Below are 144,179 nucleotides of genomic sequence, written 5' to 3'. Positions count from 1 at the left end.
TGTGCGGAATATTTTAGAGCAAAGTAGAAATGCTGATTTTCAGACCACTTTAATCTAATTTAATTGTTTATAAAAAGGATGCATAGTGATGATTTGTGACTTTTGAATCCATTGCCTGGCTGGAATTAAAGATAACAGCCTTCTGAAAAGATTCTTTAGTAATTCACGGTTAGTTGACAAGGAAATAAGTTACTTGTGTTCGCTATCATATGAGCGAGTCGGTGTGTTGTCAGACGTGAGCGATCAAATAAACTACTCATTCAACAGCTGAAAAGTAATAGCTTTGGGTGCGACTTTCAGTTTTACTATCTAGTAAAATGTTATCTCTACAGGCAGACAATCATATTTACTCATTCCACTTTAAATGAAATGTATTGCCCTTATCACAAGGTGTGGGGTAGGTAGTCACATGATGTAATAGAAGTGCATTCCTCTGTCGCTATATTAAGCTTTAAAATAACTTTCTTAACACCTCTCCAATAGCAAAGTATCACATGCTATTATCTGATAAGAGGAAGCTGCAGTCCACCCAGTGCTGACACTGCTATCTGTGCTAGATAAAATATCACTAATCACCACCGACAGCTCCTTTGTCCTCCATAGTCGTTTTGTCGCCGAAAGAAGTAATCATGTGTAAATGTCTTTGGTAATAACATAATGTTTCGTTACCTGGTCAGCCAACCTTCTTTAGGGGAATACCAGTCATGCAAAGGGTTCAGAAACTCCAGCAGAGCCCTTATTGATGTCTGTACCTCCACTAAATAGATTGCCCACCTTTCATTCCCTTTCCCATGGAGCTTAACAGGAATCCGAGGTGTAGGCTGCTGTAATTATTTCCTGTTAAACAATACCGGTTGCCCGGCAGTCCTGCTCATCTTTCTGGTCAGCAGGGTGTAAATCTCACACCTGAAACAAGCATGCGGCTAACCTGTGTATGGTTGTTTTGACTTTTTATTTTCAGCTCAGGTTCTCTTGAAGGGGTAGTTCACAATGGACGATTTTTCAGCGCTTTGCTGATCGCTGGCCATCAGCAAAGGGCTACTAATGTATCCCTATGAATACATTCACACAGCAGCACTTGCGATTTCGGTCAATTGCAAATGCACTGCATACAACGTTTCAGGGGCGAATGCACTGTGATTCTCATTTGTATCGAACAGAATAACTAGTGCAAATCGAGCTGAATCGTGAGATTTTGCCCACAAATCGTGATTGCGGAGCCGAATGCGATTGCGGGCAAGCGACACTCCAAGCGCTGAGTGTGAACCAGCCCTAAGATGCTACACTATGCTTATACTGAGAGTAACGTAGCTATAGCGTATGCTGACCTCTGCCTGAATGGATGCCATCCTAGGATAGAAGGGCATCCACATCTATAATGACTAGGCAACTCCCTGCAGAGTTGATCCAGAGAATTTATCTGACTGCCACCTGGAGTTGGGAAGGAATTTTTGCATTCCCCTAGATCAGGCGTGCCCATTAGGTAGATCGCGATCTACCAGTAGAACGCAAAGGACTTATGGTAGATCCCGACCCCACTACATTTTCCATTATGTATATACAAGTGTGCTCCTAAAATTGTACATAGGTAGATCATTTTGACTTGCTAATGTTTTAAAGTAGCTCACAAGCCGAAAAAGTGTGGGCACCTCTTCCCTAGATCAACCGGGATGTGGGAGGTTGCAGGACAGAAAAGTACCTATTTTATTTAATTATTACCTTCTCCTTGTTAAACTTAATGGACGGATGTCCTTTATCAGCCAAACTAAGTAAGTAATTATAAATAACGTAAAATTGTTTATGAATTTGGGTGCCATCAGTTTGCCTATTATATAGCTAGGTTTCTACTAGCCATGCTATGCGCTTAACGTTGGTCCTGGCATCTATGTATCATATTTCCAAATCCTGGGTTCCTTTGTTAATCACAGAAGAAGTTAGATTTAATTACGGTTAAAAGGTAAGTTAGGTAAGGAAATAATACTCCGGGGAGGTAAGAGTTGGGCATCACGAAGAAGTTTACATTAGAGGTTGATGAATGTGAAGAGGACAACACTAAAGCGAAGGTTAGGGTTAGACATCAGGTAGAAGTTTATGTTCACGAAGGTTGTGGCTAGCGTTGGGAAAGAGAGTTAGTGATAAGGACATTGGTTAGATGAACAATGGGTTAATGCTCATACCTAGTCAACAATAGTCTTTTAAATGCACAGTTTTCAATCATTCAACTGTTGGATTGACTTGAGCTGCGTCTTATCAGCTGTTTGAACAATAGCAAACAACTGTTTTGGTTTGTTTCAACAACAAAAGTTGTTTGATAATTGTGCATTTAAAAGACTTTTGTTGAGCGTGTGTATGAGCCTAGATGTGGCAAAATCAACAAAGAACTTAGCATTTTAAAGCCAGCTCGGAGAGAATGGTATACCGATACTTTTAGCTCTCAATTAGGGTTCCTAAACTCCCTAATGGCTCCCTAGAATGTTAAGCAAGAAGAAGATCTCACTCATTCATTTCCAGATATCCTCCAGTTTTAAGATGAGATTTCTGGTGACCAAATTCTCCTTATGGATCTTAAGAGAACATTTTTAGTATGTTGCTTTTACCTTGTTCACCCCATCTGACTGAGCTTAATAAAGTCGCACACTGGAAGAGGAACAACCTTCAGAATGGAATACTACCGGTATGAAAATACATACAAATAAAATGAATTGAAATTAAAGTCAAGTAAAATATGTCTTCTAAATAATAATAATAATAGCAATGAAACCTGAACTATAAATTAGTACAAAAAAATATAACCCTATTAAATAAAAAAATAAAAATTATTAAATTATTAAAATAAAAATTATTATTATTATATATATATATATAAAAAGATAACCCTATTAAATAAATTGACATATAAAATATGTGGCAACACATACATGGCAATGTTAGACCTATAACAATTACCCCAACATCTATAGCTAAACCATCATCGTTTTTGAGTAATAAGACTACCAATCATACCTTTGGATATCAACGCTGGGAAGATATAGGCTAGGATCAAAAACAGCCTCATGTCTAATGGAGAGGTTTGTGGAGATTCTCCAAACAGAATCTGAGGTGCTCAACGTGGGGAGTATATATGTAAAGGGGAGGTCATGAGTCAGGAAAAGGGAAAGGTGTCTAATTATGTCACCTTCAAATATACCAGATTAGATGTCAAACATATGTACTATTAAAAGCATTTGCTATTTCTGAGTCTGAGCAATGCATTGAAGAGATTGGCCATATCTTAAAACAAATATTCCATAAGAAACTCCTGTGCAGTCGCTAAGGCATTGTTGCCATTGTTTGGCGTGATAAAGGCCTTTTGTAGAAGGAAGAATAGGAAGTCTGCATATTAGATTATAGAAAAGAAAATCTCTGGAACTTTCAGGTGGAAAAGTTATAGCTGAATGCACTTTAATGAGATTAAACATTAGGATTAATATATCGTATGTATGAAAATGCCTCAAAAGAAACCATGTACACCCAGAGAATAACAAATAATAACATACTTTGGAGCAAAGCATATATTTTATTAGTATATTTATCCAATTACTAAATGCATATACAACTAATATTCAACTCTAACACAGTACAAATATTCAAGTATGGGCTGGTGAACACCAAAAAGGGCTAGCATGATCGCAAATGCTAAGCACTTTTTGAAGTGATTTTTCCAGGTGATTTCAGGCAAGCGTCTAGAGATTTTCTAATCATGCCTAGCGATTTTTGGAGCGTTTTAGTGTAGCGTTTTTTACTTTTTGTTACAGCGGAAGCTGTAACTGAACAGCTTCTGTAACAAAAACGCTCTGTTCTAGTGCTTTTGAGAGTGATTTTCCACTTTCCTATACTTAACTTTGAGGCTGAATCGCCTCAGAAATGCTGCAGGAACCGCGTTTGCAGTTGGGAGAAAATCACATCGCCCTAGTGTGATTCATCCCACTCAAATACATTAGCCAAGCGCTTTTCAAAGTGCTGACGTTTTTAAAAGCGTCCAGAAGCGCTCTTGGTGTGCACTCACCCTTAGTTCAATTTTAATGGTATTTTCATTGACCTGAAGAATAATTATGCATTTAGAACATTTTAAAGGGTCACTTAAGTCTATAAAAAAAAGAGTTTTACTCACCTGGGGCTTCCACCAGCCCCCTGCAGCTGTCCAGTGCCCAAGCAGTCTCGCTCAGATCCTCCTGGCCCCACCGGCAGCTACTTCCAGGTTCGGCAACAGGTGCCGACAGGCCTGGTAAACGTGAGTGATTCTTCGCATTCCTGGCCGCAATAGCGCCCTCTATACTGCTATTGCAGCCAGGAACGCGAAGAATCAATCGTGTTCCCAGGCCTGTCGGCGCCTGTCGCTGAAAATGGAAGTAGCTGCTGGCGGGGCCAGGAGGATCCGAGCGAGACTGTGTGGGTACCTGGACAGCTGCAGGGGGCTAGTGGAAGCCCCAGGTGAGTAAGACTCATTTTTTTTGATAGTCTTAAGTGTCTCTTTAAGTAGACATCAGTCCCCTGATCCATTTTTTTTTCTTTTGTTTAATTTTTAAATTACTGAAGATGCATTCATATTAATAATGGTTGAGAAACAATAAAACTACAGTGGAAATGTTGTATTCTTTATTTTTGGAGTATTTGGGAAAGGGTTTGTATCTTTTGTAGGTTAGAATTGCAGTCTGTGTTGATGTTCGTAGTACTTTACTTCCTCAACCTATGCAAACTGAAAAAAAAAGTCTCTAACTTTGTTAGGTGACCCAAAACTGGTCTCATTGGGTTTTTTTCCGGATGTTAATTGTGATTTTGCTTTTTCTCTCAATAAATAAATAACGTGGCATCACCTCTTGAAATAAATTCCAGGAAGACCAAAAAGAAAGTTAAATACATTTCCCTGGAAACACCAAAACACATCTCTTACAGCTAGCGATGTGTTCTGTTGCTATGGAGGGGGGGGGGGTGGAGGGAAGACAATTCATGTGACAGAGGGGCTTCCTGCAGTCGGGGGAAGCAAAAATTACATCGGGATCATGATATGATATGATATCAGATATGATTGGGCGTTGGGGGTCATTAAGGATCCAATGTGTTGGACCCATAAGCAACATTGGCCATGTAATGTCCACACATTAGATAGATGAATGATCCTCACAAGAAGTTTTTATTAGACACTTCAGCCATCTTTTATGGAATGTACGGTAAATTATTATTATGTTACTATTAAAGCGAATATAACCCTGCATTTCAACTTTGCTCTAAAACATTATTTACAGCATATTATATGCAACCAGCATTTTTTTTTACTAGACCAGCATTGGAAGGGTTACACACAGAGTTTAAAGTTCTGTGGAGAGAGCTGCTCCTGGCAGCCAAAGTTTAGATAGATACATTTCAGTAAACAAAATGTAGCAAGTGTTGAATGTTACACACTCTATGGCTGTCCTCCAGCTCCTGCACAGCCAAGGAGAGTGAGTCATTCCACAGTTGTTACATTTTATTTTGCTGAAATGTATCTATGTAAGCTTTGGATGCGGCAGCAGTTCTCTCCAGGAACTTTAAAGCTGTGTGTTTAAAGGGACTCCGAGCAGTGCAGAAACTATGGAAAGATGCACATAATTTTAAAGCTCTCTTTCTCCTCTTTCCAATGATATATAAACCGCCACCCTACGCCTTTTAGTTTTCGCTATTTTCGCGATTGAAATTGCCGCGGCCGCGATTTCGATCGCAAAAATAGAGAAAACTAAAAGGCGTGGGGCAACGATTTAGGTGTCGTCAGAAAGAGGAGAAAGAGAGCTTTAAAATGATATCCATCAAGCCATAGTTATATTGTATTACACAGGGCGACTTTTTGTCAAAGTCAGCAGCTGCATTCAGCAAAATGGAGCTGCTGACACTGGGGAGAGTGTCGTCCTGTGTAATACAATATAACTATGGCTTGATGGATATCATTTTAAAGCTCTCTTTCTCCTCTTTCTGACGACACCTAAATCGTTGCCCTACACCTTTTAGTTTTCTCTATTTTCGCGATCGAAATCGCGGCCGCGGCAATTTCAATCGCGAAAATAGCGAAAACTAAAAGACGTAGGGTGGTGTTTTATATATCATTGGAAAGAGGAGAAAGAGCGCTTTAAAATGATATGCATCTTTCCATAGTTTCTGCACTGCTCGGAGTCCCTTTAACCTTTCAAATGCGGGTCTAGTAAAAAAAAAAATGCTGGTTGCATATAATATGCTGTAAATAATGTTTTAGAGCAAAGTTAAAATGCAGGGTTATATTCCGCTTTAAGTATTTATATAGCGCCAATATCTTCCGCAGCGCTGTACAGAGTATATATAGGCTTGTCACATAACTGTCCCTCAGAGGGGCCGGCTCACAATCGAATTCCCTACCGTAGTCCTATGTCTATATTGTGTAGTGCATGTGTTGCACTCTAGGGCCAATTTAGGGGGGAGCCAGTTAACCTATCTGTATGTTTTTGGGATGTGGGAGGAAACCGGAGTGCCTGGAGGAAACCCACACAGACACAGGGAGAACATACAAACTCCCTGTAGATGTTGACCTGGCTGGGATTCGAACCAGGAACCCAGCACTGCAAGGCAAGAGCGCTAACCACTACACCCCTGTGCTAACCACTATGCTGCAAGGCAACCATTATCCTGCAAGGCAACCACTATGCTGCAAGGCAACCACCATGCTGCAAGGCAACCACTACGCTGCAAGGCAACCTGTAAGGCTTGGTGGTGTATTCTCCACAGTCAGCATGCAACGCATGAGCTGACGTGAAGGAGGTACACACACTAGCACAAGGAAACAGGCTATCCCTAGTATAGTGGAGGGGAGGACTGACTCCAATAGGAGATTGTGGCGCACAGAGCCGGTGCAGATCCGACAGCCACAAACAATACTTTCGATATAACGTCTCAGCGCAAAGTAGCGCTGAGCGCATAAACCAGAACTGAGGAGATCAGGACAGGTGGACAGAATGAACGCTTGCTGGCTAGCAGCTATTTAGTGACAGCAAGCGTCCACAATAAAACAGACTGGAATGAGGCAGCCAATGCGTTGCAGCGATGGCGTGCCTCACAAAGACAGGACAGGATAGTCAGGAAATTGCAGGATCAAGATAGATGAACGTAACACAGACAAATATACAATAAGTATGTTTTCCTAGCGTATTACAATTACAGCTATCAATGAAACTATTTGTAACGTCTGACTAACATATGTATATATCGGCAATGAACCGATATATGACATAAGCAGGAACACTGACTTAGGACTGGAACGATACAGGGAACAGGACTCAGAAGGATTCGCTATCTCTTCGCAGAGATGAACGCAATCCACAAACGGTAACAGGACAGGATTCAGAAGGATTCGTTATCTCCTCGCAGAGATGAACGCAATCCACAAACAGGACCAGGAACAGGATAACTAGCTCAGCACGGGTGATCACGATACGCGCAACCACCAAAACGTGCTGGAACTGACTAACTGAACACAGGATATAAACAGTTCGTGTACGTATATATCAGCGTCACTGATGTATCAACGTAACACGAATACAAGGAAAATAATAAACGTGCTGGTATGCATATATATGGGCAATGAACCAATATATGATGCAAAACCAGCAAAGTATTTTTAGAACAAGAAACACGATCGGGGGCTGAAGCGACAGCAAGACAGGCTTAAACTGAAGCTATGAAAACCCGAGGAGTCCTGCAGGAAGCAGATCTTTATACTGAGGTCATCCAATGGGAGCAGACATGCAGATTCCCACACAGGTGAATGATAATCAGTCACAAGCTGACAGCAGGGAAAGGCAGACAAAGCTATGCAGCTTGCATGGAAAGAGATCAGAACTGCCTGAGCTGCAGCACTACTACTTCCAGCAATACCTGCTGCAGCAGCGATCATGACACAACCACTATGCTGCAAGGCAACCACTACACTGCAAGGCAACCACTACGCTGCAAGGCAACCACTATGCTGCAAGGCAACCACTACGCTTCAAGGCAACCACTATGCTGCAAGGCAATCACTACGCTGCAAGGCAACCACTACGCTGCAAGGCAACCACTACGCTGCAAGGCAACCACTACGCTGCAAGGCAACCACTACGCTGCAAGGCAACCACTATGCTGCAAGGCAATCACTACGCTGCAAGGCAATCACTACGCTGCAAGGCAACCACTATGCTGCAAGGCAACCACTACGCTGCAAGGCAACCACTATGCTGCAAGGCAATAACTAAGCTGCAAGGCAACCACTATGCTACAAGGCAACCACTACGCTGCAAGACAACCACTATGCTGCAAGGCAACCACTATGCTGCAAGGCAACCACTACGCTGCAAGGCAACCACTACGCTGCAAGGCAACCACTACGCTGCAAGGCAACCACTATGCTGCAAGGCAACCACTATGCTGCAAGGCAACCACTACGCTGCAAGGCAATCACTACGCTGCAAGGCAACCACTATGCTGCAAAGCAACCACTACGCTGCAAGGCAACCACTACGCTGCAAGGCAACCACTACGCTGCAAGGCAACCACTACGCTGCAAGGCAACCACTACGCTGCAAGGCAACTACTATGCTGCAAGGCAACCACTACGCTGCAAGACAACCACTACGCTGCAAGGCAACCACTACGCTGCAAGGCAACCACTACGCTGCAAGGCAACCACTACGCTGCAAGGCAACCACTACGCTGCAAGGCAACCCCTATGCTGCAAGGCAACCACTACGCTGCAAAGCAACCACTATGCTTCAAGGCAACCACTATGCTGCAAGGCAACCACTATGCTGCAAGGCAATCCTATGCTGCAAGGCAACCACTACGCTGCAAGGCAACCACTACGCTGCAAGGCAACCACTACGCTGCAAGGCAACCACTACGCTGCAAGGCAATCACTACGCTGCAAGGCAACCACTATGCTGCAAGGCAACCACTATGCTGCAAGGCAACCACTATGCTGCAAGGCAACCACTACGCTGCAAGGCAACCACTATGCTGCAAGGCAACCACTATGCTGCAAGGCAACCACTACGCTGCAAGGCAACCACTACGCTGCAAGGCAACCACTACGCTGCAAGGCAATCACTACGCTGCAAGGCAACCACTACGCTGCAAGGCAACCACTACGCTGCAAGGCAACCACTACGCTGCAAGGCAATCACTACGCTGCAAGGGAACCACTACGCTGCAAGGCAACCACTACGCTGCAAGGCAACCACTATGCTGCAAGGCAACCACTAAGCTGCAAGGCAACCACTATGCTGCAAGGCACCCACTACGCTGCAAGACAACCACCATGCTGCAAGGCAACCACTATGCTGCAAGGAAACCACTACGCTGCAAGGCAACCACTACGCTGCAAGGTAACCACTACGCTGCAAGGCAACCACTATGCTGCAAAGCAACCACTATGCTTCAAGGCAACCACTACGCTGCAAGGCAACCACTATGCTGCAAGGCAACCCTATGCTGCAAGGCAACCACTACGCTGCAAGGCAACCACTACGCTGCAAGGCAACCACTACGCTGCAAGGCAACCACTACGCTGCAAGGCAACCACTACGCTGCAAGGCAACCACTATGCTGCAAAGCAACCACTACGCTGCAAGGCAACCACTACGCTGCAAGGCAACCACTACGCTGCAAGGCAACCACTACGCTGCAAGGCAACCACTACGCTGCAAAGCAACCACTATGCTTCAAGGCAACCACTACGCTGCAAGGCAACCACTATGCTGCAAGGCAACCCTATGCTGCAAGGCAACCACTACGCTGCAAGGCAACCACTACGCTGCAAGGCAACCACTACGCTGCAAGGCAATCACTACGCTGCAAGGCAACCACTATGCTGCAAAGCAACCACTACGCTGCAAGGCAACCACTACGCTGCAAGGCAACCACTTCGCTGCAAGGCAACCACTACGCTGCAAGGCAACCACTACGCTGCAAGGCAACAACTATGCTGCAAGGCAACCACTACGCTGCAAGACAACCACTACGCTGCAAGGCAACCACTACGCTGCAAGGCAACCACTACGCTGCAAGGCAACCACTACGCTGCAAGGCAACCACTACGCTGCAAGGCAACCACTACGCTGCAAGGCAACCACTACGCTGCAAGGCAACCACTATGCTGCAAGGCAACCACTATGCTGCAAGGCAACCACTACGCTGCAAGGCAACCACTATGCTGCAAGGCAACTACTATGCTGCAAGGCAACCACTACTATGCTGCAAGGCAACGACTACGCTGCAAGGCAATCACTACGCTGCAAGGCAACCACTACGCTGCAAAGCAACCACTATGCTTCAAGGCAACCACTACGCTGCAAGGCAACCACTATGCTGCAAGGCAACCCTATGCTGCAAGGCAACCACTACGCTGCAAGGCAACCACTACGCTGCAAGGCAATCACTACGCTGCAAGGCAACCACTACGCTGCAAAGCAACCACTATGCTTCAAGGCAACCACTACGCTGCAAGGCAACCACTATGCTGCAAGGCAACCCTATGCTGCAAGGCAACCACTACGCTGCAAGGCAACCACTACGCTGCAAGGCAACCACTACGCTGCAAGGCAACCACTACGCTGCAAGGCAATCACTACGCTGCAAGGCAACCACTACGCTGCAAAGCAACCACTATGCTTCAAGGCAACCACTACGCTGCAAGGCAACCACTATGCTGCAAGGCAACCCTATGCTGCAAGGCAACCACTACGCTGCAAGGCAACCACTACGCTGCAAGGCAACCACTACGCTGCAAGGCAATCACTACGCTGCAAGGCAACCACTACGCTGCAAGGAAACCACTACGCTGCAAGGCAACCACTACGCTGCAAGGCAACCACTCACTGCAAGGCAACCACTACGCTGCAAGGCAACCACTACGCTGCAAGGCAACTACTACGCTGCAAGGCAACCACTACGCTGCAAGGCAACCACTACGCTGCAAGGCAACCACTACGCTGCAAGGCAACCACTATGCTGCAAGGCAACCACTATGCTGCAAGGCAACCACTATGCTGCAAGGCAACTACTATGCTGCAAGGCAACCACTACTATGCTGCAAGGCAACGACTACGCTGCAAGGCAATCACTACGCTGCAAGGCAACCACTATGCTGCAAAGCAACCACTACGCTGCAAGGCAACCACTACGCTGCAAGGCAACCACTACGCTGCAAGGCAACCACTACGCTGCAAGGCAACCACTACGCTGCAAGGCAACTACTATGCTGCAAGGCAACCACTACGCTGCAAGACAACCACTACGCTGCAAGGCAACCACTACGCTGCAAGGCAACCACTACGCTGCAAGGCAACCACTACGCTGCAAGGCAACCACTACGCTGCAAGGCAACCACTATGCTGCAAAGCAACCACTACGCTGCAAGGCAACCACTACGCTGCAAGGCAACCACTACGCTGCAAGGCAACCACTACGCTGCAAGGCAACCACTACGCTGCAAAGCAACCACTACGCTGCAAGGCAACCACTACGCTGCAAGGCAACCACTACGCTGCAAGGCAACCAATACGCTGCAAGGCAACCACTACGCTGCAAGGCAACTACTATGCTGCAAGGCAACCACTACGCTGCAAGACAACCACTATGCTGCAAGGCAACCACTACGCTGCAAGGCAACCACTACGCTGCAAGGCAACCACTATGCTGCAAGGCAACCACTACGCTGCAAGGCAACCACTACGCTGCAACTACGCTGCAAGGCAACCACTACGCTGCAAGGCAACCACTACACTGCAAGGCAACCACTACGCTGCAAGGCAACTACTATGCTGCAAGGCAACCACTACGCTGCAAGACAACCACTACGCTGCAAGGCAACCACTACGCTGCAAGGCAACCACTACGCTGCAAGACAACCACTACGCTGCAAGGCAACCACTATGCTGCAAGACAACCACTACGCTGCAAGGCAACCACTACGCTGCAAGACAACCACTACGCTGCAAGGCAACCACTACGCTGCAAGGCAACCACTACGCTGCAAGGCAACCACTACGCTGCAAGGCAACCACTCTGCTGCAAGGCAACCACTACGCTGCAAGGCATCCACTACGCTGCAAGGTAACCACTACGCTGCAAGACAACCACTACGCTGCAAGGCAACCACTACGCTGCAAGGCAACCACTACGCTGCAAGGCAACCACTACACTGCAAGGCAACCACTACGCTGCAAGGCAATAACTACGCTGCAAGGCAATAACTACGCTGCAAGGCAACCACTATGCTGCAAGGCAACCAATATGCTGCAAGGCAACCACTATGCTGCAAGGCAACCACTACGCTGCAAGGCAACCACATATGCTGCAAGGCAACCACATATGCTGCAAGGCAACCACTACGCTGCAAGGCAATCACTACGCTGCAAGGCAACCAGTACGCTGCAAGGCAACCACTATGCTGCAAGGCAACCACTACGCTGCAAGGCAACCACATATGCTGCAAGGCAACCACTATGCTGCAAGGCAACCACTATGCTGCAAGGCAACCACTATGCTGCAAGGCAACCACTACGCTGCAAAGCAACCACTACGCTGCAAGGCAACCACTATGCTGCAAGGCAATCACTACGCTTCAAGGCAAGAGCGCCAACCACTACGCCATCGTGCTGCCCCACATATATATATATATATATATATTTCTTTACCCAGATGTTTATTTTTTACCTTTAATTTACTTTTTATAGAAATGATGTACTTTATTAGGCATTTTTGTTTTGGCTTAAAAAAGTGGTAAAAGAGTAAAGATGATTCTGTGTGAAAAGCACATACAGTATTTTTGGTTAAATCCCTTAAGACATTCTAGTCCAAGGCATTTAAATTCATGATGGTATCCTTAGGTCTGCCATTTCTTTCTCCAGCCTTTGTAATGTATGCTTGTACGGCCTAAGTGGGTGTAGATTTGTGTGCATAAGGTGGAGAAGAGTTGATTGTTGATAATGCTTTCAGATTTAGAATGTGTAGGAATATCATTATCTATATCTATAGTTTTAGGAGTTAGGAAGGGCATGTTCTGTAGGCTAATTTAGAACACTGTTTACGTAACTGAATCATCCATTCCTTTTAGGCATCATCCAGTAGCATTTTGAACTTGAGCTCTCGTCTCAGTAACAGCGTCATCAGAAACAAGCCATAAGGTGATAGCCATCCAACAGGAATACAGTCAGCAATAGAAACATTTATTATTAACAACCTTTTCTCCTGAGTTTTTTTAAAGGACACCTGAACTGAGATGGATATAGAGGATGCCATATTTATTTTCTCTTAAACAATGGATTGCCTTGCTGTCCTGCTGATCCTCTGCCTCTTATATTTTTAGCCATGGACCCTGAACAAGCATGCAGCATATCAGGTGCTCTGACTGAAGTGTGACTGGATACGCTAAATACTTGTTCCAGGTGTGTGCTTCAGACACTACTGACCAGAAAGATCAGCAGGGCTGCCAGGCAACTGGTATTGTTTGTCACATTTAGTCCTACAGGACTTGCACCTTATAGAGTACCTCTGAAGCCCGATGACCTCATAAAACGTAATCTTTAATAAATAATCATAAAATCATATATTGCAGTAGGAGAACAGAGGCGCCAGCAGAATAAAAGTGGATAAAACCTTTAAAATTTGCTAGGAGGAAGTGGTGGACTTAACTCCATAAAGCAGACACGAAAGACTGTCTGTATAATAGTAATCACATTTATTATATAGTACCCCGAAAGTGCGACGCGTTTCGCAGGCCACGCCCGCTTCATCAGGCAATAAGCGTGAGGAAAAACAGAATTCCAGCAGTAGCAGGTGTAGCGCCTCAGTGGATTCCTGCTACTGCTGGAATTCTGTTTTGTCCCCACGTTTATTGCCTGATGAAGGGAGCTCGGCCTGCAAAATGCGTTGCACTTTCGGGGTACTATATAATAAATGTGATTGCTACTTTTCAGACAGTCTTTCGTGTCTGCTTTATGGAGGTAAGTCCACCGCTTCCTCCTAGCAAATCTTAAAGGTTTTATCCACTTTTATTCTGCTGGCGCCTCTGTTCTCCTACTGCAAAATTGTGTCCACCCCTGGTGGAGGGGTGATCTACCCCTTTTTCTCATCTACAGAGAGCGACTTCTTAGCCCTGACTCTGAGTGAGGACAGGTCTAATCTCCTCACCTGCCTATACAGTGGTTGCCTGCGTGGTAACCCACGTTTGTGAGTATACTCTTCTCACTGATTTGCCTTTCTTCGTTTATGTTTTAACATACTACACTATATTGGGCTCTCGGTTTCTCTACATTTTATAAAATCATATATACATTTATTACACACTAGTAAAAAAGGTCCGCAAGTTAAAAAACTGGCTCTAAGTCGCAGCCGCTACCCCCTGCAATGCGCGCACATGCGCGTCCCGCCTGTTCGTTCCCCACCACTGTCTGAAGTATATGCACACAGGGAGCTGTTCGCTTGGCAGTTGGAAAAAGCTGTTATTTCCCACAATGCAATGAGAACCTCTGTGAACCACACACAGCAAACTGTCAGGTCCAGCCCTGTGTCCTAACTGCCCTGGCTGCGCACATGCTCAGTACAGAAAAGCCAGGGACACATAGACAGGGAAAGAGGATGACGCAGGGACACAGGGGGATTATTATATAGGCTAGAATTACATATCTCAGGTCTGTGTATGGTAAGTGGAAGTCACCACACGAGGTAGGCAGAAGGGGGTCTTTGCCAATCCCTGTCTTTATATGTGGGTGCTTGTTACGTTTGGGGTGTAGCTATCCCTCTGCCTTAGCTTCCTAATGGTCACAAGTGTTGTTCAGTCACACAACCACAGGGATTGACACTGTTAATTAATTGCATACATTTGCAATACAATAAAATGAATGGTGCAGCTTGGTGCTTAAAGCGGAATATAACCCTGCATTTCAACTTTGCTCTAAAACATTATATACAGCATATTATATGCAACCAGCTTTTTTTTTACTAGACCAGCATTGGAAGGGTTAAACACAGAGGTTTAAAGTTCCGTGGAGAGATATGCACAAGTTCAGATAGATACATTTAACTAAATAGAATGTAGCAAGTGATAAATGTTACACACTCTTTGGCTGTCCTCCAGCTCCTTCTCAGTCAGAGAGAGTGAGTCACATGCCACACTTAGATACATTTATGTAAACAAAATCTATCTGTCAGCTTCGGATGCGTCTGCAGAAATCTCCATTAACTTTAAAGCTCTGTGTAACCCTTCCAATGCTGGTCTAGTAAAAAAAAAAATGCTGGTTGCATATAATATACTGTAAATAAGGTTTTAGAGCAAAAGTTGAAATGCAGGGTTATATTCCGATTTAACCACTTACTGTAACTACTGAGAGGTTTTTCCTCTTTTGTACCAGAGCAATTTTCACCTTTCAGAGCTCCTTCCATTCATTTGCCAATAACTTTATTAATGCTTATCACAACGATTATCTTTTTTTTTCCCACCACCAATTAGGATTTCTCTGGGTGGTAAATGTTGCTAAGAATTATTTGATTCTAAATAGCCCATCATTTCATAAATTAAATTAATATACTCTTTTGACAAACAGACAGTACATATCAAAAAAGTTCAATACCTAAGGTAACTGTTGTTTGGACTAATCCCAGCATTATTTTGCCCACCATCCTCCCCCTTCCCTTCCTATTTATGTTTTTAACATACATTTACCTTTCTAACCTTTTCTTTTCCAATCTTACATAATAGAAAAGTTTCATTACCTGTCTACCTGTTCCTTGAAAAATATTCCTCAAAACTACTCATATTATATTGCTAAATCCCAGTACGTACAGTATTACATTGCGCTACATCCTCCCCATACCCCCCCCCCCCCCTCCTTTGACACATTTACCTCCCTGACATTTCTTCCTGACATTCTAACATAATACAAAGTCACTCTGTCTTGTGAAACATAAATACCTTGAAATTACTCATGTTATACTGCAAATTTAAATAAATTCTAAGGGACTTCCAAGTTAAGAACAATCCCCCCCCCTCCCCCCTTCCTGCTGGTTTTCAGCAGTGTTTCTCTCCCTCCTCCTTCTACCCCCTCCTCTTGCTTGTAATTGTGTAGTGATACACAGGCTGGGGCTGGAATGATTTGTCTATGATGTGTCCACACAGGAGCAGTTTGCTAGTAAGTAAGGTTTAAAACATCCCAGCAAACTAGCCGAGTACATCTGTAAGTAACTTTTCTTCAATAATAGCACCATCGCTTGGACAATCTGCTCCACTCCACAAGCCTTTGAATTCTGTTTGTGATGTTCACATTTGGTTGCTATCATTGCTCAACTAGTTAGCATTAATTTTATTACCTGAGTTAGACAAAAAAATAATCAAAAAGCTCACCATACAAAAATCGATTTTGATCAACCAAATGGGCCCGACCAGCCAGCTATCATGGTCCCTTTGTGCCCCCCCCCCCAAAAAAAATAAATAAATAAAAAGCTGCCATTGCTCCCAGGTCTCTGGTGTAGGAGCTTAAGTATGCTAATTATTTGTAGAACGTGTGTGTAGAACCTGCAGCATATGTTGAAAGAATTACCACCAGGCAGGGCCGGCCCGCTCATGAGGCGGGGTGAAACATTTGCCTCAGGCGGCAAACTTCTAGGGGCGACACCCGCCTGGGGGGGCCGGCCGCCGAGCCGGAGGGGTAGCGGGCAGGTCGGGGGTATTGGGCCTAGCGGTGGGGAGGGGGGTCGGACCCCCCCCCCTCCCTCGCCTGGGTCCCCCGATCTGCGCTCCCCTCCAGCTGTAATTAGGAAGCAGCCGCTTGCAGATCGTAAGAGGCAACGGGCGGGGAGGACTCACCCTTTCCGCGTTCCAGCGAACGCTCCACTGACGTCACTTCCTGCATCGCCGCCCACTGTATTGTAAGTGAACGGCGATGCAGGAAGTGTCGTCAGTGGAGCGCACAATGGAACGCGGATAAGGTGAGTCCTCCCCGCCCGTGCCTCTTACGATCTGCAAGCGGCTGCTTCCTAATTACAGCTGGAGGGGAGCGCAGATCGGGGGACCCAGGCGAGGGAGGGGGGGTCCGACGCCCCTCCCCACCGCTAGGCCCAATACCCCCGACCTGCCCGCTATCCCTCCGGCTCGGCGGCCGGCCCCCCAGCACCCACGGACGGGCGGGGGGGGGGGGGGGGGGGGAACGGTAGCAATTTTCTCCTAAATTTGCCTCAGGCGGCAAAAAGTCTAGGGCCGGCCCTGCCACCAGGTAGTGGTTAAAATCTTTTTTATTAAATTACTGCTGTAATAAACTGTAACTCATCACCAGCACACTACCACAGTGATACTCCGCTGTTTTGAGAGTAACACACTGATATATACAGGTATGTATGTCCTTCTGCCAAAACCAATGAGAAAAAAATAGACAAATATGCTGCAGTGGTCAAAATGTATATTCTTAACTTAAAGAGGAACTGTCGCGAAAATCTTAAAATTTAAAACACATACAAATAAGAAGTACATTTCTCCCAGAGTAAAATGAGCCATACATTACTTTTCTCCTCTGTTGTTGTCACTTACAGTACGTATTAGAAATGTGAAAATTACCGACAGGTATTGGGCTAGTCCATCTCTTCATGGGGGATTCTCAGCATGGTCATTATTCTTTATAAAGACATTCCCTGAAAATGATTTATACAAAGATGCTGGCCAGCCTCCCTGCTCGCTGCACACTATTTTGGCAGTTGGATGGAGCAACTGCTATTCACTAAGTGCTTTTACAAATAAAGAAAACCCTGAGAACTCCCCTACGAGAAGATGGGCTAGTCCAAAATCTGTCAGTAATGTCAGATTTCTACTACCTACTGTAAGTGACAGCAACATAGGAGAAAAAGTAATTAAGGGCTCCTTTTACTCCAGGAGAAATGTACTTCTTATTTGTATGTGTTTTACATTTTTAGATTTTTGCGACAGTTGCTCTTTAAAGGACAACTGTAATGAGAGTTATATGGAGGCTGCCATATTCATTTCCTTTTAAACAATGCACATTGCCTGGCTGTCCTGCTAATCCTCTGCCTCTAATACTTTTAGCCATAGACCCTGAACAAGTATGCAGAACAGGTGCTCTGACTGAAGTGTGACATGATTAGCTGCATGCTTGTTTCAGGTGTGTGATTCAGACACTACTGCAACCACATAGATCAGCAGGGCTGCCAGGCAACTGGTATTGTTTAAAAGGAAATAAATATAATCCTGTCACACTTCCAGCTGGATGCACACGTAGCAGAAATGCTAGCGTTACGTAAAACGCTGCATTTTTGCCGCTAATGGAAGTCTATGGGCCGCAGGTAAAAAACGCATATAAAAACCGCATATGCGTTTTCTATGCGTTTTACTGTATGCATTTCGCAAACACTGGTTTTGTTGCATATTTTGCAGGATCGGTGCCAAAACGTATATTATGTACGCCTATGGTGACGCATATGCATAGCGTTTTAATGCATTTGTTATGCATTTTACATGCGTTTTTTTTCCCCAAAGAATACAGTGTTATGATGTTTTTCCACTTCCTGTTGTCTTCCTATTGATTTGCATAAAACGCAGTATAAAAATGCATACAAAACGAACCGCAAACATATTAAAAAGCACACACAAAATGCATTAAAAACACATATGCAGGAAAAATGCAACAAAAACGCACTAAAATGCACACAAAAAATTAAACCTACATGCCGTAAAATGCTACCTTTCACGCTATGTCATATGTGGACCCAGCCTCCATCACAGCACCTGATCTGCAGGCCATGGCTAAAAGTATTAGGGTGCGTTTCCACTCATGCGAATTCGCATGCGTTCCCCGCATGCAAATTCGCATAACCAATAAAAGTGAATGAGCCTGTGACCACTTGTCAGGAAAACAGAGCGTTTTCTTGTGCAGGAAAAATCTGCTCAGCAGAGTCATCCGAATTCAGACACCGCACACACGCATGCGATTCGCATACAATGTATTTAATAGGGAATTCGCATGGTGGTTTTTCATGTGAATTTTCATGCGAATTTGCATGGAATCAATGAAAAAGCACACAGGCACTGACATGGTTAAATTCGCACACAGCATCATCCATGCGAAATCGTATGCGAATTCGCGGTAAAATTTGCATACAACCGCATGCGATTTCGGCCCTGCATGCGAATTCGTCTGCGGAGAATCCGCGGCGATTTCCCACCGCACTAGTGGAAACGCACCCTTAGAGGCAGAGGATCAGCAGGACAGCCAGGCAGCCTTCATATCCCTCTCAGTTCAGTTGTCCTGTAAAGTGAACCCGACACAAACCTTGGGTCAAAAATCAGATACTTACCTAAGGGGAGGGAAGCCCCTGGATACTCCTCCTCACTCCTACCGCCGCTGGCCAGGGCCCTCTGCAGGATCCGGTCTGCATTCCTCTCCATGCTGCACCCACGTGAGCAAGACCGAGTCTCTGCAGTAGTGATGTGCACAAACTTTGCATAATCGTAATTTTGCATTGTAATTCAAATTGCGATGCAGAATCGTGATTCAAAAATTCAGAAAAAAACTGTAATTTATTTTGTATGTAAACGTTGTCAGGAACTGTCATTTTGCATAGGGATGGTCATAGTCAGCCAACTTCGCAACGCTGGAACTACGCGTACTTCAACGCAATTACGCTTCGCAAACTACGGTATTGAAATCAGAAACTTTGCTACGTTTGTATTTCGTAGACTATGTGTTAAAATACGGAAACTTCGTGTAGTGCGAAGCGTTGTGTATGTGGACGCTTATGCCCTTATGCGGAAAAATTTCCGCAATAATCCTCTAAATATGCGCATGGGTGAACTAATATATGCGTACATTCCACCTTCCAATGCGGAATATAGAAGGGCAATAATATTTGTGCGCATGCGCAGTGATCCGTATAGACGCAGTTACCGCACACGTAGTTGACTTTTGTAATACATACGTCAACTATGTGTAGCGGGCGAAGCTTCGCATAGCGGGACTACGACTACGCGGAAATACGTACGCGATGTTTTTAAACTTCCTCTATGAACTACGATGCGTACTTGCGGACTACGACGCGTAGATTCGCACTGGCGTAGTTTACGAGCAACCCTGAATTCGCATCATTTTTGTGTAATTTTGTGCCGACTTTAATGGTAAATACCAAAGCCCCATGCATGCTATCCATCACCAAAATTACCATGTATGTTACCGGGAATAGTGGGAATAAGAAAAAAAAAATCAAAAAGTTGTAGTTTTTAAGAAACTTAATTTTAAATATGATAAGGTAAAATCTTTTTCAAACTGTAATTTTTAAAAAACATTTTTCATTGCAATTTTGAAATCGATTTTCTCAAAAACTACACGATCTTTTTGAAAAATTATTTGTTTTTAGTTATTCCTACTATTCCCCTTAACATATGTAGCAATTACAGTCAATATAGCCTGTATGGGGGCTAGTTTTGGAGATAATCGATTCTGGAAATGCAAAGAAAAAATTGTTTTTAAACCCCTTTCTGAAATAAAAAAAACAAAGACGTTTTCCTTCGTAGCAATTTTGGTGACGATAGCATGTATAGGGGCTTCGCTATTAACCGCTAAGTTCAAACTAAATTATGCAAAATTTCCCGCAATTATGCAAAATTATGATTGGTTTATGCAAAATTGATTGAAAGTCCAAACCTAAATTATGTATAGTGGTAATTGCGGAAAATTATGCAACATTTCGCGTTATCTTTATTAGAAGATTACGATCATTGCCTCTGTGCAGTAGCATGAAGTTGCATGAGCACAAGCAGCTCCACGCTTACAGCGCAGGCGTGGCCTTATTCGCGCAGGTGCAATATGGCCATGATGATCACGTATGAAGAGAAGCACAGCCTGGATCTTCAATCCGTCGAGCTCTCGTCCCATTTCTTTTTGGCAAGTGTAAACAGTTGTCCAGAGGACGGTGTAGGAAGGCTCTACAGGATCCAGAGGCTTCCGTCTTATCAGGTAAGTATTTGTTTCTTAAAGGGAACCTAAACGGAGGAGGATATGGATTTTTCCTTTTAAAATTATACCAGTTGCCTGACTCTCCTGCTGATCCTGTATCTCTAATACTTTTAGCCACAGCCCCTCAACAAGCATGGAGATCAACCTCTTTCCCACCATTTTAGGGGACGTTAAGGTCGCATAACGTGTTCCTAACGCAACGCATGGTGGTGTTGAAGTTGGACCTCAGATTGAGCCATGTTATGTGGCTCTCAAAGCAGCCGCCCCAGGATAGTGATGGGAAGTCCAGATCTTTTTAAGGATTTGGATCATTCGAATTGGATCATTGAAAAGATCCGGATCTTTGAACCGAATTATTTGAATCATTTTACTAGGGAAGCAGACTGGGTGAAATGACTATCAAGACAGGACTTTCCCTGCACTGTACATTCTGTATGTTCCTGTTTCTTCCAGACAGACATCCACTGTGAACGGAATCTTTCGTTGTGGTGATCCGGATGATTCGACTCACAAAAAAGATCCGGATCAAATGAACAATACGTTCATGATCCGGACAACACTAAAGTCCTACCAGGAGTCTTTGCAGTGCAGTGAATATTAATTAGCCATGTGGCTGGTTGCAGGGGAGGAGGGGAGACCTCCTCCTCCAACATTACTGAGCATGTGCAAACAGTCTAACACTGCTTAGCCCAGTATAACGTACAGCATGCAGCACTTTGTTTAAACGTGCTGCGTTACTATGTAGCCCAACATGTGCACTGTGAACAGCACATTGATTTTACAGTGCTGTGAGTTAGGCTGCGTTACTGGCTGCTGTAACGTGGGACTTTAACGTCCCACTGTGAAACCAGCCTTACTGCATGCTTGTTTCAGGTGTGTGATTCAGACACTACTGCAGCCAAAGAGATCAGCAGGACTGCCAGGCAACTGGTATTGTTTAAAAGGAAACATCCATATCCCTCTCAGTTTAGGTTCCCTTTAACCTAAGGCTCACCTCAGGTCCTCTTTAAAGTGAACTCGAGGTGAAAATAAACTGATGAGATAAACAACTCTATGTATCCTCCAACTCCTAAAGATTACTTTTTAGATATCCCAGGGTTTTATTTCCTATTTAAACATTTACAAAGTAGGTTGAATGTTTTACTGCCTCTGATCAGTGGCAGCCTATTAAATGTCCCAGAGTTAGAAAAAGTTCAATAGTTCATGTATTGTATCCCTTCCTGCCCTCAGAAGTGGTATTCTGCCAGGAAAACTTGTATGGCTGTAATTTGCTTATCAGTGAGGCTTACTATACTCCCAACAAGGTACCAACACGACAGAAGCTGTCACTTCCATGCCTAGAAATGAACTCTTTCTGGCAGCAAAATAAAACAAGTAAAACAGCCTGGTTATTAATATGTTTTGCACTGTACACACACATGTGTTTATCTCATCATGTCACATATGCAATGATGAGAGACAGTTCTCCTCTTCTACCATTTTACCTTTCACCTGGGGAGTGTGGCCATTGGCAGTTATCACAATAACGCACTATGTGCATTGTGTTTACCTTTTGCAGATATAAGGAATGGTAGAAGAGTAGCGCTGTCTCTCATCATTGCATATGTGACTCCTGTGGGACTTGTGATAGCGAAAACTCTAAGGGCTCGTTTCCACTGTAGCGGTGCGGAATCGCCTGGATTCCACCGCAGAAGAAATCGCATGCAGGTGCGTTTTTTTACGCGTTATTTTACGCGATTACGCATGCGATTTCGCATAGGTTAGGCTATGTGCGTTTTTAACCATGTCACTGCCTGTGTAATTTACATTGGTTCCTATGCGGAATCGCATGCGTAATCGCGTAAAATAACGCGTAAAAAAACGCATGCGATTTCCCTATTAAATACATTAGCGGCGATTCGCATGCATTCCACTAGCAGGCGAATTCGTTGGCTCTTTTGTGCGTTTTTTCACCGCTCATAAAAACGCACCACGCAAACGCTACAGTGGAAACAGGTCCATTCACTTGCATTACATGTGCGAATCTGCATGCGCTGGACGCATGCAGATTCGCGATAGTGGAAACGAGCCCTAAGTGCTGTTGAACATTTTATGGCAGTTCTAACAGGGCAGGTGCAGTTTGTTGTGTTATTGTTCATCATGTCACATGGCGTCTCGGGTACACTTTAAACCCCTCAGTGGTGAAGTGGTTAAGTTCTTTGGTTATTTTTTATTGTATTTTTTTTTTTCGTTTCAAAAAAATACTTTATTGAAACATTTAGAACAGAGGTTACAAAAGATAAAAATAAACCACATTATACCCAATATAACCAACATCAAACTGCAAAATCTGTTGAGCAAGTCAGATTTTCTTCTATTAGTAGAATAAAAGAGCAAGAACAAGTATAGAAAACGATCATTATTCATATAACCAAAAAGATTAGATTACAAAAACAGCCAGACTCAAGTTCCTTCCTTTCCTGCCCGTTTTTAGGGCCGTGCGGCCCGTGCCGCCGCCCTGGGCGCTGTTGGGAGGGGGGCGCTGTAATGGAGGGGGGAGACGGAGCCGCGGGGAGAGCAGCCCGACCTCTCCCTCCCTCCCTCGCCCTCCGTGCTCCTCCCTCAGATGCAGAGTAATTAATTAGCGCAGGAAGCGTACATAACTACTCACCTCCCTGCGTTCCACTGGCCGCTCACTCGCTGCTGATCTCCTCTCGGCATACACGCTGATACACACGCTGCTTCCGACTAAACAGGAAGCAGCGTGTGTATCAGCATCACTGCCGAGAGGAGATCAGCGGCGAGTGAGCGGCCAGTGGAACGCAGGGAGGTGAGTAGTTATGTACGCTTCCTGCGCTAATTAATTACTCTGCATCTGATCTGAGGGGGGAGCAAGGAAGGCGGCCCGGGGAGAGGGAGGGAGAGGGAGGGCTGCCCTCCCCGCGGCTCCGTCTCCCCCCTCCATTATGGGGGGAAGATGCCTATCTAACCTATATTGGGGGACACCTACCTAATCTAACCTATATTGGGGGACACCTACCTAATCTAACCTATACTGGGGGGCAGCTACCTAATCTAACCTATACTGGGGGCAGCTACCTATCTAACCTACACTGGGGGGCAGCTACCTATCTAACCTATACAGGGGGGCAGCTACCTCATCTAACCTATACTGGGGGGCAGCTACCTAATCTAACCTACACTGGGGGGCAGCTACCTATGTAACCTATACTGGGGGCACCTACCTATCTAACCTATACTGGGGGCACTTACTTATCTAACCTGTATTGGGGGCACTTACTTATCTAACCTGTATTGGGGGCACCTACCTACCTAGCTAGCCTATACAGGTGGCAACTATACTGGATACCTATATTGCAGGCACCTACCTAAATAACCTATACTGGGGGCACCTACCTATCTAACCTATGCTGGGGCGCCTGCCTATCTAACCTGTACTGGGGGCAACTATACTGGCTACCTATACTGGAGGCACCTACCTGGCTAACCTATACCGGGGGCAACTATACTGGCTCACCTATGCCTGGCTACCTATACTGGGGGACCTTGGGGGGGCGCAATTTTTACACCCTCGCCCTGGGTACATTTTAGCCTAGAAACTGCACTGCCTCCATAACCAGATAGTAACAAAATATGAAAAGATTGGTAAGTAATCCTATTATTTGCTCATGTTATTGTACAACACCCAGAGGGATGTTTTTTTGCATAATTGTATAAAGTGAAATACATCAAGCTTGAAGTACGATGTTTAATAAGTCTCTTTAGAACAGCACTGTGTAGGAGACAATAACCGAAGCAAGCAGCATAAAACTGAGCTTATGGACGGAGGTGCCATAACTGCACTCTGTTATCACATCCCAGTCATCTAGAGCAATCATTGGGTAATGGCAGAGATCTTCAGTGGCACAACCACGCATGGACCTGTCGAAACCGGTCTTCCCTGCAAACCAAAACACAAGAAAATGTTCTATTAACAAACAATATGAAGACAACAGAAAAGTAGATATACAGCGATTCTTAACCCCCGACAAGACCAGTGCTGTAAACCCCATCAGGATCAAAGGATTATTCCTAGTTTCTGGTTTGACCACCAATAACTTTTTTTTTAGCTATAACCAGTAATTAGAGATGGCCCGAACGGTTCGCCCGCGAACGGTTCCTGGCGAACTTCCGTGGTTCGCGTTCGCGGAGAACCCCAAACTTTTCTGGAGGTTCGATTCGCCCCATAGTGCATCATGAGGGTCAACTTTGACCCTCTACATCACAGTCAGCAGGCACATTGTAGCCAATCAGGCTACACTCCCTCCTGGACCCCCCTTTATAAAAGGCAGGCAGTGTCAGGCAGTGGACTCACTCGTGTGCCTGCAGTAATTAGAGAAGGGAGAGCTGCTGTGCAGAGACCTATAGGGAAAGCTTGGTTAGGCTCTTGTAGGCTTGTTAGCTTGCTCCTTCCTGATTCTTATTGCTAAAAAAGCACACCTCAACAGCTCTTTTGAGAGCTAATCTTGTTCTTGTGATCTATTTTGTGTGTGTGTGTGTGTGTGTGTGTGTGTGTGTGTCCCACTGACACTTGTGTTGCATAGACAGCCTTGGTAATTCCTACTGTGCCACTGCCAGGCCCAGCACATTTAGTGACTACCTGTGTGTGTGACAAGCAGCTGCACATTTGTAATACCAATCACTGTACCCATTCACTGTTCAGTGTACCTACCTACCTACCTACGTGAGCGCATGCACTGTTAATACCACCAGTCATTGCACCTGTTCACGGCAGTACCTGTGTGTGTGTGTGACAGGTGCACATTGTAATACCCATCACTGCATACACCTACCAACCTGTTGTTCCCTTCAGTGCACCCACCTACCTACGTGAGCACACGCAGTGTCACTGTGCCTGTCCGGTACCTGTCTGTGTGTGACAGGTGAACATTGTAATACCTATCACTGCATATACCTACCTGTTGTTCACAGTGCACCCACCTACCTATGTGAGCACACGCAGTGTCCCTGTGCTTGTCCGCTACCTGTCTGTGTGTGACAGGTGCACATTGTAATACTCATCACTGCATATACCTACCTGTTGTTCACAGTGTACCCACCTACCTACGTGAGTGCACGCAGTGTCACTGTGCCTGTCCAGTACCTGTGTGTGTGTGTGTGTGTGTGAGACAGGTGCACATTATAATACCCATCACTGCATATACCTACTTGTTGTTCACAGTGTACCCACCTACCTATGTGAGTGCACGCAGTTTGATATACCACTTCATGCATACCTGTTAACTGCTCCAGCGATCTCATGGTGATGTCGGACATGCAGACATTCTTTAGTCCAACGCCTTGCCTTAGCCCTTCCGGATCCACCCTCCACCAACGCCTGGACCAGCAGGTAGCCGACTACCTGGCCTTAAGTCCCCACACACAGCATCTTTGTGACTGCCTGCCCCAAGAATAAGTCGCTCCCCACACAGCACCTCTGCCCACAGGCCGCTTGACTGCCTTCTCCACCACCACCAATAGGGTCCAGGACTCCAGGTGGTTTCCTGAATTTTATATACTAATTTTTCTGGTGCGTGTACATACCTGCATAATGTTTCTGGCTGCAGTGCAGCTGCAACAACAAAACAAAAGGCATGTACATGTGCCAACTCCCCTTCATGATCATTACCTTGCCGCGGTGAAGGGGCTTGCGTATCACAATGAAGCAATGACCGCCGGCTATATGAGTGTCTTGGGGGGGCACACCCAAGATAATAAGGTCGTTGCTTCATTGCGGCCAGACCAAATTTGATCAGCTGGACAGTCACTGTTGTTGTATCATTGAGCTACCACAGCCTGGCGACCATATGGTCTGGAAAACCGCCACGGCCTGCACTCTTGTCATGGTGCGCACCAGTCCAGCACGGCCGTCACTACACAAACAGCTGTTTGCGGTGCATTACACAGTGAGTTTAGTCTGTCAGTGTGAAGCAGTACTCTAATTACACTCCCTGATTGATGTATACACATGCAAGATGTTTTTAAGCACTTAAAGAGAATCTGTATTGTTAAAATCGCACAAAAGTAAACATACCAGTGCGTTAGGGGACATCTCCTATTACCCTCTGTCACAATTTCGCCGCTCCCCGCCGCATTAAAAGTGGTTAAAAACAGTTTTAAAAAGTTTGTTTATAAACAAACAAAATGGCCACCAAAACAGGAAGTAGGTTGATGTACAGTATGTCCACACATAGAAAATACATCCATACACAAGCAGGCTGTATACAGCATTCCTTTTGAATCTCAAGAGATCATTTGTGTGTTTCTTTCCCCCCTGAGGGGGGAGTGCATAGCAGAACCACAACACTGAAGAACTTGGCAGCCTTCCAGACACAGGCTGACAAGTCTGACAAGGGAAAGATACATTGATTTATTACAGAGACTGTGATAGTACAAAGTGCTGCAGTAAGCCAGAACACATTAGAATAGCTTTTGGAACTTGCAGGATGATAAAAAACAGGATGCAATTTTTGTTACGGAGTCTCTTTAAGGCCTCCAATTTAGCCTTCAATGTGATTTCTGCCCTTAAACGCTGCTTTGCGTCAAATCCAGATTTTTTTCCCCTGGACTTTTGGCGTCTATCCCACTCATCCATGCAAAAACTCAGATGTTAGACCCCTTGAAACATCTTTTCCATCACTTTTGTGGCCAGCCCAGCATATGTGTTTCTAGTTTTCAAAGTTTGCCTCCCCATTGAAGTCGGAGGTTCGAGCCATCTCTACCAGTAATCCCCTGATACTTTTTACGAATACCCCCCCCTCGCCATGTGTGCCCCCCTCCCTCACCCAACTTAGATGAGGACAACTTGCTGTGGCTGTGCACTTTTGATGGTACGGACTGCAGCCGTGTCCATGCCATTTATTACAACTGGTAATTAATGTGTAAGATCCTAGCATACTGAATAATAGACTATTTGTTTGTTTGTTTTTGTTTGGGGGGGGGGGGGATAGATCAAGTTTTATTTTGTACATCTAAGAGGAGGGGGGGAGGGATTATTAAAGAATGGACAGAAAAAGTAAAATTTGTATCTATCCTATTTTGGGGGAAAAATGGGGACTGCAAAAGTGTCAGCTAGTTTTATGGCTCTGTTCTCATAGAGCTCTGGGACATGAGTGAGGGGAGAGACAGTTTTATTGTTTAAGTGTTGTGGGCAATTCGATCTAGCCAATCGCAGTAATCACTGTGTGGATCAAAACTCTGATGAGCTCTAATTGCCCAATAAATGCTTGGCGCGGATTGCACCGCTTGTTAGGCCTTCAGAGACACCATGTCACCAGCAGAAGAAGCATGCATGGGAAAATGTGTCGGCTCTTACTACACAACAGCACCCGATGTCACCCCATCTAAAGGGGTTCTCATGCATGTTCTTAAAAACAAAAACTGCCACTTACCTGGGGCTTCTATCGGCCATGCAGCTGGAATGTCCCGCGCCATCCTCCTCCGATGCTCTATTCCCCAGTGCCGGCACCGGTGTAATTATTCGCCTAACTAGACAAATAGAACTTCAGCTGTGTGGCCGTGGCCGGGCGCGTGCTCGCTCCCGCTCACGTCATCGGGCGCTTACTTATGAAGTTTTCTTGTACTGTGCCTGTTCAGTAAGCTCCCGATGACGCACATGGGAACGAGCATGTGTGCAGCCACGGACGCGCAGCCGCAGTTCTATTCGTCTAGTTAGACGAATAATTACACTGGTGCCGTAGGCAGGTAACGGAGCATCGTAGGAGGACGGCGCGGGACATTCCAGCTGCAGGGGGCAGATAGATCCCCAGGTAACTGGCAGTTTTTGTTTTTTAGAACATGCAAGAGAACCCCTTTAAAGAGACTCTGAAGTCTCACGAAAATGAGGTGTTTACTTCAAAAACCTTTTTAACATTATTGCCCCTCTTAAAATGCAGCAGAACCGCAGCTGAAAACCCCCTCAATCACCCCAAACTCACGGGGGTACATCGCAGGCTCCTTCCGCATAGAGGCAGCGCAGCTTCGCCTCTATGCGCGTCAATCAGCCCGGATAGCCGCCTCTCCCCCGCCCCTCTCAATATTCCTTCACTGAGAGGGGCGGGGGAGAGGCGGAGATACACGCTGATTGACGCGCATAGAGGCGGCAGCAAAATGCTCGACCAAGAAAGTCATGGATTTTGCCTGCTGTGTACCCCTGTGAGTTTTGGGTGATCGGGGGGGGGGGGGGGTTTCAACTGCGGTTCTGCAGCGTTTTAAGAGGGACAATAATGTTAATGAGGTTTTTAAAGTAAAACTTCAGAGTCTCTTTAAGGTAGCAGAAGGTGTGACAGCTGGGAGCTATCAACTCACATAAATGGGTTAAACTTAGAGTGTACCCAAGGCAGCACAGGGCGGAGCAGATAAAAATGGTGCATAACGCGGCATGTATAAAAATGGTGCTGCATTAAGTTTCATTGTAAATGCTATTTAGCGTTTTAATTGTTAAAAAACAGCTTACCCCTCCTGCCTGTAGTGAAGTCCCACCATAGAGCCAGCAGACTTTGCAGGATGATAGTCTCAAGCAAGTGCCTGCAGCCGCGATGATGATTACAGAGGCAGGACTGTGCGCGCTGATGTGAACTGTCACATAAGGAATCATTGCACAAGCGCATTTAAGGTGATTTTGAAAATCGCCGGCGCTGAAAAAACTGTGGAAACGCCCTAGGTGTGAACAAGCCCTTAAGGTACCAATGCACTTATAGATTTGCAGCAGATTCGACCATCAGATAGATTCCAGGTCAAATCTGACAGGAATCTATCTGATGTGTGCCACACACTAGGAAAAGATTTCCAATAGATTTTAGTATGAAATCTATTGGAAATCCATCAAAATGCATTGCTGCACTCTTCAATCCAATGCAACGCTATGGGCCATCGATCTGCCGCTAGCAGCAGGTTGACCTAGATTTTCTGTCTAGACCAATCGAGTAAATTGATCAAAATCAGTCAGAAATGGTTGATCGAACATGCTGCCTGCTGCATCGATTTCTAGTTAATTCGAACAGAGCAGTCGAATTGGTTGTATATCGATGGCAAAAACCAACCAGTGTATGGGTACCTTAACTTTAATTACACTCACTGACCTGTACTGGCCTTCTCATCTCCTGAAGCAGCTGGAGGGTGTACTCGTAAGGCTATACTGGTAAGGCTATTGCCTTTGAGGCAGGACAAGGGTCCGGATCTCGCCTCTAAGTCCAGTACATAAAACAGTGAGGAGTCTTTGGGCAAGGCTTCCTAATGATCCTGGTTCTCCTATCATGTGCCCCCTAGTGGCTGCAGCCCTTGTGCTTTGAGTCGGCAAGGAAAAAAGCACAATATAAATGTTCTGTGTCTTTTCTTCTCCTGAACAGGGGCGGACGGCCCATGACGCCAGGTGAAGCAGGTTCATCAGGCGGCATGGGTCCTGGAGCTGTCTTTTGTCTGATCTGTGTTGAAATGCCATTCAGACAGGCTATATGTAAACACAGGAGGTTAACCCTTTCTGTGCTCCCAGCAAACCAGGAAGTAACACTGCAGCATCTCTGAGGCGCTCTATAAGCAGGAACAAGCAAATGTTTTTCTGTAAAGGTTATTATGCTACTGCTTATATTTTAGAGCAGAGAGGAAGTCCTGGGTGTCGGTCCGCTTTAAGAAAACGTATCAGTTAGCAGGCCTGTAGAAGCATGTAAAGCCATAACTAAGTTGGGAGTCCTATACTACAAGGACTGCAATGGAAATGTCCACTGGTAAAGTGAACAAACACTAAAATGACCATGTGTAAATATTGCATAACAGCGCCACAGAATATGTTGGTGTTTTATAAATCAATAATAATAATAATAATAATAATAATAATAGCCAGAACCAGCAGATTATCCACTTCGGTGCCAGCAGGCTCTGCCCCCTTAAGGACCAGAGGCTGCTGGTACGCTAAAACGCTGCATACCGATGAATCGCCGCAATAATCCGTCGCTTATTGCGCTGGGGGCTAGGGGTTAGGGATAGGTACAGAGAGGGCTTTGGGGTGGTTAGTTTTAGGCACCACCAGGGGGGTCTTAGGTTTAAGCACCACCAGTGGGGTCTTAGGTTTAGGCACCACCAGGGGGTCTTAGGTTTAGTCACCACCAGTGGGGTCTTAGGTTTAGGCACCACCAGGGGGGTCTTAGGTTTAGGCACCACCAGGGGGGTCTTAGGTTTAGGCACCAACAGGGGGTCTAGGGGTTAGGGATAGGTACAGGGAGGGCTCTGTATGAGAGTAGGGTTAAGTATAGTTTTAGTACAATTTTAATAATACTAATCAACAGTTATTATGAATGTACTTATATTAATATCATTGTTATAAACAATATTTTCACATTTTAATATAATAATAAACGATAAATCAAGATTATTCATAACAATATATAATTATAATGTTTAAATAAATATTACTGTTTTTTTAACAAACTTAATTATAAGTTTCAGTTTAGAAACCGTGAAGATTAACGTTTTAAGAATTGCCGATTTCATACACATTATTTAACCACTTCTGGATCACAGGTTTTTCCCCTTAACCACTTTACCCCCGCCCGTACGGATTTCTCCGTCCCTTTTTCCATCCTTTAACCCCCAGGGACGGAGAAATCCGTACTTTGCGCACTCCCGCCGCTGCCCACGCTCCCGCTCGTAAACACGCCGCCCGCCGCTAGTAAACACGCCGCCGCCCGCCTCGCCCAGAGATCAACGAACGGGAAAATCCATTCCCGTTCGTTGATCTAAGCCCCGCAATGATCCGCTGCCGCTCCGCTGAGCAGCATGATCATTGTGAGCAATAACAAACTCCCAGCCTCTTTCTACTTCCTGCAAGCGTCCGGAAGGACGCTTGCAGGTCGCATGAAACAAAAAGTTACTGTTGCCATCTTGTGGCCAAATAGTAAAACTACACCCTAAGCATTTTTTACACACAAATAAACTAGTTTTACACAAAAAATTAACTCCTTACCTCCCACACTCCCCAATTTTTTTTTTTTTTGTAATTAAAAAAAAAATAAAATATTTACAATTTTAAAAAAATACATAAATAGTTACCTTAGGGACTGAACTTTTTAAATATTTATGTCAAGAGGGTATAACACTGTTACTTTATAAACTATGGGCTTGTAATTAGGGATGGACGCAAAACTGAAAAAAATGCACCTTTATTTCCAATTAAAATATTGGCGGCAAACATTGTGATAGGGACATAATTTAAACGGTTTTATAACCTGGATAAATAGGCATATACATTTAATGGGTTTTAATTACAGTAGCATGCATTATTTAAAAACTATAAAGGCCAAAACCTGAAAAATAATAAATTTTTTCCCACATTTTTTCCTATTTTCCCATTAAAACACATTTAGAATAAAATTATTCTTGGCATAATGTCCCACCTAAAGAAAGCCTAATTGTTGGCGAAAAAAACAAGATATAGTTCATTTCATTGCGATAAGTAATGATAAAATTATAGACGAATGAATGGAAGGAGCGCTGAAAGGTGAAAATTGCTCTGGTGGTCAGGGGGTAAAACCCCTCAGTTGGGAAGTGGTTAAAAACCAAAACAACTTTCACATTTCAACGCTCCTCCCATTCATTCAGCGATAACTTTATTGTTACTTATCACACTGAAATGATCTATATATTGTTTTTTCGCCACAAATTATGCTTTCTTTGGGTGGTAGTTTTTGCTCTGAATTATTTTATTTTATATGCATTGTAAAGAGAATAATAAGGAAAAAAGAAAAAAAATGATTATTTCTCAGTTTTCAGCCATTATAGTTTTAAAATAAAATGTGCTTTGGTACATAAAACCCACACATCTTATTTGCCCATTTGTCCGGTTTATTACAACGTTTAAATTGTGTCCCTAGTACAATGTATGGTGATAATATTTTAACTGGAAATGAAGGAGCATTTTTCCATTTAGGGATTTTTAATACTTTTTCACTTATTACAAGAAAAAATATACTCATGACCTCCGTATTACAAAAGTCCCTAAGGTAACTATTTATGTAAAAAAAATTAAATGATGTAATTTTTAAAAAAAAATGTAACAAGTGTTTTATTTCTGTAACTGTGGGGCAGGGATGGAAGGGGTTAAAAGTAATAAAATAAAAATAATAATAATAATAAACTTGCTATGGAAAACAGTATAGTGGCATAAATAGGTGTATTTTACTTTTTGGCCACAAGATGGTGCTATTGAGACCGTGTTTCTATTAATAGAACACAGCTGAACAAGGAAGTGTGGGGTCTCAGAGCTTATGCGACGTTAAAAAGCTCTGCGAAGACACGGGAACGGTGATCGGGATTGAGAATCAAAAGATTCTCACATCCTGATCACAGATGGAGGGGGCTGCGACGGTGGATCGGCAGAAAACAGCGCGGGGATCGTGAATGCGATGGTAAGGCAGCAGTACGCATATTTACGCCCCTGATCCGCACGTGAAGTTTAAAGGGGCGTGGATATGTGTACCAAGGATCCTAAAGTGGTTAATGATTTATAAATTGTTAAAACACTATTTGTAAACGAAATTCTACACAATATTTTTATAAACGATAATACTGCTTATCGTTTACACCACGCGCCCTTTTTTCCCGACGCCCTTTTTTGATGTACGCCTCCTCTAATCACCATATATTCAGCAACCCTAATCCGTCTTTCACCTACCAGCTTTCTAGTTGATCAAAAATGGTAAACATTCCATTCCATCTGCTGTATATACCATGTAATCTCTATTGACCCAAAATGTGTGAGTCCTTTCTAATCAGCAATAAAGTGGCCAGGTCAGTAAATGAATATTGAGATTGATTGCAGGAATGATGAGTTAATATCCCCCCCTCCTTCTAGCAGGACCCCAAAGTAATATGGTGAGTGTGTTTGTCATCTGCATTGTGCCGGAGGAAAGATTACCAAATTTTCTCATGGAGAGTCGGCCACATTTCTTCTCGCTCCCGGTACAATTCATCTCCTCTTTCGCAGTACAATCAAAACTCGAGGTGGAAAAGCATGTTTTACAGGTAACATTGTTTACGGTTTTACTGGTTGGAATCAAAGTCTCCATCGCTAAACAAAAAACAAAAACATAACAAATTAATAGAATGAATAGCAAGCATACACATACAAAAAATGTTAAAGGATAAGAGTACTTATTACACATATGTATTAAATGAAGAGTGAAATGAAAATTAAAGTGGACCCAAATTAAAAATACAAGATTTTAGAAATAAAATCTATTTTCTAAATTATAATAAATTGCAGCCTTTTTTCAGCTGCATGATGACAAATATATAATATTTTACATTTATTGGAGAAACCCCTCCCTTCCTTTCATATTGCCGGGACAGAATCCGGCAGACTGGTGGAGTAGGTGGAGTCTGGCAAAGGAGGAATTGCTAATGGCTGCCACCTGTATAACCCTAGTTATGGAAAGAGGAGGGTGAAAAACATGCACTGAAATGCTCATAGGCTTCAAGGAGTGTTTATTTATCTTTGTATGTGTCAGAGTGCTGCAACTAAATATTTTTAATAAAAAAAATGTTTGGTTTGGGTCCGCTTTAACTGATGAGATGAACACTGTTATCTTTAGTTTTAATCTTCAATACTGATTTTCTGGTATCCTTAGGCATTATTTTGTATTTAATGGCAAAACTCTACCTTTACACTTCAAGGTGGTAGTTTTTATGTTATTTAGCTCCCACACAGACAATTCTTGAACTATTGAACTTGTTATCTGTTTTTTTTTTTGCATTCATAAGTGTTTTTTCTAGCCACACAGATAGAGTGTAACTATAGGAGATCAGCTTCTGCATTTGCAGGTTGGCCCAAAACCTATGACGGGGTCCCAGCTACCTCCCCTCATTGCCTCTGATACAGGTGTCCATCCCCCAAAATCAGTGTTGCTGTGGGCGCATATGCAAAGGGTGGGGATATCATGATGGCCCCGCCAAAGTTTTGCTGGGGGACCCCATGCTTTCTAGGTATTCCCGGGCATGCGCAGTTTCAGTTATCAGTGAGAAGTATGCTACAGTCCAACTGCAGAGAATCTGTCAGGTTTTGGCCCTGGACCCTTAACCCTTGCAGTGAGAAGGCCCACAGCCTGGTTATAGTGGCCTTGGGACTTTAGCTACACAAGTGTATCTCATCATATCATGTAGTGATGTAACAGATCGCGTTATTCTAACTCGCTGCATGCAGTCTTTGTATCAAAGTGGACCTGAACTCTTGCACAGGACAGAAGGAAAAGCGTACGGAGACTTGGGCGCAGGATACAGCCGGTATATGGCTGATCCTGCTGCTGCACAAGTCCCGGCCGTGTTAATTACTATTCCCCCTCCAGGCCGCCATGGATAGTGGGGGAATGAAATAATTCAGCTTCCAGCTATTGCTGGAAGCCAAATTATTGTGTTTTAAAAGTAACTTCAGCTCCGTCTTCTGACGGCGCCAAAGTTACTCCCTGTGCGCCGCTATAGCTGTAATTCCTATTATGGCCTATGGTGGCGCCGGCTGTGCCCAAATCTCCTGCGCTGGATTCACTGTGTTTGGAAAGAAAACATATAGAAATGCACCCTGTACGTATTTAGAGAGTGTAACCTGTCTAATTCCCCCTCATCTGTGACTAAGCACAAGTTGTAATTTGATCCCTTAGCTGTGTCAGCTGACTGCCACGGGAGAGAGCTCATGTGTAAACACAAGGGGCCTGATTCACAAAGTGGTGCAAACACTTTACACGCCTGTGAAAAGCCCTTTATCACGCCTAAACTTAGTTTAGGCGTGATGTGAAGAAACTCGCGTAAAGTTTTGCGCGCGCTGCGCGCGCAGCGTCCATTAAGCCTTATGGGACTTTGCGCGAGCAAAACTTTGTGCGCAGGAGCTTTGCGCGAGTTAGAGCACAAAGCGGTGATAACTTTGCTAGTGCAAAGGTTATCACGCCTATAGTCTTTTAGGCGTGATAACTGAGTTATCACCGCTTTGTGAATCAGGCCCAATATATTAACAATATGTCTGCTACCATGAAAGAAGGAAGTAGATACACTGCAGATTTGTTGCAGGTTTTGTATCAGCTGTAACAAAGAAATGTATTTCTTTAACGTTTATTATGATGTTGCTTATCTTTTAGCGCTAAGATGAAGTTCTTAGTTCAGGCCCACTTTAACATCTATGTCCAGTCTCTATTGAAGTTCACACTCATTATAACGCATTGTAACACATGGGTTATGTAAATGAAAACTGTGAATCCAGCCTTCAAGTCCTACCGCCAAGGAGTTTAATACTGTCCATTGATCAAATATAATATTTTCTTTCAATCTAAATGATCTTATCAAAAATATGGTCATCCACAAAAAAAATGAACCACCAATGGGCACCTTATCCCGGAGAACCCACTTAGTGTTAATGGAGATCTGCACCAAAATCTAATAACAAATAGGAATGCTCAACTCCAGATCCAAATGAAATCTGGATAGTTGTTGTTATCTGCATTTCATCCGGTTAAATCAAATCACCTGTGCGGGGTGGGCGGGGTTAATCTTACACATCTGACATGTTCTTAGGTCCGTCCCTCGGCGCCTCCCACGATGCGGTCCACACGCGTCACGTGACTACAAACACTTCCTCCTTCAACCCGGGAGCAGGAAGTGTTTGTAATCACGTGACCGCCACTTGGACCGAATCGTGGGAGGCGCCGAGGGACGGACCTAAAAAGACGTCAGATGGGTAAAGATTAACCCCGCCCACCCCGCACAGGTGATTTGATTTAACCGGATGAAATCCAAATAATAACTATCCGGATTGCATCCGGATCCAGAATTGAGCATCCCTAATAACAAATACCAGGGCCATATTCCACATACAGCAGGGGAGGAGCTTCCATCTTTGTGGACATTTTTTTAAAAATAAAAATTTGAAATAGCTCTCAAAAGAAAAGTAAACTTTAAAATACATGTGTGCAAGAAGTGCATTTTCTCACAGATTAAAATGAACTATATATTACTTTCCCCCCTACAGTATGTTCCTGTTTGCAGTAATCAGTAAAAATCGGACAGATCTGACAGGTTTTAGACTAGTCCATGGTGATGAGCATAAATCTTGCATAATCGTAACTCAGCATCGTAAATTGCAAACTACGATGCAAAGTTATGATTATGCAAAATTTGTGCTCATTTCGGGAAAATTTGTAATTAATTTTACACGTAAAAGTAATCCATCTGCATGGATTCCGGGGCTGATCACAGCAGAACGGCAGACTGCGGGAGGACGGCGTGGGTTTATGCTGCAGGAGGAAGCTGTGGGTAAGTATCACAACTTTATTTTTTTACAGCTCTGGCTAACTTTAAAGTGAATGGGAACCGCATTTAAAAAAAATGAGCCAGATACTTACCCAAGGAGAGGGAGGGCTCTGGGTCCTATAGAGCCTTCCGGCTCCTCTCCTGGTCCCCTCGTTCCAGTGCTGGCTCTCTCGAAAGCAGTATTTGACTAAATTAGTCAAATACTGCTTTACCCGGCCGAAGGAGGCTTCAGAAGTCTTCAGGGAGCCCGAGTGCTGCTGAAGAAGGGCGGCCCTGTACTGCGCCTGCGCAAGCACGCTCTCTTGCACGCTCACGCCTGTGCAGTATGGAGCCGCACGTCTTCAGGAGGACACGGCTCCCGAAAACTTCCAAATACCCTTTTGGTGGGGGATAGAAACGGGGGAGGGGGGGGCAGCACAGGATAGAGAGCACCGAGAGAGGAGACGGAAGGCTCTATATGACCCAGAGCCTTCCTTCTCCTTAGGTAAGCATTTGCTTCATTTTTTTTTTAAATGCGGTTACCATTCACTTTAAGGGGAATACTGGGAACAAGTCAAAATATGTTTTTTTTGTTTAGTTTTTTTCAAAAATACTTTGTAGTTCTTTAGAAAATCGATTTTAAAATGCAAAGGAAAAATGTTTTTTAAAGTCATTTTTCTGAGTTTAAAGAGAATCTGTACTCTAAAATTCTTACAATAAAACGCATACCATTCTATTCATTATGTTCTCCTGGGCCCCTCTGTGCTGTTTATGCCACTCCCTGCTGCAATCCTGACTTGTAATTGACAGTTTAAAGCAGTGTTTACAAACAAAAGACATGGCTGTTACCAGCATGTGATAGGCTGAGAGTAGCTCAGTGTGTGACTCACATAGAGCCTGCAGGGGGCCTGGAGAGGGTGTATATAGCTTCTATCCAATCACAAGCAGAACAGCACATTCCTGCCTGAGTGCCTGAGCCCGACCAAGCTGTCAGAGGAAAGAAGATTAGATAACAGAGATAATACAGCCACTGTGCAACTAGGAAAGGCTGCATTATTCTAGACTAGTGTTGCTCGGATACCTCATTATCCTATTCGAGTTTGGTCGAATTCGGATAGTAAACTATCCGAATTCACTCGAAGTCGGATATCCAATGTAATCGAATATCCGATTCGACCTCGGATATCCGACGTCACTATCCGAGTCTGTATTCGAGTAAAATATTCAAGCTGGCCTTAAATAGCTTGTAAAACTTGTATAAGAGGTCAATGATGCATTAAACCACCTTTTTTATGAAGAAAAACATCAAGTGATTATGTGGTGATGTGGTAGTTATAAAAAAGGTCTCAAAAAAAGTAAATTAACTTCATGAAAAGTGTTTGCATGAGAAGGTGTGTCCAAAATGGTTGTTGGAAGTCTTCATTTACATCGTCTACATCTTCTTCTTCTATATCTTCTTCTTCTTCTTCTATATCTTCTTCTTCTTCTTCTATATCTGCTTCTTCTATATCTTCTTCTTCTATATCTTCTTCTTCTTCTTCTTCTTCTTCTTCTATATCTTCTTCTTCTATATCTTCTTCTTCTTCTATATCTTCTTCTTCTTCTATATCTTCTTCTTCTTCATCTTCTTCTTCTTCTATATCTTCTTCTTCTATATCTTCTTCATCTTCTTCTATATCTTCTTCTTCTTCTTCTTCATCTTCTTCTATATCTTCTTCTTCTATATCTTCTTCATCTTCTATATCTTCTTCTTCTATATCTTCTTCTTCTTCTATATCTTCTTCATCTTCTTCATCTTCTTCTATATCTTCTTCTTCTTCATCTTCTTCTTCTTCTTCCTCTTCTTCTCTATCATTATATTATGTGTCTTGGTTTTCCTTTCTTTTGTAATATTTTTTTTACTTCATTTGTGGAAATATTTTATTGTAATAACACCATAGTTATATTTGTAGCAGCCTCCGTCGAAGCGCATATATAGCGCGAAACGGCCGTCAGGCAGACTTTGCCCAGCACCCACCGCACTACTTGTCCATGGTATGTGATTTTTGTGACACGTTATTTTTATGTGCATGTTTTTACCAAGTACCTTGATGGAATAAAGCACCTGCAGTGCCGATAATACCTCTTTCTCCTCATTTACACTACAAGTGACTTCAACTATATCAGAGCACGCAGGGTGCACCATATCAAAAGTAGTGCAACAATCCTGTCCGCACCGCTCCAGCGTCAGCTGTTCAGTGCTGTAGTGCCAACTATATTTTTCTCCTTTTGTTGATATAGTTATATTTGTGTTGATGGCATAATAGGTAGGTAGTGGCACATTGCAAGCCACAGCGCCTTTTTCTGTGTACCCTGGCGGTGGTAAAACACAGACATCAGCAGGAGGAGGAAGTAGTAGTTGCAGGCTTGCAGCTATTTGTAGTGTGTGCGTGTGGTAATAGTTGGTCGGTACTCGGTAGGAGAGTGCGTGGGCAGGTGGCAGTAGAAAATAGTTCTTTTTCTGTTCTCCCTGGCAGTGGTAGCAGCACACAGACAGCAGAAGCTCAATGCAGCTACAGGAGGAGGAGTAATGTGTGTCAGGCAGTGTGATGTGACTGACATAATAGGCCCTGGTACCTAGCAGTGGTACCAGGGCCATAAATGAACATCATGAGGTTCCAGACAGCGGTCGTGAAGCCCACATTGTTTCCAATACACAATTGGGACAGCACAGTTTTCAACCCGGACACCTCTAAAATAATTACAATTTTTTTTTTTAATTATTGCAGCTATTTTTGAGCATAATAGCTGGTGGCGCTTGGGCAGCAGCACCTTGTAATGTGTTCCCTGGTAGCGGAGAGGAGACACAGACAGCAGGAGGAAATATAACAGCAGGCAGCGTGAGGGGGATAAGTGTGTGTGGCAGACTCGCATTTGGCAGCAGGCAGGAGGGCAGGCAGCGAGACATAGTAGGCCCTGGGTCCTAGCGGTGGTCCCAGGGCCATAAATGAACAGCATGAGGTTTCAGACAGCGGTCGTGAAGCCCACATTGTGTCCAATACACAATTGGGACAGCACAGTTTTCAACCCGGACACCTCTAAAATAATTACAATTTTTTTTCAAATTAATGCAGCTATTTTTGAGCGTAATAGCTGGTGGCGCTTGGGCAGCAGCACCTTGTAATGTGTTCCCTGGCAGTGGAAACACACAGACAGCAGGAGGAAATAGAACAGCAGGCAGTGTGAGGAGGATAAGTGTGTGTGGCAGACCGGCATTTGGCAGCAGGCAGGAGGGCAGGCAGCGAGACATAGTAGGCCCTGGGTCCTAGCGGTGGTTCCAGGGCCGTAAATGAACAGCATGAGGTTTCAGACAGCGGTCGTGAAGCCCACATTGTGTCCAATACACAATTGGGACAGCACAGTTTTCAACCCGGACACCTCTAAAATAATTACAATTTTTTTTTTCAAATTAATGCAGCTATTTTTGAGCGTAATAGCTGGTGGCGCTTGGGCAGCAGCACCTTGTAATGTGTTCCCTGGCAGTAGAAACACACAGACAGCAGGAGGAAATATAACAGCAGGCAGCGTGAGGAGGATAAGTGTGTGTGGCAGACTGGCATTTGGCAGCAGGCAGGAGGGCAGGCAGCGAGACATAGTAGGCCCTGGGTCCTAGCAGTGGTTCCAGGGCCGTAAATACACAGCATGAGGTTCCAGACAGCGGTTGTGAAGCCCACATTGTGTCCAATACACAATTTGGACAACACAGTTTTCAACCCGGACACCTCTAAAATAATTACAATTTTTTTTTTTTTCAAATTAATGCAGCTATTTTTGAGCGTAATAGCTGGTGGCGCTTGGGCAGCAGCACCTTGTAATGTGTTCCCTAGCAGTGGAAACACAGACAGCAGGATGAACTATAACAGCAGCAGCAGCAGGCGTATGTGTGTGCCAGTCGTCACTTTATGTACCCCTCTCGCCGACAACAGGGGCCATGAATTCGCCTTCCACCCAAGCCTGGTTCATTTTGAGAAACGTCAGTCTGTCCACAGACTTGTGAGACAGATGAGATCGCTTCTCAGTGACGACTCCACCGGCTGCACTGAAGCAACGCTCTGACAGTACGCTGGAAGGGGGGCAGGAGAGCACTTCCAGGGCGTACTGCGCAAGCTCACTCCAGATCGGCAGGTGCTTGACCCAATACTCCATGGGATCAACAGGGGCCACGCTGTCAAGCCCGCTGAAGGACCCCATGTAGTCAGCCACCATGCGGGTCAAGCGCTTCCTGTGACTGCAAAAAAAGGATGCTGCTGCAGGCACCCCCTCTCTATTCCTTGGCAGCTCTACACTCATGTAGAGCTCTTGGGTCAGAGACAGCAGGTCTGTGGTGCGCGAGCGCTTGCTGCTGGTGGATGCAGGCACCTGCTGCTGCCTCTGTGCTGGCTGGACAGTGGGGATGGATGGCTCAGGGAAGGCTTCCTGCAAGCGCTCAACAAGGGACAGCTGCAAATCCCTCATTTGTTGCGCACGGTCTCCTCCTGCAGGCAGGAACTGGCTGAGCTTCCCCTTCAGACGTGGGTCCAGCATCATGCAGATCCAGATTTCCTCCCTCTGCTTCATCTGGATCACCCTTGGGTCCTTGCGCAGGCACCTCAGCATGTGCGCTGCCATTGGGAACAGTCTGGCCACGTCTGTTGGCACATTATCGGCAGCCCCAGAGCCGACATTGCTGTCCTCCTCTGCCTCCTCCACCTCATCCTCTCTCCACCCCCGCACCAGTCCAGCTGTGCTCTGCTCATCAGCAGCAAGGTCAGGGACCTCCACCAACTCCGAGCCCTCCTCCTCAGAGGTGGCCTGTGAAGCTGCCTGCAGCTCCTGCTGGTCCAAGGCTGCCGCTCCCTCCTCCACCAGTGCATACAGGGCCCTGTCCAGCACACACACCAAGGGGACCCACTCGCACACCATTGCATGGTCCCTGCTCACCATGTTGGTGGCCTGCAGGAAGGGTGCCAGGACTGAGCACACCTGCTGCATGTGCCCCAGTCCTCCGTGGAGATGATGGACGGGAGGTTGGTGGCGGCACGCCCAGTTGCAGTGAGGGAGGCAACTGTTGCTCGTGCAACGTACTGGCTGGTTCAACCAGACGCTCCAACATCGCCAGGGTGGAGTTCCAGCGAGTTGGAACATCGAGCATGAGCCTTCCTTGCCGCCTCAAGGAGTTGGTCCATCCCCTGGTAGGTCCGCAGGAACTTTTGGACTACCAGGTTCAGGACGTGGGCCAGGCAGGGGATGTGGGTCAGGTCTCCCCTGCTGATGGCAGCAACCAGGTTTGCCCCATTGTCGGACACCACCTCTCCGACTCTGAGGCCTCTGGGGGTCAGTCAATTCCTCTCCTGCTCTCGGAGTTTGTCCAGGACGTGGTTCGCCATCAGTTTGGTCTTCCCCAGGCTGACCAATTCCAGCAGCGCTTGGTAGTGGCGGGGCTTCACGCTGCTGCTGAGGCGGGGGGTTTGGGCTGGTGTGGCGGAGGATGGAAGCGGATCAGAGGAACCTGCTGCTGTTCCGCTGACCCTGCATGGTGGCACCACCCACTGCATTGTTGGTGCTGCTGCTGCTCTGGCAGTGCCGGCCGATGCTGCTCCCCCCTCCTCATGCCCTTCCACCAAGCTGACCCAATGCACGGTGAAGGACAGATAGCGGCCTGTCCCAAACCGGCTGCTCCACGAGTCCATGGTGACGTGGACCCGTTGACCCACCGCGTGCTCCAGCCCTCTCCCGACATTGGCCATCACAGAGCGGTGAAGTGCAGGGATGGCCGTGCGTGCAAAATAATGTCAGCTGGGGATTGGCCAATCGGGGGCTGCACACATCAGGAGCGCACGCATGTCGCTCCCCTCCTGCACAAGGGAATAAGGCAGGAGTTGGGAGCACATGGCCTGTGCCAGCAAGCCGTTCAGCTGACGCACGCGACGGCTGCTGGGAGGCAGAACCCTGACCACCCCCTGGAAGGTGTCTCTGAGCAGGGTCTGGCGAGGTCTTTTGCTGGCACGGGAAGCAGTGGAGGGAGCAGAGGAGGCCACTGAGGACTGGCTGCCAGAACAGGCCTCAGTGTCGGCGGCAGGAGTTGCAGAGGGAGGAGGAGCAGTGCGTTGCTGACGCACTCCTGCTGCCGACGGCTTCGCAGTGGTGGCGGGTCTGCCACTGCCAGCTTCCTTCAACTTCACAAACTCCTCATGCTCGTGAAAGTGTTTCCCTGCAAGGTGGTTGACCAGAGAGGTGGTGCCAAACGCAGAGGGCTCCTTCCCTCTGCTGAGCTGCTTGCGGCACTGGTTGAAGGTGGCATACTTGCACTCCAAATATGGAAGGGTGAAAAAATTCTATATTGGGGAGGTGAATTTGCCCCTTCGGCTGGAAGGTGCTGCTGCCGCTGGTCTCCCTGTGGTGGTTGGGGGGAGTTCTTGGTGCAGCTGGTGGTGGCACTGGCAGAACTCGTCTCCTGATCAGCACGCTGTGTGGCCTGCATACCACGCCCACTTGTGATCCTGCCCATGCCTGCGATGCTGATCCTTCTAGCAAGGCCCGCAGACGCATCCTCCTCCTCCTCCTCAGAGCTGATGACATCCCCACTCCCAGGACCTGGCAACCAGTCTTTGTACTGCTTCCTGTCATCATCATCCTCCCCCTCTGCAAACATGTCCTGCTGGGATCCCCCAAACTCCCCTTCTGCATGCATGGGCGGATGGACAGTCACCACTGTCTGACTGTCCAAAGCATCATCCCCCAAAGTGTCCATCAGCATTTCCTCCTCCTCAAATTCTGCCGCAACAGCACTCAATACCCTCGCTGTGTTTGGGGTAAAGAAGGTGCTGAGTGACAGGGTGCTGGTGTCGCCCGCTGGGGCTGGAGAACTGCACTCCTCCTCCTGCTCCCCAGGCAGTGCTGGGCGGCTGCTGCTGCTCTTGCAAACAGGAGTGGTGGCGGGGGTGGAGGACTCTGTTCCAGAGCTAATGGTGGCCTGCTCATCCACCATCAGTTCCACCACAGCGTCTGCGTCCTTCTCAATAGGACGGCTACGACCTGGCGGTGGGAGGAACATCTGGGCCACACGCTGCTGCTGCTGCTGTGTCTTTGCAGCGTGTCTCCCAGCTGTTGGGCGGCCAAGGCGTCCATGGCCAGTGGTTAATGGCGGAATAGGCACTGGTGCAGACGCAGAACTGCGCATGGTGGTGGTGGCGCGGCTGCCACGCCCACGACCTCCTCTCTTGGTGATGCCCTTGCTGCCCTTGCTGCCCCTGCCCAGACCGCGGCTGCCAGTGCCAGACATTGTATATTTTTAATATTATACAAATGAAAGAAAAAAACTTATGTATGTAAAGGAGGGTGGGACAAGTGGGGTACTTTAATGGGGTGGGACTGGTGGTGGTGGGTGTGTGAGGTGACGGACAGGTGTACTTTACAGCAGAGATCGGTGTAGCGCTAACGAGAGAGTGCGCACTGCGCACACAAAGACCCTAGCTGACGCTGACTGACGGTGTCCCTATACACAGACTACAGTACAAGTCAGCAAATACACAATAGAAGTAATAAACCATAGGACGGGTGTAGAACTAAAGAGAGGGTGCGGACAGCGGCCGCAGATGTGCACTGACTGCGCACACATAGAGACCCTAGGTAACGCGGTGACAGACGGTACCTATATACAGACTAGAGTACACTACAGTACTAACTAAACAATAGAAGAATCTAGCTAAACAATACAACAAGTGTGACTAGATTACAGAGAGCAGTTACAGCAGGACAGGTATAGCAGTAAAGCTGTGCCTTGCTAACTATAAAATAGTACAATATCTATCTAACACAGAAGTAGTACAGTAAGGACAGGTGAGAGCACAGGTGAGGTGAGGTAACTAGAGACTAGAGCAAGAGCACAGAGCAGGGCAGGCACAGGGCCTAGCTGCTGGCTGCAGGCCTGCAGCAGCAGCACCAGTGACAGACTCTCCTTCCCTAGTCCCTAATCACACAACCTAAAATACAATCTATCTACAATACAAAGCAATACAGTTGAAGATCAAGTGTTGGAGTGTAAAAACACTAGGTTTAGAACAATAGCAATGCACTTGCACACAGACAAAAAGCACTGGAGCAGTCTCTCAGTACAATCAGTCAGTAAGTTGCAAGCAGGACGAGTGAGGCAAGATGGCGTCCGCTATTTATAGAGGGGGGCTTGGCCAGGCTACCCCTCTGTGATTGGCTACAGTCAGAGGGCTTGGAGCTCTCTGATTCGCTTGTGAGGACTCGAGGTGACGTCTGTCGTGACGCTATCCGAGCTTGTGACGCTATCCGAGCTCGGATAGCCTAGGATATCTCCGGATAGCTGCTTGCTATCCGGGTGCGCTCGGATAGCACAGCCCGGATAGTTAATACTATTCGAGCTCGGTATTCGAGCTCGAATAGTGAAAAAAGAGCTAGGATATCCGAGTAACTCGGATATCCTAGCTCAGATGAGCACCACTATTCCAGACCACATTAGAACAGGTATAGGAACTTATAGGCTAGAAGAAATAAGGATGAAAATTCTGTTACAGAGTCGCTTTAAAAAAAACATTTTTCTTTGCATTGCATTTGTTTTTACTTCTACCCACTATTCTCCTTAACATATGTAGCAGAAGTCCCCTGAGCCAATCCGTACTTGTCTGGTGAGAATGATCACTGTTTTTGTTCAAAAACAGTGATTATTCTCTGATTGTGTGCTGCTCGTGCCGCCACGCTCCTTCCCGCTCGCTTGTTTCTGCTGCTCCGAAGCTGATCATTAGATGAATGAATGGGAACAAAGTTAACCTCGCCTCTAGGTCCACGTGATTGCTGGAATCAATGAAATGCCTGCATCACTCGCGAAGTAACACAAGCACACATTGCTTCTTATTTAGCCTACTTATTGTATGCAATAGAAAATAATGTGCGAGGACATCTTGTGGCCAAATAGTAAAATTACACTTACAGACTTTAGGGACTAAACATGTTTTTAATATGTATGTCAAGAGGGTATATTATTATTAAATTATGGCCTTGTAATTAGTGATGGATGTAAAACTGAAATGCACCTTTATTTCCAAATAAAATATTGTCACCACACATTGTACTAGGGATACAATTGAAACGTTGCAATAACCGAGACAAATAAGCAAATAAAATGTGTTGCTTTTATCCACAGAAGAATATTTTTTTGTAAAACTATAATGGCCGAAACCCGAAAAATAATGTTTTTTTTTTTTTCATTTTTTCTTATTTTCTTATTATTCCCATTTTAAATGTTATAATTTTATTTTTTTTGGTCCTTTAAATAAATTCCCCTATTCACACTTATATATCGGTGGTAGAAGTATATAGTTAACAATTTAGCTTTAACCACACCCAAAAACCATCATTACAAAATGTTGTTTCTATTCTGTGAACTCCTCCTAGACAGAAACTCACTGTTCACTGTTTACAAAATGTAAATAGAAAATATGGTACAGTACTTGGAGCGTCGCAGGATTCTTGTTCTTTCGGGCAGCACACCGTGCCGTACGCAATGGTTGCTCCTTCATTGCTATCGCTAAGAGTTATGGGTGAGCTGGTGCAATCATGGGGTTTCCTGCATCCTTTCTTCACCCAGCGAGCCAACACTTCCGTTCCTAAAAAATAAAATTCATCATTACACATTCTGCATAAAGACTATTATTAACCTGTTGCCGACCGCTCCATGCCAATTGCCGTGAATGCGGCGGCAGCCCCAGGAACGCTCCACACTGATTGGCGGGAGCATGGCTCTCTATGGAGCTAGCAGGAGATCGCGTGCACCGATGCGCGCACATCTCCGCTTGGGAGGTGAAGCAAAGCTCCGCCTTCAGTCTCCCAGCGGCGATTGCCGCTCGGAAGCTGTTAGACGGCGAAACCTCCGTCTAATAACCATGTACAGCGCTGCGATCTAAGACGGCGCTGTATTGGGGACAGCCGTGTGACACAGCTGTCCCCTCCAGAGGCAGGGAAGTGATCGGCTGTCATAGGCGGAAGTCTATGACAGCCGATCATGCTGATTGGCTGGCGGGGGGAGGGAAGGAGGGGGAAGTATAAAAATGTAATCAAAAATTAATAAAATAAATATTTATAAAAAATAAACAAATGGGGAGCGATCAGACCCCACCAACAGAGAGTTCTGTTGGTGGGGAGAAAAGGGGGGAATCACTTGTGTGCTGAGTTGTGTGGCCCTGCAGCTTGGCCTTAAAGCTGCAGTGGCCTAATTTGTAAAAAAGGGCCTGGTCACTGGGGGGGGGGGGTTAACACCGCGGTCCTCAAGTGGTTAAAGTGAAACTGGAGCAAAAAAAAAAACAAAAACTTATGATATAATGAATTGTACTCTATGTGTAGAATGGATAATGAATAAAACATTAGTAGCAAAGAAAAGAGTCTCATATTTTTATTTTCAGTTATTTTTCTATTTTTTATAGCATTGCATCTTTCTATCATATTTGCAATTAACAATCTACAGTGTATTTTAAACTATGAAACAGAGTAGGGCTAATGACCCTTTAAACTTTCCTGCAGTAAAAATCTTATTTGAAGCTGCTGATCACTGCGTCTTTGAAATAGAAGTACCTCCGAAAACAGCACTGTAGCTGGCTAAAATAGTTGGAGTGCTCAGAGAACCTTTTTTGCATAGACAAAGTGGAGTGTCTTAAAGAGACTCTGTAACAAATTTTTCAGCCTTAGTTCTTCTATCCTATGAGTTCCTATGCCTGTTCTAATCTGCTCTGGCTTACTGCAGCCTTTCCTAACTGCACTGTCTCTGTAATAAATCAATGTATCTTTCCTCTGTCCTGTTTGTCGGGCTAAGGCTGGAATGTGTGGAATGTGCAGGGCTGCTTGTGATTGGATAGAAGCGATACACACCCTCTGCAGGCCCCCTGCACACTCTGAATGACTCACACACTATGCTTAGCTGAGCCTATTAGAAGCTGGTTAGTTTGTTTGTAAACACTGCCTAAAACTGTTAATTACAAGCCAGGATTGCAGCAGAGAGTGGCAGAAACTGCACAGAGGGGCACAGGAGAAAATAATGAAAAGAATGGTATGCTTTTTATTGTAAGAATATTAGAGTACAGATTCTCTTTAACTCTTCCTGTACTGGAAACAATATGAGACTGGTTTGGAAACAATGAGACTGCTTTCTGGGCTATTAATGTTCTATTTCTTAGCTGTCACAGTCAGGCTACTGGGCCAATGAAAGTGCAGGAATATCGTTCTTTGAAACTACTTGACCCGCCTCTCTGGGCGGGTTCAGTGGAGCGATCGTTAAATGTAACGAAGCACTCTTTAAACTAATTGAGCCCAGCGTAATCGGACTGCACACGCTGTGGCTGCATAGCATGCGCAGGGAATTATAACACTCCCTGTTGTCATTAAGCTGTGCTGCTGTAGCAGGCAGCGCAGTTTAGTGAGTCAAGGCACCTATGTTAGGTCAAGAAAGAAAGTGGAGCTGAACTCTTGCACAGGGCAGAAGGGAAATATAACAGAAATGCACCCTGTATGTATTTAAAGAAAGCTTTTGGATGGGCTTCCCCCATAACTCTCTGCAGTCTTATTCCATCACTGTGTGGGATAGGGATAGGTGGAAATGCTGATTTTTGATTCTGACAGAATTCCGTGTCTTTCAAACTAAACCTATTACCGACTAAATCGGTGTTTCTGATTTCTGCTAAATTTATTTAATTTTTTTATTTTTTTTTTTGCTATTTTTATTAATAAAGGTTGTTTTTGGTTTTTTTTTTGTTAGGCTGCTGCAGGGGGGCTGCTGCAGCTGCTATGTGTCTGTGTGTGTGGTGTGCAGAGACCAGGCCAGCTGCTGCCTGCTGGCCAGCTATTAGCCTTAGGTATAGGTTAGGTTAGTGATAGTGAAGGGGTTAATCACTGAACAGCTTTAGGTTTATAACTGTATACAGCCCTTGCTAGGCCACCAGCACTGGAGCATGTCTCTCAGTGAGCATTCAGCAAGCTAAGACAATATGTGTCATCATGGCAGCCCTCCTTATTATACAGGGGGGCTGCCCAGTGTTCCTTTCTGTGATTGGGTGCCAGAGTTTAGGCTGGGATGCCTCTGATTGGCTCAATGAGGTCAGGTGGGGCTGGCCAGGGTTCCCCTCTGTGATTGGTTGCTAGGGCTTCTGCTGAGAGGCCTCTGATTGGCTCCAGGACGTCATCTCCTTAGTTACAGTATTTTGGATATGGATATCCGCAATATCCGTGGATATCCATGTTATGAGCCCAACTATCTACAGATAGCTATCCGGATTTGGGCCCAGCTATCTGGAATCCGAATCCGGTCGGATAGCTGAAAAAAGATCGGATATCCGGGTTACCCGGATATCCAGGTTACCTGAATATCCGGAATCTGGATGAACAGCACTGTTAGGCACCACCAGGGGAGATTTAGGGTTAGGCACTACCAGGGGAGTGGTTAGGGTTAGTCACCACCAGGGGGGTGGTTAGGGTTAGGCACCACCAGGGGGTCTTAGGGTTAGGCACCACCAGGGGGGGTGGTTAGGGTTAGGCACCACCAGGGGAGATTTAGGGTTAGGCACCACCAGGGAGGTCTTAGGGTTAGGCACCACCAGGGGGGGGGGTGGTTAGGGTTAGGCACCACCAGGGGAGATTTAGGGTTAGGCACCACCAGGGGGTGCTTAGAGTTAGGCACCACCAGGGAGGTCTTAGGGTAAGGCACCACCAGGGAAGTGGTTAGGGTTAGGCACCACCAGGGGGGGTCTAGGGGTTAAGGATAGGTACAGAGAGGGTTCTGTGTGTTAACGCTAATTTTCAATAAAATAAACAAAGCTAAATAACCATAAGGCTTTCACGTTGAATAGCGATAAGCGACAAACGGATTAGTGGCAACACCGTGCCCCATTATTCACAGGCGCCATTTTCAGATGGATCCTGGTCACTGTTCCTCTAGTTGTGATATCCTTCATGAGTGCAGCATTACCTTTCTTTTCTATGAAGTAGGACGTGGTGCACAGCTCGTCGTGCTCAAAGCATTCCTTGACATCAGTCCCATTGCAGGAAAGATCACTGTCACTTGAACAGTGGAGGCATTTTAATTTTGTTGATGAAAAAACTGCAACAAAGTAAAGACATCAAAAAGTTGTCATAGAGTTTTTTTTTATGATTCACTGTTAAAGGACCAAATTTGCTAAATAATTCATACTAATTTTGTATCCTGCAGTTCCAATCTAATCTCACTAAATATTATAAATGGGAAAGTTCAGATGTTTGGATGTTCAGATGTTTGGATGTTCGGATGTTTGGATGTTTAGATGTTTGGATGTTTGGATGTTTGTTACTCAATCACGCAAAAATGGCTGAACGGATTTGAATGAAATTTGGCACACACATAGTACATTACCTAGAATAAAGTATAGGATACTTTTTATTCCCATAACCAAAAAGGGGGCAGAGACAAATACAAATTTCACTGGAAAATGTAAACTGCACCCATTCTTACTCACAAACTTGGTCATTGAGTAAATGTGTGTTAGGGTTAGAAAAAGTGGGTGCGGCCAACACCAGCCAAATACATACCCGGGAAATGCCGGGTCATCACTGGGCGGAGACAAATACAAATTTCACTGGAAAATGTAAACTGCAGCCATTCTTACACTGTTAGCGGTCGGGTTCTCAAACTTTGCACAGTTGACACTGGGTGACTGGGATTGATATTCTAAAAGTGGGTGGAGCCTATGAATGCCAATCAAAATTCACCTATTGATTTTCAAGAGGAGTATTTCATTGCTGCCATTCTTGCACTGTTAATGGCACAAGCCTTAAACCTGGTACAGTTGGTCATTGGGTGACTGGGGTTCAATTTCAGAAAAGGGGGTGGAGCCAAAAATAGCCAATCAGATTTGTTTCATTTCAATACAAAATTGTTGAAGCCAAAGACCACAAAGCTCAAAAACTTGGTCATTGAGTAATTGTGTGTTAGGCTTAGAAAAAGTGGGCGGAGCTAACAACAGCCAAATACAGCCAAATCAGATCCAGGAAATTATAGACCTGTAAGCTTAACATCAGTTGTATGCAAACTATTTGAGGGGTTACTAAGAGATACTATACATGACTTTATAGTAGAAAATAATCTTATTTCTCAACATCAACATGGGTTTACTAAAGACAGGTCCTGTTTGACTAACATGCTCAGCTTTTATGAGGTAGTGAACGCTAATATGGATATTGGGAATGCTGTAGATGTGATATACTTGGACTTTGCAAAGGCCTTCGACACTGTTCCCCACAAAAGTCTGGTGCAAAAGTTGAGGATGCAAGGACTGGGGAAGAGTCTGTGTGCATGGATAGGGAACTGGCTAATGGACAGAAAACAAATAGTTGTGGTCAATGGATCATACTCAAAATGGGAGACTGTTAGCAGTGGGATCCCACAGGGGTCTGTACTGGGTCCAGTGCACTTCAATTTATTTATTAATGACCTAGTAGATACAGTAGTGAGCAATGTTGCTATTTTTGCAGATGATACAAAATTGTGCAGAATTATCAACTCTCAGGGAGATAGTGTCATATTGCAACAGGATCTGGATAGGATGGCTATATGGGCACATAAATGGCAGATTAAATTCAATGTTGAAAAATGTAATGTCATGCATTTTGGTCGTACCAATGGTCTAGCACCATACAAAATAAATGCGATACTGTTGGGGACATCAAACTTGGAGAAGGACTTAGGAGTACTCATCGACAACAAGTTAAATAATCGTACTCAATGCCAAGCCGCTGCAGCTAAAGCTAACACAATTTTGGGATGCATTAAAAGGGAAATAAAAACTCGAGATGCTAGCATAATATTGCCCCAGTTTAACTCTCTAGTAAGGCCACATCTGGAATATGGAATTCAGTTCTGGGCACCACATTACAAAAAAGATATTGCAGTTTTAGAGCAGGTGCAGAGATGAGCAACAAAATTGATACGTGGGATGGAAGGTCTCGCTTACCAAAAAAGGTTAGATAAACTGGGTTTATTTAGTCTAGAGAAAAGACGCCTTAGAGGAGATCTAATTAACATGTATAAATACATCAGAGGGCAATATAATAGCTTGGCTTATGAGCTTTTTGTCCCTAGGCCTTCTCAAAGCGCATGGAGGAAAAAACGCTTTAGCCATTTATTTAGGAAAGGGTTCTTTACAGTAAGAGTGATTAAGATGTGGAATGCATTGCCACAGGAAGTCGTTATGGCAAACTCTATACCTGCATTTAAAGGGGGCTTAGATGCTTTCCTTGCGTTGAAAGACATCCATGGCTACAATTACTAGGTAATGCCTAATGATGTTGATCCAGGGATTTTATCTGATTGCCATCTGGAGTCGAGAAGGAATTTTTCCCTTTTGGGGCTAATTGGACCATGCCTTGTAAGGGTTTTTTCGCCTTCCTCTGGATCAACAGGGATATGTGAGGGAGCAGGCTGGAGTTGTACTTTGTACTGGTTGAACTCGATGGACGTCTGTCTTTTTTCAACCAAAATAACTATGTAACTATGTAACATACCCGGGCAATACCGGGCCATCAGTAGGGATGCTCATTCGGATTCCGCGGAAATGCAATTTCCGAAATTCCGATCGGAAATTGCATTTCCACATCGGAATGCGGAAATCAGTAATGCAAGTGCAGTAGGTGGATTTCCGGAAATCGCGGAAATTTCCGCCAGAAATCATGGAAATTCCATCCAACTTTAACATAGATTTTCTCAAAAACTATAAGGTCTTTTTGAAAACCTCTTTTTGCATCTTGTTCACAAGATTCAGTTTAATAAACCCTGAAAATGTGGTGTTTCTAGGACTTACGGGGGCTTTGCTATTAACCGCTAAATCGGCGGATTTCTACTGTAATGTAAAATGCAGAAAATATGCATCTGCCAATTTTCTGCATTTTACATTACAGTGAAAATCCACTGATTTTAGCGGTTAATAGCAAATCCTCCGTAAGTCCTAGAAACACCAAATTTTCAGGGTTTATTAAAAAGAATCTTCTGAACAAGATGCAAAAAAAAGTTTTCAAAAATACCTTATAGTTTTTGAGAAAATCAATGTTAAAGTCGGGCGGAATTTCCGTGATTTCCGGCGGAAATTCCGCATTGGAATGCGGAAATTGGTAGCGGAAAGCGGAATCGGTAATTGGCAATGGCGATGCAGAATCAGAAATTGGCATTCCGACCATCCCTAGCCATCAGCTAGTATTAAGATATTGCTGCACAGCTGGTCCATATTCCCCCGACCCAAGCTAGATTTCAATCCCCCTTATGGCTGTTCCTGGAATCCTCTTTCTATCTCCATGTTTACTTGATCAGAAAGTCTGGTTGTTCCTTAAGAATCTTCCCAGGATTTCTAGTATATCCCCATACTCACACCCCACTCTGCAACTCTGGAAGCATTATAGGTTCTCCCAGAATCTCCAAGCCACTCCCTTTTAAAACACCCTAATTATGTGCAACTCTGATTTTGCTCTGGGCTTGACAGGGGATCTGACCTGGCTAACTGGCCTTAAGTTAACTAAATTTGCTAACTTTCTACAGAATGGCAAGTGGATTCCTTTCCTTTCCCTAATCAGTCAGCATAGCCTTATTCCTCATCAAATTTTCCAGCTCCATCAAATGTATTATTACTGGTCCTCCCTGGGTGCTCCCCTCTGCCTGACACAACAACGACTTACTTTGAAAGGTGGTGCTCTGAGTCCTCACTCAATGAAGGTATCATGTCTTACCTTGATGTCCTGATATTGGCCCATCAGGAACACAATATGTCTCTAATCTTCGCTAAGTGGCAGGGAGAATTGAATACCCAACTCATCTCAGCCAAATGGGGCCACTGCTTTGGTATCCTTATGAGGCCTCTTGCACACTGCAAGCAATTCAGATTCAGATTCCGCTTTTTAATCAGTTTTTACATCCGATTCAGATTCTGATTTGCAGTTTGCTCCCTGCACACTGCAAATCGGAATCTGAATCTGATGTAAAAACTGATTAAAAAGCGGAATCTGAATCGGAATCGCGTGCAGTGTGCAAGAGGCCTTAAGGGTAGTTACTATTATTCCTTGTTTGAAACCAACCTTAAGATCCTCCATTTGGCTTATCTGGCCCCAGACAAAGTGTCCAAAATCTATCCTCACAGTGCAGAGCAGTGCTAAGGAGGGTGTGGGGACAGAGGAAGATTTTACTACATGTGGTGGGATTATCCTGCCTCGGTTTAACAGATATTGTTTATATAGTCATCCATGGGAATGACAGCAAAAGGAAAATTGACCTTGGAATGGGTAGACAATTAGTGAGAGCAGTAGACAAAAAGCTAAGGTCATCTTCCAAAGAGGTACAAGCTGAAATCCAAGATCAAGATCCATCGGTTTATTGACACACCATCCATAATTTCTGATACCTAGGAGGAATCCCCTGCTTAACCCTTTCTGGACCAGCACCCTCTGCCCCCTTAAGGACCAGAGGGTGCTGGTCCCGTAAATCGCCGCTTCCCAACGAATCGCCGCAATGATCCGCCGCTCCCGACGAACACGCCGCTCTGTCCCCGCAGCAGGCTGCTCTCTCTGCCGTCGCTATGACGGCAGAGCGCTGTGTGCCGGTCAGGAGCCGCTTTCATTGGCTCCTGACCCTGTCACTCCATGTAAGCCAATGAGAGCGGCTTACATGAATGACAGGGCCAGGAGCCAATGAAAACGGCTCCTGCCCGGCTCACAGTGCTCTGCCGTCATAGAGGCGGCAGGGCAGCAACGAGCGGCGGGGGCAGAGCGGACCGAGCGGCGGAGACGGGCAGGGGCGCGCGGTCAATGGGACGTAGAGTTTACGTCCGGTTAGGACTGCAGCGCCCCCTGCCTGACGTAGATTCGCACTCGCTCGGTCCGCAGGTAGTTAAAGAAAACCATGAAAAGCCAGACAGGAATTAAAAAAAACATACTGACAAGCCTTAATGCCTTTTGGAGAATTTCTCTTGGACAGATGAGACAGAACTGCAGCTTTCTATCAACTCACATCAGCTCTATATTAACAAACCAAATATGAGACTTTCAAAAAAAAGAACACCGTACCTATTGTGAAACATAGTGGAGGCTCTGTTATGTTTTGAAGATGCTTTTCAAGACACTCTGAACTGAAGTATAAATATACTACCCAGCTTTAGAAAACTTTTTATAAGTCTTGACTTTATGGATCCTTTAACAGGACATAGATCAGGAACACACAGCTAAATTGATCCAAGCATGGCTAAGAACTAAACAATGCAACATTCTAAAGTGGCCTTTTATAAGCCAGTAATGGATGCTTTTGACTCTGCCACTTGTGGTTGGTGTGGACTCTCCCAAGTGTGTAGTCTAAATAGGCACCTGGGGCCTGACGCATAAACCAGCAGTAATACTGCCATGCGCACGGCAATATTACCGGTACTACTGTAGGCAGTGTACCACAAGTTACACTAGTAAGGTGACTCCTGTAACTCGAGTAATGCGAGCATTGGTACAGTAATGCACATACTAACGCAGTATCGTAGCAAAGCCCACATTACTCGAGTATTGCCGGTTACACAAATAGCATACCTTGTGCTACACTTGTCTGCTGTAGTATAGTTATATTAGCATATGCTGTCTCTGCACAGCATTATTGCCGTTGGTTAGTGCATCAGGGCCCCTGGTCTTTCGAAGAGCGCCCCACAAAGTATAATGGACCAACACTTCTAGCGGGCAATGGATTATTTGCTTCCAGTGACCGTAAGGTCATGGCTCCTGATATTGTCACACTGGTGACATGGAGAACAGTAAAAGACATGTTGTGGAGATATCCAGATAAAGTTCAATTCATAGGCAACCATTTGGGGTGGTCAATATCTGCCATAGGGCCAGAGGTCCAAATCAGTGCTGGAAGGTCACAGGCTGAGGTTACAACAGGGGCAGAAGAGAGGTCAGTGGCCTAGCAATAGGGGATGCAGAGTTAGCGACTGCATCGGGGGCCCTTGGGCCAGAGGGGCCTTCGGGGCCCACCCTCAACCACAGTATTAGCTCTCTATTGGTCCTATGCTGGTAATAATCACTTCTATAGGTGCTTTTTTTGTAGTAATCATTAACAAACTGTTCCCAATCCCCTTCTTGCACTTCTGACACTGTGGTTGTCCTTGGCAGGTTTTGGTGGGCCGTATCAATTGTTATGCATAGAGCGCTTGGGGGGGGGGGGGGGGGGGCAATGTAAACCTTGCACCGGGGCCCATAGCTCTTTAGCTACGCCACTTTTAGAGGTTATAGTCAGACAGACTGGAACAGTTATGGAGAACGGTGGATCAAGAATGGTTGTACAGGCTGGGATCGCAAAGAAGAACAGCAGGCTAGAAATTAAAGAAAATGCACTAAGATTAAAGCACAATCAGAACTGGGTGTTGCTACCTGGGTAGCTTTTGTGGGTAAGGATTGACATTTTGGAAAGCAATTTAGGTACTACACCTGTGCAAATTCATGTATCAAGGTCTGCACATGCATATGATAACATAGACATGTGCACACACCAGTCCAAGCCCTCAAGCTCATGCATGGAAGCATGGCCGTTTCTACCCCCGTGCGGGGCGTGCCGCCGCCCGGGGCGCTGCTGGGAGGGGGGCGCTGTGATGGAGGGGGGAGCCGCAGCCGCGGGGAGGGCAGCCCGACCTCTCCCTCCCTCTCCCTGGGCCGCCCTCCATGCGATCCCCCCTCGGACGAAGTGCAGAGTAATGCGCAGGGAAGCGCTATAGAAAACTACTCACCTCGCTGGCTCCAAGCGCTGCTCTCTCGCCGCCAGTCTCATCTCTGCCTACACACGCTGATACACACACGCTGCTAAACAGGAAGCAGCGTGTGTGTGTATCAGCGTGTAGGCAGAGAGAGGAGACTGGCGGCGAGAGAGCAGCGCTTGGAGCCAGCGAGGTGAGTAGTTTTCTATAGCGCTTCCCTGCGCATTACTCTGCACTTCGTCCGAGGGGGGATCGCATGGAGGGCGGCCCAGGGAGAGGGAGGGAGAGGTCGGGCTGCCCTCCCCGCGGCTGCGGCTCCCCCCTCCATCGTGGGGGGCACCTACCTAACCTATACTGGGGCAGCTACCTATCTAACCTATCCTGGGGGGCACCTACCTATCTAACCTATCCTGGGGGGCACCTACCTAATCTAACCTATACTGGGGGGCACCTACCTATCTAACCTATGCTGGGGGGCAGCTACCTAATCTAACCTATACTGGGGGGCACCTACCTAATCTAACCTATACTGGGGGGGGCACCTACCTAATCTAACCTATACTGGGGGGCACCTACCTAATCTAACCTATACTGGGTGGCAGCTACCTAATCTAACCTATACTGAGGAGGCAGCTACCTAATCTAACATATACTGGGCGGCACCTACCTATCTAACCTATACTGGGCGGCACCTACCTATCTAACCTATACTGGGGGGCACCTACCTATCTAACCTATACTGGTGAGCAGCTACCTATCTAACCTATACTGGGGAGCAGCTACCTATCTAACCTATACTGGGGGAAGCTACCTATCTAACCTATACTGGGGGGCACCTACCTAATCTAACCTATAGTGGGAGCATTAACTTATCTAACCTGTATTGGGGGCACCTACCTACCTAGCTAGTCTATACAGGTGACAACTATACTGGCTACCTATATTGGAGGCACCTACCTAACTAACCTATACTGGGGGGCACCTTCCTATCTAACCTATAGTGGGAGCATTAACTTATCTAACCTGTATTGGGGGCACCTACCTACCTAGCTAGTCTATACAGGTGACAACTATACTGGCTACCTATATTGGAGGCACCTACCTAACTAACCTATACTGGGGGCATCTACCCATCTAAGCTATGCGGGGGGCAACTATTCTGGCTACCTATATTAGAGGCACCCACCTAGCTAACCTGTAGTGGGGGCACCTAACTATCTAACTTATACCGGGGACGCCTGCCTATCTAACCTATACTGTGGGCAACTATACTGGCTACCTATACTGGAGGCACCTACCTGGCTAACCTATACCGGAGGCAACTATACTGGCTCACCTATGCCTGGCTACCTATACTGGGGTACCTATAGCTGGCTACCTATACTGGGGTACCTATTCTGGGGGAATCTATACTGAGTGCAACTAGACCTGGCTAACCTACACTGTGGGCACCCATACCTTGCTTCGGGGGGGGGGGGGGGGGGCGCAATTTTTACACCCTCGCCCTGGGTGCATTTTAGCCTAGAAACTGCACTGCATGGAAGTGCACATGCTGAGAAGCAGGACAGGAGTGGTAAGTAGGAAAGAGCCTTGGTCTACATCCTATCAAACTCCTCTGCAATGAACTGAAACAAATGGTATGAAATAGGGACCCTTCAACTTGACACAACTGCAGCAGTTTGATCAGGAAGAACGAGTAATACTACTTATAGACAAGTGCAGAAGTCTCACGGAAGGCTTCAAGAATATTTGCCTTTAAAGGTTGGAGAATATCAGGTTGCAGGTTTCATTATGTTTGACCATTTGTTTTATTCAAAATACTCATTTTAATCAAAAAGCAAAAGCGCAGTCTGGAGTTTGGTGAATATGGAATAAGTAATGATAGATGTTTGTAACTTTTCGTCAGTTTCAAGTTCTTTCAGAGACCATTGTGGGTTCTTCTTTTTCATAGAGGAGTAACAATAAATGTGTCCACAATTGTTCATAAATAGAGAGACGCACACACACGAAACCAGCTCTCACAGCTGTTACGTCCCTGGCCCTCTTTTCTTTCAGTAGTAACTAGAGTGGAGCAGTACCTGCGATTGCAGGGGGGCCCAGAGCTGTGAGGGTTACCAGCTACTAACCTTTCCTTCCTCCAAAACAGGGGACTGTACTGCAGAACAGGAGTTTTTGTTGCTACGCTTCCTGTGGGTGTGAAGATCATGAGGGTCACCACTGCAGCCTTAACTATCCTGATCCTAGTTTGCAGAGTGATTTCTTTGTTTTAGCATAAATTTTGCCATATCTTTCTTGGAAGCTTCAAACTTCAGTATTAATATAATAATGGATCCTGTATACTTGGACAGCACAGTCTTTAGCATTAACATAAGGTGCTCTCAACATTTATGATCTTTTAGTAGATCCAAAAGACCCTTGAATGGTTTACCAAGTAGATGGGTCCTCCGAACTGCGGCTTGGAGATCTGCATTGGACATCCTCTTGCTGAGTGGATTTGATCTTATGAAGGTCCTCCAGAAGCAAGGCCTCCTGTCAGCAGCATGACTAGAGGGGAAAGGCCCCTGCAATTGCAGAGGGTCCCAGAGCTGTGAAGGGCCCCAACAACCAACCCCCCCCCCCTTTATCCGATACAGGGAACTACATTTTAGTTCAGGTGTTTTTGTGGCGACACTTGTTATGGGTGAGAAGATCACAATGTTCACACTCACTTTATGACCCTTGTGAGATGGGCCCCAAGGCCGTGAAGTGCACCAAGGGTAGGCAAGGGAAGGTCTGTGAACATGGGGGGGGGGCTCCATCGAAGTTTTGCTGGGGGACCCCATGAATTTTAGTTACGCCACTGCCTCCTGCTTAAAGAGAACCTGTAAGAAAAAAAAGTTCCCCTGGGGGGGTACTCACCTCGGGAGGGGGAAGCCTCAGGGTCCCAATGAGGCTTCCTCCACCCCTGTAGCTGCAGGCAGCTACCTTCCCTGGCTCCAGTGGAGGCGCTGTTGCGTCTCTCAGCATGGAGATAGGTGGAAGTAGCCAATCTTTGTCGAGTCCACTCTACTGCTCAGGTGCAGGAGACTTGTGCCTGCGCAGTAGAGCAGCCTGACAGCGATCGGCTATTTCCGCCTATCTCCGAGGGGAGTGCCAATACTGCGCCTGCGCTGGAGCCAGGAAGGTAAATATTTACATCCCTGCTGTTTTTGGGGAGCTTTATCACCACCACCATGGGACAGAGGAGGACGGGGGAAGCCTCAATAGGATCCGGAGGCTTCCCTCACCCGAGGTGGATGTTTTTTCGTTACAGGTATTCTTTAATATTACTTGCAACATAAGTAGATAGTTTTAATTCTACAACAATCATAAAGATTTGCTTAACTACAAAAGTAAAGTCTGTCCGTACCTGCAGAGATGCTCGCTATCGTGAGGACGAGGACCCCGATGAAGCTGTTCATGGTTGCTGTTAGTGAACACAAATGCTGCGACTTACAAATAGCTGCGTGTAATCTAGAGGTGGAGATTTATACGGCTAGATTATGTGGATTAATAATTTATAGCCATATTTGATACGCCTGTGCAGGAGAGACGCTGTGCCTAAAACCTAAGTGCCCCTTCGCTTGATAAAATGAAGGCAAATGTGAATGTTGGCAGCGAGAATGATTGAGGTCTGCTAAATCATTAACTAATAACAGGTCATTATCAGCAGTCTATTCTTCTAGATTTTACGTACTGCGTATTCGACCTCTTTCATTACTCTGGGTTATTGTTGGGAGGACATTGTGACGTTCGCTTTTTCTCATCAGGATCTTGTTTAATAGTGGGGTAAAATATAGCCACTTTATATTTAAAAATGCATTTCTTTTTAGGAAAAAAATATTTTAAAGAGGAACTTTAATCAAGGATTGAACTTTATCCCAATCAGTAGCTGATTCCCCCTTACCCAGGAGAAATCTTTACCTTTTCTCGAATAGATCATCGAGGGCGTTTGTATGGCTGATAGTGTAGTGAAACCCCTCCCACAGTGTGATGTCATGACCATGGTCTTGACAGTTTGCTGTCTGTGAACCTCGTTGCATTGTGGGAAATAATGTTTTTTTTCCAGCTGCCAAGCAGAACCGGGACAAGGTCCTCCAGCACCCAAGGCTGAGACACCAAAGTGCGCCCCTCCATCCCTCCCACCCCAGCCGTCACACACTGATTGCTGTTATTTAAGAGGTGCCCCAGGACCCCTAACCCCTAACCCCTCCCCCCCCACACACTTTAACCACTTCACCCCAAGGCAGTTTTTACCCTGACGGACAAGAGCGATTTTCACCTATCATTGCTTATCCCTTTCATTTGCCAATAACTTAATCACTACTAATCACAATTAAATAATCTATATCTTGTTTTTTTCACCACCAATTGGACTTTTGGGGTTGATATTTGTTTTCAGTAATTACTTTATTTTCTATGCATTTTAAAGGGAAATACAATGAAAAAATACACTATTTCTCCAATTTCATCCCCTATGGTTTTAATATAAACACTCCTACTGTACATTAAACCCACACATTTTATCTGCCTATTTGTCCTGGTTATCACAAGATTTTAAATATGTCCCTAGTACAATGTATGGTGACAATATATCATTTGGAAATAAAGGTGTATTTTTTTATCACTGGGATGCACGTGCATGCACGGGAGCGGGCACGTGCACCTGTGGGAGTGCGCACATGCACACGTGTGTGTGCACGCATGCACGTGCATGCGCACAGCGGCAGCAGCACTGTCTGACTTATAAAAACGTCCTGGAGCCATTAAGAGGCTCTAGCAGGGCATTTTTATAAGTCAGCATGACATTAAGTGGTTAATCTCTAATCATCTGGCTTGCAGTCACTGTCATGTATACCCTTTTCTTATTTCTCTCTGCTTCAACCACAATAGGGGAATGATAGCTGAGTGAGTTGTGCGTCCCTTCCTACACTGCGCCCTGAGGCTGGAGCCTCTCTTGCCTCTGCTTCAGCCCTGCCCTCTGCCCCCTTCTACACTGCACCCTGAGGCTGGAGCCTCCCTTGCCTCTGCCGCACCCTGTGCCCCCTCCTACACTGCACCCTGAGGCTGGAGCCTCCCTTGCCTCTGCCCCGCACTGCGTCCCTTCCTACACTGCGCCCTGAGCCTGGAGCCTCTCTCGCCTCTGCCCCACCCTGTGCCCCCTCCTACACTGTGCCCTGAGACTGGAGCCTCTCTCGCCTCTGCCCCGCCCTGCGTCCCTTCCTACACTGTGCCCTGAGGCTGGAGCCTCTCTCGCCTCTGCCCCGCCCTGCGTCCCTTCCTACACTGCGCCCTGAACCTGGAGCCTCTCTCGCCTCTGCCCCACCCTGTGCCCCCTCCTACACTGCACCCTGAGCCTGGAGCCTCTCTCGCCTCTGCCCCATCCTGTGCCCCCTCCTACACTGCGCCCTGAGCCTGGAGCCTCTCTCGCCTCTGCCCCACCCTGTGCCCCCTCCTACACTGTGCCCTGAGGCTGGAGCCTCTCTCGCCTCTGCCCCACCCTGCGTCCCTTCCTACACTGCGCCCTGAGGCTGGAGCCTCTCTCGCCTCTGCCCCACCCTGTGCCCCCTTTTACACTGCGCCCTGAGCCTGGAGCCTCTCTCTCCTCTGCCCCAACCTGTGCCCCCTCCTACACTGCGCCCTGAGCCTGGAGCCTCTCTCGCCTCTGCCCCACCCTGTGCCCCCTCCTACACTGCGCCCTGAGCCTGGAGCCTCTCTCGCCTCTGCCCCACCCTGTGCCCCCTCCTACACTGTGCCCTGAGACTGGAGCCTCTCTCGCCTCTGCCCCGCCCTGCACCCCTCCTACACTGCACCCTGAGGCTGGATCCTCTCTCGCCTCTGCCCTGCCCTGCGTCCCTTCCTACACTGCGCCCTGAGCCTGGAGCCTCTCTCGCCTCTGCCCCACCCTGTGCCCCCTCCTACACTGCACCCTGAGCCTGGAGCCTCTCTCGCCTCTGCCCCATCCTGTGCCCCCTCCTACACTGCGCCCTGAGCCTGGAGCCTCTCTCGCCTCTGCCCCACCCTGTGCCCCCTCCTACACTGTGCCCTGAGGCTGGAGCCTCTCTCGCCTCTGCCCCGCCCTGCGTCCCTTCCTACACTGCGCCCTGAGGCTGGAGCCTCTCTCGCCTCTGCCCTGCCCTGCGTCCCTTCCTACACTGCGCCCTGAGCCTGGAGCCTCTCTCGCCTCTGCCCCACCCTGTGCCCCCTTCTACACTGTGCCCTGAGCCTGGAGCCTCTCTCGCCTCTGCCCCACCCTGTGCCCCCTCCTACACTGCGCCCTGAGCCTGGAGCCTCTCTCGCCTCTGCCCCACCCTGTGCCCCCTCCTACACTGTGCCCTGAGACTGGAGCCTCTCTCGCCTCTGCCCCGCCCTGCACCCCTCCTACACTGCACCCTGAGGCTGGATCCTCTCTCGCCTCTGCCCCGCCCTGCACACCTCCTACACTGCACCCTGAGGCTGGATCCTCTCTCGCCTCTGCCCCGCCCTGCACCCCTCCTACACTGCACAGTGAGGCTGGATCCTCTCTCGCCTCTGCCCCGCCCTGCACCCCTCCTACACTGCACCCTGAGGCTGGATCCTCTCTCGCCTCTGCCCCGCCCTGCTGCCAAGCAAGCAGTATCTCCCTCTGTGCATAGAACTCTCAGTAACAAACATTCTGTACAGATCACCTGGCAGGACTACAGATGTCACCACCAGTGATAAATGTCAGAATGTTAATAAGGTAGGGGAAAGATTTTAAAATGGGCAACATTTACAATGGGACTAAATAATCTATAAATCAATATTGTAAAAAACAAGCTATTTTATTCATTATGTTACTTTCACTACAGTTCCCCTTGAAGTTCTGCTCTGTACACTAAATTCATTAAAGAGGAACTTGTCTGCATGTAGCTGAATAATTACAATCTATATATATAAAATCGGATGTATGTATGTGTGTGTGTGTGTGTGTATGTGCCGCGATCACGCAAAAACGGCTTGACCGATTTGAACGAAACTTGGTACACAGATCCCTTACTACCTGGGATGATATGTTCTGGGGGTCTTGCGGCCCCCCTGCACATGTGGGTGGAGCTACAAACAGCTAATCAGATTCCACCCATTCAAGTCAATGGAAAAAATTTAAAAGGCTGCCATTCTCACAGTAATCAAGCCAGAGTCCCCACACTTGGCACAGTTGGTCACTTGGTGACCGAGGTTACAAATCCAGGAAAAGTGGGCGGAGCATAAAACAGCAAATCAAATTTCAGCCGTTCATTTTACATCGTAAAATGTAAACTGCAGCCATTCTTAGACTGTTAATCACAGGTTTCTCAAACTTGGCACACTTGGTCACTGGGTGAATGCGATTAAGATTCAAGAAAATGGGTGGAGCCTACAACAGCCAATCAAAATTCACCTATTGATTTTCAAGGGGAATATTTAAACTGCTGCTATTCTTACACTTTTAATGGCAGAGACTTCAAACTTGCTACAGTCAATCAGTGGGTGACTGGGGTCCAAATTCACTAAAGGGGCGGGGCCACATACAGCCAATCAGATTTCCTTGGTGGATAAACTGCTTCAAATCACACATTTTTGATGCCAGTAACCTGAAAACTCACACACTTGGTCACTGGGTGACTGTGTGTCAAGGTTACAAAAAGTGGGCGGAGCTAAAAACAAATTTCACTGGAAAATATAAACTGCAGCCATTCTTACACCGTTAATAGCATGGTTCTCAAACTTTGCACAGTTGGTCATTGGGTGACAGATTAGGATTTTGGAAGGTGGGTGGAGCCTACAACAGCCAATAAAAATTCACCTTTTGATTTTCAAAGGGAATGTTTCATCTGCTACCATTCTCTTATACTGGTAATAGCAGATGCCTCAAACCTGGTACAGTTGGTCACTGGGTGATTAGGGTCCAAATTCAGGAAGGGGGCGGAGCCACAAACAGCCAGATTTGTTTATTTTTCAATGGGAATATACAAAGTATTAATACCAAGGACCCCAAAGCTGATAAACTTGATGATTGAGTGACTGTATGCCATGGTTAGAAAAAGTGGGCGGTGCCAACAACTTAATTTTTTACATTGCAGGGTTCCCAAACCACAATTGGCCACTGGGTGACTGGGATGAATATTCAGAAATGTGGGTGGAGCCTACAACAGCCAATCAAAATGTACCTATTGATTTTCAAGGGGAATATTCACATTGCTACCATTCTTACACTGTTAGTGGCAGAGGCCTCAAACCTGATACAGTCAGTCATTGGGTGACTGGGGTCCACATTCACGAAAGGGGTGGAGCCACAAACAGCCAATCAGATTTGTTAGATTGATTTCAGCCATTCTGTTATTGGCAGGGTACTCAAACGTGACACAGTTGGCCACTGGGTGACTGGGACTAATATTCAGAAAAGTGGGTGGAGCCTACAGCAGCCAATCAAAATTCACCTTTTGATTTTCAAGGGGAATATTTACATTGCTGCCATTCATGCACTCTTAATGGCAGAGGCCTAACATCTGCTACAGTCAGTCACTGGGAGACTGGGGTTTAAATTCTGGTGGTAGCGGGCCAAAAACAGCCAATCAGATTTGTTTAATTTCAATGTTAAAATGCAACTTTTTGATGCCAAAGACCCCAAAGCTCATAAACTTGGTCATTAACTGACTGTATGTCAAGATTAGAAATAGTGGGCGGAGCCAAAAACAACTAACTTTTTACATGGGGAAATGTAAACTGCAGCTTTTCTTACACTGTTAATGGCAAGGTTCTCAAACTTCACACAGTTGGTCACTGGGTGACTAGGATTAATATTTGGAAAAGTAGGTGGAGCCTACAAGAGCCAATCAAAATTCACCTATTGATTTCCAAGGGGAATATTGAAACTGCAGCCATTCTCACACTGTTAATGGCAGAGGCCTCAAACCTGCTACAGTCGGGCGTTAAGTGTTTAGGGTTCAAATTCAGTAAAGGGGCGGAGCCAAAAACAGCCAGATTTCTTTGCTGGATAAACTGCTTCCATTAGCACAATTTTGATGCCAGGAACACAAAAGCTCACAAACTTGGTCATTGAGTAGTGACTGTGTGTCAAGGTTACAAAAAGTGGGTGGAGTTAAAAACAGAATTTTCTGGGAAACTGCAGCCCTTCTTCACAGTTAATGGCAGGGTTCTCAACCTTAGCATAGCTGGTTACTGGTTGACTGGGATTAATATTCAGAAAAGTGGGTGGAGCCTACAAATGCCAATCAAAAATCACATGTCACTTTTCAAGGAGAATATTAAAATTGCTGCCATTCTTGCACTGTTAATGGCACAAGCCTCAAACCTGGTACAGTTGGTCATTGGGTCACTGAGGTTCAAATTCAGAAAAGGGACAGAACCACAAACAGTTAATCAGATATGTTTCATTTCATGGGAAAATACAAATTATTGATGCCAAGGACCCCAAAACTCACAAACTTGTGCATTGAGTAGTGACTTTGTGTCCAGGTTACAAAAAGTGGGCGGAGCCAAAAACAAATTTCACTGGGAAAGTGAAACTGTAGCCATTCTTACACTGTTTATTTCAGGATTCCCAATCTTTGCCCTGATGGTCACTGAGTGACTGAGATTAATATTCAGGGAAGTGGGTGGAGCCTATAATAGCCAATCAAAATTCACCTGTTGATTTTCAAGTGGAATATTTAAATTGTTGCCATTTTTACACTGTTAATAGCAGATGCCTCAAACCTGCTACAGTTGGTCATGGGGTGACTGAGGTTCAAATGCTGGAGAGGGGTGGAGCCACAAACAGCCTATCTGATTTGTTTAATTTCTATGGGAATATACAAATTATTGATGCCAAGGATCCCAAAGCTCACAAACTTGGTCATTGAGTGTTTGTGTGTTAGGGTTAGAAAGTGGGCGGAGCCAACACCAGTCAAATACATACACAGGCAACGCCGGGTCATCAGTGGCTGGAGACAAATACAAATTTCACTGGGAAAATGTAAACTGCAGCAATTCTGTTAATGGCAGGGTTTTTAAACGTTGCACAGTTGGTCACTTGGTGACTGGGAATAATATTCAGAAAAGTGGGTGGAGCCTACAAAAGTGAATCAAACTTCACCTATTGCTTTTCAAGGGGAATATTTAATTGCTACGATTCTTGCACTGTTAATGGCACAGGCCTCAAACCTGGTACAGTTGGTTATTGGGTGACTGGGGTTCAAATTCAGAAAAGGGGGTGGAGCCACACACAGCCAATTAGATTTGTTTCATTTCAATGCAAATTATTGGTGCCAAACAATGCAAAGCTCACAAACTTGGTCAGTGAGTAATTGTGTGTTAGGGTTAGAAAAAGTAGGTGGAGCCAACACCAGCCAAATACATACCCGGGCACAACGCCGGGCAATCAGCTAGTTGCTTATATTTTACAGTATTCATTCATTGCCCATTGCAAAATCTTTCCTCACCCCGACTTACATTCTGATATTTATCACTGGTGGTGGCGACATCTTTAGTCCTGCCAGGTGATCTCTGGGGAATGTTGGTTTGTGGTGTGTTCTGAGGTAAACAGAAACAACACCTGGGCCCATATACAATTCACTTTTTCTACTGAGTTTTCTCCTAGGTGATAGCTTCAATCCTCGTCAATACGATGCCTTTTCAACCACCAGCAAGAAAGAAAATACTCAAAATAATTTTGATATTACTTTATCATCTACTTTTTAATACTTTTTCAATGTCAAAGCCCTGAAAAGTTACTTTAAATAGAAGAGTAAAATGTATCTCCTAGGAGAAAACTCAGGAGAAAAAGTTAAAAGTCACACCTGATCAATAAAATTCCTTTTTTAAAGGACTTACTAGGCCTGTTTTCTAAAAAAAAATAAAAAAAGGTAGATACCTGTGTCAGTTTGTAAGGCACGGAGGACGCCGCCCGCGCCCTCTGTGCCGTTCCGCCGGGTCCCCGCCGCTCAATATCCCCCCGAACGTCCCCCGACCGCACGGCCCGGGTCGGGCTCTCCAGCATTCACAAAGATGGCCGCCGGAGCTGGCCGTGCAGTCCGCATAGCTGCGAGTGCAGCTGCGCAGCCTTAAGGCCAACCCCCCGATCATGTAACAGGCTGTTTCCTGTAGCGTGCATCGGGGGGTTAGCCTTAGAGCTGCGCAGCCGCGCGGCTATGCGGACTGCGCAGCCACGGCCAGCTCCGGCGGCCATCTTTGTGAAGGCTGGAGAGCCCGACCCGGGCCGTGCGGTCGGGGGACGTTCGGGGGGATATTGAGCGGCGGGGACCCGGTGGAACGGCACAGAGGGCGCGGACGGCGTCCTCCGTGCCTTACAAACTGACACAGGTATCTAACTTTTTTTATTTTATTTTTTAGAAAACAGGCCTCGTAAGTCCTTTAAAGGACCTCTGTTGTGAAAATCTTAAAATGTAAAATATATGTCCTAAACATATATAATTAACTACTTTGGGACTGAGATGATTGAAATCTACGCCCTGTTTTGGTGGGCTGCTGGCTGTCAGGGCGTAGATTTCATTCACTGCCCACAGTGCGCATCCGCCATTTTTGTCGCTCCCTGCCGATTGGGCCGCTCAAACCCGACGTCTCTCGCTGCAGCTCACTGGTTCTGCCTGTCTCTATGACGACAGAGTCATGTGAGCCGGTTTCATTGGCCTAAATTGATAGACACGGTCAGGAGACAATGAAAGCAGCTCCTGACCAGCTCACATGACTCAGAGTCTATGTCAGGAGGATTCCGGCGCGTGGCGGTGACGGCGGTTGTGGCAGGGATGTGCGGCAATTCGTCGGGATTCCGTCATTATTGTACCAGCGGTCTCTGGTCCTTAAGGGGGCAGAGACCGCTGGTACTAAAGTGGTTAACAAATACGTTTCTTTCAGAGTAAAATGAGCCATAAATTACTTTTCTCCTATGCTGCTGTCACTTAAAGTAGGTGTTCGAAATCTGACAGAACCGACAGGTTTTAGATTAGCCCATCTCCTAATGGGAAAAATCTATTAACCCTTCGCACACTCACATGCAAATGTTTAAACAAATGCATTCACAGATTCACTCATCCAGGCACAACTGTTATCCCTACAGCTAAATTAAAAGCCAGGGTTTTAGTTCACAGAAGAATGCATTCTTATGCTTAGTCACCTATACTGCGCAGAAGTACCCAGGTAAACATAGGTGTCCTAACTCTGGCCCTGTAACATGCATAGTGCAGACATGCAAACACATTCATTGCATCAAACCTATCAATGGATTAGGAGCACACATCCTAACTTCCTCTCCTGGGAAAGACGGTGCATCTTACCAATCGCACAAGGGAGCTAACGTAATGTATCCATGTGCACCATGCGCATACACCAGCATAAGCTGTCTGCATGCTGACAAACATACATGGGATGAGTAAATCTGTGAATGCATTTGTTTGAACATTTGCATGTAAGTGTGCGAAGGGTTAATTGATTTTTGCTGTTTCTAGCCACACCCCCTTCAGCACCTCCCTTTCCCTAAACATTTATTTAATGTCCTAACTAGAGGCGATGTGCCTGGATATATGTATGTTTATTCTTATCATTGACCCCTGTGGCTAGGGTCCAATTCGGTGCACATGGACACATAACATTAGCTCCCTTGTGCGATTGGTAAGATGCACTGTCTTTCCCAGCAGAGGAAGTTAGGATGTGTGCTCCTAATCCATTGATAGGTTTGATGCAATGAATGTGTTTGCATGTCTGCACTATGCATGTTACAGGGCCAGAGTTAGGACACCTATGTTTACCTGGGTACTTCTGCGCAGTATAGGTGACTAAGCATAAGAATGCATTCTTCTGTGAACTAAAACCCTGGCTTTTAATTTAGCTGTAGGGATAACAGTTGTGCCTGGATGAGTGAATCTGTGAATGCATTTGTTTGAACATTTGCATGTGAGTGTGCGAAGGGTTAATTGATTTTTGCTGTTTCTAGCCACACCCCCCTTCAGCACCTCCCTTTCCCTAAAAATTTATTTAATGTCCTAACTAGAGGCAATGTGCCTGGATATATGTATGTTTATTCTCATCTCCTAATGGGGGTTCACAGAGATTTCTTTATTTTCAAAATGCACTTAGTGAATGGCAGTTGCTCCGTCCAACTGCCAAAAAAGTGTACAGTGAGCAGGGAGGCTGACCAGCATCTTTTTATAAATCTTTTGCAAGTAGTGTCTTCATGAAGAATAAAGGCCTTGCTGAGAATCCCCTATGGAGAGATGGACTAGCCCAAAACCTGTCAGTAATGTCAGATTTCTACTACTTACTGTAAGTGACAGCAACATAGGAGAGAAGTAATTTATGGCTCATTTTATTCAAGAAGAAACGTACTTCTTATTTGTATATGTTTTAAATTATAAGATTTTCGCGACAGTTCCTCTTTAAGCCACCAGCTAGCAAGAAATGACTCACAATAATTTGGACAGTATTTCTTCACCTTCTTGTTGGTACTTTTTCGATTGCAGAGTACTGACAATTTATTTTAGGCTCATTTTACACATGTCGCATTACGTCGCTGTGTGGTTCCCTCCTCTGTCGCAGCTCATCGCAAGGGCTGTAAAAGACTATGGAGACTTTTTATACTTACGCTATATGCTGCGATGCGCCGAAATCCGTAAAATTGCCACAATACCGTTGCAAAGTCACCAGCGCTTTACCGCATGATCCAAGCCTACCGCACAGGTTATGCAGTAATGCAAGTCTATGGTGACGCAGTGTAAAGATGGAGTGCGCACATGCAAAGGCCGACAAGAATCCTGGTGATGTACTTCCTGCCCAGCGTGGAGGATGTCACTGACTGTGGGCGGGCCTATGCAAATGACCCTATTGGCGCACTCTGCAGCAGTGATCACCATGGGAACCCACCAGAGTGATTTTTTTGAGCGTTTAGGGAGGTTTTCCAAATGGTACCGATTTCCCTAAACGCTCAGCTAATGTTAACCACTTCGCATCCAGACCTTTTTTCCCACTTATGGACCAGAGCAGTTTTGACAGTTTAGCTGTGTCCTTATTTAATCAGAAATAACTTTATCCCTACTTACGACACAGAAATGAAATATATATTGTTTTTTTCAAGACAAACTAGGCTTTCATTGTATGCCATTTTTTCCCCTCAAACAATTTTGTTTTCTATGAATTTTAATGGGAAAACAAAGAAAAAAATAGAAAAAACATGTATTTCTCAGTTTTACCAATTCCAATTTAAAAATAAAAAGTGCTACTGTAGATAAAAAACACAGATTTTGTTTGGCTATTCTTACCACTTATCACAAAACTTAGATTACCGTATATACTCGCAAGCAAGCCGACCCGCATGTAAGCCAACCCCCCAACTTTCACCTGAAAAAAACAGGGAAAAATGATTGACCCCCATATAAGCCGGGGGTAGGAAATGCTGGCCGCCTTATTCCCCTAGTGTGTCCCAGTATCGCTAGTATAGTGCCCAGTATAGCTAGTATAGTGCTCAGTATAGCTAGTAAAGTGCCCCAGTTTAGCTAGTATAGTGCTCAGTATAGCTAGTATAGTGCTCAGTATAGCTAGTATAGTGCTCAGTATAGCTAGTAAAGTGCCCCAGTTTAGCTAGTATAGTGCTCAGTATAGCTAGTATAGTGCTCAGTATAGCTAGTATAGTGCTCAGTATAGCTAGTATAGTGCTCAGTATAGTGCTCAGTATAGCTAGTGAAGTGCCCCAGTTTAGCTAGTATAGAGCTCAGTTTAGCTAGTATAGTGCTTAGTATAGCTAGCATAGTGCCCCAGTATAGTCAGTATAGTGCTCAGTATAGCTAGTAAAGTGCCCCAGTTTAGCTAGTATAGTGTTCAGTTTAGCTAGTATAGTGCTCAGTATAGCTAGTATAGTGCTCAGTATAGCTAGTATAGTGCTCAGTATAGCTAGTAAAGTGCCCCAGTATAGCTAGTATAGTGCTCAGTATAGCTAGTATAGTGCTCAGTATAGTGCTCAGTATAGCTAGTATAGTGCTCAGTATAGCTAGTATAGTGCTCAGTATAGCTAGCATAGTGCCCCAGTATAGCTAGCATAGTGCCCCAGTATAGTCAGTATAGTGCTCAGTATAGCTAGTGAAGTGCTCAGTATAGCTAGTATAGTGCTCAGTATAGCTAGTATAGTGCTCAGCATAGCTAGTATAGTGCTCAGTATAGTGCCCAGTATAGCTAGTGAAGTTCCCCAGTTTAGCTAGCATAGTGCCCCAGTATAGCTAGCATAGTGCCCCAGTATAGCTAGCATAGTGCCCCAGTATAGCTAGCATAGTGCCCCAGTATGGGTAGGTGGGTGGGTAGGTAGTTAGTGCCCCTCCCCGCTCCCCCCGCGGCCGCCGCTGCTATTACCTTAGGCGGCGCCGCTTCCTCTATCCCCGTCCTGCTCCGATAACTAACTACTTCACAGCAGCGCGCCCCTCGCTGCTGTGATGACGGAGGAAACCATAGAGACTTCCCATAGTAACGGCTTCGCCGCTACAGGAAGCCGCTCTCTATGGTTTCCTCCATCATCACAGCAGCGAGGGGCGCGCTGCTGTGAATTAGTTACCGGAGCAGGACGGGGATAGAGGAAGCGGCGCCGCCTAAGGTAATAGCAGCGGCGGCCGCGGGGGGAGCGGGGAGGGGCACCACCTACCCACCCACCTACCCATGACTCGTAAGCAAGCCGACCCCCCAACTTTTAGGCCACTTTTGGGGGGTGAAAAATTCGGCTTACTTGCAAGTATATACGGTATGTTCCTGTCACAATTTATGGTGAAGATATTCGATTTTGAAGTAATGCTACAGAGTGTATTAAAGTTTATCAATGCTGGCGTAATCATTTATGAATTGCTATACAGAGCGGTTTGCTAGCACTTCTAAATTACTGCACACTGTAAAAAATAAAAAAAATTAATTGAAAGGACCTGACCCCACCGCACGGGTCGTGTTATCTTCCCCACTCAAGATGGCTGCCGAGCTGAGCCGCGGCTGTGCAGTACGCATAGACAAGAATTCGCCTGCGCAGCTCTCAGCCCTCCTCCAGCCGCATCCTTATTCCCCGCCTCCTCTTGAGCCACCGTAGAGATGCGGCTGGAGGAGGGCAAACTTGAGTGTGGAAGATAACACAACCCGTGCGGTGGGGTCGGGACCCGCCGGTGGACCAGCTCAAGTTAATTGCAGGCGGCGGAATGAAAGGGAGGGCGCAGATGACGTCCTGTATGGTAGAAAAAAAAACATATAGGTACTGATCCTATTTTTTATGTCTGGCCTGGTAAGTCCTTTAAAGAATGCAAGGTTAAAATACATCTGAAGTGAGAGGGATATGGAGGCTGTCATATTTAGTTCCTTTTAAGCAATACCAGTTGCCTGGCAATCTTGCTGATCTATTTGGCTGCAGTAGTGTCTGAATCACACACCTGAAACAAGCATGCAGCTATTCCAGTCCGACTTCAGTCAGAGCACCTGATCTTCTGCATGCTTGTTCAGGGGCTATGGCTGAAAGTATTAGAGGCAGAGGATCAGCCAAACAGCCAGGCAATCTGCATTGTTCAAAAGAAAATAAATACTTCATCCTCCATATCCCTCTCCACTTCAGGTGTGCTGCTTTACAGAATCTAGTACTAAAAGGTAAAACAAAGTGGCTCTATATACAAACTACTGGCAACTCAAACAATGAAAAAGAAATGGCTAGATTTACAGGCGTACGTTATAATTTGTGGTTGTGCTGCTTCTCGCGCTGCAGTCCTGCAGGAGGACCTTGCTGCCTCCACCTTTGTTGACACTGTATTGTAGCTGGGAAGATATCACACATTTTATTCTTTGTTCCCTTTCTGATAATGGGACATAGAAACATACTTCTCTGTTTTTCCACTTCTATGGGAACCACAAGGTGCAAAATACACAATGGCAAAACAGAAGGAAAAATCCTATCCAAATCAGTGATGATCACCGGATGAAATCCGAATAGCTTTTATTCTGATTTCATCCAGGTAATTAAATCACCTGTGTGGGTGGGCGAGGGGGAGGGGGTAATCTTACCCCTCAGACGTCTTCTCTGATCAGTCGCACGGCTCCTCCCACAATGCGTTCCAGGTTGAAGGAGGAAGTGTTTGTAATCACATGACTGCGGCTTGGAACACATCGTAGGAGGTGCCATGGGACGGATCAAAGAAGAAGTCTGATGGGTAAGATTACCCCCTCCCCCTCGCCCACCCGCACAGGTGGTTTAATTACCTGGGTGAAATCTGAATAAAAGCTATTCGGATTTCATAGGGTGATCATCACTGATCCAAATAAGATTACAATTGTAAGAAATAATGCATTATCGCAAGACTGTATGAAAAGGAGTAGATGTGTATATTATTTATTTAGATTTTTCACCTTATGCATCAGAGCAATTTTCACCTCCCATTTATTCGCTAATAACTTTATCACTACTTAACACAATTTATTGGTCTACATCTTTTTTTTTCCACCACTAATTAGGCTTTCTTTGGGGGGTACATTTTGCTAAGAATTATTTGTTTATAAATGCATTTTAACAGGATTAACCACTTCACCACTGAGGGGTTTTACCCCTTGAGCACCAGAGCAATTTTCACCTTTCAGCGCTCCTTCCATTCATTTGTCTATAACTTTATCATTACTTATCACAATTAAATGAACTATATCTTGTTTTTTTCCGCCACCAATTAGGCTTTCTTTAGGTGGGACATTTTTCCAAGAATTATTTTATTCTAAATATGTTCTAATGGGAAAATAGGAAAAATGTGGGAAAAAATTCATTATTTTTCAGTTTTCGGCCATTATAGTTTTTAAATAATGCATGCTACTATAATTAAAACCCATGAAATATATTTGCCCATTTGTCCCGGTTATAAAACCGTTTAAATTATGTCCCTATCACAATGTTTGGCACCAATATTTTCTTTTGGAAATAAAGGTGCATTTTTTTCAGTTTTGCGTCCATCCATAATTACAAGCCCATAGTTTATAAAGTAACAGTGTTGTACCCTCCTGACATAAATATTTTAAAAGTTCAGTCCCTAAGGTAACTATTTATGTATCTCTTTTAATTGTAAATTTTTTATTATTTTTTTTAATTACAAAACAAAAACAAAATGGGGAGTGTGGGAGGTAATGAGTTAATTTTTTGTGTATAAGTAATGTATTTGTATGTGAAAAATGCATTAGGGTGTAGTTTTACTATTTGGCCACAAGATGGCAACAGTAACTTTTTGTTTAATGCGACCTCCAAGCGTCCTTCCGGACGCTTGGAGGAAGTACTAGGGGGCTGGGAAAGATTTTTTTTTTCACAATGATCGCGCTGCTTATCAGAGAAGCAGAGGATCATTGCGGGGCTTAGATCAACGAACGGGAATGGATTTTCCCGTTCATTGATCTCCGGGTGAGCGGCCGGCGGCGTGTTTATGAGCGGGAGTGCGCGCTAGAGCCAGCGGGAGCGCGGGCAGCGGCGGGAGCGCGGAAAGTACGGATTTCTCCGTCCCTGGGGGTGAAAGGATGGAAAAAGGGATGGAGAAATTCGTACGGGCGGGGGTAAAGTGGTTGATAAGAAAAAGATGTTTGTAGTATACCCCCTTCAAATGCATATTTAAAAAGTTCAGACCTTTAGGTAACTGTTTATGTTTTGTTTTGTTTTTTAAATGTATTTTTTTTTCATAAAAAAATTTATTTGGTTAATATTTTGGTGTGGGAAATAAACACTTAATTTTTAATGTTATTATATGTGTAAATTGTAATGTAAAAAATATGTAGATGTAGTTTTACTATTTGGCCACAAGATGGCCACCTTGAGTTTATTTTTTTCTCCTTGTGATTCTCGCTAACCGGAAGCACAAGGAGGACGGGGAAACTTTTTTTTGCAGAAAGACTGAAGCCTCTAGTAAGAGTGCTTCGGTTTTTCTGCTGGGGAAACGGATCAGTGATTGGGAACCATGCTCCCGTTCACTGATCCCAGGGCTACCAGGGGACAGCATGTGGGTGCGCCCGCGATCGCGCGCGGGAGCGTGCCGAAGCGCGACACCGCAGCAGAGCAGCCGCCTGGACGTGATTTACCCATAGGCAAGATAGGATCGTGCCAACAGTCAGGCCCGTCCATGAAAGGCGGCTTGCTAACCGCCAGTGCTCGTGTGAGCGGAGTGAAGAGTCAACATGGCAGCGATGATCACTTCTCTCCCCTGCAGTGCGCCCAGCGTCATCTCCTCGGTGTCTCCCTACTATGACGAGTCCCCGCCAGTGCGTCCTGAACAATTTACTGCATTCTACTATATGTCACTACAGGGCCTCTTCAGGGCTTGGCAGGAACATTTGCATTCAGTTTAAAACAAAAATAATCTGTTGGACTTTAAAAAAAAAAAAATCAAAACTACACTCCAGGAATTGATTTTAATATCAGCCTTAAAATTAATCTTCAGAATAATCTTCATAAGTAGGTTACACCCTTTCTGTTTACATTAGACAAGTGCAAGAATACATAATTACTTTTTATTTACTGTACATGCCGTTTTCTATCTGTTTCCTAGCAATGTTTCTATTCTTGTGCAGCATACAAAAGGTCAGAGAGGTCAGCAGCTGAAACAGAGTCGCAAAATGAATTTACAACAACAACAATAACATTTCTATAGCGCTTTTATCCCATAGGACTCAAATTTAGGCATTGCACAATAATAACAAAATACCACGGCAACTGCCCCATTCAATAAACTCTCCCCGTATCCTGTAGCAAATTACTGTTGTTGTTGAAAGTAGTTCTTATATGTATTGAGTTGGAGGTGTGTGAATGCACTTGCAGTAAGAAACTGAAAACCAAGTCCTCCTTAACCATTTATGCAGCTTCACGTCCGCAGCTGCAGCTGCTAGAGCCGCAGGGACGTGCTAGTTATGTCCCTGCTCCACCAATTGGCAGGCTTTGGGGCCTCCCAATGGAACCTGGCTCCCGCCCCCACTGTAAAAAACAATAAGAGGGGCTAAGTACCAGTAGAAACTAAGGAAGCTTATTCAGACTCTGCAGAAATTCAATTTCTGCATTTCTGATCGGAAATTGGCATTTACAATCGGAAATCAGATTTCTGCGGAAATACCGCATGATGGCAAATTGGTAATTTTAGCCCAATTGCAGAACTTGGAAGCGATGGACCAATCAGAGAATGTAGAGTCAACTCGGAAGTATTTGGCCAATCGGAGAATGCAAAAAATTACCAAAGACAGCCTCCTTGGAAATGGAAATCGGATTTCTGCAGATATACCACATTACCACAACTCGGAAATTTTAGACCATTCACAGACATCCACGGCATCGGACCAGTCAGAGAATGCAGAATCAACTCGGAAGTATTTGGCCAATCAGGAAATGCAAAAAAAAAGACCAAATAAAAGGTTACTCTGAAAGCGTAAGTTGGAAATCCGCTGAATAGGTAATTGTCATTAGGGATGCTCATTCGGATTCCGCGGAAATGCAATTTCCACATTTCCGCATCGGAAATTGCATTTCCGCATCGGAATGCGGAAATTGGTAATACAAGTGCGGTAGGCGGATTTCCACCAGATATCGCGGAAATTTCCGCCGACTTTAACATCCATTTTCTCAAAAACTATAAGGTCTTTTTGAAAACTTTTTTGCATCTTGTTCACAAGATTCCGTTTAATAAACCCTGAAAATTTGGTGTTTCTAGGACTTACGGGGGCTTTGCTATTAACCGCTAAAGTTGGCGGATTTTTACTGTAATGTAAAAAGCAGAAAATCCGCATTATCCGACATGCGGTAATTTTAAGCCAATCAGAAGACTCAGAATGAATAAGCCAATCAGAGAATGCGGAACATTCCACCTTAATCCCCATTCTCTGACTGGTTTATTCATTCTGAGTCTTCTGATTGGCCTAAAATTACCGCATATCGGATAATGCGGATTTTCTGCTTTTTACATTACAGTAAAAATCTGCCAACTTTAGCGGTTAATAGCAAAGCCCCCATAAGTCCTAGAAACACCACATTTTCAGGGTTTATTAAACAGAATCTTGTGAACAAGATGAAAAAAAAGTTTTTAAAAAGACCATATAGTTTTTGAGAAAATTGATGTTAAAGTCGGTGGAAATCCACATTGGAATGAGGAAATTGGTAGCGGAAAGCGGAATCGGTAGCAGTAGCGGTAATTGGCAATGGCTGAATGCGGATTTTCCACGAAATCGGAAATTGGCATTTCCGACCATCCCTAATTGTCATTGGCAGGAATCGGAAATAACCGCAGAATCGAAAATCGTCATTTCCAACCATCCCTATTAGCAACACAGATTTCCTGATGAGAAAGGGCAATCTGAACTATGCTCTATTTAAAACTCTTGATACATTTGATTCCACACCCACCCTAAGCTCAGCTGCCAGTTCTCTAAGCTGCACAACTCTTCCCAATGAATCATATTTGGATTTGAGGTGTTTTGTGCAGTAAGTAACAATGACATCATGCATAGGGCTGTGCCAGTTGAAGTGACTCCATTCTCTCAACATGGCCACCACCCTTCTGAATCAGATAAAGCAGGGATTGCCTACAGTGCCAAATTTAGCCAGATCACCACTGTGATGATGAAGTCCTAAAGTAAATACATTAGACACGGAGCCTGGATGAGATCAGAGTCCACTGTCTGATACTCCTATCACAAAGGAAGTCATTAGAGTCTTTCAGTGTTTCTCCATATTGCTATTTGCTAAGTCCCCAGATAGGATGAAATGCTAAACAAAAGGAATCCACTCTACAAAGGATCATATGAACGCACGTGCCACTGTATCTGCCCTCCATCTGCTATCCAAGTCCCGACAGAAGACAATCTATTTTTAAAAATGACGCCACTGTTTCTTTTGTACTCAGAACGGGGAACGTCCCAGGGTGTGAGCTGAAGCTGTAGTCCTTGGAAGGATCAGCCTCTGCAGACAACATCATAGACTGAAATGCCCCAAAATTGCTGAAATCTAGTGATGACCATAATTAGCCAGTGTGGTTCAGATACCCCCTCTCACAGATTCGAATAATCACGGCTCCGCCCACTTCCGGATAGGCCATGATCGTGATCATGGATAGAATTGGAACTCCGATTTGAATGTGGTTTCGAGTCGAAATTCAGCATTGAACCTGGAATCTGTAATGATTGGTGTTAGCAAGAACAAAGTTTCTGATTATCAGGTGATCTGCAGTATCACCTATAATACAGATATATACCTGATTATATGATGATCTGCAGAATCACCAATAATACAGATATATAGATACAGATGTGTTAGCTGAGCAATGCTAATATGCCACTAAGAAGTGACGTAACCTAATCACACTTTAATGCACTAAGTGTAGTGATTGGTGTAACAGTAGTACTGGCAGTATTTGCACTACCTCACCAGAGGAGCTGGTGGGCACTACCCGTACTGAACCTCTCACCAGAGACAGGTGGTCCCTGGTGAGAGTAGAATGGTCAGACAGATCAGATTGGCAACAGACAGACAGGTCAGGTACAGAATCGACAGACAGAGACAGAACGAGTATCAGGCAAGGTTTGGCAACAAGATCAGATGGGCAGAGGTACAAAATCAGGAGACAGAGACAGAACGGTAATCAGGCTAGGTTTGGCAACAGGATCAGATAGGCACAGATACAGAATCGCTGAGAGTAAGATTGGTCAGAACTAGCCAGAGTCATACACAGGTAATCAAGCAATAATAACACTAGTAATAATAATTCCTATTCTTGTGTGAAATCCCTGGTTTCCTCCCAGATCAAAGCACACCGGATCTATCTAAGGTCTGAGCGCTAACACGAAGTATTCATGACAGCAGACAACTTGCAAGTGAAGCTGAGAGGCTTAAGAAGCGGAGGAGACCCCCAAGGCACTCCCACCAGCCACGGCCAATCAGGAGCGGCGAGCGTGCCCTCTGACGTCAGCCAACCAGCCGGTCAGCTGACGCACCTCCTCCTGCCATAAAGAGCCTGACGGTGTGCTAATGTACCCCTGAGCCCAGCAGAGACACACGTCCTCGGCGTACTAGACACCTGGGACACGGAAAAATCAGCAGGCAGGGACCCAGCAACGACCGCGGTGGATCCACCATCCACCGCAGCCGACATGCAATTACTTCCCACACCCGTCCTCGGCATGCTAGATGCCCGAGGCGCAGGGAGACTGGCAGGCAGAGAACCAGAAGCAGCTGTGGTGGTACTGCTATCCACCGCAGCTGGCATGTCACTATTCATTACAGAATCACGAGTGAAAATATGTGATTGCCCGCCGACTTAGTGGTTAATAGCAAAGCCCCCTTACATGCTAGAAACACCAATATTTTTCAAAAAGACCTTATAGTTTTTGAGAAAATCGATGTTAAATTTAGAGGGAAAAAAACGCAAATTAAATGTGGTAAAATGACAGTTACTGTATTAACATGTATAGACATGTAGGTTTTTTTTTCTGTTCATTGCTTGAAATTTTTTTAAAAAAATGATGTGGCGTTCCCCTCCCGAGCCTCTTTAGCCATGCAGGCTGAGATAGCCAGAATGTGGGCCCCGGCCGCGTGGGGCTTCACACCCTGACTATACTAGTCAGAATGGTCCATGGTATGGGGTGGGGTGGGGGGTGGGCCAATCCTCCCCCTCCCCCCCAGAAGCACTTGTCCAATCCATGTTAATACAGTAACTGTCATTTTACAGCATTTAAAGTGCTTTTCTCGATTTTCTCAAAAACGATAAGGTCTTCTTATCAAATCTGGTGTTTCTAGCATGTAAGGGGGCTTTGCTATTAACCGCTAATGTCGGTGGGTATTGGGCGGATTACCGGAATCCAGAATCATGAATCTAATTCAGATACAATCAAGGGTGCATTCGGAATCTGTGATCGCGGCTGACCACGGATTCCAATTAGAGCCCGTGATTGAAATTGTGTTGAGCATCTCTGTAATCATAAAAAGGATAAGTGATATCCGCGCATAAACTAAAAGTCCCACACGCTGCCCGGGAGTAAAAGTCCTCAGATAGACTCCATCAATACATGTAAAAACAACTTCAGCGCTGTATGGTACTTCATATATAACTCCTCCACCAACACCCTTCAAAGTGCAGGCTTACCCGTATCAATAGAGACCCAAATTATAAAGTCTAAGCGTTTAACAGATCACCACATCGATCGCAGCCTTCTACGATCCTCCTCAACTTATGGGAGTACCAACTGTCATCCTTCAGCAAGTAGTAATGCTCCCAGCATATGGTGTAATAGCATGCCAAAAGAAACACAGATCTAAGTGTTCTCCGCATTTTGGCAACAAAAAACACCTTTTATTCAAATAAAAAAAGCAACCAATACTCAATTCAGGGCTCTTACAACAGGTACCTTCAGTAGTACAAAGCGTATATATATACCAATGGGGTGCAGTTCTCCCATCCACCATCCGTTTACCCTCGCCCGACCAGGTTTCACAACCGCGTCATCAGTGGCTTCTAAAAAAAGGACTTTAGATTATTTCTTAGTAGGGCTAGTACTATATGTGTATGTGCCATCTCATCATCTCGCATGTCACTTCAGGTATGCTTTAAAGCAGAATGAAACCCAGCATTTCTTCTTTGCTCTAAAAGATTATTTACTGCATATTATATACAACCAGAATTTTTTTTTTTACTAGAACAGCATTCAACTAGTTAAACACAGGACTTACTAACTCCCTGCAGGGAAAGCTGGACGCATCCGAACTGGAGATAATGTTATCTTGTGTTTACATTCCTCACTTGATACAATTAATTAAACGCTTCTCTGACACTGCAGACACTCCTCCTGAACACAGCCAGACACTCAAAAAGCATTTCTGCCTACATTACAAGATGAATAAACCAGTTATGAATAAAATGCAAAGGCAGCTCTCAGAGCAAAAAAATTGTACTTTAGGAATGTATCATTTCTAAATGAATAATAATACTTATCCACAAAAGCAAATATGATAACCGTATGGCATATAAAAAGTAGGAAACATGTTTTTATTGAATACTAGCTGATTGCCCGGCGGTGCCCGGGTATGTATTTGTGAGGAAACGCGGAAAAGCCGCCGTCTCTCGAGGTGAGGCGGCTGTTTCCGCGTCCAGCATGGCGTCACAACGCGGAAAAAACGCCGCATGCCGCATGGGCAGTGCGGCGGAATCCGCATTGGTAACGGCGGAATCCGCATCAGAGGTGGCCCCCGCACTAGATACATTGCATGACAGTACTGGTGTGGCTGGGACTGATAGTCCACCAGGATTCAGACTTACACGCGCGCGAGCACAGAGGCAGAGTTTAAATAGCAGTTAGAAGGGTGTCGGCTGACCAGCTGGGTCAGCTGACAAATTCCACTGCTCTCATTGGACCAGCAATTAGGGAGGTCCTGGAAAGGTCCTAGAGTATATATACTGCTGGTTGTTCACTTGCTCTTTGTCTGGCGTGCGATCACATATGTGGGAGCACTCAGACCTGTAGTCAGATCCTTAAGTGTGCCGGGACCAGCTGGAGCTGTAATCCTACACTTAGCTAGATTCTGTTGATAGCTAAAGTACTAGTTTGATTGTGATTATATGTTATGACTTTTGCCTGCTTTGACTATCCTCCTGAACTCTGATCTTGTACCTCGATATTTCTGATACTCTGTTGCCGAACCCCGGCTCGTTCCTTGACTCTGTTTCTGCCTCCTGACTTTGTACCCCGAGATATCTGATACCTCGTTGCTGAACCCTGCCTGTACTTTGACTCCGCCTTTGCCTCCTGATCTTGTACTTTATCTGTCCGTGTGTGTACGACCTGGCTTGTCCGACCTCGAGAACCGACCTTACCGTTAGAGGCGGTTCCTCGCTCTGTTAGCGATCCTTCCTCCTGAGGGTCACTTTCAGATATACCTTCCTACTTTCAGTCTGACTCCTCCCGTCTTGGAGAGCTCAGGTCTGCGGAAGGAATCTGTGCAGCTCTCCTTACTGCATTGAGGCCTTGTCCTCTAAGTGTTACTGTTACACCAAACACTACACTCTACTCAGGTGAACAGAGGTTAGTTTGTATATCGGATTATCGGTGAGACTGCAGATCACTTATAATCTGGTATATATCTGTATTTCCGGTGATACTGCAGATCACCGGTAATCAGATACTCTCTGCGCCCACCGATCGTTACAGAACGCCAGACCAAAATACAAAATGGACGCAAACACTGATTGTCTGGGTGTACTTGCCGCTTCGGTGGACAACATCAATCAAGTACTGGGCACTCACATAACTCTTATTGATGCCCTATCAGGGTCTGTACAAACCCTCCAGACATCAGTGGATCATGTGCGATCCTCTCCTAGCTCTGACATACGTATGCCTGTACCTGAAAGCTTTTCCGGCCACAGATCTGACTTCCGGAATTTTAGGAGTAGGGTGTTGTCCTATTTTGAGTTGAGACCCCAATCTTCGGGTACTGAGACCCAGAGGGTCACGTTTATTAAAACTTTGTTGTCCGGCGACTCCCAGTCTTGGGCGTATAGCCTGCCCGCCGGAGACAAAGCTCTTACCTCTGTAGAGGAATTTTTTAAAGCTATGGCGGTAATTTACGACGATCCGGACCTTGCCTCGACTTCTGAGCGGAAGCTCAAGCTTTTGCGTCAAGGCGAAGGTCCGGTCGAAGATTACGCGGCCGAGTTTAGGAGGTGGTCAGTTACGGCCAGGTGGGACACCTATGCCCTATTAGATCATTTCTTGTCAGGGCTGTCCGATGAGGTCTCTGATTTGATGTTAAGCCAGCCCGAGCCCAGAACAGTCGATGAGGCCATCTCAGCGGCCATCCGAATCGACCGCAGGCTGCGCTACCAAAAACAGACCAGGGGTAGTTCCCGTCTCAGAGGGGTATCTTACACCACGGTCCCAGTGACTCCACCTACTACTATTTCACCTTCTCCTGTCGTGCCTCCTTCCGAGCCGATGCAGATTGCTCGGTCAAAATTAACCCAGGTAGAGCGAAGACGGAGAATGACCGAACAGCTGTGTTTGTACTGCGGTGAAGGGGGGCATATAGTACAGAACTGCCCCAATAAGCCGGGAAAACGCTGCCGCTTAGGAGTGGTGGGGGGTAACACCCTGGGCGTCCGATTTTTACCCCTAGAAGAAAAACGATTGCTTCTTCCCTGTACCGTTACATGGGAAGATAAGACTGAGGTCACGGAAGCCTTTATCGATTCAGGCTCCGCGGCAAATTTTATGGATTCAGAGTTTGCTAAGAGATTGTGTATTCCGCTCACACCAGTACAACCACCCATCCAGGTTACGGCAGTGGATGACTCTCCTCTGCAAGCGAATGACCCACTGTCTCAGACACCAGAGGTGGGGGTCACCATTGGGGTACTGCACTGGGAAAAGTTACAGTTCTTTGTGTTGCATATGACAACCTCCACCATTATACTCGGCATGCCATGGTTGCACCTTCATTCTCCACACATTGATTGGGCCACCGGCCAACTAATTTCTTGGTCAGCACACTGCTTTCAGCGATGTTTAAGGAAGGTGACATTGGGCCAAACCAGGGTTCATGTTCAGGGGGTACCTGAGCAATATGTGGAATATTCTGATGTATTCTGTCCCAAGGCTGCAGACAAGTTACCCCCACATCGCTCTTTCGATTGCCCCATTGATATACGTTCAGGTTGTATGCCCCCTCGGGGTCATTTGTACAATTTATCTGGGCCAGAGAAATTGGCTATGAAGGAATATATCCGTGACAATTTAGCCAAAGGCTTCATCCGGCCGTCCCGATCGCCTGCTGGAGCAGGTTTCTTTTTCGTTAAAAAGAAAGACGGGGGCCTGCGGCCCTGTATTGATTACCGGGGACTAAATGCGATCACGGTAAAGAATCGCTATCCGTTACCCCTGATAGACGATTTATTTACGCAGGTCACCGATGCTAAGATCTTCTCAAAGCTGGATTTACGGGGCGCGTACAACCTGGTGCGCATTAGAAAGGGCGATGAGTGGAAAACGGCCTTTAACACGCCAGACGGGCATTACGAGTATCTGGTGATGCCCTTTGGGTTATGTAATGCCCCGGCCGTTTTCCAGGAACTCATCAACGAGGTCTTCAGAGAGGTGTTGGGGAGATTTGTGCTGGTCTATCTAGACGATATACTTGTTTTCTCCAACAACCTCTCTGAGCACAGAATACATGTGAAATTTGTACTCAACAAATTAAGACAAAACTCACTTTATGCTAAGATTGAGAAGTGTATTTTTGAAGTCACATCTGTCGCCTTTCTGGGGTACATAATTTCCACCACGGGCCTGTCTATGGACCCCGCCAAAGTCTCCGCTGTTTTGGAATGGCCTCAGCCGGTTGGGTTAAAGTCTTTACAGCGGTTTTTAGGCTTTGCGAATTATTATAGAAGGTTCATAAAGGGGTATTCCACGGTTATCGCACCCCTCACCTGTCTTACGAAAAAAGGGGCAGATACCACCCACTGGTCTCCTGATGCATTAAGTGCTTTCTCCACTTTAAAAGATTTGTTTTGTTCCGCACCCATCCTGAGACATGTAGACACCTCTTATCCTTTTATTGTTGAGGTAGACGCCTCGGAGGTTGGGGTAGGGGCTGTGCTGTCTCAGCGGTCAGGCTTGCAGGGAAGGCTACACCCTTGTGCGTATTTCTCTCGTAGGTTCTCTCCGGCAGAGAGAAACTACGATATAGGCAACAGAGAGCTCTTAGCCATTAAACTTGCCTTTGAGGAGTGGCGTCACTGGCTGGAAGGAGCAGAACATACAATTACTGTATACACGGATCACAAGAATCTAGAATACATCGAGGGGGCTAAGAGATTAAGTCCCCGTCAGGCTCGATGGTCTTTGTTTTTTTCGAGGTTCAGGTTCATAATTACGTATACCCCGGGTAGCAAGAACATTAAGGCAGATGCCCTGTCCAGATGCTTTGAGTTGGAGACAGCACAGCCTTCTGCCCCAGAGACCATTGTCCCACAAAATTTGGTGCTGGCCGTAACAGAGACTTGGGAAGACTGGACAGAGACCTTGAGTCCTTTTCAGCAGGATGTCCCTGAGGGGAAGCCTGAGGGGGTTTTATTTGTGCCTCTGCCATTCCGTCTCCGGGTGCTACAGATATTCCATTCACACAAGAATGCGGGACATCCTGGGGCATCTAGAACGCAGGATCTTGTGGCCAGGTGCGCTTGGTGGCCGTCTCTGGCAGCCGACTGCAAAGAATTTGTTAAGGATTGTGCGGTATGTGCTAAAAGCAAACCCTCCCGGCTGGCACCTGTAGGGAGGTTGCAGCCTTTACCCACCCCGAATGAACCATGGACCCACTTGTCCATGGATTTTGTGGGTGAGCTTCCCAGATCAGAGGGCATGTCGGTCATTTGGGTGGTAGTCGACCGCTTCAGCAAGATGGCCCATTTTGTGTCCTTGAAAGGACTCCCCTCGGCCCAGGAATTGGCCGACTTGTTTATCAAACACGTGTTCCGGTTACACGGCATTCCGGAAAACATAGTGTCCGATCGGGGAGTCCAATTCGTATCTAAATTCTGGAGGGCATTCTGTCATCAAATGGGCATGAAGCTGTCGTTTTCATCGGGCTACCACCCACAGACCAACGGTCAGACGGAGAGGGTCAACCAGTCGTTAGAGCAGTTTTTGAGATGCTACGTTGCAGAGGCGCAGAATGACTGGGTCAAATTTCTGCCCTTTGCAGAATTTGCACAAAACAATTTGAAAAGTTCTTCCACTGGATTTTCTCCGTTCCAGGTTGTGTCTGGAAGATTGCCCAAATTTTCACCGTTACCAGTGGCCTCCACTCCGTTTCCAGCTCTGGAGGCTTGGCAAAGGTCTTTTAAAGACATTTGGCGGACGGTGAGAGACAGTTTGGAAAAGGCGTTTCTGAGTCAAAAGGGTCAAGCTGACAAGAAACGGTCTTTGGAGTGGAGATTCCAACCAGGAGACTTGGTTTGGGTATCCACACGTCACTTGGCCCTAAAACAGCCCTCAGACAAGTTGGGTCCCAGGTTTGTCGGGCCTTTCCCGATAGCCAGAAGGATCAACAACGTCACTTACGCTGTTGATCTTCCCGCTAGCATGCGTGGGGTAAGGTCCTTCCACGTATCCCTGCTTAAGCCAGCAGTCCATGTGGGTCCCACTCCTCCTCCTCCTGTGTTGGTGGATGACCAACCTGAGTACGAGGTAGAAAAGATTTTAGATTCACGCGTTGTACAAAACTCGGTACAATATCTCGTACATTGGAAAGGGTACGGCATTGAGGAGAGACAATGGGTACCGGGGAGTCGCATGCATGCGGACGAATTAAGGAGGGAATTTCACACCTTACATCCCGAGAAACCTGGTAGGAGTTGTCCGGAGTCCACTCCTCGGGAGGGGGGTACTGTGAGGAAACGCGGAAAAGCCGCCGTCTCTCGAGGTGAGGCGGCTGTTTCCGCGTCCAGCATGGCGTCACAACGCGGAAAAAACGCCGCATGCCGCATGGGCAGTGCGGCGGAATCCGCATTGGTAACGGCGGAATCCGCATCAGAGGTGGCCCCCGCACTAGATACATTGCATGACAGTACTGGTGTGGCTGGGACTGATAGTCCACCAGGATTCAGACTTACACGCGCGCGAGCACAGAGGCAGAGTTTAAATAGCAGTTAGAAGGGTGTCGGCTGACCAGCTGGGTCAGCTGACAAATTCCACTGCTCTCATTGGACCAGCAATTAGGGAGGTTCTGGAAAGGTCCTAGAGTATATATACTGCTGGTTGTTCACTTGCTCTTTGTCTGGCGTGCGATCACATATGTGGGAGCACTCAGACCTGTAGTCAGATCCTTAAGTGTGCCGGGACCAGCTGGAGCTGTAATCCTACACTTAGCTAGATTCTGTTGATAGCTAAAGTACTCGTTTGATTGTGATTATATGTTATGACTTTTGCCTGCTTTGACTATCCTCCTGAACTCTGATCTTGTACCTCGATATTTCTGATACTCTGTTGCCGAACCCCGGCTCGTTCCTTGACTCTGTTTCTGCCTCCTGACTTTGTACCCCGAGATATCTGATACCTCGTTGCTGAACCCTGCCTGTACTTTGACTCCGCCTTTGCCTCCTGATCTTGTACTTTATCTGTCCGTGTGTGTACGACCTGGCTTGTCCGACCTCGAGAACCGACCTTACCGTTAGAGGCGGTTCCTCGCTCTGTTAGCGATCCTTCCTCCTGAGGGTCACTTTCAGATATACCTTCCTACTGTCAGTCTGACTCCTCCCGTCTTGGAGAGCTCAGGTCTGCGGAAGGAATCTGTGCAGCTCTCCTTACTGCATTGAGGCCTTGTCCTTTTAAGTGTTACTGTTACACCAAACACTACACTCTACTCAGGTGAACAGAGGTTAGTTTGTATATCGGATTATCGGTGAGACTGCAGATCACTTATAATCTGGTATATATCTGTATTTCCGGTGATACTGCAGATCACCGGTAATCAGATACTCTCTGCGCCCACCGATCGTTACAGTATTTGGCTGGTGTTGGCTCCGCCCATTTTTTCTAGCCCTAACACACAATTACTCAATGACCAAGTTTGTGAGCTTTGCAGTCTTTGGTATCAATAATTTGCATTGAAATTAAAAAATCTGATTGGCTGTTTGTGGCTCCACACCCTTTTCTGAATTTGAACCCCAGTCACCCAATGACCAACTGTACCAGGTTTGAGGCCTGTTCCATTAACAGTGCAAGAATGGTAGCAATTAAATATTCCCCTTGAAAAGCAATAGGTGAAGTTTGATTCACTTTTGTAGGCTCCACCCACTTTTCTGAATATTAATCTCAGTCACCCAGTGACCAACTGTGCAAAGTTTGAGAACCCTGCCATTAACAGTGTAATGGCTGCAGTTTACATTTTCCCAGGGAAATTTGTATTTGTCTCCACCCACTGATGACCCGGCGTTGCCTGTGTATGTATTTGACTGTTGTTGGCTCCGCCTACTTTCTATCCCTAACGCACAAACACTCAATGACCGAGTTTGTGAGCTTTGGGGTCCTTGGCATCAATAATTTGTATATTCCCATGAAATGAAACAAATCAGATTGGCTGTTTGTGGCTTCACCCCCTCTCCAGCATTTGAACTCCAGTCACCCAATGATCAACTGTAGCAGGTTTGAAGCATCTGCTATTGGCAGTGTAAAAATGGCAGCAATTTAAATATTTCCCTTGAAAATCAACAGGTGAATTTTTATTGGCTATTATAGGCTCCACCTACTTCCCTGAATATTAATCTCAGTCACCCAGTGACCATCTGGGCAAAGTTTGAGAACCCTACCATTAACAGTGTAAGAATGGCTGCAGTTTATATTTTCCCAGTGAAATTTGGTTTTGGTTCCGCCCACTTTTTGTAACCTGGACACACAGTCACTCAATGACCAAGTTTGTGAGCTTTGGGGTCCTTGGCATCGATAATGTGTGCTTTCCCATGAAATGAAACAAATCAGATTGGCTGTTTGTGGCTTCACCCCCTCTCCAGCATTTGAACTCCAGTCACCCAATGATCAACTGTAGCAGGTTTGAAGCATCTGCTATTGGCAGTGTAAAAATGGCAGCAATTTAAATATTTCCCTTGAAAATCAACAGGTGAATTTTTATTGGCTATTATAGGCTCCACCTACTTCCCTGAATATTAATCTCAGTCACCCAGTGACCATCTGGGCAAAGTTTGAGAACCCTACCATTAACAGTGTAAGAATGGCTGCAGTTTATATTTTCCCAGTGAAATTTGGTTTTGGTTCCGCCCACTTTTTGTAACCTGGACACACAGTCACTCAATGACCAAGTTTGTGAGCTTTGGGGTCCTTGGCATCGATAATGTGTGCTTTCCCATGAAATGAAACAAATCTGATTGACTGTGGCTCTGTCCCCTTTTCTGAATTTGAACCCCAGTGACACAATGACCAACTGTACCAGTTTTGAGGCTTGTGCCATTAACAGTGCAAGAATGGCAGCAATTTTAATATTCTCCTTGAAAAGCGATAAGTGATTTTTGATTGGCATTTTTAGGCTCCACCCACTTTTCTGAATATTAATCCCAGTCACCCAGTAACCAGCTGTGCAAAGTTTGAGAACCCTGCCATTAACAGTGAGGAAAGGCTGCAGTTTACAATTTCCCTGAAAAATCTGTCTTTGACTCCACCCAGTTTTTGTAACCTTGACACACAGTCACTCAATGATCAAGTTTGTGAGCTTTTGGGTTCCTGGCATCAAAATTCTGCTAATGGAAGCAGTTTATCCAGCAAAGAAATCTGATTGCCAGTGTTTGGCTCCGCCCCTTTACTGAATTTGAACCCCAGACACTTAATGACCGACTGTAGCAGGTTTGAGGCCTCTGCCATTAACAGTGTAAGAATGGCTGCAGTTTCAATATTCCCCTTGAAAATCAATAGGTGAATTTTGATTGGCTCTTGTAGGCTCCATCTACTTTTCCGAATATTAATCCCAGTCACCCAGTGACCAACTGTGTGAAGTTTGAGAACCCTGTCATTAACAGTGTAAGAAAAGCTGCAGTTTATATTTTCCAATGTAAAAAGTTAGTTGTTTTTGGCTTCGCCCACTATTTCTAACCTTAACCACTTGAGGACCCAGCCTTTACCCCACCTTAAGGACCAGTGCTGTTTACAGAGAGCTGTGCTGGGTGGGCTCTACAGCCCCCAGCACAGATCAACCGTTAGGCAGAGCGACCAGATCGCCCCTCTTTTTCCCCACTAGGGGGATGATGTGCTCGGGGGGTCTGATCGCTCCTGCCTGGGTGTGGCTGGCGGGGGGGGGGACATCAAAGCCCCCTCCACCGCAGGATTCCCCCTCTCCCTCTCCTCCCTCCCTGCCCCGGAGATCGGAGGCTGCACAGGAACGGATCTGTCCTGTGCAGCCTCTAACAGGCTCCAGCCTGTCATGTGACAGCGATCCCCGGTCGCTGATTGGCCGGGGATCGCTGATCTGGTACAACGCTGCTACTGTTAGCAGCGTTGTACAAATGTAAACAAAGCGGATTATTTCCGCTTGTGTTTACATTTAGTACTGATAGCAGCGCCAACAGAGTCTTCTCACATGGATCCAGGGGCGTAGCTTGGGGGGGTCGGGGTAGGACATTTGCCCCGGGGCGCTGGGTCCCTAAGGGCGCCCAGCCGTGCAGTGTCCTTTTTTCCCCCTAAGTACTTCACTTTGCTGGGCCGGCCGGGGTCTCCCTGTCAGTGACGTCATTCGGCGGGGGGCGGGGCTGCCAGCCGGGGCATGATTGCCACACAGCTTACAGAGCCGACAGAGACTCCAGAGTCCAGATCTGCCCCTTGTCTCTGCCAGCCAATTGTCGCCCAGCCTTTTTCCTTCCCAGCCTCCCCTACTGTCTACGCTGGTTAGGCTCCACCCCCTCTGTTTGCCTCAACAGGCATGGATGTGCATCGAGCTGCCAGAGTTACAGAGCAGCTAATTAGTGGAGCCCAGCAGTACAGCGTTCCAGCACAGGAAGGTTTGATCTCTGCACTCTTCTCTTGCCTGTAGTTGCTGGCTGCGTTGTTGTAACTCATCCCCCCTGCCCTCTGGCTGTCATTCAGTGTTCCTGTCTGCTGGGACACGCTGCTGAGTGAGCTCACTGTGCATCATGTAAGATGAGGAATTTACTCCAGACCCCACTCATAGTCCTCATGTGGCAGAAGTAATGTCTGCTCACTAGTGCTGAGCTGCATACATGCTCCCTCTGAGCAGCTGTGACATATTAGTTTTTAGTGTTAGTTTAATCATTAGTCAGCTTTCCTCCTGACACCATTTCCTCTTCTTCATTTCTCCCTTACCTCTAAAGGTGACCATACATCTGTAGATTTAGCGGCCGATCAACCATCTGATTTGATAAATATGGAATTGGATGCAAAAGCATTCTCGATCGTCGATGCGACCGTATGGTTTGGACATGCTGGAAAATCTCAGGCCGATCGGCTGCGTGGTGGTAATGGCATGTGATGATCCCAAACGATAAATGCGATGGAAACCCCCAGCCGCTGTCCTCCCCTAATGTACATGTACCCCCCTGATGCCCGTGCAGTTATACTTTACCTGTCTTGTGTCCGCACTCCTCTTCCGGATTTGTGCCCCACCTGGTTGCCAGCATATTGTATGCAGGGCGCGGGTGTGATGTCATGCTATAACACTGGCAGCCAAGTTTGGAAGAGGAGTGCAGACTTAGCAGCGGACACAAGACCGGTAAATATAACTGCACGGGGCATCAGGGAGGGGTACATGTACATTAGGGGAGGACAGCAGCCACGGCGGCGACACAAGAACAATTACCAAAAGATTCAGTGGCTGAATAGAATACTGGTTAAGGGTTCTGCCTTTGACATGGGAGACCAGGTTTGGAATCCTGGCTAGGGTCACTACCTATTCAGTAAGGAGTTTAAGGCAAGACTTCCTAACACTGCAGGTTGGCCTCCTGAGCGCGTCTCAGTGGCTGCAGCTCTTGAGCGCTTTGAGTCCGACAGGAGAAAAGCGCTATATAAATGTTCGGATTATTATTATATTATTATTATTTAAAGCTAAAAGTGATCAGGAATTAGCCTGCGGTTTATGGCACATCAGAGAGAGATCTGTCTATTGGTCGATTGGCCACCAAAATCTAGGTAGATGTATGGGTACTCTTAGGGCTGGTTCCCATGCGCTGATGTGAGTACACACCAGAATCCCTGCAGCTGTTCCATACACGGCTATAGGGATTTAGATGCATGCTAGAGAAAACTGCAGCATGCCATCCAGAATTGCACCAGCATGCAGGTGTCTGAATAGGCAGCGGTTCCCAGTCCAGCTCGCATGTGGGCAAACGCTGAGTATTTCGCTAGAGTGGAAATGGGCACTTAGCTGGCACTAGTTTAAAGAAGCCTGAGATGAGACACGCACACACTCATTTATACTTACCTGGGGCTTCCTCCAGCTTAGTCCACGGGCTCCCTCACTGTAGCTATGATCTCCCGCTGCCGATAATCAGACTACTGCCCATATCTGGCCCTGACTGCTCGCCTCCTTGATCGTGCTCCTGTGGCGATGAGTGTTTTGCCCCTGCATAGTTAGTTAAGGCTTATGACAGAGGGCTTCTGGCCACGTGAACGCACCCAAGGAGGCATGCGACCAGGTCCACACATGTGCAGTAGTTCCCTGGTTCCCGACTGGCTCAGTCAGTGTAATATTACCTGGTCCGTACACCCGCGGCACTTCCAGGTCTCAGGCGGCTCACGCCCCCACGCGGCGATGCATGTGCGTGCACAGACTGGGGGTTGCAGAAGTTGGGCAGCCGCGTGCCCAGTGCCCACACTATGCTATGAGATGCCACGCTAGTAGGAAGTGCTAGCTGGCTCAGAGGCTGATTGGCCAGCTAGGCTGCTGATTGGTGCAGGGGAGGTATTTAGGGTTGCTCCTTTGCCATTTCAAACTGCCCGTGATAGCGTTAGCTTCTGCTAAGTGGGTGTGATTACTCTTATTGGATTTTCTGGTTACCGACCTTGCCTGTTATTTGACTTCTCTTTGATCTCTGCCTGGGCTTAACTTCTGCTTCGAACTGTCCTGTCTGTGATTGCTGCCGGGTTTGACCCCTTTGCTTGTGTTTTTGATTATTCTTGGATTGCCGCTTAGACTAACCTCTGCTAGTACTTGAGCACTTTTTCGTCTGCTTTCATCTTGTGTCCTACATGTATGACCCTTGGCAGGCCTGAATTTTGTGGGTACTATTGGTATCTTTGGCTTTGCCTTCTCATTATCAGTTTCTATATCTTGTGCATCTAGGCCTGGGTGTAAACTAAGTCAGGTAGACGTTATTCAGTTTCCTGTGGAAGCGGGGATGTGCAACACCGGTTGAAGACTGCAATAATAGATTGGACTTCACAGTCAGACTGAATTGAGAGAGAACAGCAAGCATAGAATGCTCCCAGCAAGTTATTTGTGTGGGCTTTTTCTTTTCTTTCTTTTTGTAGGAGAGGGCAGAGCAGGATCATCCTCAAAGCAAACATAGGCAGTTGCCTAGGGCCTGGAGAGTTGATTGCATTATCATGCGGCCGGTGATGCCATCTGCCTGTACATTTATGGATTATCCGTAAATATACAGTTAAAAATCACGTGTCCATGATTTCCGTAACTGCCCCCCCCCCCCCCGCCCGCCCGCCCGCGTCCCTAAAAAAACTATCCTGGCTCTGTGTGCGAGAGCCTGTTCATGCACACTGGTCTGGTTTCTCTTTCTAACCTGCTGAGGGCGAGGTGTTAAAGACAGGTGGGGGGGGGGGGGGGGTTGAAGGTGTGTCAGAATAGGATAATAAATAGCAATTTAGTATTGCTTGTTAAAAAAAAATCAATAATAAAAGTATTGTCTGCCATGATTGTTGCTGCAGCTTCCCCCAAGGCCCCCTCCCCCCTTATTTCCATTCCAGGGCACACAGGCCCTTAAGACCGGATGCACCATTACATGTGAAGCTCCGCCCCCCTTTTGGCAATGGTGCAGTCTCCAGTCCACTGCCCACCATACCACCAGGCAGGCTGTCTTAGGCCTAGTGGGGTCTCTGGCTAGAGGCCTCAGTATCAGGGCCTGAGTCTGAGGCCTCTAGCCAGAGACCCCACTAGGCTTCAGGCCTGAGCCCAGGCAGCACACCACCACCTTGCCTGAGAGAGCCAGAGGCCTCCAGCCAGACCCGACCTACCACCAGACTATAGTTATGTTCCTCACTGACCTTGGAGGAGCTCACAATCTAGTCCCTACCATAGTCATAGTCCTACATAATGTCCTACCATATTATTATTATTATTATTATTATTATTATTATTATTATTATTATAATAGCACTGACATCTTCTGCAGCACTTTACAGAGTACATAGTCCTGTCACTGACTGTCCTCAGAGGGGCTCACACTCTAATCCTACCATAGTCATAGTCTAATGTCCTACCATATTATTATTATGTATTTATATAGCACTGACATCTCCTGCAGCACTTTACAGAGAACATAGTCATGTCACTGTCTGTCCACATAGGCGCTCACAATCTAATCCTACCATAGTCATAGTCTAATGTCCTACCGTATTATTATTATGTATTTATATAGCACTGATATCTTCTGCAGCACTTTACAGAGAACATAGTCATGTCACTGACTGTCCTCAGAGGAGCTCACACTCTAATCCTACCATAGTCATAGTCTAATGTCCTGCCATATTATTATTATTATTATGTATTTATATAGCACTGACATCTTTTGCAGCACTTTACAGTGTACATAGTTGTGTTACTCTAGCTACCTAAAAGGTAAGGGGGGCTCTCTTGCTACCTAAAGGTGGCCTCTCTGGTTACCTACAGGGTGGGCTCCCGAGCTACACACATGGTGGCCTCCATGACCAAACCCACATTCTGATATATGACCCCACCCATTTTCTCCCGGGGGGGGGGAGGGTTTGGGGGGCGCAAAAACTGTCTTTGTCCCCGGGCGTTCAAAACCCTAGCTACGCCTCTGCATGGATCCTGGCACCTTAAACACAAACAAACAAGAGGGGGTTCCTCCTAGCAAGTAACGCTTAGCCACCTCACCCCTGTGCTCAAAAGAAGGGTAATTGAAGTGCAAAGGCTATCACCAAATAGGAAAGGGAGATGACACACTCCCCCCGTTTTCCCCTGCTCACCAGATGCAAATCTTGTTCAAAGCATATCAAATCCCATGCCGCAGCATTTATAAAATACAGTGAGAACACCTTCTCATAGCGTAAAACCGTTTTTAATAAAGCGCCATAGGCCCCAATAAAATTACACGTACATAAATTCACTTATAAAATCGCATATAGTTACACATCCAAAGTCGCAGCTCCGGGCGCCTCCTGCGCATCCCTGGCTTGTTCCTGTTTGCAGCGTGCGTGCGTCCTCCTAAGCTCCGCCCCTGTATTTTATAGATGCTGCGGCATGGGATTTGATATGCTTTGAACAAGATTTGCATCTGGTGAGCAGGGGAAAACGGGGGGAGTGTGTCATCTCCCTTTCCTATTTGGTGATAGCCTTTGCACTTCAATTACCCTTCTTTTGAGCACAGGGGTGAGGTGGCTAAGCGTTACTCGCTAGGAGGAACTCCCTCTTGTTTGTTTGTGTTTAAGGTGCCAGGATCCATGTGAGAAGACTCTGTTGGCGCTGCTATCAGTACTGGACTTTTATCTGGGATTTGACTCTCAATTATAGTGTGCTGCCTGGAGTCTAGGGGATACAAAGGACATTGTGCGCAGTAACATCTGATAAGTGTGTTTACATTTAGCCTGCGAGCCGCGATCGGCGGCCTGCAGGCTATGCACGGAGCCCCCCGCCGTGAATTGACAGGAAGCAGCCGCTCGCGCGAGCGGCTGCTTCCTGATTAATAAGCCTGCAGCCGGCGACGCAGATGTGCGTCGCTGGTCCTGCAGCTACCACTGTGCCGACGCGTGCTATGAGTGCGCGGTCGGCAAGTGGTTAACATACAGTCACTCGATGACCAAGTTTATGAGCTTTGGGGTCCTTGGCATAAATAAGTTGCATTTTACCATTGAAATTAAACAAATCTGATTGGCTGTATTTGGCCCGCTCCCTTCAGAATTTAAACCCCAGTCTCCCAGTGACTGACTGTACCAGATTTGAGGCCTCTGCCATTAAGAGTGTATGAATGGCAGCAATGTAAATATTAGCCTTGAAAATCAAAAGGTGAATTTTGATTGGCTGCTGTAGGCTCCACCCACTTTCCTGAATATTAGTCCCAGTCACCTAGTGGCCAACTGTGTCACGTTTGAGAACCCTGCCAATAAGAGACCGGCTGAAATCAATCTAACAAATCTGATTGGCTGTTTGTGGCTTTAGTGAATTTGGACCCCAGTCACCCAATGACTGACTGTATCAGGTTTGAGGCCTCTGCCATAAACAGTGTAAGAATGGTAGCAATGTAAATATTCCCCTTGAAAATCAATAGGTCAATTTTGATTGGTGCTTTAGGCTCCACCCACATTTCTGAATATGCATCCCAGTCACCCAGTGGCTAATTGTGTAAAGTTTGGGAACGCTGCCATGTGAAAAATTTAGTTGTTGGCATCGGCCACTTTTTCTAACCTTGACATACAGTCACTCTGTTATCAAATTTATCAGCTTTAGGGTCCTTGGTATCAATACTTTGTATATTCCCATTGAAAAATAAACAAATATGGCTGTTTGTGGCTCCGCCTCCTTTCTGAATTTGAACCCTAATCACCCAATGACTGACTGTACCAGGTTTGAGGCATTTGCTATTAACAGTATAAGAATGGTAGCAGCTTAAATATTTCCGTTGAAAATCAAAAGGTGAATTTTTATTGGCTGTTGTAGACTCCACCCACCTTCCAAAATCTTAATCTCATTCACCCAGTGACCAACTGTGCAAAGTTTGAGAGCCCTGCCATTAACAGTGTAAGAATGGCTGCAGTTTATATTTTCCAGTGAAATGTGTTTTTAGCTCCGCCCACTTTTTGTAACCTTGACACACAGTCACCCAGTGACCAAGTTTGTGAGCTTTCAGGTTCCTGGCATCAAAAATGTGTGAATGGAAGCAGTTTATCCACCAAGTAAATCGGATTAGCTGTAGGTGGCCCCGCCCTTTTAGTGAATTTGGACCCCATTCACCCAATGACCAACTGTAGCAAGTTTGAAGCCTCTGCCATTAACAGTGTAAGAATAGCAGCAGTGTACAGGGAGTAAAAAGATTAAGGTATATATAAGACTATGATGGTAGAGCTGTGATGGATCCGGGATGGAGGAAAAATTGTGGATAAAGGAAGCGGGTGAGACTGGGATAGTAGGAAGGTATAGGTAATGAATGAGTGGATTGGACAACATGAGGTGCCCTAGTGGGTACTGTAGATGAAAAATTCAAGGGTCAGGTGTGATCTGGAGAATTGGAATCCAAGCAGAGAGGTTTATTAAATTAAGTAAAGGAAATAATAAGAACATTGTGAATTATAATGTGGACCCTTGTCTCTTATTAAGTACACCTTGTTGTGGAATATGGCTGATGTTTATTGTATGTGATATGTATTATTAATGTGTATGGAATTTTTCTAAAAATAAAGAATTTGAAAAAAAAAAAAAAATAGCAGCAGTTTAAATATTCCCCTTGAAAATCAATAGGTTAATTTTGATTGGCTGTTGTAGGCTCCTCCCATTTTCTTGAAACTTAATCGCATTCACCCAGTGATCAACTGTGGCAAGTTTGAGAACCCTGCGATTAACAGTCTAAGAATGGCTGCAGTGTACATTTTCCCATTTAAAATGAATGGCTGAAATTTGATTGGCTGTGTTATGCTCCTCCCACTTTTCCTGGATTCGTAACCTCGGTCACCAAGTGACCAACTGTGCCAAGTGTGGGGACTCTGGCTTGATTACTGTGAGAATGGCAGCCTTTTCCATGTTTTCCATTGACTTGAATGGGTGAAATCTGATTGGCTGTTTGTAGCTCCGCCCACGTGTGCAGGGGGGCCGCGAGACCCCCAGAACATATCATCCCAGGTAGTAAGGTATCTGTATACCAAGTTTCGTTCAAATCGGTCAAGGCGTTTTCGCGTGATCGCGGCACATACATACACACACACACACACACACACACACGCATACATACACACATCCGATTTTATATACATAGATTATGTCAGGGTTTTATACCGCTTTAACTATGAATGCCATGTGACAGTAAGCTACTACTGTATTGTACTGTTATTAACCACTTTACCCCCCGCGGTACGAATCTCTTCGTCCCTTTTCCCCCCCTAAAAAACCAAGGGACGGAGAAATCCGTTCCTCACACACTCCCACCGATGTCCGTGCTCCCGCTGCTCATGCGCACGCTCCCGCCGCTCATGCACACCGCCGCCCGCTCACCCTGAGATCAATGAAATCCATTCCTGTTCGTTGATCTAAGCCCCCGCAATGATGTGCTGCTTCTATGAGAAACAGCGCGATCATTGTGATTTTCCCAGCCTCATACTGCTACCTGTAAGCGTCCTTCCGGACGCTTACAGGTCGCATGACAACAAACTCACTGTGGCCATCTTGTGGCCAAATAGTAAAACTACACCCTAAAGAATTTTACATATACAAATACATTAGTTTTACACAATAAATTAACTCATTACCTCCCACACTCCCCAATTCTTTTTTTTTTTTTTTTGTATTGAAAAAAAAAATACAATAAAAAAAAAAAAACATAAATAGTTACCTTAGGGACTGAACTTTTTAAATATTTATGTCAAGAGGGTATAACACTGTTACTTTATAAACTACGGGCTTGTAATTCGGGATGGATGCAAAACTGAAAAAATTGCACCTTTATTTCCAAATAAAATATTGGTGCCAAACATTGTGATAGGGACATCATTTAAATGGTTTTATAACCGGGACAAATGGGCAAATACATTTCATGTGTTTTAATTACAGTAGCATGCATTATTTAAAAACTATAATGGCAGAAAACTGAAAAATAATAATTTTTTTCCCACATTTTTTTCCGATTTTCCCATTAAAACACATTTAGAATAAAATAATTCTTGGCATAATGTCCCACCTAAAGAAAGCCTAATTGGTGGCTAGAGTTGGGCCGAACCTCCGATTTTCGGTTCGCGAACTTTCGTGGAACGTTCGGTTCGCGTTAAAGTTCGCGAACCGCAATAGACTTCAATGGGGATGCGAACTTTGAAAAAAAAAAATTATGCTGGCCACAAAAGTGATGGAAAAGATGTTTCAAGGGGTCTAACACCTGGAGGGGGGCATGGCGGAGTGGGATACATGCCAAAAGTCCCCGGGAAAAGTCTAGATTTGACGCAAAGCAGCGTTTTAAGGGCAGAAATCACATTGAATGCTAAATGACAGGCCTAAAGTGCTTTAAAACATCTTGCATGTGTATACATCAATCAGGTAGTGTAATTAAGGTACTGCTTCACACTGACACACCAAACTCACCGTGTAACGCACCGCAAACAGCTGTTTGTGTAGTGACGGCCGTGCTGGACTGGTGCGCACCATGGCGAGAGTGCAGGTTTTGGTGGCTTTACAGCCCATATGGTCGCCTGGCTGATGTAGCTGAATGACAGAACAGTGACTGTCCAGCTGATCAAATTTGGTCTGACCACAATGAAGCAACGACCTTATTATCTTTTGTGTGCCCCCCGAGACACTCATCTAGGCGCCGGTCATTGCTTCATTGTGATACACAAGCCCCTTCACCACGGCAAGGTAATGATCACGAAGGGGAATGGGCGCATGTACATGCCTTTTCTTTTGTTGTTGCAGCTGCCCGCAGTGCAGCCAGAAAAATTAGGCAGTCATGTACACGCACCAGAAAAATTATTACAGCGGCCGCTGCTAGCAGCGGCCTAAAAAATTCAGCAATCCGCCTGGAGTCTCAGACCCTGTTGGTGGTTGCGGAGAAGGTAGTCAAGCGGCCTGCAGGCAGACATGCTGTGTGGAGGGACTGGGAGCGACTTAGTCTTCTTGGGGCAGGCCAGGCAGCCAGTCACACGGCGTGCAGGCAGAGATGCTGCGTGTGCGGGGACTGACTTAGTCTTGGGGCGGGCAGCAGCCCTCCGGGATCCATGCCTCATTCATTTTGATAAAGGTGAGGTATTCCACCCTGGCGTTCTGATTAAATCGCCAGGGTGGCTGCGGGAGGGTTTTTTTTAAATAAAAAAAAAACTATTTCATGCAGCCAACTGAAAGTTGGCTGCATGAAAGCCCACTAGAGGGCGCTCCGGAGGCGATCTTCCGATCGCCTCCGGCGCCCAGAATAAACAAGGAAGGCCGCAATGAGCGGCCTTCCTTGTTTCGCTTATATCGTCGCCATAGCGACGAGCGGAGTGACGTCATCGACGTCAGCCGACGTCCTGACGTCAGCCGCCTCCGATCCAGCCCTTAGCGCTGGCCGGAACTTTTTGTTCCGGCTACGCTGGGCTCAGGCGGCTAGGGGGGCCCTCTTTCGCCGCTGCTCGCGGCGAATCGCCGCAGAGCGGCGGCGATCAGGCAGCACACGCGGCTGGCAAAGTGCCGGCTGCGTGTGCTGCTTTTTATTTCATCAAAATCGGCCCAGCAGGGCCTGAGCGGCAGCCGCTGGCGGTGTTGGACGAGCTGAGCTCGTCCAGACCGCTCAGCTGGTTAACACTTTTGTGACTTAGGCGACTTCTCTTCTCAGTGACAATGCCTCCAGCTACGCTGAAGGTCCTTTCTGACAGGACGCTTGCGGCAGGGCAGGAGAGAAGTTGGATGGCAAATTGGGACAGCTCTGGCCACAGGTCAAGCCTGCGCACCCAGTAGTTCAAGGGTTCCTCATCGCTGTTCACAGCAGTGTCTACATCCACACTTAAGGCCAGGTAGTCGGCTACCTGCCATTCCAGGCGTTGGTGGAGGGTGGATCCGGAAGGGCTACGGCGAGGCGTTGGACTAAAGAATGTCCGCATGTCTGACATCACCATGAGATCGCTGGAGCGTCCTGTCTTTGACTGCGTGGACACGGGAGGAGGATTAGTGGCAGTGGTACCTTGCTGGCGTTGTGCTGTCACATCACCCTTAAAGGCATTGTAAAGCATAGTTGACAGCTGGTTCTGCATGTGCTGCATCCTTTCCACCTTCAGGTGAGTTGGTAACAGGTCCGCCACTTTGTGCCTGTACAGAGGGTCTAGTAGTGTGGCCACCCAGTACAGCTCATTCCCCTTGAGGTTTTTTATACGGGGGACCCTCAACAGGCAGGACAGCATAAAAGACGACATCTGCACAAAGTCGGATCCAGTACCCTCCATCTCCTCTTGCTCTTCCTCAGTGACGTCACGTAAGTCAACCTCCTCCCCCCAGCCGCGAACAATGCCACGGGAAGGTTGAGCAGCACAAGCCCCCTGCGACGCCTGCTGCGGGTGTTCTCCTGCCGCCGTCCCCTCCTCCTCCTCCTCCCCCAAAGAAACACCTTGCTCATCATCCTCTGAGTCTGACTCGTCTTCTGCACACGACTTCTCTTCTTCCTCCTCCTCCCCCCTCTGTGCTGCCGCAGGTGTTGAGGAAACAGCTGGGTCTGATGAAAATTGGTCCCATGCCTGTTCCTGCCATAACGGTTCCTGGTCACGCTCATTCGCAGCTTCATCCGCCACTCTACGCACAGCACGCTCCAAGAAGTAAGCGTAGGGAATTAAGTCGCTGATGGTGCCCTCACTGCGGCTCACCAGGTTGGTCACCTCCTGAAACGGCCGCATGAGCCTGCATGCATTTTTCATCAGTGTCCAGTTGTCGGGCCAGAACATCCCCATCTTCCCAGACTGTTTCATTCTACTGTAGTTGTAGAGGTACTGGGTGACGGCTTTCTTCTGTTCTAGCAGGCGGGAGAACATGAGCAGGGTCGAATTCCAGCGAGTCGGGCTGTCGCAAATGAGGCGTCTCACCGGCATGTTGTTTTTCCGCTGAATTTCCGCAAAGCGTGCCATGGCTGTGTAAGACCGCCTCAAATGCCCACAGAACTTCCTGGCCTGCTTCAGGGCATCCGCTAAGCCAGGGTACTTTGACACAAATCTTTGAACAACTAGATTCATGACATGTGCCATGCAGGGTATGTGTGTCAGCTTCCCCATATGCAAAGCGGCAAGCAGATTGCTGCCGTTGTCGCACACCACGTTGCCTATCTCCAGGTGGTGCGGGGTCAGCCACTCATCCACCTGTTTCTTAAGAGCAGCCAGGAGAGCTGCTCCAGTGTGACTCTCCGCTTTGAGACAAGACATGTCTAAGATGGCGTGACACCGTCGTACCTGGCATGCAGCATAGGCCCTGCTGAGCTGGGGCTGTGTAGCTGGAGAGGAGAACTGCCACTCAGCCAAGGAGGAGGAGGACAGCGAAGAGCATGTAGCAGGAGGAGAGGAGGTGGCAGGAGGCCTGCCTGCAAGCCGTGGAGGTGTCACAATTTGGTCCGCTGCGCCCTGCTTGCCATCGTTCACCACCAGGTTGACCCAATGGGCTTTGTACGTAATGTAGCGGCCCTGCCCGTGCTTGGCAGACCAGGCATCCGTGGTCAGGTGTACCCTTGACCCAACGCTCTTTGCAAGAGATGACACCACTTGCCTCTCAACTTCACGGTGCAGTTGGGGTATGGCCTTTCTCGAAAAATAAGTGCGGCCTGGCATCTTCCACTGCGGTGTTCCGATGGCCACAAATTTACGGAAGGCCTCAGAGTCCACCAGTCGGTATGGTAACAGCTGGCGAGCTAACAGTTCAGCCACGCCAGCTGTCAGACGCCGGGCAAGGGGGTGACTGGCCAAAATTGTCTTCTTCCGCTCAAACATTTCCTTCACGGACACCTGACTGCTGCTGTGGGCAAAGGAGCAGGAAGCGCTCAAGGGCAGAGGCGGAGTGGAGGAGGGTGCCTGTGAAGGTGGAAGGGAGAAAGCGGCAGAAGCAGATGATGCACCTGAAGGAGGAAGAGGAGAAGGAGGGTGACTTTTCTTTTGTGTGCTGCTGCTGCTTTTGCTCAGGTGGCCATCCCATTGCTGTTTGTGCCTTTTCTCCAAGTGCCTTCGTAAGGCACTTGTCCCTACGTGAGTGTTGGCCTTTCCACGGCTCAATTTTTGTTGGCAGAGCGAACAGATGGCTTTGGTCCGATCTGAGGCACACACATTAAAAAATTTCCACACCGCTGAGCCACCCTGGTATGTGGGCACTATGGGGACCTCAGCAGCTGATGCTGAAGGGCAAGTTGGCTGGCTGTAAATAGGTGGCGATACATGGTGCCGGACACTGCCACCAGCTGTTTCTGATGAAGAGCTGCCCCAGCTTCTTTCAGCAACTTCTCTCCTCCTACTACTCTCTGACTCCCCCTCTGAACTGTCCCCCTCTTCATCTCCTCTATTGGGAACATACAGAGGATCCCTATCATCGTCATCATCGTAATCATCCTGCCCAGCTTCGCTTGCCTCAGACAAATCCAAACATGCACCATCAGTAGGTCCTTCATCCTCCTTACACGTTACATCCATAGTGTTGCCGCGTAACTCAGACATATGAGCTGGTGAAAATTCATCTGGCTGTAACAACAATGGCTGTGCATCAGTGATTTCAACACTAAATAATTCTTGCGAAGTGTCAAATGCAGCGGAAGTGGTGCTAGTAGTAGCGCTGGTGGCTGAGCAAGATGAGGTGTTCTGTGTCGCTAAATACTCAACCACGTCCTGACAATCTTGGGAGGTGATGGGACGTGCCTTCTTCCGAGCACTGTTCTGTGGGCCAGGTCCATGCGAAATTACATTTACACGACCTCGTGCAGACCTGCCGGGTGGCCTTCCTCTGGCTCTGGCACTACCTCTTCCTCTACCTGTTTTGTCCATATCGGGTATGCATGGAGTGGTATATCACACTGCGTGCACTCACGTAGGTAGGTGGGTTCACTTAACTGCACAGGTATGCGCACTGATGCGGTGGGTTCACTGAACAGAACAGGTATACAGTGGCGGGTTCACAGAACAGGTATGCAGTGGCAGGTTCACTGAACAGAACAGGTATGCAGTGGCGGGTTCACTGAACAGTACAGGTATACAGTGGCGGGTTCACTGAACACAACAGGTATGCAGTGGCGGGTTCACTGAACAGGTATACAGTGGCGGGTTCACTGAACAGAACAGGTATACAGTGGCGGGTCCACTGAACAGAACAGGTATGCAGTGGTGGGTTCACAGAACAGGTATGCAGTGGCAGGTTCACTGAACACAACAGGTATGCAGTGGCGGGTTCACTGAACAGGTATACAGTGGCGGGTTCACTGAACAGAACAGGTATACAGTGGCGGGTTCACTGAACACAACAGGTATGCAGTGGCGGGTTCACTGAACAGGTATACAGTGGCGGGTTCACTGAACAGAACAGGTATACAGTGGCGGGTTCACTGAACACAACAGGTATGCAGTGGCGGGTTCACTGAACAGGTATACAGTGGCGGGTTCACTGAACAGAACAGGTATACAGTGGCGGGTTCACTGAACACAACAGGTATGCAGTGGCGGGTTCACTGAACAGGTATACAGTGGCGGGTTCACTGAACAGAACAGGTATACAGTGGCAGGTTCACTGCACAGAACAGGTATGCAGTGTCGGGTTCACTGAACAGTACAGGTATACAGTGGCGGGTTCACTGAACACAACAGGTATGCAGTGGCGGGTTCACTGAACAGGTATACAGTGGCGGGTTCACTGAACAGAACAGGTATACAGTGGCAGGTTCACTGAACAGAACAGGTATGCAGTGGCGGGTTCACTGAACAGTACAGGTATACAGTGGCGGGTTCACTGAACACAACAGGTATGCAGTGGTGGGTTCACTGAACAGTACAGGTATACAGTGGCGGGTTCACTGAACACAACAGGTATGCAGTGGCGGGTTCACTGAACAGGTATACAGTGGCGGGTTCACTGAACAGAACAGGTATACAGTGGCGGGTTCACTGAACACAACAGGTATGCAGTGGCGGGTTCACTGAACAGGTATACAGTGGCGGGTTCACTGAACAGAACAGGTATACAGTGGCAGGTTCACTGAACAGAACAGATATGCAGTGGCGGGTTCACTGAACAGTACAGGTATACAGTGGCGGGTTCACTGAACACAACAGGTATGCAGTGGCGGGTTCACTGAACAGTACAGGTATACAGTGGCGGGTTCACTGAACACAACAGGTATGCAGTGGCGGGTTCACTGAACAGAACAGGTATACAGTGGCGGGTTCACTGAACACAACAGGTATGCAGTGGCGGGTTCACTGAACAGAACAGGTATACAGTGGCGGGTTCACAGAACAGGTATGCAGTGGCAGGTTCACTGAACAGAACAGGTATGCAGTGGCGGGTTCACTGAACAGAACAGGTATACAGTGGCGGGTTCACTGAACACAACAGGTATGCAGTGGCGGGTTCACTGAACAGAACAGGTATACAGTGGCGGGTTCACAGAACAGGTATGCAGTGGCAGGTTCACTGAACAGAACAGGTATGCAGTGGCAGGTTCACTGAACAGAACAGGTATGCAGTGGCGGGTTCACTGAACAGTACAGGTATACAGTGGCAGGTTCACTGAACACAACAGGTATACAGTGGCGGGTTCACTGAACAGAACAGGTATACAGTGGCAGGTTCACTGAACAGAACAGGTATGCAGTGGCGGGTTCACTGAACAGTACAGGTATACAGTGGCGGGTTCACTGAACACAACAGGTATGCAGTGGCGGGTTCACTGAACAGTACAGGTATACAGTGGCGGGTTCACTGAACACAACAGGTATGCAGTGGCGGGTTCACTGAACAGGTATACAGTGGCGGTTTCGCTGAACAGAACAGGTATACAGTGGCGGGTTCACTGAACACAACAGGTATGCAGTGGCGGGTTCACTGAACAGGTATACAGTGGCGGGTTCACTGAACAGAACAGGTATACAGTGGCAGGTTCACTGAACAGAACAGGTATGCAGTGGTGGGTTCACTGAACAGTACAGGTATACAGTGGCGGGTTCACTGAACACAACAGGTATGCAGTGGCGGGTTCACTGAACAGGTATACAGTGGCGGGTTCACTGAACAGAACAGGTATACAGTGGCAGGTTCACTGAACAGAACAGGTATGCAGTGGCGGGTTCACTGAACAGTACAGGTATACAGTGGCGGGTTCACTGAACACAACAGGTATGCAGTGGCGGGTTCACTGAACAGTACAGGTATACAGTGGCGGGTTCACTGAACACAACAGGTATGCAGTGGCGGGTTCACTGAACAGAACAGGTATACAGTGGCGGGTTCACTGAACACAACAGGTCACTGAACAGAACAGGTATACAGTGGCGGGTTCACAGAACAGGTATGCAGTGGCAGGTTCACTGAACAGAACAGGTATGCAGTGGCAGGTTCACTGAACAGAACAGGTATGCAGTGGCGGGTTCACTGAACAGTACAGGTATACAGTGGCGGGTTCACTGAACACAACAGGTATGCAGTGGCGGGTTCACTTAACAGGTATACAGTGGCTGGTTCACTGAACAGAACAGGTATACAGTGGCGGGTTCACTGAACACAACAGGTATGCAGTGGCGGGTTCACTGAACAGGTATACAGTGGCGGGTTCACTGAACAGAACAGGTATGCAGTGGCGGGTTCACAGAACAGGTATGCAGTGGCAGGTTCACTGAACACAACAGGTATGCAGTGGCGGGTTCACTGAACAGGTATCCAGTGGCGGGTCCACTGAACAGAACAGGTATGCAGTGGCGGGTTCACTGAACACAACAGGTATGCAGTGGTGGGTTCACTGAACAGGTATGCAGTGGTGGGTTCACAGAACAGGTATGCAGTGGTGGGTTCACAGAACAGGTATGCAGTGGCAGGTTCACTGAACAGGTATGCAGTGGTGGGTTAACTGAACAGGTATGCAGTGGTGGGTTCACAGTACAGGTATGCAATGGTGGGTTCACAGAACAGGTATGCAGTGGTGGGTTCACAGAACAGGTATGCAGTGGCAGGTTCACTGAACAGGTATGCAGTGGTGGGTTCACTGAACGGGTATGCAGTGGTGGGTTCACAGTACAGGTATGCAGTGGTGGGTTCACAGAACAGGTATGCAGTGGCGGGTTCACAGAACAGGTATGCAGTGGCAGGTTCACTGAACAGGTATGCAGTGGTGGGTTCACTGAACAGGTATGCAGTGGTGGGTTCACTGAACAGGTATGCAGTGGTGGGTTCACAGTACAGGTATGCAGTGGTGGGTTCACAGAACAGGTATGCAGTGGTGGGTTCACAGAACAGGTATGCAGTGGCAGGTTCACTGAACAGGTATGCAGTGGCAGGTTCACTGAACAGGTATGCAGTCGTCTCACTGAACAGAACAGGTATGCAGCCAGGAACAAGCTAAGCCTAACTAATCTTTCCCTATGAGAGACAGTCTGCAGCAGCTCGCCCTACTCTCACTAATGCAGGCACACGAGTGACCGTAATGGCCGCCGCTGACTGCCTTATATAAGGGGGGTGGGGCTCCAGGGGCTAGTGTAGCCTAATTGGCTACACTGGGCCTGCTGACTGTGATGTAGAGGGTCAAAGTTGACCCTCCATGGTGCATTATGGGGCGAACCGAACTTCCGCAAAGGTTCGCCTGCGGGACGTGAACGCGAACCACGGAAGTTCGCATGGAACCGTTCGCAGGCGAACCGTTCGGCCCAACTCTATTGGTGGCAAAAAGTACAAGAAATAGTTCATTTAATTGCGATAAGTAATAATAAAGATATAGAAGAATGAATGGAAGGAGCGCTAAAAGGTGAAAATTGCGCTGGTGTTCAAGGGGTAAAACCCCTCAGTGGTGAAGTGGTTAATATGCTGTATTTACTCTACTTTTAAAGGGTTTTCAATCATAAGTTGGCAGTGCCAAGGAACCTGCTGCCAAACACAGCTTTTAATCAAGAATTAATATAAAGCGTTATTTGAGTTGCTTGAGGAGTAGGACATCCAAGTTCCCTCCCTGCAGATAAAAGCCAAAGCCTGTATGTCATAGGTGGTGAAAGAGGCGCCATTGCTGGTGTCATCATGACACACTGCTGTCTGTCTCTTGCCTTTCTCTTCACTCTCCTGTCAGCAGGTTTGTTTCCTCTTATTGGTTCGTATGTTCTGTTGTGTTACATCTGTATTGCAGGAAGAGCATTTAGAGACCAAGCAAAGCAGTTGCGTTAATGTGGGATGACAATACAGGATTGTCTTAGTTTAAGGCTGGATTCACACTTTATGGCCTTGTTCACATCCAAAATCGCAATCGTTGACGCCAGCGATTTTGTGAGCGATTTTTCTAGCGCCTCCCTGTACTTACCTGCAAGCTGCGATTTTTTTAGAAAGCGCTTTTCTAAGCACTTTTGCAGAGCGATTTGTTTTTTCACTTTATGACGCAAGTTAGGAAGTGAACTCTTTGACCCGAAAATGAATAAATACAAACTATTTATTCATGAAAACGCTGGGGAAATCGCTATACAAAGCGCTTTTTCAAGCATTTTGTGATTTCCCTATACCTTCCATTATAGGCAAATCAACCCAAAAATGGTACAGGCAGCGCTTTGGTGAGCAGATCGTAATCGAACCTCTCATATGTGAACACTCTCATAGGGAATCATTGCACAAGCGCTTTTAGGCCGATTTTGAAAATCGCCAGCGCTTAAAAAAGCCAAAAACACCCTTAGTGTGAACACGCCTATCAGTTTCCTGTATGAGTTTTCTGACAGTGCTGCATTGCTGTCAGTTGTTTTTATGCATCATGTGATAAAACCTTCAAGACACGTGATTACAGTGTTAGGGCTGAGACACACTGCAGAGTGGTTTTCAAACTGTTAGCACTTGCATTAAAATCAGTCAAAATGCTATTTTTTTTCTTAAATTATGATTGCGATTTTAGCTCAATTTTACTGCAAGTCAATGTGAGCGGTTTTTTTTTGTAAACTTTAAAGGGACTCCGAGCAGTGCAGAAACTATGGAAAGATGCATATCATTTTAAATCTCTCTTTCTCCTCTTTCCAATGATATATAAACCACCACCCTACGTCTTTTAGTTTTCGCTATTTTCGCGATTGAAATTGCCGCGACTGCGATTTCGATCGCGAAAATAGAGAAAACTAAAAGGTGTAGGGCAACGATTTAGGTGTCGTCAGAAAGAGGAGAAAGAGAGCTTTAAAATGATATCCATCAAGCCATGGTTATATTGTATTACACAGGACGACACGTTCCCCAGTGTCAGCAGCTCCATTCTGCTGAATGCAGCTGCTGACTTTGACAAAAAGTCGCCCTGTGTAATACAATATAACTATGGCTTGATGGATATCATTTTAAAGCTCTCTTTCTCCTCTTTCTGACGACACCTAAATCGTTGCCCTACACCTTTTAGTTTTCTCTATTTTCGCGATCGAAATCGCGGCCGCGGCAATTTCAATCGCGAAAATAGCGAAAACTAAAAGGCGTAGGGTGGCGGTTTATATATCATTGGAAAGAGGGGAAAGAGAGCTTTAAAATGATATGCATCTTTCCATAGTTTCTGCACTGCTCGGAGTCCCTTTAATGCAGCGCTGACGGATCAAAAACCACTCTGCAGTGCGTCGCAGCCCTAAGGGCTCTTTTCCACTAGCAATCGCCTAGTGCAAACGCAAGTGATTGTGATTTTTCAGCAATTTTGTATATGCGAATACGATAATGCATCTTTTAATACTGAAGCGCAATCACAGGTAAAATCGCTCCAAGAAGCAATTGCGCTTCACATAAAATTGAATTTATAAAATGGAAAATACTTACCACGATTCCTATTTTAAACCACCTACGCTTGCAGGTGTTTTGTGATTCCAATCAAATCGTGCTCAGTGGAAAAGAGCCCTTATGGTGACCACACACCATGCTATAAAATTATCCAACTTTACAGCGATTTAATAAAAATGATCGGTTGTACAGAAAAATGTAACGCTTTTTTTTTTTCCATTCCTTCGAGAAATCTGATTGAATTTCCCATTTTAATTTGATAAAAGTAGATCAGGAGTGTTGGATTTTTGTAAGGAATTTATATGAAAATTGAATGGTGAAGGGTAGGTTGACAATTTCTTGATGTACAGACCCAAGCAATATTTTTCTGATATTTTATTTTTATTTTTTTTTTCATAATTCTGGAAAAATTCAACAATAAGTGTGTACATTGTTCAGATGTTTGAAATGTTAAAATCGGTCAGAAAAATTAATTGCAATTCTTGAATTGAAAAGATATCCCAAAAAATTGCATGGTGTTTGGCCACCTTAGGCTTTTTAGAGGTTAATGGTTAATGTCAGTGGTTGGATTAGTGTTAGTCTAGTGTGAGTATTAGTTATCAGTATGGATAGCTAATCTTAGGCATACATCAAAGGATAAGCTTAGTGTTAAAGTAACACTATCAAACCAAGTGTTCTAAAATTACTATGTACAAATAATGTCTAAGTAGCTGTGTAAACATTTTACTACTTTTCATGTTAAATATCAGAGGCAAAATCTTTAATCTATTGAGAGTAGGATTTAGCTATATTGGGACAAATCAATTGCAGAAGGGGGGTCTGCTTCAATGCACAGCCAGAGTTGCATATCAGACTCAGAGTATTTTTCTCAGAAAGCAAAAACAGTGTGAAAAGCTGTGACAAAAGCTGTGAGCTTTCTCTCTCTTACACACAGAGTTACACACAGGGTTAACTGATCGGGTGTAAGGGGAGTTTCCCCTCCCCTCATGGCTCAGTCTGCCGTCAGTTTTGGCATCAGTAAAGTTTGAAAGTATTTTGATAACAGTAAACAAAGAGGTTGCCAGTGAAATGTATACACCAGCACTTAGCAGCAATTCCCAAACAATTCCTATCTCAATTGAAAAAAAAAAAATATGTCGATCGATAGTGTTCCTTTAAGTACAGGCTGGGGCAGGGTTCATGTCAGACGTGCCTTAGGGAGAACACTTAGTGTAAAGCTTTGGTTGGTGGAATAAAGCTAGCCTTATGCATACATAAGAGACAAAGAGCTTGATTCACGAAGACAAGTAGCATGCCTTATCAGAGTTAACGCATCTTATCAGAATTGCTCTCCCCTTTCCCTTTGCCTCCCGTTGGTGTCCCTCACAGCCTGGGGGCACATCTTGCAGAGATCATCAAACATTTGTGGCCATCATGATCTTCTGTGGCCTTCACACCCATAACAAGTGTAGATATGAAATGCCTAATCTGGAGGATGCACCACTGTATTAGAGGGAGGGAACATTGGCAGCTGGGGGTCCCACACAGCTCTACCCCATCCCTCCCTGAAGTCACAGGCTCTGCTCCCCTTTAGTTATACCCCTGACAAAAGAATAAGATTGCTGTTATGCATGGTTCATGGGGAAGGTTAGAGTTAGGCTTAGGCTAGGAGGAAGGTTAGTGTTAGGCATAGGCTAGGAGGAAGGTTAGTGTTAGGCACAGGCTAGGAGGAAGGTTAGTGTTAGGCACAGGTTAGGAGGAAGGTTAACGTTAGACATAGGCTTGGGTGAAGATTAGTGTTAGGCATAGGCCAGAAGGAGGGACAGTGCTAGTTATAGGTTTGGGTGAAGGTTAGCGTTAGGCATAGACTAACAGGAGGGATAGTGATGGTCATAGGCTTCACTCTAGGCATAGGCTAATGCGAAGGTTAGTGTTAGGCAATGGCTGGGGTTAAGGTTAGTGTTCAGCATAGCCTAGAGTGAGGGTTAGTGTTAGGCAAAGGCTAAGGTGAAGGTTAGTGTTAGGCATAGGCTAGGGGGAGGGATATTGTTAGTCATAGGCTTCACTCTAGGCATAGGCTAGGGTGAAAGCTAGTGTTAGGCACCGACTAGGAGGAAGGTTAGTGTTAGGCACTGGCTAGGAGGAAGGTTAGTGTTAGGCATAGGCTAGGGGGAAGGTTAGTGTTAGGCACTGGCTAGGAGGAAGGTTAGTGTTAGGCATAGGCTAGGGTGAAGGCTAGTGTTAGGCACCGGCTAGGAGGAAGGTTAGTGTTAGGCACAGGCTAGGAGGAAGGTTAGTGTTAGGCACTGGCTAGGAGGAAGGTTAGTGTTAGTGTGAGAAAACGCGGAAAAGCCACCGCGTGTACTCAGAACAGGGCGGCTGATTCCGCGTCCAGCGCGGCGGTTTGCACGCATGGGCCTGCATCCAGTAATGTGGCCGAACGCGGAGGAACCGCCGCATGCCTTGATAACGGTGCGGCGGATTCTGCGTCCAGCGCGGCAGGTGGTTTGCAACACATGTCTGGGGTGGCTGGGACTGATAGTCCACACAGGTTCAGAAGGACGCGCGCGCGCCGAGAGGCAGAACATTTATGACAGCCAGAAGGGAATCAGCTGACCAAGCCGGTCAGCTGACGATTTCACCAGTTTCCATTGGTCCAGCACTTAGGGGAGGTGCTGGTGAGCGCATTACTATATATACTGGGTGCTGGTCATTCTCTGGTTGTCTGCCGTTGCGATCACTACGTGGAAGCACTCAGACCTATTGTCAGTTCTCTGTTTTACTTCAGATTAGTTCCAGGGTGTTGATGACCAAGGACCTCACACCCAGATTAGGGACTTGTATTACCATTCTGTTATACTTCAGATTAGTTCCAGGGTGTTGATGACCAAGGACCTCACACCCAGATTAGGGACTTGTATTACCATTCTGTTATACTTCAGATTAGTTCCAGGGTGTTGATGACCAAGGACCTCACACCCAAATTAGGGACTTGTATCACCATTCTGTTATACTTCAGACTAGTTCCGGGGTGTTGATGATCAAGGACCTCACACCCAGACTAGGGAATTGAATTATCATTCTGTTACTCTTCAGACTAGTTTGAGGGTGTTGATGATCACGGAGCTCACACCAAGACTAGGCATTGTTATTATCTGTTGTGACCTTCTGCTTTCCTGACCTATCTTCTGATTGCTGATTTTGTACTTCGCTATATCTGATACTCTGTTGCCAAACCTTGCTCGGCTTAGGATTACGCAACTGTCTTTTCCTCTGTATCTGATCTGTCTGTCTGTTGCCGACCTGGCTTGTCCGACCTCGAGATCTATCTCCTCTGTTTAGAGATAGTTCACAGATCTGTCAGTGGCACTCCACCATTGGTGTCACTCACACTCTGGTCCTTCCCTCACTCAGCCTGACTCCTCCCCTTGGGGAGCTTCAGGCCTTGGAAGGAGTCTGTCCTTTAGGCAGTATCTCGTACAGCCTTGTACCCCCCTTTAAGGGGGTCTTTTCCTCAAAGTATTACTGTTCCACCAAACACTCATATTACTCAGGTGTCCAGAGGTTAGAGGTATATCTGATTATCGGTGATACTGCAGATCATCAATAATCTGGTATATAGCTGTATTCTCGGTGATACTGCAGATCACCGGTAATCAGATCCTCTCTGTGTTACACCGATCGTTACAGTTATGCATAGGCTAGGGGGAGGGATATTGTTAGTCATAGGCTTCACTGTAGGCACAGGCTGGGGTGAAGGTTAGTGTTAGGCATAGGCTGGGGTGAAGGTTAGTGTTAGGCATAGGCTGGGGTGAAGGTTAGTGTTAGGCATAGGCTAGGGTTAAGGTTAGTGATAGGCATAGGCTAGGAGGAAGTTTAGAGTTAGGCATAGGCTAGGGTGAAGGTCAGTGATAGGCTTAGGCTAGGAGGAAGATTAGTGTTAGGCATAGGCTAGGAGGAAGGTTAGTGTTTGTCATAGGCTAGGGTGAAGGTTAGTGATAGGCATATGCTAGGAGGAAGATTAGTGTTAGGCATAGGGTAGGGTGAAGGTTAGTGTTAGGCATACGGCTGGGGTGAAGGTTAGTGTTAGGCATAGGCTGAAGTGAAGGTTAGTGTTAGGCATAGGCTAGGGTTAAGGTTAGTGATAGGCATAGGCTAGGAGGAAGTTTAGAGTTAGGCATAGGCTAGGGTGAAGGTCAGTGATAGGCTTAGGCTAGGAGGAAGGGTAGAGTTAGGCATAGGCTAGGAGGTAGGTTAGTGTTAGGCATAGGCTAGGGTGAAGGTTAGTGATAGGCATATGCTAGGAGGAAGATTAGTGTTAGGCATAGGGTAGGGTGAAGGTTAGTGTTAGGCATACGGCAGGGAGAAGGTTAGTGTTAGGCATAGGCTAGGAGGAAGGTTAGTGTTAGGCACAGGCTAGGAGGAAGGACAGTGTTAGGCATAGGCTAGGTGGAAGGTTAGTGTTTGTCATAGGCTACAAGGAAGGGTAGAGTTAGGCATAGGCTAGGAGGTAGGTTAGTGTTAGGCATAGGCTAGGATGAAGGTTAGAGTTAGGCATAGGCTAGGGTGAAGGTTAGTGTTAGGCATAGGATAGGAGGAAGGTTAGTGTTAGGCATAGGCTAGGGTGAAGGTTAGTGTTAGGCATAGGATAGGAGGAAGGTTAGTGTTAGGCATAGGCTAGGGTGAAGGTTAGTGTTAGGCATAGGATAGGAGGAAGGTTAGTGTTAGGCATAGGATAGGAGGAAGGTTAATGTTAGGCATACGATAGGAGGAAGGTTAGTGTTAGGCATAGGCTAGGGGGAAGGTTAGTGTTAGGCATAGGATAGGAGGAAGGTTAGCGTTAGGCATAGGCTAGGGTGAAGGTTAGTGTTAGGCATAGGCTATGGGGAAGGTTAGTGTTAGGCATAGGCTAGGGTGAAGGTTAGTGTTAGGCATAGGCTAGGGTGAAAGTTAGTGTTAGGGCTAGGCTAGGGTGAAGGTTAGTGTTAGGCATAGAGATGTCGCGAACCTCCGATTTTTGGTTCGCGAAGCATGTTCGCGAACCTCCGCGAAAGGTTCGGTTTGCAAAAAAAGTTTGCGAACCCCAATAGACTTCATTGGGAAGGCGAACTTCAAATTTTTTTTAAATTTCTACTGGCTAGAAAAACGTTATATAACATGTTCCAACAGCTCTAATACCTGGACCACCCTCCTCCCTCCTACCTGTTCCCTCCTCCCAGGAGGGAGGAGGGTCTCATCTGCCAGGGCATGACAGGATGGGATTTGAACCCAGGTCTCAGTGTATGGTAGGTAACTAACATATCCAGTATACCACCACCACTAGTAGCTGAAACTAGCCTAGCATGTACCATTTATGCTCAATGCAAGAGAAAAATTAGACAAGACAAATAACATTTATATCACACTTTTCTCATGGCAGACTCAAAGCACCAGTGCTGCAGCCACTAGGGCACACTCTATAGGCAGTAGCAGGGCCAGGCCGAGGCATAGGCTGGAGAGGCTCCAGCCTCAGGGCGCAGTGTAGGAGGGGGCGCACAATTCATTCAGGTGTCATTCCTAATTGTGTTTGAAGTAGAAAGAAATAAGAAAAGGGGATACATAGCAGTGACTGTAAGCCAGATAACTAGAGACTAAGGTGTTGGGGAGGTTGTGGGCCCTGTGGCACCTCTTAGTCTAATAGCAATCAGTGTGTGAAGGCTGGGGTGGGAGGGATAGGGGGGCACACTTTGGTGTCTCAGCCTTGGGTGCTGGAGGACCTTGTCCCGCCACTGGGCAGTAGCAGTGTTAGGAAGACTTGCCTAAGGTCTCCTACTGAATAGGTGCTGGCTTACTGAGCAGGCAGAGCCAGGATTCAAACCCTGGTCTCCTGTGTCAGAGGCAGAGCCCTTAACAATTACACCATACAGCCACTGGATTTGTAGCTAGGCATGGCCTTGCCTTGCCTTGTGGGTTCAACAGTTGTCAAGAGAAAAATTAGACAAGACAAATAACATTTATATCACACTTTTCTCCTGGCAGACTCAAAGCACCAGTGCTGCAGCCACTAAGGCACGCTCTATAGGCAGTAGCAGTGTTAGGAAGACTTGCCTAAGGTCTCCTACTGAATAGGTGCTGGCTTACTGAACAGACAGAGCTGGGATTTGAACCCTGGTCCCCTGTGTCAGAGGCAGAGCCCTTAACCATTGCACCATACAGCCACTGGATGTATAGCCAGGCATGGCCTTGCCTTGTGAGTTCAACAGTTGTCAAGAGAAAAATTAGACAAGACAACATTTATATCACACTTTTCTCCTGGCGGACTCAAAGCACCAGTGCTGCAGCCACTAGGGCACGCTCTATAGGCAGTAGCAGTGTTAGGAAGACTTGCCTAAGGTCTCCTACTGAATAGGTGCTGGCTTACTGAACAGACAGAGCCAGGATTCAAACCCTGGTCTCCTGTGTCAGAGGCAGAGCCCTTAACAATTACACCATACAGCCATTGGATTTGTAGCTAGGCATGGCCTTGCCTTGCCTTGTGGGTTCAACAGTTGTCAAGAGAAAAATTAGACAAGACAAATACCATTTATATCACACTTTTCTCCTGGCAGACTCAAAGCACCAGTGCTGCAGCCACTAGGGCACGCTCTATAGGCAGTAGCAGTGTTAGGAAGACTTGCCTAAGGTCTCCTACTGAATAGGTGCTGGCTTACTGAACAGACAGAGCCGGGATTTAAACCCTGGTCCCCTGTGTCAGAGGCAGAGCCCTTAACCATTGCACAATACAGCCACTGGATGTATAGCGGATTGGAGGGAGGAGGGTGGAGGGAGGAGGGTGGAGGGAGAAGGGAGGAGGGAGGAGGGTGGAGGGAGGAGGGTGGAGGGGAGGAGGGAGGAGGGAGGAGGGTAGAGGGAGGAGGGTGGAGGGAGGAGGGGGGAGGGTGGAGGGAGGAGGGTGGAGGGAGGAGGATGGAGGGAGGAGGGTGGAGGGAGGAGGGAGGAGGGTGGAGGGAGGAGGGTGGAGGGAGGAAGGAGGAGGGTGGAGGGAGGAGGGTGGAGGGAGGAGAGAGGAGGGAGGAGGGTAGAGGTAGGAGGGAGGAGGGAGGAGGGAGGAGGGTGGAGGGAGGAGGGAGGAGGGTGGAGGGAGGAGGGAGGAGGGAGCCCACAGGAGGCTAATTAAACTCTCCCTAGCAGAGTGTAACGATCGGTGTAACAGAGAGGGTCTGATTACCGGTGAACTGCAGTATCACAGAGAATACAGAATATACCCGATTATTGATGATCTGCAGTATCACCGATAATCTGATATATCTACTAACCTCTGAACACATGAGATAACAAGTGAGTGTTTGGTGTAACAGTAATACTTCGAGGACCTGGACTCTCCCGGGGGAGGAGTCAGGCTAGGGAGGAGGAAGAACAGAACGAGAGTGACCACCAGAAGGAGGTGTCACTAACAGAGCTGGGAACCGCCTCTAACAGTAAGGTCGGTTCTCGAGGTCGGACAAGCCAGGTCGTTCCCCACACAGACAGATACAGTACAGATACAGAAGGCAGATGCGGGGTCTAATAAACAAGCAGGGTTCGGCAACAGGGTATCAGAAATATCGAGGTACAGAATCAGGAGACAGAAGCGGAGTCTTAGGGCGAGCCGGGGTTCGGCAACAGAATATCAGAATAGCAAGGTACAGGATCAGAGTTCAGGAGAATGGTCAGGCAAGCAAAAGGTCATAACAGATAATCACAATCAAACTAGTACTTTAGACTATCAACAGAATCTAGCTAAGTGTAGGATTACAGCTCCAGCTGGTCCCGGCACACTTTAGGATCTGACTACAGGTCTGAGTGCTACCACGTTGTGATCGCAACGCCAGACAACTAGCAACTGAACAGCCAGCAGTATATGTACACAGATACTCTCCAGCACCTCCCTAAGTGCTGGACCAATGAGAGGACACAGAATTGTCAGCTGACCAGCCTGGTCAGCTGACCCTTTTCTGACTGCCATATAAGTTCTGTCCTCTCTGCGCGCACACGCGTCATTCTGAACCTTGGTGGACTATCGGTCCCAGCCACACCAGTACTGTCTTGCAATGTGCTCGCTGACCCGCGCGCGGGGTTGGGTCGCACCGCCATCACCACCGGCGGCGGCCTCCCCGCGCTGGGTCAGAACGTTCGCAACAGGCCCATGCGCGCTAACCGCCGCGTCAGACGCGGCGGTTTTTTCCCGCGTTCCGCCATGCGTGGAAAGAGCTGCCTCCTGCTGACTTATAGCGGCGGCTCTTCGCGTTTCTTCACACAGAGTCTGTCAGCAGCTGTCCCTTAACTAATTAGTGTAGGCAGACGAGTGAGTCAAATGGCTCAAGGACCTTGCCTTGTATAAGGGGGGGGGGGGGGGGGGTATGGCTCCAAGAGTGAGTGCAGTCTGATTGGCAACAATGTGCCTGCTGACTGTGATGTAGAGAGTCAAAGTTTTGGTCCATAGAGCATTATGGGGCGAATCGAACTTCCGGGAAAGTTTGCTTTTGGTAGGCGAACGCGAACCACCGAAGTTCGCCGGCGAACCGTTCGGCCCATCTCTAGTTAGGCATTGGCTTGGGTGAAGTTTAGTGTTAAAGGCGAGGAGAGTGATTGGAAGGCGGGAGAGGGGGAAGCGCTGTGAGCGACATATCGGCTTCAGTAAAGCGAGCAGCAATTTATTAGCGTTGTCTTTTGTGAAACGTTCTTCCCTCGACGTCTGGTTTCTATTTAGATGGCAAGCTTTCCCGATTTTTTAAACGAAAATGAAATAGTGATTTTAACGGAGAAATTAAACTAAAGTCCTGATAAGAGGCTTTTTCTTGCATACCACTGAGGATCGTGTTGTTATTGGGAATAACAGAAAGCGCTGTCTCCACCTAACAAAGAGGTGGGATACATCTGGTGAGCAGTGTGGCATGCAGTGTGGTGGATTGGCACTTGTCACAGGTGTAAATACAGAGACACGGTTGTTGGGGATTTAGTTGAACTGCTGTTTGAACTATATTACCCTATGTAGAGATCTTTCCTCTGTAGGAACAAGGCTATATGAGATCTGTAAAAAATCCATCTAACAGCTAGAGGGAGTCTGGAGCAAGTTTTTCAGATATGCGCAAGACCCACCTGACAATTGAGGTGGAGAGAATCTGGTGAGCATATACTAACAGGGGGTGAGGGAGATAGATGTGGTTCAGCACCTGGGAGCACAAAGCACGAATGATCTGCAGGTGGCGGAATAGTGTGATTAACAGAACTGAACAATATTACCCTATGTGGAGTTTTTCTTTTATGATTACAGGAGTGGAGAGCGCAGCAGTTTAATTGAACTTTAGTGTTAGGCAAAGGCTAAAGTGAAGGTTGGTGTTAGGCATAGGCTGGGTTTAATGTTAGTGTTAGGCATAGGCTGAAGGTAACAGCTTCCCCTAAAAATGATTAACAGCAGTAGCATAAAGCCGCTCATGGATGGAAGAACAAGCTGTGCTCGTGTGGCAGTGCAGTCTGGCTTCACTCGTACATGGATGGGAGTTCGACCTTGAGAGCATATGCCACAAGCTTTTGTTGAATATGCTTGTAGGCTCCCAAGGTTGGCTTTATATGGTGGAGCAAAACAGGGAAAGTCTCTGGACTATCCACAGGCTTCCCTCTACTGAGGTTAGTCTCTAACTTTGAACTTTTTTTATTCAGGCAGATGCTTGACTGCTCCCGACCAAAGTGGCCAGGCTTAGCCATCTACGCTGAGAACCTAGTTTGTGTACAGGGGTCCCCTGAGGTCTGACATGTCATATCTCCAAGTGACAATCAGTGGCCAGGTCCATTGCTCTTCTCCACACCTTCACCGCTGGAATCTGCTGTGCCACTTGCCACGCCTCCTCCTTTTCCCATAACAATAGCAACGTCATTCTGCTATGGCAGAGCCTAGTGTCTGTACAGCGCTCTACCACTGAACTATCACCCAAGGGATCTAGTCCTAATCCTAATCCATCAGGGGACACATATTATGTGTACTATCTGTCTATCTATCTATCTATCTATCTATCTATCTATCTATCGATCTATCTATCTATCTATCTATTATTATTATTATTTTTTTATTATTTATATAGCGCCAACATATTCCGCAGCGCTTTACAAAGCACAATAAGACGACAAGGGGAACATAGATATACTAACAAATTGTAAAACAGAGTTCCAAGCAGCACAAATATTGTGACAAAAACAGTAAACATTAGGAGGAGGACCCTGCCCTTGCGAGCTTACAATCTATCTATCTATCTGTCTTTTTAAGGAAGTTCACTGATATGTTATGAATGTTTTAACTCTACTGGAACCTACTGCAGAGGTAGTCCAATAACATGTCCTTCAACCTCAACCAGCTGCATAAAGACCGTGGAAATAGCGAGAATTGGTGAGTTAAGTCTTTTTATTGCATTTGTTAGAAAGTGAACTGGTGAAGGAATATACTGTAAGTGTGTCCTCCCTGGAGGCAATCCTTCCTGAGTGTAGCTCGAGCAAGCTGCCGGGAGCGCAATGCAGAGTATAGCGCACATTGGGTGCATTTACTCACCTCCCGGGGGATCCAGATGCCAGTAGCCATTCTCCTTCCTGTCCTCCAAGGCCTGGAGGACCGGAGGTAAAATTGTAGCAATGGAGCCTTGGGAGGTGAGTGAGTGCAGGGGCTGCTGCAGAGACTTTGGCGGTATGGTGTTCTCCTGATTTTATTGTCTGAAACATTTTAAAAAGACCCAAAAAATAATCAAACCACCAGGGAGGTTAAAGAAGCCACCATTGACATAGGAGATCAGTGTTTGAATCTTGGCTGAAACCTATACCTATTCAGTAATACACATTTGAACATGCTCCCCACACCTTTCCTACAGCCTGTGAAATGCCCAATGAACATACATTTGCTAGTAACAATGTAACCCAGCCCTTTCAGTGATGATTAGCATAGGATTGATGTCATGCAGCCTTCTGTCCCAGAGCACTCTGGGAGATCAAGTGACAATACTGCTCACTACACTGATAGGGGGTGTGGCATCCCACAGTGATGCATCTTGCCAGTAGTAAAGGTGCCAGTATCTTTGATAAATATAAGGATGCCAATCCAGGTCAGGTCATATTTTACAATGGGCAAATGTTGACTACATTATTTATAAATGAATATTGTAAAACATAAGCAAATGTATTCACTAAGTTATATTCAGTTCCTGTTAATCCTTTTGCTATTCAGGCAATGCAATACTAAAATCCTTCTCCCGGGGGTGTAACGATAATGAGCAGTTATGCAATAAGGATGTCATCATGAACAGCGGAGCAGGCAATAAAGTTATACGAATTGTGAACACATGCTGCCACGAAGATTACTGCAATGACTGCATAGTACGAGGCAAGTGCTTAACTTTATCACATTATACTCAACTTAAAGTGGATCCGAGATAAACTTTTACTCATTACATAATTGTGTCCCTTTCATATAGTTTATAGGGCATTTGTCAAGCCAAATACTTTTTTGGCTTTAGTTTTAATACCATAAACTAAACAAGCCTCGCTCACAGCTTTCAAAGTGCCTTGGCGTTTTCAGACAGTAGCAAGGGCTTACAGGAGCTCAGTCTGGGCAGGAGGAGGGGGGGGGGGGTGTTACTAGCCACTGATTTCAGAGGCAGAGGGGGGAAGGGGGAGGAGAGGGGACTGAATTTACACATAGGCAAGCTGATAGCATCTCCAGCCCTTAACCTGTGACAAAAACATAGCTGCCCTAATTGTATCACCGGAATAAATAATCATAAACTTTTGCAGCTAGATATGCTGTGTAAACTATCTAAATTTTAGATAAGATATACAGAATAGATAAGTTACTTGCTATAGTTAGTTTTTCATCTCGGATCTGCTTTAAAGGACAACTGAAGTGAGAAATATATGGAGGCTGCCATATGTATTTCCTTTTATACAATACCAGTTGCCTGGCAGCCCAGCTGATCTATTTGGCTGCAGTAGTGTCTGTATAACACCAGACACAAGCATGAATCTAATCTTTCAGATCTGAAAATAATGTCAGAAACACCTGATCTGCTGCATGCTTGTTCAGGGGCTATGGCTAATATTATTAGAGGCAGAGGATCAGCAGGGCAGCCAGGCAACTGGTATTGCTTAAAAGGATATACATATGGCAGCCTCCATATCCCTCTTGCTTCAGTTGCCCTTTAACGAGAAAGCAAAGATATTTGTGGCCACACTGAGGTGCAAAGTGGCTTCAGGCCTGGCCAGTGGAGGATGCATAAAAAAGGAGCCTATCAGGAACCTTCATGTTAGCCTAAGCCTATCACTAGCCTTTACCCTAGCCTATGCCTAACTCTAACCTTCCTCCTAGCCTAACGCCGATCGGTGGCCTCAGAGTGGCTCTCCCAACGTGCGCATCCCTGCTGAGTGACAAAGCTCAGCACCAAGATCAGCCTGCCAGCCTGAGATCGCGGCTGGCAGGCTGTTTGACACAGAAACAGCGGTTTTTGGTTTTTTTTGTACAGCGCTGCGATCTGTGCTGAGGACAGCCCTGTCACTTGGCTGTCCCCTGGAGTGGCTCACAAGCGGATCCCTCTCATAGGCTGATACCTATGAGAGGTGATCACATTATTGGATTGAGGGGGGAGGGAAGATTAAAAACAAAATCAAAATTTATTATAAAAGAAAATACTATTTAAATTAATTTTTAAAAAATGACCTTTCAGCAGCAATCAGAGGCCACCAACAGAAAGCTCTGTTGGTGGCAAGAAAAGGAGGCAAGATTCATTTGTGTACTAAGTTGTATGACTGAGTAATTAACTGTTAAAGGTGCAGAGTGCAGAATTGTAGAAAATGTTAGGGTCACTGGGAGGTGTAAGCCTGTGACCTTCAAGCAGTTAAATACTGCCTGACTCCTAACCCATACCCTCCCCTCCCCCCCGCTACACCACCTGCCTGATGCCTAAACATCAACCCCCTTGCACGCACAACCTGCCTGATACCTAATATTAATCCCCCCCCATGCGCACACACACTACCTGCCCAATGCCTAATCCTGCATCCCCCCCCCCACCCGCACACACACACTACCCACCTGATGCCTAACCGTAAACCCCCACACACACACACACCTTCCCCCACCTCCGTTCGTCAACCCCGCAGAAAGAGAAAGTAAGAAAAGTAAGCTCTCCTATAGAAATATTGGCATCGAGCTGTCAATTGGGTTCCAGCACCTACTATTTATCGGGCAGATGAGCATCCAAATTACGGCTCAATGCTGGTATTTCTATAGGTGCTCATGGTGGCGCCCAAACTTTCTGGTGCTAGCAGGTGCCCAAATTGCCTGCTTCGGGCCTGTGCATGTGCGAGAGACTGGCTGTGAGCCCCAGGTGCTGAAGTCTTGTTGTCCTTTATAGAGGTGAGCTACTCTATATACTTTGAAACGTTTTAATTTTTGTATTTTTTGTATCTCAAAATATAACTGAACCTACTTTAGAAAGATTCACAACCATTACCCGTATTCCCAGTATATAACGCTAACTGTCACAGATACATACCTTCCCAGGGAAGGCTTCCCTATTCCTTGGACTCATTCATCTCTGGTAGGGGGCAGAAAGACCTCTTTCAGTGTGATTGCCTCGGCATGCAATTTCTAAGTATGGAGTTGATGCTAATTTGTGGCTATATGCAGCTTGAAAATGCATGGACGTGGTTGAATTGGTCAGTCATTGGCCCCAGCAGCACCAGTCCAACAGTGGAAATGATTACTCTCACAGTAGGCTGTGGTCCAGATGGCACTGTGTGGACCCTGGCACAGTAACCATCTGTAAGTGATAAATCTTGTAGTCCCCTGGCCTACAGAACACCTTCACATGCCTGCTGCCCAACCTTGTATGTTCTATCTTTATCCCTTGAATCCCAGATTGGTTTGAACCACTTACTGACAGGCATGGACATTTTACCAGCTAGTACGCTGTTCTCCGGTCCTCTGCTGCTGCCCGGGATCCTCCAAGACATCAGGGCTGCACTCCTCTTCTGTTGCTTATAGAAAGCAGTGACAGTTTGACAAGTTTTGAACTAGTCCATCTCCTCAGGGGGGATTCTCAGCATTTCTTTTATTCTTTGCAAAAACACTCCTGGAAATGAGGATCAGACTCCTGGAAATAAAGATTGGACCATGAGGATTGGACTAGTCGAAAACCTATCGGTTCTTTCAGTTTTTAACAACCTGTTGTATGTGGCAGGGATGTAGGAAAAAAGAAATATATAGTAAGTATAGTATATTTTATTCTGGAGCAAATTAACATTTTAAGCATATGCCTAATCATGTATTTTAAATTTCACATTTTTTTTTTTGCAATAGTGGTTCTTATAAATGTATCCACCAACATTGTAACCAACAGAGGATAAGGAAGGTTGTGGTAGCACAGAGTTGCTGTTCTTTATAAATATTTGCAGAAGTGTATATAGACCATGGTGTTTAATAAGAAAGTGTTTCTTTATCTGACTTCTTGTTGTCATCGTGCGTTCTCACTAGGTGTATACACATTTATAAATCCTGCTGAGTCATGATAGGCTGTACACTCCGGATGGGTGTTCTTCTTTGACTCATCAGATATAATGCGATATACACTGCATAATTATATATATTTTTAGGGAATTTCTCAGAGAGAGACAAACTCTTTCATCTCCTCTCTAATAATCACACGTGCTGCACGGCTGCACCGGCTCTGTCCACCTTCTGCTCCGTTTGATGTCTCTCCTCTTTAGTCTTGTACTAGCTTGTAGTGATGAGGGAAACTGACAAACTTATTTTCACAAAAATGTGGGTGATTTTTTTTCTACAAAAAAATTGTTGGAATGCTTGGTGTTTAAAGCAGTGGCGGCTCCAGGATTTTTTGTTGGGGGGGTGCTATGCAGGTGCTGGACCAATTTCCGGGGTAGCCGATGACCCGCGGCTAGCTTAGCGCGCCGCGGCAAAAATGGGCGTGGCTATAACCTGCAGTACGCGAATGGGCATGGCCATGACCAGATGAGGGCAGAGCTAACTGTCATTTAAAGTGAACCCGGGGTGAGAGTGATATGGAGGCTGCCATATTTATTTCCTTTTAAACAATACTAGTTGCCTGGCAGCCCTGCTGATCTATTTGGCTGCAGTAGTGGCTGAATCACACCAGAAACAAGCATGCAGCTAATCTTGTCAGTTCTGACAATATTGTCAGAAACCCCTGACTTGCTACATGCTTGTTCAGGGTCTATGGTTAAAAGAATTAGAGGCAGAGTACCAGCACTGCAGCCAGTCAACTGGTATTGCTTAAAAGGAGATAAATATGGCAGCCTCAATATTATTCTCACCTCGGGTTCCCTTTAAAAGTGCAACGCAAAGACAGTGGGCCCAAGTTTTGATGACCCTTTCGCCAGAAAATTCACATAATTGTGCAGGTTTTCTCAAGAAAATACACGTAATGTGAGCAGATTTGCCCAGAAAATACGTTCAATCATGTCGGCAGATTTGACCAGAAAACACATTCAATCATGTAGCAGATTTGACCAGAAAATACGTGGAATCATGTGGAAGATTTGCCCAGAAAATACATGCAATCATGTGGCAGATTTGCCCAGAAAATACATGCAATCATGTGGACGATTTGCCCAGAAAATACATGCAATCATGTGGCAAATTTGACCAGAAAATAAGTGCAATCATGTAGCAGGTTTGACCAGAAAATACATGCAATCATGTCGGCAGATTTGACCAGAAAATATATATGCAAGCATGTAGCAGACCTGGCCAGAAAATACGTGCAATCATGTGGAAGATTTGACCAGAAAATACATGCAATCATGTGGCAGACCTGGGCAGAAAACACTTCCAATCATGTAGCAGACTTGCCCAGAACGCTAATATCCTACTAATATAATAAATGGGAAAGTTCGGATGTTTGGATGTTTGGATGTTTGGATATTTGGATGTTTGGATGTTTGGATGTTTGGATGTTTGGATGTTTGGATGTTTGTTACTCGATCACGCAAAAATGGCTGAACGGATTTGAATGAAATTTGGCACACACATAGTACATTACCTGGAATAAAGTATAGGATACTTTTTATTCCCATAACCAAAAAGGGGGCGGAGACAAATACAAATTTCACTGGAAAATGTAAACTGCAGCCATTCTTACACTGTTAATGGTAGGGTTCTCAAACTTTGCACAGTTGGTCACTGGGTGACTGGGATTAATATTCAGAAAGGTGGGTGGAGTCTATAAAAGCCAATCAAAATTAACCTATTGATTTTCAAGGGGAATATTTACATTGCTGCCATTCTTGCACTGTTAATGGCACAAGCCTCAAACCTGGTACAGTTGATCATTGGGTGACTGGGGTTTAAATTTATAAAAGGGGGTGGAGCCACAACAGCCAATATGAGTTGATCATTGGGTGACTAGGGTTCAATTTCAGAAAGGGGGTGGAGCCACAAATAGCCAATTAAATTTGTTTCATTTCAATGCAAATTATTGATGCCAAACACCGCAAAGCTCACAAACTTGGTAATTGAGTAATTGATTAATTGTGTGTTAGGGTTAGAAAAACGGGCACAGCCAACACCAGCCAAATACATAAGCGGGCAACGCTGGGTCATAAGTGGGGGGCGACAAATACAAATTTTACTGGGAAAATGTAAACAGCAGCCATTATTACACTGTTAATGGTAGGGTTCTCAAACTTTGCACAGTTGGTTACTGGGTGACTGGGGTTAATATTCAGAAAAGTGGGTGGAGCCTACAAAAGGCAATCAAAAATTACCTATTGATTTTTCAGGGGAATATTTCATTGCTGCCATTCTTGCACTGTTAATGGCACAAGCCTTAAACCTGGTACAGCTGATCATTGGGTGACTGGGGTTTAAATTTATAAAAGGGGGTGGAGCCACAACAGCCAATATGAGTTGTTTCATTTTAATGCAGGTTATTGATGCCAAAGACAGCAAAGCTCACAAACGTGGTCATTGAGTAATTGAGTAATTGTGTGTTAGGGTTAGGAAAAGTGGGCGCAGCCAGCACCTGCAAAATACATAATCGGGAAATGCCGGGTCATCAGTAGGCGGAGACAAATGCAATTTCACTGAGAAAATGTAAACTGCAGCCATTCTTACACTTTTAATGGTAGGGTTCTCAAACTTTGCACAATTGGTCACTGGGTGACTGGGATTAATATTCAGAGAAGTGGGTGGAGCCTACAAAAGCCAATCAAAATTCACCTATTGATTTTCAACAGAGAATATGTAATTGCTACCATTCTTGCACTGTTAATGGCACAAGCCTTAAACCTGGTACAGTTGGTCATTTGGGTGACTGGGGTTAAATTCAGACAAAGGGGTGGAGCCACAAACAGCCAATCAGATTTGTTTAATCTCAATGCAAATTATTGATGCCAAAAACTGCAAAGCTCACAAACTTGGTTATTGAGTAATTGTGTGTTAGGGTTAGAAATAGTAGGCGGAGCCAACGCCAGCCAAATACATACCTGAACAATGTTAGGAAATAAGTGGGTGGAGAAAAATACAAATTTTTCCTCATTCCAGCGTGCACTCCACTGACATCACTTCCTGCAACGCTGCAGGAAGTGACGTCAGTGGAGCGCACGCTGGGAAGAGGTGAGTCCTCCCCGCCCGTGCCTCTTACGCGTAGCGGCTGCTTCTTAACTATTTAAGGCTGGAGGGGAGCGCAGATCGGGGGACCCAGGCGAGGGAGGGGGGGTCTGACCCCCCTCCCCGCCGCTAGGCCCAATACCCCCGTCCTGCCCGCTACCCCTCCAGCTCGGCGGCCCCCCACGTGGGGGGGCGGCGGCGGCAATTCTTTCAAAATTTGCCTCAGGCGGCAAAAAGTCTAGGGCCGGTCCTGACGGCTGTACAGAATTACGGTGTGGACATTCAATTGATTTTGCATAAGAAGTTCGAGATTTTGCATAATTTTGTGCCTAATTTAGTGGTTAATATCTCACAAACAACAAGCTCTTTTTTTTAGATTTGTCTTATTCACCTATTCCCCTTAACATGCTTTTAACTGCGAAGGTCGACTCGAAATTCTGCAAAAATTACACAAAATTCTGAAATTACGATTCCTGATTATGTTCACATTCAAAATTAATAACATTGTAATTGCCAAATGCAAAAGCCTTCGGCTGACTAGAACATTGAATATGGGCGGAGGGGATATGGCAGTTATTCTCCCTAGGAACACCCCCGATCACAACTGTAATTGTTTGACCTGTTAAAAAAAAAAACACAGCATAACTCACCTACTTTGGTTTCCCTTCGCTGTCTTTTCCATCTTTTAGCTCTCCCATTCCCCCATTGTGTTCTTTCACATCAGCCAACATTTATGGTGCTGACCCAGAAGTAGTTTTTGGTTAATTCCGGGTCAGCACCATAGTGTTGTAGATGCTGGCAGATACGAGAGGACATGGCGGCGAAACGGGAGAGCTGACTGGGTGGAAAAGACAGTGAAGCAAAACCGGAGTAGGTGAGTTATGCAGTGTTTTGTTTTTGTTTTTTTTAACAGGTCAAAAATGACAACTGTTAATTAACTAAGTTCTCGTGTGTGCATGAGAGTGTACTAGAGCATGCTCAAACATGCACGGGCATGCGCCTAGGCAAGGGGAGTTGCATGTGCATGCAAGGAAGATGCATTTAGGGCAGGACGTGGGTCTCATGTCCACGGACCTACAGAGGCACTAAGCTGGAGCTGAGATTCACGTCCAAAAGCCTCGAGTGGTTAAAAAGTGACAGGTGTTATAGCACTTAATTCAAATTCAAAAACATCTCCTTACATAGAATTTTAAGATTTAAATATAAGATTTAAAAGTCTATGCATTTTATTTATTTTTTTAAATCTGTAAGTTTAGAGTTGTGGCTCAAATTCATCTTTTTCTTAACCTTGCTTCATTTATGTATTTATTTTTTCCTCAGCTCCTCCATATAACGTTACTTTGAATACTTTACTCTGTCCGGTTTGCTTTAAGCATTCATCCTACAGATGTTTATCCTCAGGATACATTAAATGCCGAGGTCGAGAGACTCAGTGCATGAACATTGCAGCGACTCTGGTCAGAGAAGGTATGGCTAACAAAAACTACATAATGAAATCAAAAGGTGACCAAACCCTCACTTAAAAGACCACTAAGTGGTAAAACTGTAATATTATAAAATATATTTATGTAAGCAGTACATTTGTTTCAGATTAAAATGCAATAAAATTACCTTTACAATTATGCTATGAATTACAGTAGGTAGAAGAAAATGTATAGATCTATGAGGCTTTCAGGCTTTGGACCAGTCAATCTCCTCATTGAGGGATTTCTCTGAGTTTTCTTTATTTTCAAAAATACTTAAGGCCCATACACACGCTCAAACAACCCACCTAATTGTTGTCTGATTTTGGTCTGTTGGATGGCAATCAGATGTGTGTACGCATGACAAATGATTAGATGAGCGGCTGATAACATGCGGTTTGCTTGCTCTATCCTGCAGACCAACTTACTCAACTGTTGCTGATATGGGGCAGTTGGTTGCATGTGTACAATGTCACTTGAATAACATACTTGTCTTAAATGTGGCCATGTCCTGCAGTCCATCGCTTCACTTGCATGCAGTATGTAAATGAGTTGGTCATTCAGTTGGTTGGTGCGCAGAGAATACAAGTTGTGTCAAAAGGTTTGACTTTGGGTTGGTCATGTCGTGATGTTGGTCTTACACTTTGTCGGGGGCTGGTCATGTCGTGGTGTTGGTCTTAGCCTTTGAAGGGGGTTGGTCACGTGTGGTGTTGGTCTTAGACTTTGTAGTGGGTTGGTCATGTCGTGGTGTTGGTCTTGGACTTTGTAGGGGTTTGGTCATCTTGTGGTGTTGGATTTTGTAGTGGGTTGGTCATGTTGTGGTGTTGGTCTTGGACTTTGTAGGGGGTTGGTCATCTCGTGGTGTTGGACTTTGTAGTGGGTTGGTCATGTTGTGGTGTTGGTCTTGGACTTTGTAGGGGGTTGGTCATCTCGTGGTGGTGGACTTTGTAGTGGGTTGGTCATGTTGTGGTGTTGGTCTTGGACTTTGTAGGGGGTTGGTCATCTCGTGGTGTTGGACTTTGTAGTTGGTTGGTCATGTTGTGGTGTTGGTCTTGGACTTTGTAGGGGGTTGGTCGTCTCGTGGTGTTGGTGTTGGACTTTGTAGGGGGTTGGTCATCTCGTGGTGTTGGTGTTGGACTTTGTAGTGGGTTGGTCATGTTGTGGTGTTGGTCTTGGACTTTGAAGGGGGTTGGTCATGTCGTGGTGTTGGTCTTGGACTTTGTAGGGGGTTGGTCGTCTCGTAGTGTTTGCCTTGGACTTTGAAGGGAGTTGGTCATGTTGTGGTGTTGGTCGTGTGTACATACCTTAACTGAATGGTAGTTGTTTATTCTAAACAGAAATTGATTAAGATGAAATGGGGCCCTAGGCAAGATAGCAGTTTTCCCCCCATTGATGTTCATCTAGTTTTGTTTTTTTCAGTAAGATTTGGTGGGAGCTGGGCTATCATCCACCTTGCCCCTATACTCTCTCCAGGCCCTAGGCAACTGCCTAGGATTACCTTGTGGATGATCCAGGTTTGAGTCTAAATGCCAAATAGTGTGCAAGGAATTAGGGAGGCCATACTGCATCTTTGTATAAATCATTTTCCTGAGCGAGCTTTTGTAAAAAATAAAAAAATACTGCGAATCCCCCATGAGAAGATGGACTAGTTTAAAACCCGATGGGGCAAAATCATCGACTTCTCTCTGACTGAAATCAATTCAGATAGGATCAATTCAGAGAGGAATCAATAGAATATATTTTTTATTCATTTTTAATAGGGCCTTTTCTCTGTTATTGCTGGGACACACAATGCAATTTACCCGTGAGATCGACCAATAATTTCTAACATGATCTCTGATTTCCTTCCGTTTGAGAAAGGGACCGATTTGCAGGACTGGTCTTATAATTGATCCCTTTTTTGATTGGGATGCTCACATTTTAAATTTATAAATAAAGTCTATTTTTTTGTTTGGGGGGAAAAAACAGTCCTTTTCATTTAGCTCCACATGTTGCAAGCTCATACAAATAAATGCACAGCTACTTCCCAGTGTTACTAAAAATGGCCACACACAATACAATAAAAAGATTTAATTTTTCCCATTTTTCAATCCAAAAATACCAATAATTTACAATAATGATACCAGTAAATGGTATCATCCCGATTCTAATCTTCTTCCAATAAAAACAATACGTTTTACAGAACATTTTAATGTTTTGTTTTTTTAATTATTCGAAACGTGATCAAAATTCCATTTTTTTATATGGCAATCTGACAAAACTGAATGGTATATTGATGGATTGCCAACCTCTTGATTTGTAGAAACTGTACATTAGTCAGATATTTTAATAGTTACAATCAAACAGAAAAATTGATTATAATCCTCACATTTAAAATAAATAAATAAAAACATTTGCATACTGGCCAGGGACATCAAAGCTGCTGCAGACATTATTTGTTATTTATATTTCACATTTTACTTGCAATAATTGTTGCTCTTTGCAGCCGTTTACTCATACAGGAAGGACCGCCTCCAACACACATCTCGACCAGTGTTGCCAACCTTTCACGTTATTTTTTACTGACAAATACCTAAAGATTTACTGACAAAAGTTTTTTTTTACTGACAAAATCACGAAAAAATGGGCGTGGTCACGCAACAGAATGCCGGCGTGGTCATTAGTGTTGGGCGAACATCTAGATGTTCGGGTTCGGGCCGAACAGGCCGAACATGGCCGCGATGTTCGGGTGTTCGACCCGAACTCCGAACATAATGGAAGTCAATGGGGACCCGAACTTTTGTGGTTTGTAAAGCCTCCTTACATGCTACATACCCCAAATTTACAGGGTATGTGCACCTTGGGAGTGGGTACAAGAGGAAAAAAAAAATTTGCAAAAAGAGCTTATAGTTTTTGAGAAAATCGATTTTAAAGTTTCAAAGGGAAAACTGTCTTTTAAATGCGGGAAATGTCTGTTTTCTTTGCACAGGTAACATGTTTTTTGTCGGCATGCAGTCATAAATGTAATACATATAAGAGGTTCCAGGAAAAGGGACCGGTAACGCTAACCCAGCAGCAGCACACGTGATGGAACAGGAGGAGGCGCAGGAGGAGAAGGCCACGCTTTGTGAGACACAACAACCCCGGCCTTGCATGAGGGCAAGAAGCGTGCGGATAGCATGCTTTGTACCGCCATGCAGTCATAAATGTAATAAAGATAAGAGGTTCCATAAACAGGGACCGGCAACGCTAACCCAGCAGCAGCAGCAGCAGCAGCAGCAGCAGACGTGATGGAACAGGAGCAGGTGCAGGAGGAGAAGGCCACGCTTTGTGAGACACAACAACCCAGGCCTTGCATGAGGGCAAGAAGCGTGCGGATAGCATGCTTTGTACCGCCATGCAGTCATAAATGTAATAAAGATAAGAGGTTCCATAAACAGGGAGCGGCAACGCTAACCCAGCAGCAGCAGCAGACGTGATGGAACAGGAGCAGGCGCAGGAGGAGAAGGCCACGCTTTTTGAGACGCAACCCAGGCCTTGCATGAGGACAAAAAGCGTGCGGATATAGCAATGCTTTTTGCCGCCATGCAGTCATAAATGTAATACAGATGAGAGGTTCAATAAACAGGGACTGGAAATGCTAACCCAGCAGCAGCAGACGTGATGGAACAGGACTAGGAGCAGGCGCAGGAGGAGAAGGCCAAGCTTTTTGAGACACAACAACACAGGCCTTGCATGAGGACAAAAAGCGTGCGGATATAGCAATGCTTTTTGCCGCCATGCAGTCATAAGTGTAATACAGATGAGAGGTTCAATAAACAGGGACCGGAAACGCTAAACCATCCCAGATGTTCATTGGTCATGTTACTTGGTTGGGGTCCTGGAGTGTTGCGTAGTCGTTTCCAATCCAGGATTGATTCATTTTAATTTGAGTCAGACGGTCTGCATTTTCTGTGGAGAGGCGGATACGCCGATCTGTGACGATGCCTCCGGCAGCACTGAAACAGCGTTCCGACATAACGCTGGCTGCCGGGCAAGCCAGCACCTCTATTGCGTACATTGCCAGTTCGTGCCAGGTGTCTAGCTTCGATACCCAATAGTTGAAGGGTGCAGATGGATTGTTAGACACAGCTACGTCATCTGACATGTAGTCCTTGACCATCTTCTCCAGGCGATCGGTGTTGGAGGTGGATCTGCACGCTTGCTGTTCTGTGGGCTGCTGCTGCATGGGTGTCAGAAAATTTTCCCACTCCAAGGACACTGCCGATACCATTCCCTTTTGGGTACTAGCTGCGGCTTGCGTTGTTTGCTGCCCTCCTGGTCGTCCTGGGTTTGCGGAAGTCAGTCTGTCTGCGTACAACTGGCTAGAGGAGGGGGAGGATGTCAATCTCCTCTCTAAAGTCTCCACAAGGGCCTGCTGGTATTCTTCCATTTTGACCTGTCTGACTCTTTCTTCAAGCAGTTTTGGAACATTGTGTTTGTACCGTGGATCCAGAAGGGTATAAACCCAGTAATTGGTGTTGTCCAGAATGCGCACAATGCGTGGGTCACGTTCAATGCAGTCTAGCATGAATTGAGCCATGTGTGCCAGAGTCCTACCAGAATCCTCATCATCCTCTTGTGAGCGTTGTGATAGTTGTTGTGATGCATCATAGTCGTCACCTTCCTCCTGGTCTGCTTCTGCTGACCATTCGCGTTGAATTGTGGAAGTCCAACGTGCACCGCTCTGGCCCTCGTCAGTGGTGGCATGAAATTCCTGCTCCAACTCCAGCTGTTCCTCCTCCTCTTCTTCGTCATAGCTGCTGGGGCCAGCGTTCCCTGAGGCGGATGGCCTGATGTTGGTACCATCACGCTGATCGTTTTCTCCTTCAGATTCCCCCAGTTGCATCATGACAGCTGTTTCCTTGATTTTTAACATCGACCTCTTCAGTAAACACAGCAGTGGTATGGTAATGCTGACTGAAGAGTTGTCACTGCTCACAAGCAACGTGGATTGCTCAAAATTTTGGAGGACTTGGCAGAGGTCCAACATGTTGGCCCAATCGGATCCACAGAAGCTTGGCAGCTGGCCGGATGCGCCTCGGTACTGCGCCGTCATGTACTGGACCACTGCACTCTTCTGCTCGCAAAAGCGGGCTAGCATGTGCAGCGTAGAATTCCAGCGCGTAGGGACATCACACAGCAAGCGATGGTGGGGGAGATTGAAGCGCTCCTGCATCTTGGCGAGTGCCCCCGAAGCAGTACTGGAAGTTCTACAATGTTTGGCCACTCGACGCACCTTCAACAGAAGATCGGCCACGCCTGGGTATGTCCTCAGGAACCGCTGAACTACTAGGTTCATCACGTGCGCCAGGCAAGGGATGTGTGTCAGCTTAGCCAACCTTAAAGCGCGAATGAGATTACTCCCATTATCACACACAACCATGCCCGGTTTCAGGTCCAGCGGTGCCAGCCACAAATCCGTCTGTTCCTTTATTCCCTTCCAAATTTCCTCCCCTGTGTGCTGCTTATCCCCAAGGCAGATTAGCTTCAGCAACGCTTGCTGACGCATGCCAACAGCTGTGCTGCACTGCTTCCACGATCCTACTGCTGCTGGGTTAGCGTTTCCGGATGAGGTACAGCTTTGAGATGCGTTGGAGGAGAAGGAGTCAGAGAGGTAGGTGCTGCTGTTATCCAGTGGGAGGGACGGCGGTGCAGCTGTTTGTGGCGTGGGCAACACCCGTGCCGTAGCAGGTGAGGAATCGCTGCCAGGCTCCACAAGGTTCACCCAGTGCGCGGTAAGGGAGATGTATCGACCCTGGCCGAACGCACTCGTCCAGGTGTCAGTGGTGAGGTGAACCTTGCAGGCAACGGCATTCTTCAAGCTTCGGGTTATTTTGCTGACCACGTGCTCATGCAACTCAGGCACTGCAGAGCGTGCAAAGTGGTAGCGGCTGGGAACCACGTAACGTGGGATGGCCACTGACATCATGCCCTTGAAGCTGTTTGTCTCCACCAATCGATATGGCAGCATTTCGCAGGCCAGAAGCTTGGCTATGCTGGCTGTTACTGCCACGGCCCGGGGGTCATTTGCTGGCAATTTCCTCTTGCGCTCAAACATCTCCGACACAGACAACTGAACCGTAGCGCTGCACACGGAAGGGCTGTTGGTTGTTGTGTTTGAAGAACACTGGGAGACCTCAAGAGCACTACTCCGGAAAGTGACAGTGTCAGCGTCGTCTGATGTTTGTGAATGTTGTGAACCACGCAATGGCTGGGCTACTGCTGCTGCTGAGGCGGGTCTGGTGAACCCAAGGGAGGCAGTGTTGTTTCTGGTACCCTGTCCTGACGCGTTTGCCCAAAGAGTGGGATGTTTGGATAGCATGTGACGGCTCATGCTGGTGGTGGAGAGGTTGTTAATACTTTTCCCCCTGCTCAGGCGGGTCTTGCACACCTTGCAAATCGCCATGGTAACATCCTCAGTGCAGTCTTCAAAGAAAGCCCAGACTTTGGAGCACCTGCCTCCTTGCTGGCGATTTCTGTTTGCTCCTCTTTTGCCTCTCACTTGAACTTCCACGCTTGTGGTGCCTGAAATTGCGCGCCGCCTACCTTGTGGCACAAGGCGAGCTCGTGCAGCAGTGGGTTCTTCAACAGACTCATCTGTGCTGCTGCTACGACGGCGATGTTCTCGTTCACAAACAAAATCTGGGTCTCTGTCCACATTGTCCATACCCTCCTCTTCCATCTCCTCAAACTCGTCATATGTCATTGTGGGCCGCCGCCGTGGAGTAGAGCTCCCCACAACAACCTCTGCGCAGCACACTCCAACGTCGTCTTCCAGATCTTGTCGGCCGACCTCCTGCAATTGCAACCCCTCCTGCCCAAATTGCTCTGGGATTTGGGTTTCCGAGTCCTCTTCGGACTCGCCTTGTATTTCAGTGCGCGGTGCATTTCCCACAGTTAACGGTTGTGAATCCAGGCACAACATTTCTGGCTGTTCCTCCATTGACCTTTGAAAGGTGGAAGTTTGTTGGGCTGGGAATAGCTCCTGCGAATACCCCATTGTGTCCTGAGGTAATTCATCGGACTGGTTATCTGGCAGTTGTGTGCGTGGTGTCGCTGCCGGTTGTGTCAGCTTTGTGCCCACTGGCTCCTTGTAACTGGCTGAGGACTCGGACCTCGTGCGTGATGTGCTGGTGCTGCTTAACCCACTGCTGGACGCTTGAGAGGTCATCCAAGTAATTATCTGGTCCTGTTCTTTTGGATTTGTGAGGGTTGTTGTCCTGGACAACATGGGCGGTATTGAGTGGGTTTTCTTGGGTGCTCCCCTGTGGCCTGTACGTGAACCGTCAGGGGAAACACCTCTTCCCTTGCCCCTCCCTCTTTCACCGGATTTCTTCCTCATTTCACTTATCCTTACAGTACACGCTGACTGGCAGCAGTACAGTGGCAGTACAGAAATGCTATACAGTACCACTATTCCCAGCAGCGACACAGAGCACAATGCTATACAGTGACGGGTGAGCGGTGTACCACTATTCCCAGCAGCGACACAGAGCACAATGCTATACAGTGGCGGGTGAGCGGTGTACCACTATTCCCAGCAGACACAGAACAGTACACAGAATGCTATATAGTGTGGCTGAACGAGCGGTGTACCACTATTCCCAGCAGACACAGAACAGTACACAGAATGCTATATAGTGTGGCTGAACGAGCGGTGTACTACTGTTCCCAGCAGACACAGAACAGTACACAGAATGCTATATAGTGTGGCTGAACGAGCGGTGTACTACTGTTCCCAGCAGACACAGAACAGTACACAGAATGCTATATAGTGTGGCTGAGCGAGCGGTGTACCACTATTCCCAGCAGACACAGAACAGTACACAGAATGCTATATAGTGTGGCTGAACGAGCGTTGTACCACTATTCCCAGCAGACACAGAACAGTACACAGAATGCTATATAGTGTGGCTGAACGAGCGGTGTACCACTATTCCCAGCAGACACAGAACAGTACACAGAATGCTATATAGTGTGGCTGAACGAGCGGTGTACTACTGTTCCCAGCAGACACAGAACAGTACACAGAATGCTATATAGTGTGGCTGAACGAGCGGTGTACTACTGTTCCCAGCAGACACAGAACAGTACACAGAATGCTATATAGTGTGGCTGAACGAGCGGTGTACTACTGTTCCCAGCAGACACAGAACAGTACACAGAATGCTATATAGTGTGGCTGAAAGAGCGGTGTACTACTGTTCCCAGCAGACACAGAACAGTACACAGAATGCTATATAGTGTGGCTGAACGAGCGGTGTACCACTATCCCCAGCAGACACAGAACAGTACACAGAATGCTATATAGTGTGGCTGAACGAGCGGTGTACTACTGTTCCCAGCAGACACAGAACAGTACACAGAATGCTATATAGTGTGGCTGAACGAGCGGTGTACTACTGTTCCCAGCAGACACAGAACAGTACACAGAATGCTATATAGTGTGGCTGAACGAGCGGTGTACTACTGTTCCCAGCAGACACAGAACAGTACACAGAATGCTATATAGTGTGGCTGAACGAGCGGTGTACCACTATTCCCAGCAGACACAGAACAGTACACAGAATGCTATATAGTGTGGCTGAACGAGCGGTGTACTACTGTTCCCAGCAGTGACACACAATGACTGGGGGGGACCCTGGCTAGCGTGGCTGGAGCGCGAACTACCCTGCCTGCCTACCCAAAGCTAAACCCACAGACAAATGGCGGAGATATGACGTGGTTCGGGTATTTATTTACCCGAACCACGTGACCGTTCGGCCAATCAGAGCGCGTTCGGGTCCGAACCACGTGACCCGTTCGGCCAATCACAGCGCTAGCCGAACGTTCGGGGAACGTTCGGCCATGCGCTCTTAGTTCGGCCATGTGGCCGAACGGTTTGGCCGAGCACCGTCAGGTGTTCGGCCGAACTCGAACATCACCCGAACAGGGTGATGTTCTGCAGAACCCGAACAGTGGCGAACACTGTTCGCCCAACACTAGTGGTCATGGGTGGGGCCAAATATACATGATTTTAGTATTGCTGTAAAAGGTCTGCCAGGGAAGTTTGAGCTCTGCCATAGTGTTTTCCCCCCTTCCCCCAAAATACATGTAATCTTACAGCATTTCACCAAAAATCCACGTAATCTGGCAGAGGTTCTTCCAAAATACAGATAATATGGCAGTGGTTCCCAAAAAATAGATGTAATCTGGCAGCAGCGATTCCCCCAACATACACATAATCTGGCAGCAGTTCCCCAAAATACATTTAATCTGACAGCAGTGGTTCCCCAAAAATAGGAAGCCCCAGGTCTATAGGTGTCCCCAGAATAGGTGGCCAGGGGTATAGATGTCCCCAGAACAGGTAGCCAGGGGGAGAGATGTCCCCAGAACAGGTAGCCAGGGGTATATGTGCCCAGTATATGTAGGCAGGGGTACAGGGCCGGTTCTATACTGGCACATATGAGGGGGCAGTCAAATGGGTAGGAGCAAACATGTTCGAGGAAATTGGGCAACTAAAGTGGGCAAGGCAAGTAAATGCACATAATGAGAGACAGCGTTTCACCAGTAAATGCACATAAGAGACAGCCTTTCACCAGTAAATGCACGTAATGACAGACAGCTTTTCACCAAAGAAATTAGGCTGGCAAAGATCGAAGCTGAAAATCAAATCGCTAGGGATATCAAATCTAACCCAAAAAAGTTTTACAAGTACATCAACTCTAAAAAAAGATAGGTTGACTGTATAGGATTCCTAAAGGATGAGGGTGGGAACTCAATGGTGGATGACCAAGGTAAGGCAGAGTTATTAAATGCTTTCTTTGCTTCTGTCTTCACAAAGGAAACAGCACTGTTGCAAATTACAGAGGCAGAAGAGTCTCAATCTTCTAACTGTTATATTAAATACTTAACGCAGGAAGAAGTGAAGGCAAGACTAAATAAATTAAAAATAGACAAGGCACCTGGCCCGGATGGCATGCATCCTCGGGTCCTAAGGGAATTAAGTTCAGTTATAGATAAACCCCTTTATCTTATCTTTTGTGACTCTCTTGCAACTGGCAGAGTCCCAGTGGATTGACGTACAGCCCATATTTTCCCATTATTTAAGAAGGGCAAAAAATCAGATCCAGGAAATTATAGACCTGTAAGCTTAACATCAGTTGTATGCAAACTATTTGAGGGGTTACTAAGAGATACTATACATGACTTCATAGTAGAAAATAATCTTATTTCTCAGCATCAACATGGGTTTACTAAAGACAGGTCCTGTTTGACTAACATGCTCAGCTTTTATGAGGTAGTGAATGCTAATATGGATATTGGGAATGCTGTAGATGTGATATACTTGGACTTTGCAAAGGCCTTCGACACTGTTCCCCACAAAAGTCTGGTGCAAAAGTTGAGGATGCAAGGACTGGGGAAGAGTCTGTGTGCATGGATAGGGAACTGGCTAATGGACAGAAAACAAAGAGTTGTGGTCAATGGATCGTACTCAAAATGGGAGACTGTTAGCAGTGGGGTACCACAGGGGTCTGTTCTGGGTCCAGTGCTCTTCAAATTATTTATTAATGACGTAGTAGATGCTGTAGTGAGCAATGTTGCTATTTTTGCAGATGATACAAAATTGTGCAGAATCATCAACTCTCAGGAAGATAGTGTCATATTGCAACAGGATCTGGATAGGATGGCTATATGGGCATATAAATGGCAGATGAAATTCAATTAGCTGCAGCTAAAGCTAACAAAATTTTGGGATGCATTAAAAGGGAAATAAAAACTTGACATGCTAGCATAATATTGCCCCTGTTTAACTCTCTAGTAAGGCCACATCTGGAATATGGAATTCAGTTCTGGGCACCACATTACAAAAAAGATATTGCAGTTTTAGAGCAGGTGCAGAGACGAGTAACAAAATTGATACGTGGGATGGGAGGTCTTGCTTACCAAGAAAGGTTAGATAAACTGGGTTTATTTAGTCTAGAGAAAAGACGCCTTAGAGGAGATCTAATTAACATGTATAAATACATCAGCGGGCAATATAATAGCTTGGCGGATGAGCTTTTTGTCCCTAGGCCTTCTCAAAGGACTAGAGGACATGATCTGCACATGGAGGAAAAACGTTTTAGCCATTTATTTAGGAAAGGGTTCTTTACAGTTAGAGTGATTAAGATGTGGAATGCATTGCCACAGGAAGTCGTTATGGCAAACTCTATACCTGCATTTAAAGGGGGCTTAGATGCTTTCCTTGCGTTGAAAGACATCCATGGCTACAATTACTAGGTAATGCCTAATGATGTTGATCCAGGGATTTTATCTGATTGCCATCTGGAGTCGGGAAGGAATTTTTCCCTTTTGGGGCTGATTGGACCATGGCTTGTAAGGTTTTTTTTCGCCTTCCTCTGGATCAACAGGGATATGTGAGGGAGCAGGCTGGTGTTGTACTTTGTACTGGTTGAACTCGATGGACGTATGTCTTTTTTCAACCAAAATAACTATGTAACTATGTAACCAGTAAATGCACGTAATGAGAGACAGCTTTTCACCAGTAAATGCACGTCATGAGAGACAGCTTTTCACCAGTAAATGCACGTCATGAGAGACAGCTTTTCACCAGTAAATGCACGTCATGAGAGACAGCTTTTCACCAGTAAATGCACGTAATGAGAGACAGCTTTTCACCAGTAAATGCACGTAATAAGAGACAGCTTTTCACCAGTAAATGCACGTAATAAGAGACAGCTTTTCACCAGTAAATGCACATAAGAGACAGCTTTTCACCAGTAAATGCACATAATAAGAGACAGCTTTTCACCAGTAAATGCACATAATAAGAGACAGCTTTTCACCAGTAAATGACCATAAGAGACAGCTTTTCACCAGTAAATGCACATAATAAGAGACAACTTTTCACCAGTAAATGCACATAATAAGAGACAGCTTTTCACCAGTAAATGCACATAAGGCAGCTTTTCACCAGCAAATACACATAATAAGAGACAGCTTTTCACCAATAAATGCACATAAGAGACAGCTTTTCACCAGTAAATGCACATAATAAGAGATAGCTTTTCACCAGTAAATGCACATAATGGCAAACAGCCAGTGTCCTCAGTATATGTAGCCAGGGATATATGTGCCCAGTATATGTAGCCAGAGGTATATGTCCCCAATATATATATAGACAGGGATATATATGCCCAGTATATGTAGCCAGAGGTATATGTCCCCAGTATATGTAGCCAGGGGTATATGTGCCCAGTATATGTAGGCAGGGGTATATGTCCCCAGTATATGTAGCCAGAGGTATATGTCCCCAGTATATGTAGCCAGGGGTATATGTGCCCAGTATATGTAGTCGGGTATATGTCCCCAGTATATGTAGGCAGGGTATATGTGCCCAGTATATGTAGTCAGGGTTATATGTGCCCAGTATATGTAGCCAGAGGTATATGTCCCCAGTATATGTTGGCAGGGTATATGTGCCCAGTATATGTAGCCACAGGTATATGTCCCAGTATATGTACTCAGGGTTATATGTGCCCAGTATATGTAGCCAGAGGTATATGTGCCCAGTATATGTAGGCAGGGTATATGTGCCCAGTATATGTAGGCAGGGTATATGTGACCAGTATATGTAGCCACAGGTATATGTCCCAGTATATGTAGTCAGGGTTATATGTGCCCAGTATATGTAGCCAGAGGTATATGTGCCCACAATAGGTAGCCAGATGATTCCCCCCCCCCCAGCAGGAGGGGAGCAGCACAGTGGAGGGAGAGCTGTGGCATCAGCGGTGGAGAAGGGGGGCAATCTCCCCCCCTTCCCTCACCTTAGTGCTCTCCCTCGCTCGCTCTCCCCTCCTGAAGTGATGAGTGGCTGGCAGGCGGCAGCAAGCGGAACTTACCTGCGTCTCGTTGTCGGCACGGGATGATTTGCCGCTACTCTGGTCTGGTCCAGACCAGAGTAGCAGAACTTCCGGCGCTTGGAGTGAGACGGAAGGTAAGTCCCGCCCGCTGCCAAACGCCACTCAGCACTTAGATCAGGAGGGGACAGCGAGGGAGGGAGAGGGACCCTGCAGGAAGTGAGTTACCAAGGGAGCAGTAGGAGGTCAGTGAGGCTGCCACAATACAGTGTAACTGTCGGGCATAAAATCAAAAATCAATTCTTTATTTTTATCTGGTAAACAAGTAATAAGGATGCTAATCAGGCAATCCAAAAGTTAAAATCTCTTACTTTTCTTGTTTATAAATGATCATCCCCCAGTTTACCTGACTCTTATTTGGTACGTTGCCGCAAAAAGGAAGTTGCAGGGCATTCTGGGTTGTCTTTTTTTGCTTCTGTACATTAGTTAAGTCTGAGGGGAAATAAAGAAGCAAAAAAAGACAACCCAGCATGCACTGCAACTTCCTTTGTGCGGCAACCTACCAAACAAGAGTCAGGTAAACTGGGGAATGATCATTTATAAACAAGAAAAGTAATAGAGATTTTAACTTTTGGATTACCTGGTTAGCATCCTTATTACTTGTTTACCAGATAAAAATAAAGAATTGATTTTTGATTTTATGCCCGACAGTTACACTTTAAGCCCCATACACACGCTCAACAGCATTTTTTTATGCAGCACAATTGTTGAACAACTTTTGTTGTGAAACAAGTTTAAACAGCTAAAAAAAGTATTTTGCTATTGTTCAAAAAGCTGATAAGACTGATAAGAAGTCGATCCAACAGTTGGATTGACTTCTTATCAGTTTTCTCAGCTGTTTGAACAGTAGCAAAATACTTTTTTTTAGCTGTTTCAACTTTTTCACAACAACAGTTGTTCAACAGTTGTGCTGCATAAAAGACCGCTGTTGAGCGTGTGTATGGAGCTTTACTGTTATCCTTTTTTTTTTACCAGTTCAATCCTACTTTAACACTTGTTCATCACAGAAAAATAATGAAATACTCGAAAACTTGCTTCAAAATTTATTTCCGTTTTTTATTTAATTTTTTTCAGATAATTCTACTTTCAAATTTTCCTTGATGGGATCGGGATGCAGCACTCAGGATGGCTGCTCAGCAGGACCGAAGATGATGCCAACAAGCAAAGTTGTGGATGTGACGCGCCTTTCATGTGTCCCAGCACTGCCAATCACCCACTAGCGAAATGTCCGAACGTCTTCAGAATTGTACCATCTGATCATATCAGGGATTACTTCTACATACTATCACAAGAAATATTAGATTTTATCTTTAACTCACTCAATGATGAACAGCAACAGAAGACAATTTTGAAATTAATAGATTGAATATGTCACCATTTCCATGTGTTAAAATCTTTATTTGAAGATGTACCGGTAATTCACACTCCTTCTACTTTGTAAATGTGGATATATGGACTATGCCCTTGCACAAATTTCACATTTGATGCAGCTGTTCCAGAAGACATTTTTGTCAGTCACATGACTCAGAGATCTGAGCACAAACTATAGAGCTGCCAGTATAGTGGTAATTTGTTCCTCTGTTTGTACATTCCCATCACCTAACCACACCCACCTCCTCATTCTGCTCCCTCCCACAAGGAGTAGGGTAGGTCAGCAGGAGTTTACAGGAAAAGACTGGCCGATGTTCCTTTCTACCTTTTTACTTCATTGACTTGCAAAGTCAGCCAGGTACTAAATACTGTACAATTGAAAATACAAACT

At 46.0% G+C, this 144,179-nt stretch overlaps 2 protein-coding genes across 4 annotated transcripts; one reads left to right on the top strand and one right to left on the bottom strand.

Moving 5' to 3' along the window:
* Positions 1-24,757: 24,757 nt before the first annotated feature.
* LOC137523095 (phospholipase A2 inhibitor gamma subunit B-like) lies at positions 24,758-124,354 on the bottom strand. 2 transcript variants are annotated; one of them, XM_068243312.1, is made up of 5 exons: positions 124,322-124,354; positions 50,317-50,448; positions 46,817-46,972; positions 33,970-34,122; positions 24,758-24,963 (listed from the first exon to the last, which is right to left on the bottom strand). In XM_068243312.1, exons 1-5 carry the CDS (start codon positions 124,335-124,337, stop codon positions 24,785-24,787), a joined length of 636 nt encoding a protein of 211 aa, XP_068099413.1. In that variant the 5' UTR covers positions 124,338-124,354; the 3' UTR covers positions 24,758-24,784. The 2 variants fall into 2 exon arrangements, with proteins under 2 accessions (XP_068099413.1, XP_068099412.1); XM_068243311.1 differs by lacking the exon at positions 124,322-124,354 and adding an exon at positions 60,474-60,547.
* On the top strand, positions 70,242-143,794 carry LOC137523096 (protein RoBo-1-like). 2 transcript variants are annotated; one of them, XM_068243314.1, is made up of 5 exons: positions 70,242-70,381; positions 120,758-120,789; positions 121,615-121,770; positions 129,352-129,498; positions 143,492-143,794. In XM_068243314.1, the coding sequence occupies exons 1-5, from the start codon at positions 70,293-70,295 to the stop codon at positions 143,635-143,637; spliced, it is 570 nt and encodes a 189-aa protein (XP_068099415.1). In that variant the 5' UTR covers positions 70,242-70,292; the 3' UTR covers positions 143,638-143,794. The 2 variants fall into 2 exon arrangements, with proteins under 2 accessions (XP_068099415.1, XP_068099414.1); XM_068243313.1 differs by lacking the exon at positions 70,242-70,381 and adding an exon at positions 108,690-108,762 and having other exon boundaries at positions 120,670-120,789.
* Positions 143,795-144,179: the final 385 nt, after the last annotated feature.

This window comes from Hyperolius riggenbachi, chromosome 6 (genome assembly GCF_040937935.1).
Source record: "Hyperolius riggenbachi isolate aHypRig1 chromosome 6, aHypRig1.pri, whole genome shotgun sequence".
NCBI lineage: Eukaryota > Metazoa > Chordata > Amphibia > Anura > Hyperoliidae > Hyperolius > Hyperolius riggenbachi.
Note: the sequence above shows the minus strand (reverse complement) of the source record. Positions and strands in the feature narration are given on the sequence as shown.

Coding starts and splice junctions, on each gene's coding strand:
- LOC137523095 (XM_068243311.1), bottom strand. CDS start 60,525: ATGAACAGCTTCATCGGGGTCCTCGTCCTCACGATAGCGAGCATCTCT. Junction 50,449..60,473: donor GATAGCGAGCATCTCTGCAG/GTACGGACAGAC, acceptor ACTTTGTTGCAG/TTTTTTCATCAACAAAATTA. Junction 34,123..46,816: donor AGAATCCTGCGACGCTCCAA/GTACTGTACCAT, acceptor TTTTTTGTTTAG/CGATGGAGACTTTGATTCCA.
- LOC137523096 (XM_068243313.1), top strand. CDS start 108,711: ATGACACACTGCTGTCTGTCTCTTGCCTTTCTCTTCACTCTCCTGTCA. Junction 120,790..121,614: donor CGTGGAAATAGCGAGAATTG/GTGAGTTAAGTC, acceptor TTTGCTATTCAG/GCAATGCAATACTAAAATCC. Junction 121,771..129,351: donor CAATGACTGCATAGTACGAG/GCAAGTGCTTAA, acceptor TTTTTTCCTCAG/CTCCTCCATATAACGTTACT.